Source organism: Pan troglodytes, chromosome 11 (genome assembly GCF_028858775.2).
Source record: "Pan troglodytes isolate AG18354 chromosome 11, NHGRI_mPanTro3-v2.0_pri, whole genome shotgun sequence".
NCBI lineage: Eukaryota > Metazoa > Chordata > Mammalia > Primates > Hominidae > Pan > Pan troglodytes.
This window is the reverse complement of record NC_072409.2, coordinates 102,835,442-102,979,620: the sequence shown is the minus strand read 5'-3', so window position 1 is coordinate 102,979,620 and position 144,179 is coordinate 102,835,442. Positions and strand designations below refer to the sequence as shown.

General features: G+C 38.1%; 1 long non-coding RNA gene and 2 pseudogenes across 2 annotated transcripts; all 3 read right to left on the bottom strand.

Moving 5' to 3' along the window:
• Positions 1 to 62,596: 62,596 nt before the first annotated feature.
• Positions 62,597 to 84,611, bottom strand: LOC100615743 (peroxiredoxin-1-like; annotated as a pseudogene). Its single transcript, XR_010148501.1, has 3 exons — positions 84,493 to 84,611; positions 80,837 to 80,972; positions 62,597 to 63,548 (listed from the first exon to the last, which is right to left on the bottom strand). The product of XR_010148501.1 is annotated as a peroxiredoxin-1-like (transcript).
• Positions 84,612 to 95,056: 10,445 nt separating this feature from the next.
• On the bottom strand, positions 95,057 to 125,092 carry LOC134807612 (uncharacterized). Its single transcript, XR_010148502.1, has 3 exons — positions 124,449 to 125,092; positions 119,702 to 119,870; positions 95,057 to 95,670 (listed from the first exon to the last, which is right to left on the bottom strand). It is a non-coding gene; the product is annotated as an uncharacterized LOC134807612 (long non-coding RNA).
• Positions 111,794 to 119,466, bottom strand: LOC740710 (lupus La protein-like; annotated as a pseudogene).
• Positions 125,093 to 144,179: the final 19,087 nt, after the last annotated feature.

The window sequence follows — 144,179 nt, the reverse complement described above, 5'->3', positions numbered from 1 at the left end:
GTAGAGGAAGAGCTTTAGGTTATCCCTTGGTATGTTTGGATAAGTTATGTGAGAAAGACAGAAAAGTTTTTTATGCTAAGGTGACAGAACCCAAACTGGTAGAATTCCAAACATCGGCCAGTAAATGGGGAAGAATTTTCCCACAGTCATGACTCATTTTCTGCAGGTGCAAATATTTAAGTTATACTATAGATAGTGTTTTCAGAATTGAAAAGCAGCCGAGGTGGGCAGATCACCTGAGGTCAGGAGTTTGAGACCAGCCTGGCCAACATGGCAAAACCCCATCTCTACTAAAAGTACAAAAATTAGCCAGGCAAGGTGGCAGGCACCTGTAATCCCAGCTAATCGGGAGGCTGAAGCAGGAGAATAACTTGAAACTGGGAAGCAGAGGTTGCAGTGAGCTGAGATTGTGCCACTGCACCCCAGCCTGGGTGACGAGCGCGAGACTCCACCTCAAAAAAAAAAAAAAAAAAAAAAGAAAGAAAGAAAGAAAGAAAGAAAGAAAAGAAAAGGCAAATCTCCCAAGTTTCCAATGAGCAGACCTCACTAGACTTAATGGCTTAAGAATGCAAACTTGGCCAGGCACAGTGGCTCACGCCTGTAATCCCAGCACTTTGGGAGGCCAAGGTAACTGGATCACGAGTTCAGGATTTCAAGACCAGCCTGGCCAAGACGGTGGAACCCGTCTCTACTAAAAAATACAAAAATTAGCTGGGCGTGGTGGTGGGCACCTGTAATCCCAGCTACTCAGGAGGCTGAGGCAGAGAATTGCTTGAACCTGGGAGGCGGAAGTTGCAGTGAGCTGAGATCTCACCACTGCGCTCCAGCCTGGGCGACAGAGTGAGACTCCATCTCAAAAAAAAGAATACAAACTTGTTAATTAGCTAGTTACTTAGATGCAAAACTAACCAAAAGTTGGAAAACAAACATATCTCTGAGAACATAAGTACAAACTCACGTTAGGCAGACCTGGGCAAAAATCCTACTTCTGCCACTAACTAGATTTTTGACAATGAGCAAATTTACTTTGACACTGTAACAGTAACTTAGGCCTTATTTTTCTCTTCTATAAAATAGAAAGAAACCCACTGGTTTCTTAAAATGTGACAGAAGTCTACATGAGACATCTAACAAGACATTTGTAACCAACGTGATTTTTCTGGCCAGGTAAGCAAAGCAAGCATCTCTTTCACCCCTATGGTTCCAGGTGGACCCTAAAACTTGGTTGATAAAAACAACTGTCCAATTTAGAAGACCATTCTCTGAAGATTACAGTACATCTTAATAAGGTTGCTATGAAATACAAATAAGAACACAAAGTACATTGCATTGTGCCTACACACAGTGGGCTGTTAATGTTAACCTTTCATCTTTATAATGTTAATAACTACAATAATGATAGTAAGACATAATGGAAAAATCTGAGAAATAGTCAAAATATGATGAGGCTAGTGGTCAGATTGGACTCATGGGATCAGGGCATTGGTCAGATCACCATAGCCTGGAGTTTGTCTTCAGCATGTTGGTTCAGAAGACACAGTTGATCACTACTAGGGAATGATTCACAACGACCGAACTCACAAACAGATGTAATCATTTAGGAGAAAAGTCGTTCTCACACGCAAAGATCCCGATATTTTCAATTCAACTCACCAGAAGAAAGCAGATTAACTTAAGTTTTAGAGAGTTGAATTAGAACCAGGGGAGGAAGTTGGCTTATGTTAAAGACAAAAGTACATTTTGTAAAGCTGAGGAATCTGTTTCCACTGCTGGGATTGATTTAGCACATGAATGATAAGGGTAAGATATTATATAGGGGTGCCAAAACTTTCTATCTTCCAGGCACTTCTGGTGTCATACTGCATTTAGGTCTTACTATTTTTTTCTCCCCCATTTTTGTCTCCAAGTTCATCAATTTCCTTCCACTGCCAATTTATTCATTCTCTTTTTCTTTTATCCTTCCTTTCTTTTATGTTTTTCCTTCTTTAAGGAAAAGTCTCTTTACTTTTGTAGACTGGATAAAATACCTTTCAATAGTTTTTAGCATGTATACTTTAATAAAGTCATTCTCAGCCAGCCGCGGCAGCTCACACCTGTAATCCCAGCACTTTGGGAGGCTAAGGTGGATAGATCACTTGAGGTCAGGAATTCGAGACCAGCCTGGGTGACATGGCAAAACCCCATCTCTACTAAAAATGAAAAAAAGAAAAAAAAACTAGCCGGGACTATAGTCTCAGCTACTCGGGAGGTTAAGGCAGGAGAACTGCTTGAACCTGGAAGGCAGAGGTTGCTGTGAGTTGAAATTGTGCCACTGCACTCCAGCTTGGGTGACAGAGTGAGACTCCATCTCAAAAATAAAAAGAAAAAGAAAAAATAAAGTCATTCTCCTTTAATGCTGTTCAATGGCCTTTCTTGACCGCTCAATTCACATATTGACACTGTGAGTTATATTTGTAGCTGACTGATTTTATTCAATGCACATTGATTTTGGCTGAAGCTAAGATTAACTTCATATTCTGGAGGCAGTGTGCTTCACTTGCACCATACATACTATAAATATGCTGATGAAACCTATAATGCATCTGAAGTGCACTATTACAACAGAAATGAGTAGCAGGCATGTAATAATTTTCTGTGGGAGAGGTTTCAGAGTTGAACCTGAGATGCTAGAAACTTTTGTCCCTATGCCTGTAAATTTTCCCATCATCCCAGACTTCTGTGTTCCAGCCCACCTTTCATAGCGGCTCCCAGGTCTGAGAGTGATGGAAATTCTGCCTCTCAGAATCGGAAGCAGTTGTATTAATAAAAAAGAACAGGACCAGTCGGTGGCCTTCCAACCAGAATTTGCCCTACCTTCTAGCCTTTTCAATATCCTTTACTAAGACTCCCAATCAGAATTTTTCTCTTTTCTTGCCTGTTGTGGTCTTGTCTAGAGATTTCTGTGTAGAATGTTTTGGTTGTTTCCAACGTATTTTTATTTAAGTAAAAATAAGCAGCTCTCTGCCTATGGTTGTTGTGGGGACGGGAAGTTAAAATTATATAATACATGGAAACAATTTACTAGGATGCCTAAAAAATATGAAGTGTTCAATAATCTATGCCTCTTCCTTACACTAAACAATAAGCACCATGAAAGTGATATCACATTCCCTGAACTTAATACAGGGCCTACAAGGTGGTCAGTCCTCAAAAAAAAAAAAAAAAAGTTGAGGAGAATGAAATGAATGAATGATGAGAGGAAAGGAGGAATTTTAAAAACCCTTTTACATAGCTTCCTTTTCCTTTTTAAAACTTGGAGTCCAAGAGCTTTTCATCCTTTTCCACCAAAGAACCCCCAAAAGAACACAGTAAACATTGCCTGGAAGAACAGAGACCTAGCTCAATGTGGCTGGCCCTAGCGCAGAAGATTTTGAATAATTGTTTAAAAATCACATTTGGGGGCATGTATCTCTGCTTTTCTAAATGATAATTTCTGTGAATAAAATCTCACATCCTCATGTTATTTTTGCACACTAAAGTTTGTGTGCCAGTGCTTGAAAGAAAACAAAATTGCACATGGATGCTAATGGTGGTTTTGTTTTTTAGGATTAAACAAAGTGCCATCTACTATTAAAGAAAACAAGAATTGGACTTTCTTAAGCATTTAATCACAGGGGCTAGAGCTACAATATACTAGACACTAGTCATTTGTGGCTATTTAAATTTAAGTAATTAAAATAAAATGTAAATATCCAGTTTTGCAGTCACACTAACCACATTTCAAGTGGTCAATAGCCATATACGACTACAAGCTACAGTACTGGGAAGCACAGCTCCACGCTGCCTAACAAGTTCTTCCTGCCCACTGCACAAATAAAAACCACGGCATTGCAGTAAAGGAAGAGTTTAATTGATGCAAGGTCAGCAACACCAGGGGGAGATGAAGTATGAAGTTATTACTCAAATCAATCTCCCTAAAAACTTGGGGATGAGGGTTTTTAAGGATAATTTGGTGGGTAGAGGGTTAGAAAGTGGGGAGTACTGATTGGTTGGGTTGAAGATGGGATCATAGGGAGTTGAAGCTGTCCTCTTGTGCTGAGTTGGTTCCTGAGGTGGGGACCACAAGACCAGATGAGCCAGTTTATCAATCTGGGTGGCATCAGCTGGTGCATGGAAATGCAGGGATCTGCACAATATCTCAAGTACTGATCTCACGTTTTACAACAGTGGCTCCCAAGCCATTTTTTCTAATCTTGTGGCTAATTTTGCTAGGCCTGCAAAGGCAGTCTAGTCCCCAGGCAAGAAGGGGGTTTGTTTGGGGAAGAGGCTGTTATCATCTTTGTTTCAAAGTTAAACTATAAACTAAGTTTCTACCAAAGTTAGTTTGGCCTATGCCTAGGAATGAACTATGCCATAGTTTTGCCTATGCCTAGGAATAAACAAGGATAATTTGGAGGCTAGACATAAGACGGAGATAGTTAGGTCAGTTAAAATGTTTGTAAAGGCTGTTTCAATCACAGAAAGTTCCACAGGAGAGCGCTGCTCAGGAGAAATGAGTTTATCAGGGCTGGGATACAACAACTGAAGACAGTGGCACAAAAGCTAAGAAGATGCTAAAGACCTATAAGGACTTCTCCACCCCAAATTAGCACACAGGGTCAGAGGAAAGGAGAGGAATTGGAAGAGAACTAATATATGCCAGGAACAGTGCCCTGGCAAGGCAGCTGCACCCAGAAACAACTCTACTCCAAGGAAGGGGAAGCACTAGACTTTGGCATATAGATAATCTTCTCTGCCACAAACATCCACGATCTTTAGAAAAAGATTGCTGAATTTACAAAGGTACTGAATTGGAAAGTCAAAAGAAGGGCTGCGTTTCTTGTTGTGTTGAAAATGGTGTGTGGAAAGCAGTCGTGGTGCTGGAAATAAGAATTTGAAAAGCAAAAGAGACCGTGGACTCAATTTCCCCTGCCATGGAGTTGGATACACACAGCAATCTTACCTATACAAGTATATAGACTGTTAAAACCTATCAGAATTAGTATCGCATTTGTACATTGGACCTCAATAAAAAATTAACAAAAAATGTACGTATGCTTTATTTAATCCTCAAAAGCTTCCTATGTGAAAGCCACAGGTTCTCAGGTTTCACGGACTTACTCAAGGTCACACAGCACTTACAGTAACTTAGATTTTTTTAAATGGTAATTAATTTTGTATTGTATTCATTTTTACTTCTATAGGACATGAGCACAGATACCTCCAGGTAATTGCTGTCAAAGAAAGATAAGCAAACTATAAATCATGTGTATAAAGTACTGGCATCTAGACCTTAACCCAGGAAAGATGGTTCTGGGTCAGCACAACTGTGGTTTATTTTTAAGAACAACGACTATGAAGTATTTGGATCCAGCTGGGTACAGTGGCTCACGCCTCTAATCTCAACACCTTGGGAGGCTGAGGCGGGTGGATCACTTGAGGTCAGGAGTTTGAGACCAGCCTGGCCAACATAGTGAAGCCCTGTTTCTACTAAAAATACAAAAATTAGCCAGGCATGGTGGTAGGCACCTGTAATCCCAGCTACTCAGGAGGCTAAGGCAGGAGAATCACTTGAACCTGGGAGGCAGAGGTTGCAGTGAGCCGAGATCGTGTCACTGCACTTCAACTTGGGTGACAGACTGAGATGCTATATCAAAAAAAAAAAAAAAAAAAAAGTATTTGAATCCAGGTCTTTTGAAGTCTCAGGCATTGACCATCTTGGTCTGTGAAGTCCTCACTATGATAAATATGCCAATTATGCAGCCTTCAAGTAGATCCTCAGTTACATGTACCTGAGGCAGGGAAAGGACTAAAGCCAAAAGCTCAATTACAGGCACCACTATGGAGAGTCACGGCCCCTTATTTGAGGCTGAAACAAAATATCAGAGACCCACCCAAGGATAATCCAGACTTCCGAAATTAGCAGGCGATCAACTGAAAAGTCCAGACATTGTTCTCTATCATCTGTCAACAAGAACCACTTTCCTTTCTGTTCTTTCATGTCTCTGATTTTGAAGAATTCGTTTAAGATTACAGGAGGCAGTGAGTTTTAATTAAAAATAAATTGAATAGATTAGCAGACTGGAAAATGAAGTCAATTATTCCTGATATTTTCTCATAATTCTATAAATTTATATTGCACTATGGATAAGCCCAATTTTTATTACCTTGTATTTTAAATTTAATATATATTTATAAATATATTTCATGGACCCATCCTACAATTACAGCCATTCAAATGATTTTGTTAAGAAATCCATATTAAAAATGTTTCATATATGTAACATATATGTAAACCTTAATAGCACGTAGCTATTAACGAAAGTCAATAATATTGTAGAAGGTTTAATGTCTAATTAAGGAAAGATGAACTATTTTTCTAGGATGAAAGACAATAAAATATTCAGATTATTTTGGAGCAATAGTAGGAGAGGGGGCTGATTGTGAAAGGAGGTTTCTCTTATAAAAGAAAGAAAATATCAGGCCAATTCTCCCAAAAGGGATCTATTCTGTGAAATGAAGAGTACGGCTGCATTAGGAGATAAGATCCAGGGGTCCATGTAATTTTTTAACAGATAATTACATATTTAAATATGGTATTTAAATAGTGATGTTCTAGCAGTTTAAAATAGCAGAATATTTGAGAACAGAGAAGGTTGAAACTGTTATCAAAATGAATTAGACCTATGGAATTTATTATTGGTTATAATTTTTTTCTATCCTGTATATATTTTATTGTCCCTGTGTAAATTAATCAAAATTGCCAGTTATTGATTGAATGCTTATCTTATGTAAGTAATTCCACTACATAAGCACTCATAATGTTGTTAGGGTTGGGAAGTGGGGGAAAATAAACGCATTAAAACATGAGTGACAAGAAGAAGTTCAAAGCAATAGATGAAATTTCATGAGGCAGCTCCTGTGTCAGTGCCTGAGGAATCCTTCCCATGTTCTTACGTAGCAGTGCAGAGGAGAAAGTGAACACTTCAACGTGAGAGATTACAGAACAATTTGTTAATCATTTTTGGTTTCACTTGTTTTAAATATTTACTATTTTGGAAGTATAATTTATATACCCAAAGATGCACAGATATTAAGTTTTCAGTTCTATGAGTTTTGACAATTGTGTACATCCATGGAAACATAACCAAAATGAAATATCAAATATTTCCATCTCCCCAGAAAGGTAGCTCTTTCTAGCTAATCCCTTCTTCCCTATAATGTCTTCAGGGGCAATTATTATCTGATTCCTAGCATCATAAATTAATGTTCTCCATTCTTGGACTTTATATAATGGAATTATAGACTATGACCTCTATTCTGGCTTCTTTACAGCAGCAAGAATTTTCTGAGATTCATCCATATTGTTTCACATATTAGTACTTTGTTTCTTTCTAATGCTGAGTATTAATGCTGCTATTCATTTCTTGATTATCTGTCCAAAGAAAGTTCATATATTTAAAATTAATGTATTAATTTTGTATTGCTACATTAAAAAAATCACTGCAAACTGAGCAACTGATAACTGTATCTATTTATCAGCTTACAGTTCCTTAGGTCAGTCTTAGGCTCAGGTGGACTTGGCTGAGTCTTCTGCTCAGAGTCTCAGATGACATGACTTAAATAAATCAAAGAGTCAGGCTGCCGAGCTGTTCTTTGGAGGCTCGTGGAAGAATCCGCTCAGTAGGGTGGTTGGAAGAATTTGGTTTCCATGGTCATGGGCCTGAGGTCTCCATTTCCTGGCTGGCAATCAGCTGGGGGAGCTCCTCTTAGGTTCTAGGCACCGCACCAACTGCACCACTCATCACTTGACCCTCTTCATCTTCAAGCCAACAAAAGAGCATCAAGTTCTTTTTGTGCTTAGAATCTGATTCCCTTTCACCTTCCTCCTCTATCATTAGCTGGAGAAAGTTTTCTGATTTTAAGGTTTCATGTGATTGAGATAGGCCCATGTGGATAATTTCCCCTTCTTAAGGCCAACACAAGTGATTTCTGTTTAGGTGACAGCTTTCTTATTGTAAGGATCAGTTGGTGATCTTTCTGGACAATTGTTTTCTTAAGTCTTTTGCAATGTTTTGGGCTCTTTCTGTGTGTGTGTGTGTGTGTGTGTGTGTGTGTGTGTGTGTGTGTGTGTGTCTGTGTACTCAACAACTTAACCAAGTGCTTTATTTCCTTATGCCCTGGGTTTTTATACTTTTGCTAGAGTTTGGCTTTTAGTTTGCTTTTGGTTGCCTCAATCAGTAACGTTTTAATCTTGCCAAGAAGAGCTTCTGTCCAGGGGCCCACCCCATCCTAATCTACAGAGCCCTGCTTTGTTGTTGTTTGTTTCTTTGGCCTTGATCCCCTCCAGGACTGATGCATCCTCAGGGCCAACGAGATGTGCCCCCTACCACAGAGCTCAGGATTACCCTTCCAAAGCATACTCTTGATACCTACAATCCCCAAAACCCTTGCCTACATGGCTCCAAGCCCAATTCCAGATTCTCTCCCCAGGACTAGCCATTCAAGGGCCAACCATGCTCCCAATACCTAAAAGATGTTTCCTAGAAGTCTAGACAGAGTTTGAATATCGTTGCTGGGGTATTCACACATGTGGAAATAAAGCCCTTCTCTATCAGTGTCAGAGTGAGAGTAACAGTGTAAGAGGGAGGGCTGGGAGGTGGAAGCCAGCATGTAGTAATTCTAAATCCAATCCATGATTTCCAGAACTCCGTGAAATATGGATAAAACATACGTTGAGGTTGTTAGCTTCACCTATACTTTCTAAACATTTAAACCAATGGTATATTGCCCTTCATTTGCACTTTTCCTTCAGACCTGACAAATGTTACGGAGCAGGCCTAAACCCCCTAGACCTGGGAGTATAACCTATGTCCAGGCTCCAGGACTATAGGTAGTAATTGGCCTGATTTTTTAAGTTCCTTTTTTTTTCAGAGTCCCAGACGGGAACCAATTCCTTGTCACTTTCTTGCTCTAATAATAAGAGATTTTTCTATTTTCCTTTCAGTAAGGGGCATCATTCCAGTGCCCACCTTTATGCGGGAGACTTAATTATACCTCTCTACTTCCTCTGCGCCCAAGATATGAATTCTGCCTCCAGGTGAAATTAAATTATTTTTCTAGTTTTTAGAGGCTATATCCATGACCATTATCCCTGGAACCACCATAGCATCATATTACAAGCTTATAACTAGAGCCCTAGGTTCCTACTTACATCTGGCACCTGGGAAATTATCTTTTTTATTCAATGTCATCTATGTGTCCATAGCAGGAAAAGGGACTCCATTATCTTATTTCACTGTGCAAAAGGCATGAATCCTCCATCTTTACAATAATATGAATAAATCTATTAAGTACAACATACATACTATAGGCCAAAAGATAAAGATGTCGTACAAAAAATGGAAAATAACTGAAATTTTAAAATTCAAGGATGGGCCAGACACATTGGCTCATGCCTGTAATCCCAGAAATTTGGGATGCCAAGGTGAGTGGATCACTGAGGTCAGGAGTTCAAGACCAGCCTGGCCAAAATAGTGAAACCCCGTCTTTACTAAAAAATACAAAAATTAGCCAGGCTTGGTGGTATATGCCTGGATTCCCAGCTACTTACAATGCTGAGGCACAAGAATCGCTTGAACCCAGGAGGCAGAGACTGCTGTGAGCTGAGATCGCACCACTGCACTCCAGCCTGGGTGACAGAGCAAGACTCTGTCTCAAAAAAAAAAAAAAAAAAAAAAAAAAAAAACACATAAAATAAAATTACAAGATGGAAAATCTGTTTACTAGTGAATTTTCTCTAGAAAGAGAGAAAAGCCTTGGTCTCTCTAATGCAAGGAAATGGCATATTTCTCCCAGGTTGAATAAAAAGCAGGAATAACACTCAAGGATTCCTCCCTTGTATGGACAGAGGTCTTGGAATAACACACAAACAGCTATTTGACATCTGGACATGACTACCTCAAAGACACTTCATTCTCCATTTGTTTGCAACCTACTCACGGCCTTTTCTCCCAAATCTGTTTGTATTTCAAGGTTCCCTATTCCCATTCCCACTATTTATTCCGTTACACAAATCAAATCTAGTGTTCTCCATAATTCCTCTGCCTTCCCTTCCCTCATATCAAATTCATTGCCAAGTACTCTCTAATTTACCAAACAAATTCCTCTGCAAATACATCTGTTTTTCTCCATCTCCACTCCCACTCTCCTAGTCCACATTACTATACTATGTTGTCTGAGTTACTAAAATGGCATAATCCTAAATGGCTTCCCCATGTCTACTCATGTTTCCCTCCAAAATTTTTTCCACCCTGTGGATAGAGGGAAGTTCTAAAATTCATAACTGATCATCTTATACACACATGCACATGTGTGTGCACATCTATACACACTGCTTAAAACATTTCACAGTAGCCTTCTACTGTTCTGAGGATTAAAAAGCAACATCCTTAACACAGCTGCCAAGGCCTTGCAAACTCTGTTTCTGTCTGCCTCTCAGGTTTTCAGGTCCTTGGTCATATGGACGTACTTATATTTCTGCAAACGTGCCAGGTTTCCACCTTCCATAGAACTTTTACACATGCTACTGCCTGTCCTGGGAAGGTTTTCTCCCCACTCTATTTCTAACTAATTCTTAGTCCTCCTTCACATAACAGTCCATTAGTCACTTTAAAAAATCATTTTTAAGTTAAATTTATTTTTGACAGAAACATCAGAAGACTAGCAGATACGGAAAACCAGCATCGCTCACCACAAACTATGAAAGTAAATACCTAACCCTTACAGTAAGTTCTGTCCATCTGAGGGTCACCTGAATTGATCCTGTGTACCTCCATGGTACCATGTGGGGAACAGTACTGATTGGGAGTCAGGAGGCTCAGCTTCTGAAGATTTGTGTGTCCTTAGGAATGTCATTGAGAAACCCCTGGCTTCACTCAACTGTACAATGAGCTGGCTGACCTCTCTCTAAAGAGCCCTGCTGGCCCTCTGATCTGATGAAAGCTCTCTTTGTTCTGCTGACTATTCACATTGTTCCTGGAAGAATTTGGCTACAGATGAAGAGAGAGGGACACTGTGCCCAGACTCTAGGGATAGTGGTGAGGATTATTTTCTGGTGATTCCAGGAGCAGATGAGATTAGGGGTTCCTGCCATGAGTGTTTTAAAAGAATTCTGAATTATTAAGTGGGTCCTTTTCCCCATCATAATGTTTTGAAAATGCCTCCCTCACTGCCTCCTTCATCAGTCACTTCTTAAGGAACACTTCCTCTGGACGCTTCATAACTATATCATATACACCCCTATTAAATGACCTTTTTACAGCTGAAATTTTGCATTTCATTATATGATTTTTTTTTAATAAATATTTTCCTCTCCCAATAGTTTCTAAGCTTCTGAGACCGAGGAAGTACTTGTTTTTGCTAATTAATATATTTTAGAGTGCCCGGCACATTTGTAATTTGTTGAATAAATATGAATAAATGAACAATAATACATGAGCAAGTGAATAAATGAGTGCATGAATGAATGGTCTTCTCAAGTCATATGGTTTTGAGGAGTTAAATAGCTTTAACTTCTCCCTGAAAAAAGAAATGAGGCAGTCCTTGGTTTTGCTGAGAGACGTAAAGGCTATATTCCCAGCACATAAGTCACAACAGAGAACCCAGGCTTCTAGAGAACAGGGAAGCAAGATGGTAACATCCACATCCACACTGATGAGGATGACTGGCAGAAATGCCCATGCACGAGCAATAGCAGTGTGCTGTCTGTACCAGGGAGAAAAGGTGCCTAATATTTGAATAGGATTTTTAGAGATTCATGTTCGTCAGGGATCAGGTGTATTTTTCTCAGTTGATGAGTCCCCAGAGTTCTGGAATTCCCGGGATTGCACTAGCAGAGACTTAGCCAAAGACTGCATTTGCTTCCTTACTACACTGACTGCTTATACAAAGGTATATACTATATCAGTTTCATTTATTGAGTTGCACTTCAGAGCAGTAATTTCCAAATTAGGGTCAAGAAAGAGAGTGAAAGTGAATAAAACAGATAGGAGAGGTGAGACAGATGAGACTCCAGGACCTTTGCTTCAAAGTAGTCACAGTCTCATCTGTTTTATATTTTGAACTTTTATAGTTTGGTGTGTATCACTTCCAACAAAATGTATGCTCCATGAGAGCATAAATTGTTGTCTGTTTTGTTCAGTGCTATTTTACCAACACATTAAACAGTATCTGGTGCATTAAAAACATTAAATACAGTTTTTATTGAACTAATAATTAGGGCTTTATTTAAGAAAAGATTTCGCTATTTCTTAAGTGTTCTTAATAAAAGTACTTTTCAGAAAATGTGGATTACCACTTCTTGAAGCATTTGTCTTCATCATTTTCATCCACCAATTTTTACAGTAAAAATCTGTTGCTGAACTCTTGTTCAGCAATCTCTACTGAATTCTTGTTCAGTACAGCAAAATACATAAACAAAATTCATCTATCCTCTCTGTGTTTAGAATACCAATGTCCTTTGCTTTTAGTTCCATCTGTTTAAATTGCTAAAGAAAATCATCTCCTCCTGTAAGGTCTAAGATATTGTCTTCTTAAATGTGAATTTTGACATTTCCTACTAACTTTTAGAGTTGAATAACGTTGGTGATTTGCTTTCTGATATTTGTTTGACTGCCTACATAAAATAATTTCATCTGAATACAACAATATGCTTCTTGTGCTAATGTGAGTAAGGCGGGCATTTTAAGAAGGCTTCTATTTAATAAAATACATATGGAACACCAATTTCACTTAATCTCCAATTTTATTGCCTTCCCCGAATGCTGCTAGATCTTCCAAATATTGCTATCAAAGCCAAAAAAAATTTCCAAAGTTGGCTCACTAAATCTTTTGGATACTTCTGTGTCAGAGGAAGAAAAGGTGGTTGCAAGTCTGCTCAATTTTTATTACACTGCTACAGGTAATGGCAATATTTAATGGATACAAAGTATATTCTCCTTTCCACTGAATAACAGAATTAGAACTTGAGTGATTAGTGAGTTTCTAATTTCTAAATAATCATGTTCCAGTTTTATTTTCTCTTAACATAAAATTTCCAAGCATATAAAAATATTAAATAGCATTGAATATGATACTATTTGCTGAAGCTTAAGTTGATGATCCTAGACTATCCTTCTAAAAACCAAGATGTGTAATTGCCTTGGTCAAATACTTAATAAATTCAATCAAATCAATAAATGGGTACACAAAATTCACAATTCACAATGAGCCAATAACTTAAATTACTGAAATATGTCTGCATAAGTAATTAAAAACAAAAAAGAAAGGATTGTGATGAGACAGTGGCAGCAGTAGGAGAATTTCGTGTTGTTATTTCTCTCTTTGGATGCTCCTGTATAAAAACAGAGTAAATGTGATTGAAAAAAACAGAGTAGAGCTCCTGACCTCAGGTGATCTGCCTGCCTTGGCCTTCCAAAGTGCTGGGATTACAGGCGTGAGCTACTGCATCCAGCCTATATTGTTGATTAATACTTGATAACCAAGTTGAAAACATCTACAACAAAGCTAGGTGGAAAGGAATCACCAGGAATCCCAAAACACAAACAAAAGGAGACAAATCACCACTAGATATCAGACATAGTATCAATGACTTTGCAAAATGAAGCAGAAGACAAGGAGCTTGTAATAGTTCTGAGAGTCAGAGAACTATCAAAATGTCATCAGCTAGAGCAGTAGCAGGTAGGAGAGGATACTGAGGCTCCAATGGGCAGGCTAGAGCAAGGAGGCCTTGAGAAGTTCTGATGGATAGTCTGAGTCTGGACCTGATAACTTCCTAACACTAATAAACTGATATATCTGCCCAAGATAACACCCCTTTCAGTGAGAAACTACGAAGAATAAAGTTCAAACTAAGCATTATTGGAATTACCATGGCAAAAAATTAAAAGTAAAATCCAAATGAAAGGGGCAAAGTAGTAGAGAAGGAAGATTTCAGAAAATACAAGGCCATGTATGAATTTATCACAGTGGATAGGAATCCTAGAACTGTTCTGTTGATTATGTAATTTGAACTGTAGCTAGTCCAAATGGCGATGTGCGGTACTTATATATGTTTTTGAAAACTTAGTATGAAAAAAAATATAATATTGAATTAATCATTTCATGTTGATTCATATAGAATATTATATTGTTTTTATACTGATAATATATATATATTCCCTTTAATAATTTATATGGACTTTATATTAGATAATCAATAATTCTAATAATTCATCATATATAGTTTTCTATGATGTTAAAATGATAATATTATAGATATATTAGGTTAAAACATTTTAAAATTAATTTTTACCTATTTATTTTTCCTTTTTTCAATGTAGACACTCAAAAATTTTGTTATATACATATTTTATTCTAAAGCAATGCCCCATCAGGGACTTATTTTACTAAAAAGTGAGCAGCAGGAAAGGATGATAATTGAATCCAATATAATATTGTGAGAGACAGAGAGAGAATGATGAGTACATAACTCCTCTGCAGACAATAAATGTGCGCCCATAAAACACAAATGCTCACAAATTAGTTTAGAGCTGCTAAGATGCTTTTTCAAAACTAGTTGGAAAAAAGCTAATTTAAAAAAATCTATGAAAACATAAATCACAATATAAAATTCTCAGAAATGAAGTAATTTGAGAACAGAATTTGAAAAGAAGTGAAAAGAACAAAGGAAAGGCTTAGAAATATAAGAAATCAAATCATTATGGAAAAGAAGATTAAATTAGCAGTAAGAGAAATATAAGCAAACAAAGAAAAAAATGACAGATGGGATGACAGCCCATAGAATACAAACAATATAAGAGATATCAATCAACGCAATGTATGGACAGCATTTAGGTAACAATACAAACATCACTTAAAAAACCATGTGGAATGTAAACAATGACAAAATATTTAACATTAAGGGGGGCTGATCACTATTGGGGTGATGATTAAAAGGAGAGTTCTTGTCATTTAGAGATACATATGGAAATATTCATAGGTGAAATGGCATGATATCAAAAAATTGCTTGGGAGAGTGAGTGGGAGTTTAGAGGAAACCAGTCTGGCCATGAGCTGATCATTGTTGAAGTGAGTGATGGGTGTATGGGTGTTTACTATACTCTTCTTATTCAAACGATGTCTGAAATTTTCCATAATAAAAGGTTAAAAAAATCTACTTCCATTATGGATTTTAAAACACTAAAAGAAAATAAAGGTGGCTCTATACGTTGCAAAATAAAGTCAAAATAAGGGCTCCTTTTCTGTAACATTAGGTACTAAAATGAGAAGTGCAGGAGGCTTCACCATAGTTGGTCAGTTTTTCCACTGATGGAACATTCCAAATCTTTATAAACCATCTGCAGAGCAAGGATTTGGATTTTCATTCCACTGTAATAATAAGACTTTTTTTGAGAAAGAATTTCAAAAAGAACAGCTTTTATTTTGATTCTATGCATACACTGGAAACTAATTAATAAGACACTTAAAGCAATCCTCATCCCAATTACAAAATGTAGACACATGAAATAAAGTAAACAATGTCCAATTATTCTGATCATATATTACATATATATAACATAACCAAAATTATTACTTTGACAGCATCTTGGTTATATGGTTATGATATAATTTTTCCAACTACTTACTTTTTAGTAACCAGATAACCAAAGAAGAAATATTAGTAATGAAAAATTATCTTTTAATATTCAGCAATAAATATAGGAGGAAAGAGAGATGAATTAATCCAGAAAACAGTATTTTAAAAGGGAGTATTTTATGAAAGACACAAATAGTGAATTTCAAAGTTCTTGCCTTTTCTAGTTTGCTCCCATTCTTTGTAAATTTTCTTTTTTTCTACAAGTCTATTTTATATAATTATTTTATATAATTCCTAACATTGATGCTCTTGGTGTTATAAACTTTGGGTAAAATAGCATAGGTTGCTCCAATCTCTCTTTTCATTGCATCCCACCTCCATTCTAAAGACAGACTTCTGGCCACCAAATAATTCAAACTAGAAAAACAAGATTGGTAGAGGAAAGAAAGTAATATTTCAGAGTACACTTGGTCAGATCATATGCCTTGTCCACCCCTCATGGATGTTATAATGTTATGTATAGTTAGTCTTATTTGAGCAATCCTGTGGGGTATGTAAATATGTATCTAAATTTTACTGGCAAGGAAATTACAGAATAATGTTCTCTTGGTACTTCAATTTAACTGAACAGACCTTTATCAAGCATTTACTATTTGTGAGGCCAAGCAGATGGTGCTGAGGATTCAGAGAACAGAATATTGTACCTGCCCTCAATTTGCTCACCATTTGCTGGAAAAGATAAACCAAAGAGGAAATGATAAAATATTAAATGATAAAATATTGATGATAAAATATTACATGAGAAGTCCTGAATGAACAAAGTGCTATGGAGAAGCATAGCTGATTGCTGGTTTTGCAAGGATCAGGAAGACTCCTGCGGTGAGACGAGACATCCACATGGGCTAAGGAGAATGGTCATGGGGTCTCACAGCGGAAGGGGGAAATAACAGATCTAAGCAAAAAGAACACAATACTCCTCCCCAGTAAGGAAAATAATGAGTGAAAATAAACTACAACAGTCAAGGGCAAAAGTCCAAGAAGAAAAGTAGAAAGGAGTGACTGGATACAGAACACAAGAATACAGCTGAGGGGAAATAAAGATAAAGAAAGTTCAAAAAGATGGAGTCTCTTATGCTCATCTTACACGCATTTTGCATGGTCTGAGTTTTTAATCGAAGGGAAAATAAAAAACTCATTTGCACCGGTCCCTGGCTTCCTTAAGTGTGTTTAATCACCAAGTAATAAGCTTTTTTCATAACAAGTAATATCTCTCCATTCTTCCAAACATTATGGGAATTGTTAGAGTGTTACATGCTTAGGGACAAGACCAAAGTGCTCCTTCTTTAGTGCTTCTGCCACAGTGAACAATGCTTTCCTATGTGAAGCTTTGTACCTGCAATCCAGATGCCTTTCCTGTTACTACTGTAAGGTTTAACGGCATCTATATGCATTTTTATATTACAGGCTCTGAATAAGTTGAATGAGACAGACTGTGCCTCCTATCGGCTGACAGTTGTTTTTACCAACCTCTTAGACTTCAGGGCATTCTATAAAATGTTGGAGGAATGATGCAGTAGTGGAAAGAATTATTTCAATATTAGAACAAGTGCAGTTTTTGCTGCCAACTCAACTCCCTTAATTAAAATGGAAAGCAACAACAGTTGGCTGAGAAGCCAGGTGAGAACACTTTAGAGAAGACTGAGCCCCATTCGAGCCTCATGTGGATCTGGCAAAGAGAACAGTTCTGCTAGGATCCACATGTGCAGCTCTGGCTCTCAGAAAGCCACATATGCTCTCTAGAAGAGTCAATGGAAAAAGAGCAGAGTGACTGACAGCATTTGCATTCCTATTCTGTCTTGAAAACACACTGGGTTTCACAGGCCTGCTTCTATAGTTTGGCGTTTGGAGTCTTGGATGTTGTAATTTTTAAGCACTGTCACTGAGGACCAATCACAGAACTCATCAAGTGAAATATGCATTTCTGCATAATGAGATAGTAATGAAGGAGAATCTGCATGTTTAATATTCTGGAGCTTTAAGGTACAATGATGTTGTCAGCTTGTTTTCAACTTGGTTATCAAATATTAATCAACAGTATAGGCTGGGTGCAGTAGCTCATGCCTATAATCCCAGTACTTTGGGAAACTGAGGCAGATAGATCACCTGAGGTCGGAAGTTTGAGACCAGCCTGGCCAACATGGTGAAACCCTGTCTATACTAAAAATACAAAAATTGGCTGGGCTTGGTGGCACATGTCTGTAATGCCAGCTACTCAGGAGGCTGAGGCAGGAGAATCGCTTGAACCCAGGAGGCAGAGGTTGCAGTGAGCTGAGATTGCACCACTACACTCCAGCCTGGGCGACAGAGTGAGACTCCATCTCAAAAAAGCAAAAACAATAGGTTGATATTAGTTTGATTTCCCTTCTCTTCTCAGACAAGAAGGTAGTGGTCAAAACTGCAGCCCCTGACCAAGCACAGTGTCCCCAAGGCATGGTCCAGGCAATGGAGATGGCACTACCGTCCACAAGTGTCAGCATATAGTGCCAAGGTGTGTGTTCTCAGACTTGTCACTCTCCCAAGTGTGTGTTGATCAGAGTCAGGAAGACAACCTGCATTCCAGTTAAGGGTGGGTGGTGGTAGTGGTTAGTGGGTGTGGGGATAGCAAGCCAAACAAAACAAAGTCAAGACAGCTAAGGAACATTTGAAGCTGACAGTGGTGAGCAGAATCTGGAGACAATTTGGGGATGAAGAACAAATGTCTGAGTGTATGCAGTTTCTATGGTTATGCTCTGGATGCACTGAGAGATTATACCTCCAAACAGTAAAAAATTTAGTTAACCATAATTTAAGCAAACATTCTCACATGACAAGAATTCTGGAAGTAGGCAGAATTCTGGCTTTGGTTTAGCTGCTCAGACATGGCAGAGCTCCAGGTCAATGTCTCTCATGGCCCTCTTGACATTCTTCTCATGGTTGCAGATTATTGCAGAAGCAAGTCACATCATCACATAGCCATGTTCAAAGCCAAAGAACAAGATGATCCAGGGCAAAAAACTTATTATCAAGACAATCCCTCTAAAATCAGGAAGGGATAGAAAGCTTCCCAGAAAAGTACAACTCATCTACCAGATCAGGATGTAGGGTGGCCAACTTGACCTTATTTGCCTGGAACTTTACCAGTTTTAGCATTGGAAGTCCAAGGTGTGGTCAAAACAGAATCATTGGTCACTGTATTAGGGTCACATGGCTATCTGTGGTCCAGAGGCTTAGATCCCTTTTCCTGAAATTAAGGGCTTTCTACTCACTATCTTAATTGGTTTATCTTAACCACAGAGGAAAACATGTTTCTTTGATAGCCTAGGTTCTTTCAACCTTGACTGCACTTTCGAATAATCTGGGGGAGCTTTTGTAAAAATGCTAAGGCATGGGCCCCAATCACCATGATTTTACCTTAATTAATATGAAATATTTCTTGAGTATCAGTACTTTTTAAAAGATACTCAAGTGATTCTAATGTATATCCAGGGATGAGAAACTACTAGAAAAGTCAAACAATAAGACCAACCATTGAACCAATGATTGAACCACTTGATAAAACATTCCTGGAGCAGACAATATAATTTGACATGATTGGCAAGATAATAAATCCTTAAATGAATGTAGTACTTCATTTTTGAACATTTTTTCATATTCATTATCTTTATTGACATTCAAGGTTGGTGTTATTTCCATCTATAAATTAGAAAATGAAGCTTACTTTGTTTTTCCCTCCTTACCCACCCCACTCCTCCATTTGCTCATTGGATTTCTCTATTATCATCACTACTTCTCCTGGCTGAGGGTGAATGAAAAGTTGCCCATGAACATGAGAATATAGGGTGTTAGAGATGAAGATGTAAGTTATAATGATATGAACAAAGCCACAGATCACTCTCCTTTTCCTAATCTTCTGGGCAGTAGAAATATGCCAATGCTTATAAATGGAGATAAAGGAAATTACATGAGTCTGGATCTCACATAGAGAGCTTGATTATATGTGGCAAAAGTGTGCCCACGGGGTCTTTAAAATAAGAGTAATTGACAGTGATTTATCCAGAAATCCAGAAGACGATGAAGCCAGAGAGATAATCCATATAGTAGTTTACCAAAAGGCTATAGCTGGAAAGGTTCCAAGGATCAGATCTGAGAAATATGACTAGACTACAAATGGGATATCAACTACAATTTGGGATATAAAATGTGTGGTGGATCAGGGCAAGTGGTTAACATGTGCCAGTCACTATGCTAAACACCTTAAACACATTATTTCACTTAATTCTGAAAATGGTAGTAGAAATGTTCCATGTAACTAGGAAAATAGAGGTTTAGAGAAGTAAAGAGAGCTAGTCAATGTCACATGACCAGTTCGTGGTGGAGCTAGGAGTCACATGCAGGCAGTTGACCCCATGATTCATAATTTTAACTACTATGGCATCCACTGATGTTCTCAGTATTCAGAACATCAGAAACACTAGGGTATTGATGATATAGTACTATGAGGGGTTAATTGTGTGACCATTCAGTCAGCCTGAAGAAGCCAGGTATTACCAAGTGGTCAGCACTAGTTTTTGCATTTGTTAAAGTGAATGAGAGACAACTGAAAACTAGTCTATGTCTTCATGAGATGTTGGAAAGTAAACATTATGTGTAATAGCCAACTAAAGTCACTTTTAAGTAATAAATTCCTATCACTTCCTGATGGTCTTAGACACTATTATTCAGCGTAACATCAGTAGAGATGTCCTGTTCTTCCATCCACAGAGAGGAGGATTTCTGCTGTACCACTGAGCTGTAATACTGGTAAGGGTAAAGGAAGATGGAGGCATCATTGGAAGGATCAAAGGGCAACTACCTTGATTTAGAGGAGAAAATGAAGCTGAGAGAAATGACTGTTCGATGTGCTAAAATCAGGCTCTCTTTTAGGCTCTAGAGAAAAACATTTAAAGGGAGCTCAAAGATTTTACATAGACTAGTTTGGTTTTCCAAGATACACATGCCAAGATTTGGAACAGAAAATCCAACAGGATTGTCTTAAATTTTGCCTTTGGTTTGGGGAAAGATGTGTCACTAGACATATTCTAAGTTACTGTCACAATGAGAAGATGTAAGGGTGATTGCTTTAAGGGTGCCTTTTCAGCTAAGGGTGTGGTATACATACTTTTGACCAAACAAACTCTGATTTCTTATTCTGACTCTATTAGCTTGCTTACGACTATTGGGCCAGCCACTTAACGATTTTGTTCTTCAGCTTTCTCATTGTAAAATAAATTTATCAGATATGACCCTTAATTATTTCACACTCTATAAACTATATGTGATATGTCTTCCTACTCAATAAGCATCTTGACAGTATATAAAGCTTTAAGTGCTAGACAACTAACCATTGGACAAAAACAAATAATTGCTGTGCAGTATTTAGAAACTGATCTAAGTGAAAGACGACATAATTGCAAATCCAACACAACTCTTCTCAACACACAGACACATACACATACTCTCCTAATGAATATTTAAAGATCTCCAAATAATAGATCAGAAAATGTATTACTTCTCCACATTTTTTCACTTACTACTCTAAAAAAAATAAGTGGAAAGTGAAACTTCATAATAAATTGGGGTTTAAAATTTAGACCAACATCATTAGGGTAAAATGTGAGCACAGCATATATTCAGAATCTAATCCAGTAGTGATTCTCAGATGTGTTCAAATAAAAACTTCAGCTAAATTAAATTTAAAGGAGTTTGAGCAATGAAGGATTCGCAATTCGGGCAGCCCCCAGAATCACAGCAGATTCAGAGAGATTCCAGGGATGTCTCCTATTCAGAAAAAATTTACAGACAAGAAAAGGGAAGTGATGTACAGAAATTGGTAGTGAGGTACAGAAACAGCTGGATTGGTTACAGTTTGGCATTTGCCATGTTTGAACACAGTTTGAACATTCAGCAGTGTATGACTGGTAGAAGTATGGCTGCTGGGATTGGTCAAGACTCGGCTACCGTTACAGGTGCATACTCCTAAGTTAGGTTTTCAATCTTGTCTACCTCTTAAGTTAGGTGACAGTCCATCCACAAGTACCCAAATACAGAAGTATGGAGTCCTTCTCAGGCCATTTTTAGTTCACTTTAACAAATGGGTGGCTTGCAAACCAAAAATAAAATTCTAAGCGCCCCCACCAACCATCTGAGTGGACTTTCTCCTCAGCCAGGATTCTTTTAAAATTTAACCTGAGAGACTGGTGTAGGCCATGATGGGAAGCAGGGGTTGGACATACCTCACTGTACCTCTCCAACATCAACGCAGACCTTTAAGTCTGATAAGAAGCATTTACAATCTATTCTCCCTGAAGCCTGCTACCTGGAGGCTTCATCTGCATGACTAAACTTTAGTCTCCACAACCTCTTATCGCAACCCAGACATTTTTCTTTCTATTGATGCCAGGCCTTTAGATAAACTCAGTCAATTGTCAACCCAAATATTTGAAATCTACCTATATCGAAAAGCCCCCGCTTCAAGTTCTCTTGCCTTTTTGGACCAAACCAATGTTATTTCTTAAATGTATTTGATTGAAGCCTCATGACTCCCTAAAATGTAGAAAACCAGGCTGCACCCTGACCACGTTGGGCATATGTTCTCAGGATCTCCTGAGGGCTGTGTCATGAGCCATGGTCACTCATATTTGGCTCAGAATAAATCTCATCAAATATTTTACAGAACTTGACTCTTTTTACCAACAGGTCACATGAATATGAACTGATTGATTTCTGAAAAAGATTTCTGTCTTTATGTTTGCAGCTTCAGTGTGAAGTATAGTCTTGGCAATCTTCCTGATGGTTCTGGGTCTTGTTATGGGCATCTACTTAGCCCATTGAAGGGAGCCAAAGTAGCCCAGGTCCTGAATGAGTCCTCATTCTCACCCATACGCGTGTCACCAGGGTATAGTACCAAGTGGTGCAGCTGCTGCATAGGACTGAGCCTGGGCTAAAGGAGAGGACTCTTCTCCTTGAGGCCTTTCACCTACTGCAATGTCCGATAGTATAGGCACTAGTCACACAGAGCTCTTTAAATTTCAATTCTAGTTATTTAAATAAATTTAAAGATAAATTTAAAATTCAGCTAGTCAGTCACACCACATTTTGTATGACTAGTGGCTATCTTATTGGACAACACAGATATAGAACATTTCTATCATTGCACAAAGTTCTATTGGCAGTAATTTCCATTAGTCCTAGATGCCAGGGTGGAAATTATCCTGTTATTTTTCTGGGTTTGAATGGATAGATCTGGGTTTTATTAAGGAGGCCAAGTGGCATTTCAGGAACTGTGGCAGGTGCCTCCTCACCAGATCCTACCCCAAAACTCAGGTCTCTGCATTCTGTTGGAGGCCCAGGAAGGAACTAATTACCATGCAAATGTTGTTGTTTGGCCAGTGTGAGAGTTTCTAATGGCAATGACAGGACAAGCTAGTTTTCCTCTGAAGATATTCCTGCTCTACCAATTCACTGTTTGCTAGATAACAGACATTTGTGGCAGAATAATTTACCAAGCAGTTTTTGCTCTGCCTACCTCTTACCAGAGGAAACAAAAAGAAAGATGAAAAAATAACTTTGTCCTTACCTTTCCAGAAGTTCCCAGCTTCTGGTATTTCTCTCAGGGGTTAACAGCTTTTGTGCAACCTGGCCCAGCACAGAGGCTGCTAGATACCTGTTGTCCAACATCATCAGGGCTCATTAATCAAAGGGAATTTAGCTGTGTATTCCTTAGGGGGAGGATAGAGGGACTGGGTTGAAAGAGGGGGGTTGCCCAAATGTAGCAATGACTCCTGAAATTTAAGAAAAGGGATGTGGTGATGGGTTCCATAAGGGGCTGGGAACTTTGTGGAAGTCCCAATAAGGCAGTAGGACTTATGACAGAGGGTGCTGCTGTGCTTTCAGAGGTGGGGAGTGGCTAAACATCCAGCATCATAGTCTTGGGACTGGCAGCAAAAGATGCCATGGCCCACATTGGCAGAGGCTGTGTCATCAGCTGCCTTTGAATGGACCATCTTCTCGTATATATAGTATGTATCCTACTGGCAAATTTGGAGGTTCAAAGACTGTAGGCTGTTTCCTAAGGTTTTTTTGTGTGTGTTGTTGTTGTTTTTGTTTGTTCGTTTGTTTTTCCCTATGAGAATGTACATCACACTAACAAGGGAAAACAGTCCTCAGCAGTAAATGATATTAGGTATCTTCCCTTAAAAATGGGGGGATGAGACACAGATTTAATTTAATTTATAAAAATTAAACATCATCAGCAGGGCACGGTGGCTCATACCTGTAATCCCAGCACTATGGGAGGCTGAGGTGAGCAGATCACCTGAGGTGTTCAAGAGTTTGAGACCAGCCTGACCAACGTGGCAAAACCGCATCTCTACTAAAAATACAAAAATAACCAGGAGTGGTGGCACATGCCTATAATCCTAGCTACTTGGGAGGCTGAGGCAGGAGAATCATTTGAACCTCGGAGGCAGGGGTTGTGGTGAGCTGAGATTGCGCCATTGCACTCCAGCCTGGGCAACAAAAGTGAAACTCTGTCTCAAAAAAAAAAAAAATTAAATATCGTCTTATTTGCATCTCTGATTTGTGAATCAAATTTATTTTTACACAGATTATTCCATGTAATATCTGCAAATGTTTTAACTATTTATTGTAGGTAAGTAGTTATCATCTTTTTTAGAAGGGAAACTGAGGCACAGTGAAATACACACCCCCCACACACACTGAGTACACTAACTCAGAGGTAGGTATGACAGAAGACCTGTTTGTATTTCAAGGAATTATTTGAGTGCAAGTAACAAAAAAAAAAAAAATCTAACTGGTTTAAATCAAAAGGAAATAATTGACTGATGTAACTGAAAGTTCTGGAAATAGGGCTGGCTTCTGGTAGTGGGACTCAAATTATATTATCACAATTCAGTTCCTCTCTACTTCTAGACTCTCTGTCTTCTGTTCTGACTTTATTCTCAGATTTTGTGCAGGGGCAGGATGGCTGCCAGCAAGTTCAGAGCTATCATTTCCCAGGTTTGACTGCAGCTGAAAATGTGGCTCCCCTCTCACGACCCTCCCACTGGTCTCATTGTGCCTTGTTGGCTCCGGTTGGGTCCCAGAACCAATCACTCTGGCTAGGGCAATAGAATACTCCTTTTGGCCATGGCTGAGTCACCGAGACACCGTTGGGGTTTGGGTGTGGGAGAGGACACTGTTGGGGTTCGGGTGTGGGAGAGGACACCTGCACCTGCACAGGGACTGAGGCTGAAAAGGAAAATAGAAGCACTCTTCCAGAAGGGTAAAGAAATGCCGATAGTCCAAATCAAAGTGAAAACAAAAAAGATGCTCAGTTCAGCCTTCTCTCATAGCCTACTTCTTGCCTTCTAGCCTAGAGCCACCTGATTGTCCCTTGAAGCTCTGAAATTTAAATTGAAGGATAAATATAAGTTGTGTGAAGGAAGGCCCTTTACAGTAAACTGAATAATGCCCCCCACCCCGACCCCAAATATCCAGGCCCTAATCCCTGGAGTCTGTGATTATTTCCTTATATGGTAAAAAAAAAAAAAAAAAAAAAAAAAAAAAAAAAAAAAAAAAAAAAAAAAGCACTTTGCTGCTATGATTCATGTAAGGATCTTGGGATGAGAGATTATCCTGAGTTGTTACCCTAAATGCAATCTCATGTCCTTGTAAAAGGGACTTGAATCCATAAGACTTTCAGGTGAGGGAGGCCCAATTCTAAATCCTCCCTAAGTCTGCCATTTTCTCCTCAGTCACCTTCTAACAGAAATTGATTCTTTCCCTGAATTGTCAAGCTCCTTAGAGGAAACCTTCAACAGATCAAGAAAATAAGATGGTTGTAAAAAATGTAGTCTCTGCCCTGGATCATCCTCACTCTGCCCGCTCACCTACGGGAGAGGAAGAACAGAAACCCCTGGAATGGGCCCTCTCTGAAAGTGTCTGTGTTTGGATACTCTGTCTCTCAGACTGGGGAGAGGGAACAGACTTTTCAGGTCCCATCACGGTTGACAAAACACAGCACAGCGGGACAATGTGCTGTGGGAGCAATAAAGGCAGTTCAGAGCTGCCTACGAGTCAAGCAGGAAATGAGTCCAGGAATGACAGTGAGAGTTATGCCCCCAGGAGACACTGGCAGTAGAGTGGCAATGTTCCCAGAGGATAAGGATGTGAGAGATGAAATTAAGAATTCACTCAAGGGTCAAAGGGTCAAGGGAGATAGTCAAGACTGAGTAGTTCCCAGCTCTGCAATCATGATCAAGAGACATCCTGAGAACTAGGGAATCAGGAAACTCCCAAAATCGAAATGGAAATCTGAAATGGTCTAGTGGCTCAAGAGTTCAAAGAATGCTCCCTTTCACCAAGAGCATTGGTTACAAGATCCAGATAAACTCTCGCTTACAGGACATCTTGCTGGGGAGTCCAAGCTGCCATTGGATTCACTGCACAGCCAGCCACTGGGTTGTACTTTTGAAGAGCCCTTTGCTTCGAATAGCTTTGCTCCCAGTGTCTTTGAGTCCCATTTTCAGACTGCTCACGGGGGACTTGACAGTTTCTCAGGTGTCATATGCCCACAGGGTGAACTGCAGAAACATTAATATACATCCTGGATTCCTCCATTTCAGGCCCCAGGGGAGAACAAAGACAATAATTTAGACCAAAGTGAAGAAAAGACACTAAGAGACCCAAATCAGACGAACATCAAGGAACAGATGCAGGATTGAGGCCCTCCTGCCCCAGACACCTGACACAGAAGGAACAGGCTTCTTTGAAAAGAAATTCTGAGAAGGAATGAGGCAGGTAGTTCAGTGATTTTGTTGCAGAAATAAAATCAAAGTGCAGGAAGGTTTTCTGTACAAAGCAAGCTCAGATGAAAGCAGAGCTCTCTTGATGCAGGAGCACGTGGCAATCCTGGGGCTGCTCCATCAAGGATTAGATGTGGACTTCATGCGCAGGAGAAAAGTCAGTTCAAGGAGGACTTGCAGGCCCAGGCAGAGCCTGTAACTGGACATTCCTGTAATGAGAGGACCCTCTCCCACCTGAGCAAAGCCAGGACATAGGTTTGCCCCATTGCTCTAGAGAGAGACAGTCTCTATCTTCCAAGACTATTTGCTATATAGACATCATTGGAAAGACAATCAGAACAAAGGCAGTCCCTGTCTCTGCATGTAAGACAGGCAGAAACATGAGACACCCGTTGAAAGCTGTCCCCCAACAATAGTAACAAGGAGGAATAAATCTTTCTTTATCTTATTTTTCTTTTAACTGATTTCTATCCATGATACTTCACTTTTGTTATCTAAACAGTAGAATTAGAAGTAATTCTCAGGGTTTGGGACTGATTTAATTATACAGATTTATTAATGGACCTCAAATTTTCTCTTTCAATGAATATTCTTTTGATTATTATTGATATTGAACACTTTTAATTGATTTAAGAATTATATTTCACCTTGCTCCTGTCCTTGATCATTTATCTGTTACACTCTGGGGCTAAAATTGTGCTACTTGGTCTTAGAGCTACAATTTTCACCCTCAAAGTGAGGTTCTAGTGCTGTTCAAAGCTGCTCAGCCTGGGTCTGAGTAATCTCGCAGAAGGGCTCTGCTCTGCCTAGTAATTCCCAATTCTTTCACTTATCTGAAATTCAAAGGCTCACCTTTCTTTGTCTAATTTAGAGCAAGAATAAACTGGTTATAAAAAGTCACATAAATCCAAATGCCAATAAAGATGGAATAACTACACATTTTTTACACAGATAGCTAAGGATCAAAGGAAGGAAAATTTTTCTGTGATTTAAAAACTTATATAGACTGACCAAGAATATGCAGTGAAATTTCTAAAAAGATAGGTAAGCTTACTGAGCAGACCTTTCCTTCACAATAATAGAGCTAAGTTTATATTTTACAAATAAATGTATTATTTGGAAAATATTCATGGTGGTTATGAATTTATGTTATATAGTTCTGGTGTTGGAGTATGATTTAGATAAGAAAATTTTCCTTTATTTACATGGTTTAAAAACACAAACAACATAATAAAAAAAGACTTCCTCCAATCCTGTCTCTATCCACTCTATAAATATTTGTATTAGTTTCTTGTGCATCTTTCCCAAGCAAATCAAACATACATTCTGATTCATCTTCCTTCCATAAAAATCATATACATTGTTCTGCCCTTGCTTTTTTCACTTAAAATTATATTTTGAGATTGTTCCATATCAGAATATAGTACTTTCTCATTATTTATTACACTTTATATAATTATTTAACCTAAACCCTTTTAATGGTCATTTGTGTCATTTCCCATTTTATTATGTTTTGAATAGCATTGTAACAAATAATCTGTTAAATTTGTCCTTTCATGTATGTGCTACATAAATTCTCAGATGGGATGGCTGGGTCAAAGGATACATAGTTTGCAATTTGAATAAATTTACCAGATTGCAGTATATAGAACTTGTAACACTTTGCACAACCCCAGCAGTGTCTGAGAAATCTGCTCAATTGGCCTAAATTTCAAAGTGTTTTCAACAAGGCTAGTGGAAAGTTCTCTAATATCGTTATTCACCATGTTGACCAAATGTTTTAAAGAGAGAGCCATCTACATTTATATAGAACTGTGACATTGATTTAAAGTGCCAGAATGTATTACTGAGAAATTTATAGCCCTGAAAAGATAAAGTTGTGCATTTCTGGAAAGTTGAAGAAAATAGAGAATATTTATACACTATAGGAAATCATCATAGATCTACTAAATTATTAACAAAGATTTTATCATCATAGCTCTAGATAATAATCTTCTATGTGTCAGTAACCGAAATTACAGGTCATTTTCTTAAATTGGCATCAATCGTTGAGAAGAAAACGTTCAACATATTTATATACCTAACTAGAAACTGTTAAAAAAAATACCAGTCATAAACCCAAAAGAAGATAGGTTCCTATTTAAAGTAGGTTCCTATTTATTTAGAATAGCGTAGTAGTTAAGACAACAGGGTTTAAATTTAAACCATCCTGAATTTGAATCCCAGTGCTGTTACCTAATATGGTCAATTTGTTTACAACTATGCCTTTCCTCTCCCATCCTTGCCATGCTCTGGTGTGGGCAGAGAATATTTCCCTGATGGATTGACTTTGAGCTTGGCCTGTGACTCGCTATGACTCCGGAATGTAAGTGGAAGTGACAATCGCCAGTTTCCCTTATGTAATTCTCCTCTTCCTTTGAGCTGCTTCCTTTCTCCAGGAGAGCAACATTCCTCAAACAGTGAATGCTTCTTCAGTCTTTTTCCCAGAAGGAAAAGACACAGAGAAGACTTGCATCCAACTAGCAACCTAGAGCCAAGTCCAGCTGAACCCAGAGAAGCACAACTTACCAGAGAAGCCCAGCCAAGCAAAAGTTTATCCTCAGATTTGTGAGCAAGAAATAAGCAATGTGGCAACCTCTGAAATTTTCAGATTGTTTTTCCTGCATCTACTAACTGTGTATCTTTAGAAAAGATCCTCAAACTCTTTACGCTACAATTTTCTTATCTATAAGATGAAAATCATAATGGGAACACATAACCTATAGAGTTGTTAGGATTAAAAGCAATAATGCAGGTAAAGTGGAATCTTGCATGTTGTAAATGACTAAAAAACGATCAACAGTAACAATCCCTGGTTAGATCATAAGCTCAATGAGAACATAGGCTTTGTCCTGTTCACTCTGCACAGTTCCTGGCACAAGTTGGTGCTTAGTTAACATTTGAATGAGTAAGTGAACATATTAGTGAAGTGCACTTGCTCTGTTTCAAAGAAACACTTTGTTTTCAAATGTGTGGACATACTTTCAGTCATGGATTAATTTGAATGAAACCTTGTAAAAATGGGAAATAGGGTCACTAGCAAACAGTGCACGCTCTGAGAACAGCACTGATAAAACTACTCGTGAACTGCATGGCATGTTGGAAAGAGCACACATTTTGTAGTTTTTTTTTTTTTTTTTTTGAGACAGGGTTTCTCTCTGTTGCCCAGGCTGGAGTGCAGTGGTGCGATCTCAGCTCACTGCAGCCTCCACCTCCTGGGCTCAAGGGATTTTCCCATCTCTGCCTCCAGAGCAGCTGAGACTACAGACATGCGTCACCATGCCAGGCTAATTTTTGTATTTTTTTTGTAGAGACAGGGTTGCGCCATGTTGCGCAGGCTGGTAAATTTTGTAGTCTTAAACCTTGTGTTGAACCAGAGCTTGCCACTTATGACTCATGTCACTTAGATTAATTACTGGGAATTATAGTTGCCATATTTTAAAATAAGGATGATAGTTGCCCTATAGGGTTATTAAAAGAGTCAAAAAATAGTGTATACAAGTTTCTGGGTTCCATTAACGGTGTAAAACATCTTAGGTTTCCCCTTTCTTGAAATATACTTGTGACAGAGAAAGTAATGGGAATACTTTGGAAGACAGCAATATAGATGTTATATTATTCCTTAAATCTCAATTCTCAAAGACTTAGGCTACATACATTATTTTAGCATCTCCCTAATCCACTTAAGTGAAATGAAGTTCTTATTTAAAATTCACTTTAATGCTGACTCTTAAACTTTATTTAGAGGTTTTTTACATAATGTACTTAAACTAAAAATGCACTTTTAATTACAGGGAGGTTTTAAGGAAAATAGTAATTGCAAGGAAAAGATTTAATTTAGATCCTGAATGTTCAAAACTCTCCAGAGAACAAAATTGGCTAAATATTTTTATACTATATATATATATGTTTTAACAATTTCTATGAGCTCTTCTGTGAAAAAAGTAATTGCTTCTTCTGAATTTGCCTCGTTGGGATGCCGTTGGCCTACATTGAGCAGCCCTATCGGAAACAGACCTGTGAGACTCATAGCTGTGCTTGTTGAAAGGAAATTACTGAGACATCGTTCAAGTATATTGTAGGGTGTCCTCCTGACAGTGAACCCTTGGGAGAAATTCCTTTCTGGTCTTGGCAAGAACATGTGTGCTCTTGCATAGTCAGTTTGCTTTTAAACTACAAAAACTGGAAATTGAGTAACTGACCAGGTTTTCCTCATTACATCAACTGCTAGAAACCTAAAGTTCAGTTTGTAGCCTACCTAAAAAAAGCAGTTATATCATCAACACTCAATGGTAAATGCAAAGGACTCTGGTATTTAGTTTTATAATAGCATTAGGCCTTGGTCATATACCTCTCTCCTTAAACTTTTCTTTTTGCCTTCTTTTAGACTATATAGAGGGAACTTTTTTCTCATGTTTGTTTGTTTATCTGTTTACAAAATTTAGATTATACTATCTAAACCTGTTGGCCTGAAATTTTTTCCCACTGAAATTTATTTTAGATACATATTTTCAAGTCAATACCTAAAGATCTAACATACTATTTTTAGAAATTTCTAAACAGATATTCTATTATCATTATAATGCATTATAATTTTTTTAGTCATTTCTCCACTGATTGGCATTCACTAGAGTCCCAGTTTGACCACATTATTATACAATACATATTCTGTTCATAGATAGTGACATCCTCATATAACTTTATTCCAGAGACCTTATTCTCCAAAATCTTACTTACTGCTATTTTATGTCATTTGATTATTTTATATCTTTTTTAGTTACTTAATATATTTTTTCAGAACAAGTTAAAACATAATTCAACTAATTACTTATATTAAAGCTTACTATGTATGCCATTAAACCTTTCAGTCTTATCCTTTCTGACTTCTTCAAAGTTTAGAGTAATCAACCCTCCACAGACTTGATATTCAAATGCATTTTCTCATTTTAACATGATTGATTTTTAAATGTTTATCTTCACTTCTATGTTATTCTGGGACAGAAATTAAATTTAAATTATATTTATCAGTTTTTCCCAAAGTACTTAATAAACCATGCCTTCTTGTCTACTGCCATTGCCAATACTTTAGTTAGACAACATTTACTTCAGAGAGCCAGACCCTGTAAATAGCTGTCTTAACCAAATCCATTCAATCCATCCTCTGTGTATTATATTTGGCTTTCATTCGAATTCATTCCTTTATTAATATCTATATTTAGAACTTACATTGACTATTCCATATATATTCAGTTTCTATTTTGTGAAGACATTGGCTAGGTACAAGAGATATATTAGGGAACATATAGATATGGTCCCCACCCATATAGATCTTAAAGTTGTTTGGGAAAGACAGACATTAATTAAGTGCATATACAAGTATAAAATTATAACTAAAATATAAATAAAATTTACCTGTGATCTCTCTTTCCCACATAACCTCTTAGAAATATATGTTTTTCAATTATTTGAAAATTTAGTAATTATAGATTTGGTTGAGGAAAGGGCTATTTGAAATGAAAAAAACACATTGAGAAATGTAAAGAAGACAGGATTCAAGTGTTAAAAATACAAGACACTACAGCTATATGGGGAGCACTACACTATTATGTTGAATAATAGTGATATAAGTAGCAACAGCATTCCCAGCTCTGTCTACGTGCCAGGCGATGTTTTTAGTGCCGTACATGTATTGATACATTTATTCCTCTCAACAATCACTCTTCAGAAAAAAGGGCTGTGTGAATCCACAGTACTGAATAAAGCTTGAGGGCAACTGAAATGATAAATAAAAAATGTCCTATGGAATTATGAAGCAAACAATGAGGATGCAATCTTAACACAAAACACTTCAGCTGTGTATTGGAGCAGAAGTTAGGTGAGAGACTCCATAATGGTTTCTTCTAGGTCTTGGCATTTGTTTGATAGTAAAGATCTCAAGAGAAGGTACTACTAAATAGATTACATTGCAAGTCGTGCTCATAATAGAAATCGATTATGAAACTAAATGACATATTTGGCCCTTATTGCTAAAAAACCTTGATTTTACTAATAAAAGTAATACTCTTGGTAGTAAAATAATAGTTAAGGCCAGGCGCCGTGGCTCACACCTGTAACTCCAGCACTTTGGGAGGCCAAGGCAGGTGGATCACCTGAGGTCAGGAGTTCGAGACCAGCCTGGCCAACGTGGCGAAAACCCATCTCTACTAGAAATACAAAAATTAGCTGGGCATGGTGGTGCACGCCTGTAATTCCAGCTACTCAGGAGGCTGGGGCAGGAGAACCACTTGAGCCTAGGAGGCGGAGGTTGCAGTGAGCCGAGATTGCATCAGGGCACTCCAGCCTGAATGACAGAGTGAGACTCTGTCTCAAAAAATAAAATAACATAAAATAAAGTGATAGTAGAATGAAATTAGTAGGATATAAATATAATAGAGAAGAGGATAGATAAGTTAAAATGGTAATGTCATTAATAAAAACATATGTGATACTACAATAATTATATTTGATTGATAAATGCAGGTACTAGCTACATACCTTATAAAAATAAGAATTTATCCGGGAGGCTGAGGCAGGAGAATGGCGTGAACCCGGGAGGCGGAGCTTGCAGTGAGCCGAGATCGCGCCACTGCACTCCAGCCTGGGCGACAGAGCGAGACTCCGTCTCAAAAAAAATAATAAAAAATAAATAAATAAATAAATAAATAAATAAGAATTTACCTTTAATTTGTCATAGTATGAAAGACAGAGATCTGTATAGTTATCACATAAACAGAATAGTTCTATTCAAATAATAAACTGCAAAGATTCTATAATCTTTTCGGACAAGATTTTATCTGAGAAATAGTGATAATTCTGCTCCCAGGATTCTTGAGAAATCCTGTGTCTCACAGTAAATTTTTGTTTGTCAAACTGAATTTGACTTTAGTTATCAAATACAACAAACCACTACAGTACATTTGTTGTTCTGTCTGACTTCCAGGGCCTTTGAGTCACATAATTGACAAGTACAAGGAAATAACAACTCTAAATTTATTTTATTGTCACTGAATAAACTATATTATGTTGATAAATAAGTGAATGAAAGATTCTGATTATTTTCTTGTTTCCATACTCCATATTAAGAATTTAAGTGATCACTGCAATAAACCTTGAATAAGTCATAATTGACAAAAAATGTGAGTTATTTTTCAAAAAAATTATCTAAATTATAATTTCATGAAGGAATTCTAAAAGTAATTTATTTCAGTTCCCTGTGTAGTGAAAAATGAGGTTGTAAACTCAAAACTGAGTGAGATTTATGAATAGCTCAATTGTGCTTGAAGATAAAACTAGATCACTAATTTTCTAGGAGTTCTAAGTTGACAGAATTACAGCACTCTTTTCATATTGCCTAAGTTTGATGTTGTCCTTTATTTATTTTCCTTTTTCTTGATGTGATTATTTATTGTCCAGGTGTTTGAAGCTATTACTAACTTGAGATTTACAGTTCCAACAGATGGTTGAAAAGAAAAAGATGGATTCAACACTCCTATAATTGCTGTCTTACAGTTCTTTTTAAAACTATCTAACTGAAGCTACTCTATCAATGCCTATCTTTGGTACATATCATCTATCTGAAAGTATCTATAACCACAGTGAATCCATTATTTGCAACTTCTGGCACTTAAGACCATTTTGAAGGTCAATCTGATGTCTCTTTCAAGCCCGATTTCTCACTGCTCCCATGTTTGTGTGCCGCCCTGCAGTTAAGTGAAAAACTCACTATTCTCTGGCCTCATTTCACACTTGCCTCCTTACATGACTTTTGTTCATTCAGCCAATGTTCATTTATTGAGTACCAAGAATTATGCTAGCCGCTTTAGCTGCAGTATGAAGCAAGATATTAACAATTATAGTCATTTATCTTAGTGAATCTTTCAAATGAGAAAGCAGGGAATATAACATAATGTGATTTTTCCCCTCTTCCAAAATGCTTTCCATTGCTCCATTTTAACAGCAAAGATATTAAGCATTTTTCAAAATTAACTTATATTGAAACTTATCACATAAAGTTTTGCTATCTAATTTCTTCTGTTACTGCCTATTATTGGAATCACTAAATTATTGTCTGAGGACATTCGGTACCAATTTTGTATCCTCAGTGGTGCCCCAGTGTGCAGTTTTGCACTTTGTAATAGTTTAAATATTTGTATGACATTTTAAAATATGATGTAATAGGCCGGGTGCAGTGGCTCACACCTGTAATTCCAGCACTTTGGGAGGCTGAGGTGGGTGGATCATCTGAGGTCAGGAGTTTGAGACCAGTCTGATCAACATGGTGAAACCCTGTCTCTACTAAAAATACAAAAATTAGCTGGGCATGGTGGAGGGCGTCTGTAATCCCAGCTACTCGGGAGGCTGAGGCAGGAGAATCACTTGAACCTAGGAGGTGGAGGTTGCAGTGAGCTGAGATTGTACCATTGCACTCCAGCCTGCGTGACAGAGCGAAACTCCATCTCAAAAAAGAAAAGGAAAGAAAATGTTGTAATAGGCACATAGATCAGTAATTTTTCCCTTAGAAATGTTGGTATCCTTGCATTTTAATGCAATTGTGATTCTATTTTAGGGAAAAGCATAACATCTTAAAAATTTTAAGTCAAGGTTTAAAGTAGCATTATAGGCAAATTTAATAATTTACCTCTCTATAAAATTTGTACCAACCCAGAGTATTTATTTCAATTGTACTGTTCTTCCAATTGCAAAAGTATTTACTGTAGTCTTTATGTTTTAGTACTGCCTTTTCTCCACTTATAGTATTTGTGCTACTGCTGACTTCTAAGATAATCCGTAGCACAGACTGCAATGTATCTTATATCTTGAAATATTTTGTCTTTCCTAGAGTCTAATACAAGTCACTGTTTAAGAACACTTGTTGAGCTTCAATCCTGCTTTAGTCTACCTTCATGAAGAAGGTGAACATTTCGGATTATGTCCTGATTAGGCACTTTAATTTTAACAAATAGATATCATCTCTGTTCTTCTCACAAATGAGTGTTAAACAACATCTGCTTGTAGATGGTGCTACAGAATTTCTTTACTTCAGTTTTCTGATGAAGAGAATAACCTTGAATTATCATTAACTCAAGAATGAAAAATGTTATTCATGGAAATTTTTCTGAAAAATGGAATAATCTAGTCTAAACTTTTATCCTTAAATAAGCCAGAGAAATCTAGAATTTTCTTTCTTTAAGCTAGGCTTTATCATTGACCTCATTTAATAGTATAAAAACAGTCTTATGAAAATTGCCTCTTAACATACTTTATGGATACCATTGAAGGTTGATGCTATTCTACGGTTTCTCTTTTATGACAGTTGGCAGCAATATCCCATCTGTCCCTAAATCTGTGTTACTCCTAAACAGCAACTTTTCTCTTATCTTACAATGGCAATAAAGTCCAATGATCAAGGGTGGGTGCCTTGATCCAAATCCTGTGACCACCACTTATGTGTGACTGACTTTGTTTTCTCTTTTAGAAATCAGTGAAAAAGTAGTTTCTACCTCCTAGGATTATGAAAGGAGTAAACTATATCAAGCCTACAAAGCATCTACAAAAATCCCTGGCACAAAGTGGGCGTTCCTTGTTAGCTGTGATTCTTTGGAAAATGATAAATTTTGAAACTTTTCTTCCTGGCTTCTAAAAAGAGTAAAGTCAAACGTGTTGCCTTTATGACACTTTGGAAATGGACACAAAATCTTCTACTTATTTTTCTACTTTTATTCTCCCTTAATCTACAGTTATTTAATATTATTCTCTGTCATATCACATACTGTTGGGTATAATTGTATGCTCCAGTATTTTAGGTTGAATTCAGAAGAATAAAAAGTGTGTATGCATAATATATTTTCATTTTAATCTTTTGCTACTTCAAGAAAAAATCTTTGGAATTAAATAGCTATCGAAAGAGGGAAGAAGAGAGTTCCTGGAAATGTCCTTGTTCTTGATTCATGTGATCAATTTGTGATAATTTAGTGACCTATAATTTTTGTATATTTTTCTATATTCTTATTATTATTGACTCATATTTCACATTTAAACTTTTTTAAAACAATGAAAGTATTGCACCTTCTATACCTATTTGCACTGATTCTTCATCTTCTTTACCTATTTGCGCTGATTCTTTTTCAAACCTAATAAAAGAAAGTACATTTTCTCTATGTTTGGGTCAGCCGCCTCATTTTTCTTAGGCAAGGCTTAAAGACCAATTCTATAATTTCAGTTACAAATAACAAAAAACCAACCCGAAAAGACTTAAACAAAAAAAGGTAATTTTTCTGTTCACATAACTTCAAAATCCAAAGGTGGTTTATATTTTCAAGATGGTTTTCGTCAGGGCTTCTGCTGTTGTCGTCAACCATTTTTCCCAGGCCTCTTCTGTGATCCAAACTCATCTGCCCACTACCTCCATGACCCCAAAGTGGCTCCCAGCACCTATCAGGGCTGCATACTGCCTTAAATGCATCCCCAATACAGAAGAGCAGCACTCTTGAGTTTCTCTCTAATAGGAATTACTTAGGTAATGTAACCCCTAAACTATTCACAGTGTCAAAGGAGAGATAGTTTTACCCTGGTTTAATCAAACCAACTAATTCTATCTCAGAAGCTGAGCACAGCAGCAACCCCACCCAAAGAACATGAAGATTTTGCAGTGGAGAGCAGTGAAATAGTCTTGGGGTAGGAGATTAATTTATAATTACTGCTTTTTCTACATCTTGAACTTGTGACCGTGAAACCATTTATACTAATAGACAGGGCCATTAGTAGCTATTAGCACTAAGGGCAAATTTGTTGATTATTTCATTGATTCTTTCATTCCTTTATACAATAGAATTCTGCTGAAGTCTCTATGTAGACAGCCATTAGTACCTAAGTCTTTGGGACACAAAAAGTCTAACTGGCTTTAATAGAGTGGTATGATGATAAGGGTGTGAAAAAAATTACTGGAAAACAAATCAGTTTGCTTAGTGATATAATAAAAACATCAAAACTCCCCCTGTGAGAAGCATCAAAGCAATTTTACCCTCCTTGATAATTTTGCCCTTCCATTTGCTTTGCATCATGTGGCTTCAGTTGCAACTCAAGCATAGCTATCATGATTTTGCTCAGAACAAATTCTTAACTTATTTTATGTACTTTCTTTGGATCCAAAGAAATAGATTCTGAAGTATGTTACAATCAACCACTCTCTAATAGCATTTCCTGATTATAAAGCAATGGCTATGACTAAAAAGCGGGCTTCTTTTCAAAAAATGATGGTTTGTATTTTCATACATTGACTTCTGGAAAAATAAAATATAAATCAATTAAAATACTCATTTACCTCAAGGCAAGATAGTAATTTATGTCCTACCCTACTCACAATTACCAAAGGTAATGATATGAAGAAAACAATGTTTGATTACTCAGCACTAGTAACAGGTCTGCATGTACTTTTCTATACAAATTTTTTTGCAAAAACTTCAGGATTAAAGATCCATATTCTTTAATAGATACTTTCCTTAATTTTTAAAAAAATAAAACAAAATAAGGCTGGGCATGGTGGCTTATGCCTGTAATCCCAGCACTTTGTCAGGCTGAGGTAGGAGGATTACTTGAGTCCAGGACTTCAAGATCAGCTTGGGCAACATAGTGGGATGCCTGTCACTACAAACATTTAAAACAACAATAAAAAAAGAAAAACAAAGTAAAATTGAATTGTTATTCATTGGTACTCAAAAAGAGGGAAATTACATTTTTATGTGTTCGTATTAAATTGATCATTTCTTTAAAAGTTATTTTCTTTCCTTCTAAATTAATAAATTATTTGTCCCCAAGGATATATTATCTCTATATGCTGTTAGGGCACACAATAGCATATTATAAGAGATGTTTCAGTTTCTCTAATTAAGCACTAAGGAACACAGTTGACTTTGACAAATACTGTCATGCTTTTCACTAATTGTACATTTCACTTGCTCAAATCACTATTCCATATATAAATTTACTGCCAATTCACTATTCACAATAGCAAAGACTTGGAACCAACCCAAATGTCCATCAATGATAGACTGGATTAAGAAAATGTGGCACATATACACCATGGAATACTATGCAGCCATAAAAAGGATGAGTTCATGTCCTGTGTAGCAACATGGATGAAGCTGGAAACCATCATTCTGAGCAAACTATCGCAAGGACAGAAAAGCAAACACCGCATGTTCTCACTCATAGGTGGGAATTGAACAATGAGAACACTTGGACACAGGGCGGGGAACATCACACACTGGGGCCTGTCATGGGGTGAAGGGATGGGGGAGGGACAGCATTAGGAGAAATACCTAATGTAAATGACGAGTTAATGGGTGCAACAAACCAGCACAGCACATATATACATATGTAACAACCTGCACGTTGTGCACATGTACCCTAGAACTTAAAGTATAATAAAAAATAAATAAATAAGTTTACTGCCCATTAAACACATGATATAAATATCTCTACTTACAACTTTACTTACAATTTCAATTTCCATTCTATTCTTGGAATAAATATATTCACTATGGGATTCTTTTTTCTTTACATCACTTATCAAATGACATATACAATAAGAGTTTACATTCATTTCTCTTGTTGTAATAGCTAATTTATCATGTAATAGCAGCATATTATAAAATATTCTATTAATTACCTGCTATTTTACATAATTTCATAAATCAGAAAGAACTCACTTGGATGATAATAATGTTAATCTTTTAAAAATATTTATTTGATTGCATGCTTTTTAAGTGTAAGTGGATCATTATGGCAGGGGTGGAGGAAGTGGTGGCTAAGGGGAAATTTATTTGATAACAGACAATTGTGTACAATGTTTGCAGCACTGATTTTGGCCAAAGAACAAAGTATGTTATTCGTCTATGCTAATGGTAATTAGTGTGATATAACTGAACTTCCAGTGCACTTCTGTTAATTGAGATTTCCTTCTCATTTTTTAGAATTAAAAATTATCAACATGAGATTTTAAAATATGCAATATCATAAAGATAGACCCTTAAATATGTCAAAAAATTTAAACAGTGTAGTGATTCTTTTCTCAGTGGGTTTAATTCTAATTAATTAGGGTAAGTTATTTTTTCATTCTACTTCTATTAATTTCCTTTTGGCTCATAATTTTTTCTCTAGCTCATGAAATTGTTTGACTTTGTAAAAGATTAATCTTATATTAGAAGTAATTATTTTTATAGGAGTGAACAATATGGTAGCTCTAAGGGTCTTTTTTAAGGAACTTAAGCCTTTAGGCATAAGCATGTCAGTTTATGAAATGTATTCATATATTCATAATATAAAATCAAAGATAAAATTTTGTGTCATTTTTCTGATTCTCGATTTTTAAAAGAATCATCCTTTGATTGTACCTAATCTTTTTCTGACTTGTAGCTAATTTAAATTTATTTTCCAAAAAACTTTGGCCTTGCTGCAGGCACTCTGTTCAATTTCAGCAGGTTTTTATTTATACAGAGATCCTTGAGATAGTCACTAGTTTTTACAAGTGGATGTCAGGTTTATCCTCAGTTTTATTTATTTTTAACACGTGTAGTTCTAGGGTACCTGGCAATGGAAAAGCTAACCATTAAAATCACTTCTACTCAATAATTTCCAAATTACAGGTGAAAGAAACAAAATGCATGGAGGATTGTCAGTAGGCTATTCTTGGTGTAACGCTTATAAAATTTCCTCTTGAATGGAGCTCCACCTGGGAGGTTTGTGCCCAGTTTGGTCTTAGTGATGATTCTCAACTCAAATAATTACTTTTATTCTATTGAGCATTGAAGTAATTGGTCATTACCTACTAGGGCAGTACCTAGAAGGTATTGAGCACCTACTACGTACTATTCTAATGCTAGGAATACAGCAGTAAGCAGAAAACATCCCTGTTATCAACCAGTTTTCATTCTTATGAGTATACACTTGCATTAGTCTGGGTTCTCCAGAGAGTTAGAACCAATAGGAGCTATACATACATACACACACACACGCATATGTATGTAAGACACATACACTTACATAATTCCATAATACATATACTTATGTAAGACATATATGAACCCTGACATATATCTGTAAACATATATACATATATACATCTGTGTTCATGTGTGTGTGTGTATATGTGTGTGTGTGTGTATGTGTATATATATATATATAGTGTGTATATATAAACACAGTTAAGGAGGCTGGAAAGTTCCAAGATCTGCAGGGTGAGTTGGCAAGCTGGAGACCCAGAAGAACCTATGGTTTAATTCCAGTCTGAGTTTAAAGGCCTGAGAACCAGGGAAAATAATGGTATCATTCCAGACTAAGGACCAGCAGGACTCAGGAAGAGCTTATGTTTCAGTTCAAGTACAAAAGCAGAAAAACAAACAAACAAAAAAGAACGCTGATGTTCCAAGTCAAAGGCTATCAAGGAAGAAAGATCCTCTCTTAATCAGCAGAGTCGGCCTTTTTGTTTTATTCAAGCCTTCAATTTATTGAATGAGGCTCACCCATGCTGTGGAGGGCAATCTGCTTTACTCAATTTACCAATATAAATGTTAGTGTCTTCCAAAAGTACCCTCACAGAAACACCCAGTGAAGTTGGCACATAAAATTAACCATCCTAACACTTATGCTTCAAAATCTGTAACTTCTTCTCAGAAGTCTCCCTTGAGTTCCATGCTCACATATCTATCTGCCTACAAAACATATCAACTTGAATGTTGATAGTTATCTAAAACTTATTAATGTAAAAGGAGAACACTTTATTCCAAATGCTTAACTTCCAGAAAAAAAGCCCCTGCCTTTCTCAATGTTTCCCCTACTCTGTCAATGACACCATTACTTGGCCAGTAACTCAGGCTAAAAGCTGTGGAATCATTCCTGATGTATATCTTTCCTAAAGTCCTTATTAAATATAACTTACTATCATAGCATTGCCTATCTTTCTCCAGTGTTGCTTCTTCCAGTGCATCCTTCATTGACAACAGAAAAAAAACTTACTAAAATAAGCAAATCTGATCATGTCAACTCTACCCTCCTCATCAGCTAAATATTCTTTAATAGCTCCCTATAACATATAAACTCTATTCTTCTTAGTGTAACATAAAGAACCTTTCATGAAGCCTGTCTCTCCCATCTCGTCTCTCTTCATAATGCACTCAAACTATGTGAATCAGCCATTCAGCTATCCTAGGCTCTTTGTATTTCTCTGAATGGCACAGCCCTTAGACATCTATGCCTTTACATATGACTTTATCTCTCCTTAGTTTGCCTGTCTCCATCCTTCTCTACTTCAAGCATTTTTGTCTTTCAGAACCCATCCAAATATCACTTCTTCCCAGAATCCTTCCTTGACCTCCTGAGTCTGTGCTGCATGCATAGCACTAAGTGGGTACTCCTATTAGTGCTTTTATACTGTGTGATAACTATATGTTTACTTGTCCATCTCCACCCTTTACTGCAAGTTTCTTTTGAGGAGAAATTTGTATTTGTGATTTGTATGTGAAGTCTGTCTGAACTGCACATACAAATCACCATGCATAGAGCCTGATACAAGCAAAAAAGGAAGAGAGAGAAGAAAAAGAGATTGTATAAGGTTCACAGGTTGTTAAGCATCTGGAATTGTAATTCTATGTTACAAATGGGAAAGGCATGATTTCCTAGGGTGCTCAACAGAAAAGATCTAAAAGAATGAATCATGATGTAAAGAGTGAAAAACATTCTCTTCCTCCAGGCTGTAAGATTCTCTGCAAAGGATCACATCAGACCAACGGATGCGATTCTCCTGTTCAATGAAAGGAGCATTACCACTTCATGAGTGGTGCTAGTAATTTCCCTGTTCTAATGGGGCAAGGCCTTACAGCAAGGTCGACATTCCAGAAGGGAGAACTTAAATGATACAACCATGAATACCCAGGAACCTGCTTTATGCCCCAGTTGTTCCCCTACCATCCATCAATCTAAAGGGGCCCATGATATCGTTGGGAAACAACAATCAATATCCTAAGATTTTCCTTATTCCCCATAATATAATAAAACTCTTTCTTAAAACAAGTAAACAAATCTTCATCAATTGATGAACATTATGTATAATTTCCCAAAATTCTTAAAAATATTTTTGTTTTGAGACAAGGTCTTGTTGTCATCCAGGCTGTAGTACAGTGACACAATCACAGCTTACTGTAGCTTTGACCTCCGGGGCTCAAGCAATCCTCCCACCTCAGCTTCCAGAGTACCTGGGACTACAGGTATGTGCCACCACACCCAGCGAAATTTTAAATTTTTTAGTTTTTTGGTAGAGATGGAGTCTCCCTATGTTACCTAGGCTGGTCTCAAATTCCTGGGCTCAAGCGATCCTCCTGCCTCAGCCCCCCAACTTGCTGTGATTATAGGCATGAGCCACCATGCCTGGCCTAAAAATAATTTTCCAGAAAAAAAAAAACTCCTTCTGTCAGGCCTCTGAGCCCAAGCCAAGCCATCACATCCCCTGTGACCTGCACGGATATGCCCAGATGGCCTGAAGTAACTAAAGAATCACAAAAGAAATGAATATACCTTGCCCCACCTTAACTGATGACATTCTACCACAAACGAAGTGTAAATGGCCGGTCCTTGCCTTAACTGATGACATTACCTTGTGAAAGTCCTTTTCCTGGCTCATCCTGGCTCAAAAAGCACCCCCACTGAGCACCTGGCGACCCCCACTCCTACCCGCCAGAGAACAAACCCCCTTCGACTGTAATTTTCCTTTACCTATCCAAATCCTATAAGACGGCCCCACCCTTATCTCCCTCCGCTGACTCTCTTTTCGGACTCAGCCCGCCTGCACCCAGGTGAAATAAACAGCCATGTTGCTCACACAAAGCCTGTTTGGTGGTCTCTTCACACGGACGCACATGAAATTTGGTGCCGTGACTCGGATCGGGGGACCTCCCTTGGGAGATCAATCCCCTGTCCTCCTGCTCTTTGCTCCGTGAGAAACATCCACCTACGACCTCAGGTCCTCAGACCGACCAGCCCATGAAACATCTCAGCAATTTCAAATCCGGTAAGCGGCCTCTTTACTCTCTTCTCCAACCTCCCTCACTATCCCTCAACCTCTTCTTTCAATCTCGGCACCACACTTCAATCTCTCCCTTCTCTTAATTTCAATTCCTTTCATTTTCTGGTAGAGACAAAAGAGACATGTTTTATCCGTGAACCCAAAACTCCGGCGCCGGTCACGGACTGGGAAGGCAGCCTTCCCTTGGTGTTTAATCATTGCAGGGACGCCTCTGTGATTATACACTCATGTTTCAAGGGTGTCAGACCACGCAGGGACGCCTGCCTTGGTCCTTCACCCTTAGCAGCAAGTCCCGCTTTCCTGGGGCAGGGGCAAGTACCCTTCAACCCCTTCTTCTTCACCCTTAGAGGCAAGTCCTGCTTTCCTAGGGGGCAAGAAGCCCCCAGTCGCTTATTTCCACACCCCAACCTCTTATCTCTGTGCCCCAATCCCTTATTTCCGCACCCTGACCTCTTATCTCTGTGCCCCAATCCCTTATTTCCATGCCCCAACCCCTTTTCTGCTTTTCTGGAGGGCAAGAACCCCCCACCCCTTCTCCGTGTCTCTACTCTTTTTTCTGGGCTTGCCTCCTTCACTATGCGTAAGCTTCCACCTTCCATTCCTCCTTCTTCTCCCTTAGCCTGTGTTCTCAAAAACTTAAAACCTCTTCAACTCACACCTGACCTAAAACCTAAATGCCTTATTTTCTTCTGCAATGCCGCTTGACCCCAATACAAACTCGACAGTAGTTCCAAATAGCCAGAAAATGGCACTTTGAATTTTTCCATCCTGCAAAATCTAAATAATTATTTTCGTAAAATAGGCAAACGGTCTGAGGTGCTTGACGTCCAGGCATTCTTTTACACATCAGTCCCTTCCTAGTCTCTGTGCCCAGTGCAACTCGTCCCAGATCCTCCTTCTTTCCCTCCCGCCTGTCCCCTCAGTCCCAACCCCAAGCATCGCTGAGTCTTCCCAGTCTTTCTTTTCTACACACCCATCTGACCTTTCCCCTCCTCCCCAGGCTGCTCGTCGCCAGGCCGAGCTAAGTCCCAATACTTCCTCAGCCTCCACTCCTCCACCCTATAATCCTTCTATCACCTCCCCTCCTCACACCTGGTCCGGCTTACAGTTTAGTTCCACGACTAGCTCTTCCCCACCTGCCCAGCAATTTACTCTTAAAAAGGTGGCTAGCGCCAAAGGCATAATCAAGGTTAATGCTCCTTTTTCTTTATCCCAAATCAGATAGCGTTTAGGCTCTTTTTCATCAAATATAAAAACCCAGCCCAGTTCATGGCTCGTTCGGCAGCAACCCTGAGACACTTTACAGCCCTAGACCCTAAAAGGTCAAAAGGCCATCTTATTCTCAATATACATTTTATTACCCAATCTGCTCCCGACATTAAATAAAACTCCAAAAATTAAATACCGGCCCTCAAACCCCACAACAGGATTTAATTAACCTCGCCTTCAAGGTGTACAATAATAGAAAAAAGTTGCAATTCCTTGCCTCCACTGTGAGACAAACCCCAGCCACATCTCCAGCACACAAGAACTTCCAAATGCCTGAACCGCAGTGGCCAGGCGTTGCTCCAGAACCTCCTCCCGCAGGAGCTTGCTGCAAGTGCCAGAAATCTGGCCACTGGGCCAAGGAATGCTCGCAGCCTGGGATTCCTCCTAAGCCGTGTCCCATCTGTGTGGGACCCCACTGAAAATCGGACTGTCCAACTCACCTGGTAGCCACTCCCAGAGCCCCTGGAACTCTGGCCCAAGGCTCTCTGACTGACTCCTTCCCAGATCTTCTCGGCTTAGCGGCTGAAGACTGACGCTGCCCGATCGCCTCGGAAGCCCCCTAGACCATCACGGACGCCGAGCTTTAGGTAACTCTCACAGTGGAAGTTAAGCCCGTCCCCTTCTTAATCAATACGGAGGCTACTCACTCCACATTACCCTCTTTTCAAGGGCCTGTTTCCTTTGCCGCCATAACTGTTGTGGGTATTGACAGCCAGGCTTCTAAACCTCTTAAAACTCCCCAACTCTGGGGCCAATTTAGACAATACTCTTTTAAGCACTCCTTTTAATTATCCCCACCTGCCCAGTTCCCTTATTAGGCTGAGACACTTTAACTAAATTATCTGCTTCCCTGACTATTCCTGGACTACAGCTGTATCTCATTGCCGCCCTTCTTCCCAATCCAAAGCCTCCTTTGCGTCCTCCTCTTCTATCCCCCAACCTTAACCCACAAGTATAAGATACCTCTACTCCCTCCTTGGCGACTGATCATGCACCCCTTACCATCTCATTAACCCTTACCCCACTCAACACCAATATCCCATCCCGCAGCATGCTTTAAAAAGATTAAAGGCTGTTATCACTCGCCTGCTACAGCGTGGCCTTTTAAAGCCTATAAACTCTCCTTACAATTCCCCCATTTTACCTGTCCTAAAACCAGACAAGCCTTACAAGTTAGTTCAGGATCTGCGCCTTATCAACCAAATTGTTTTGCCTATACACCCCATGGTGCCAAACCCATATACTCTCCTATCCTCAATACCTGCCTCTACAACCCATTATTCTGTTCTAGATCTCAAACATGCTTTCTTTACTATTCCTTTGCACCCTTCATCCCAGCCTCTCTTTGCTTTCACTTAGACTGACCCTGACACCCATTAGGCTCAGCAAATTACCTGGGCTGTACTGCCACAAGGCTTCACAGACAGCCCCCATTACTTCAGTCAAGCCCAAATTTCATCCTCATCTGTTACATATCTCGGCATAATTCTCATAAAAACACACGTGCTTTCCCTGCCGATCCTGTCCAATTAATCTCCCAAACCTCAATCCCTTACAAAACAACAACTCCTTTCCTTCCTAGGCATGGTTAGTGCTGTCAGAATTCTTACACAAGAGCCAAGACCGCACCCTGTAGCCTTTCTGTCCAAACAACTTGACCTTACTGTTTTAGCCTAGCCCTCATGTCTGTGTGCAGCAGCTGCCACTGCTGTAATACTTTTAGAGGCCCTAAAAATCGCAAACTATGCTCAACTCACTCTCTACATTTCTCATAACTTCCAAAATCTATTTTCTTCCTCATACCTGATGCATATACTTTCTGCTTCCCGGCTACTTCAGCTATACCCACTCTTTGTTGAGGCTCCCACAATTACCATTGTTCCTGGCCCAGACTTCAATCCAGCCTCCCACATTATTCCTGATACCACACCTGACCCCCATGACTGTATCTCTCTGATCCACCTGACATTCACCCCATTTCCCCAGATTTCCTTCTTTCCTGTTCCTCACCCTGATCACGCTTGATTTATTGATGGCGGTTCCACCAGGCCTAATCGCCTCACACCAGCAAAGGCAGGTTATGCTATAGTACAAGCCACTAGCCCGCCTCTTAGAACCTCTCATTTCCTTTCCATCGTGGAAATCTATCCTCAAGCAAATAACTTCTCAGTGTTCCATCTGCTATTCTACTACTCCTCAGGGATTATTCAGGCCCCCTCCCTTCTCTACACATCAAGCTCCAGGATTTGCCCCACCCAGGACTGGCAAATTAGCTTTACTCAACATGCCCTGAGTCAGATAACTAAAATACCTCTTAGTCTAGGTAGATACTTTCACTGGATAGGTAGAGGCCTTTCCTACAGGGTCTGAGAAGGCCACCGCAGTCATTTCTTCCATTCTGTCACACATAATTCCTCAGTTTAGCCTTCCCACCTCAATACAGTCTGATAACAGACGAGCCTCTATTAGTCAAATCAGCCAAGCAGTTTTTCAGGCTCTTAGTATTCAGTGAAACCTTTATATCCCTTATGGTCCTCCATCTTCAAGAAAAGTAGAATGGACTAAAGGTCTTTTAAAAACACACCTCACCAAGCTCAGCCACCAACTTAAAAAGGACTGGACAATACTTTTACCACTTTCCCTTCTCAGAATTCAGGCCTGTCCTCAGAATGCTACAGGGTACAGCCCATTTAAGGTCCTGTATAGACGCTCCTTTTTATTAGGCCCCAGTCTCATTCCAGACACCACACCAACTTAGACTGTGCCTCAAAAAAAAAAAAAAACTTGTCATCCCTACTATTTTCTGTCTAGTCATACTCCTATTCACCGTTCTCAATTACTCATACATGCCCTGCTCTTGTTTACACTGCCAGTTTACACTGTTTTTCCAAGCCATCACAGCTGATATCTCCTGGTGCTATCCCCAAACTGCCACTCTTAACTCTTGAAGTAAATAAATAATCTTTGCTGGCAGGACTATGCCAAATCTCCTTAAGCACTCTCTAATCAGACATCCTGAGTCGTCCCAATTCTTAGACCTTTTATACCTGTTTTTCTCCTTCTGTTATTCCATTTAGTTTTTCAATTCATACAAAACCGTATCCAGGCCATCACCAATCATTCTATACGACAAATGTTTCTTCTAACATCCCCACAATATCACCCCTTACCACAAGACCTCCCTTCAGCTTAATCTCTCCCACTCTAGGTTCCCACGCCGCCCCTAATCCCGCTTGAAGCAGCCCTGAGAAACATCACCCATTCTCTCTCCATACCACCCCCCAAAAATTTTCGCCGCCCCAACACTTCAACACTATTTTGTTTTATTTTTCTTATTAAGAAGGCAGGAATGTCAGGCCTCTGAGCCCAAGCCAAGCCATCACATCCCCTGTGACCTGCACGGATATGCCCAGATGGCCTGAAGTAACTAAAGAATCACAAAAGAAGTGAATATACCTTGCCCCACCTTAACTGATGACATTCCACCACAAAAGAAGTGTAAATGGCCGGTCCTTGCCTTAACTGATGACATTACCTTGTGAAAGTCCTTTTCCTGGCTCATCCTGGCTCAAAAAGCACCGCCACTGAGCACCTTGAGACCCCCACTCCTGCCCACTGAGCACCTTGCGACCCCCACTCCTACCCGCCAGAGAACAAACCCCCTTCGACTGTAATTTTCCTTTACCTACCCAAATCCTATAAAACGGCCCCACCCTTATCTCCCTCCGCTGACTCTCTTTTCGGACTCAGCCCGCCTGCACCCAGGTGAAATAAACAGCCATGTTGCTCACACAAAGCCTGTTTGGTGGTCTCTTCACACGGACGCGCATGAAACCTTCTACTTATAAATGCCTTGATAGTGCCCAGAAGTCCCTTTTGTGTCCTGCTTCTTCAGTCATTTCTGATTAAATCTACTTTTTTGTAAGTACCAGCCTTGAAGATATAATTTGAAAAAAATTATTAAATTATTTCATTATACTGTATTAGATATCTATTGCTATAAAAATTACTCCAAACATACAGCTTAAAACAACAGACATTTATTATCTTATGGTTTCTCTGTGTTAAAAAAATCGGACATGGCTTAGCTGGATGGTTCTGGCTCAGCGTCTCTCATGATTTTGCAAGGCAACATGTCAGCTTGGACCGCCGTTATCTGAAGGCTCAACTGGGGCTAGAAAGTCCACTGCTAATCTAGCTCACTTACGTGTGTTTGGCAGGAGGCCTCAGCTACTTGCTAGCTGTTTGCATTAGGCCTCAGTTTCTTGCCACATGGACCTCTCCATAGGGCTGCTTGAGTGTCCTTATGTCACTCGTTTAGAGTCAGTAATGCAAGAGAGAGAGCAGGGAGGAAGTACAATGCCTTATATGACTAATACAGAAAGTGACATACACTTATTTCTGTTATATTCTACTCATTTAAAGCAAATTCATACATCCAGGTGACAGGCAAGAGGAGCTGAATTAAGCTCCATCTTTTTTTGTTTGTTTGGTTTATTATTATTATCATTTTTATTTCAACAATAGATTTTTGGGTAACAAGTGGTGTTTGGTTACATGGATAAGTTATTTAGTGGTGTTTCATGAGATTTTGCTGCACCCATCACCTGAGCAGTGTACACAATACCGCTATGTGTAGTCTTTTATCACTTATCCCCATCCACCATTCCCCTAGAGTCCCCAAAGTCCATTATATCATTCTTGCTGACATTTCCAGGAACATCTCTTATCACTGTTTCCCTAGATCTTTCCACTGATCCATCTGTTCTCCATGCAGTTATCTAGACATGATATACTCTATCTGCACAGCTGCAGTGGAGGCAGCAGGGGAGAGAAGTGGACTGCGTGAGGGTCCTTGGTTATAGTTTTGTTTAGTTCGCTGGTTTTGTGTTGGTTAGCCTCCAGCCAGGAGGTGGCACTTTCAAGAGTGCATCAGCGGCCCGGCGCAGTGGCTCATGCCTGTAATCCCAGCACTTTGGGAGGCCGAGGTGGGTGGATCACAAGGTCAGGAGATGGAGACAATCCTGGCTAACATGGTGAAACCCCATCTCTACTAAAAATACAAAAAATTAGCCAGGCATGGTGGCAGGCACCTGTAGTCTCAGCTACTCAGGAGGCTGAGGCAGGAGAATGGCATGAACCCTGGAGGCAGGGCTTGCAGTGAGCCAAGATTGTGCCACTGCACTGCAGCCTGGGCGACAGAGCTAGACTCCATCTCAAAAATAAATAAATGAATAAATGAATAAATAAATAAATAAATAAATAAATAAATAAAAGAGTGCATCAGCTGCAGTAGAATAGGGAGGATGCAAGCATGCTCTAGGGTCAGGTGGTGGGTGGGGTCCCAAGAGATTATATTCTTTGTCTTCGGCTACCAGAGCGGGTAGAGAAAGACCATCAGGTGAGGGATGGTTAGGCGTGTCTGAACTCACTCTTCTGGGGCAAAGCTTGCTGGGGCCTCTGTAGGGATGGGGGTGTAGGTATCAGGTCAATGGAGTTATGTTCCCAAAGGGATTATGGCTGTCTCTGCTGTGTCCCACAGGTTTCCAGGGAAGTGGGAGAAAGCTGGCAATGACAAGCCTCACCCAGCTCCCACGCAGCCTAAAAGACCAGTCTCACTCCCACTGTGCTCCCCCAACAGCACCGAATTTATTTCCAGGCAGCTGGTGGGCAGGGCTGAGAACTTGCCCCAGGCTACAAGCCTCCCTGCTGAGAAAGCAAGCTGGGCTTTCCGGTTTCACCCCTCCCCACCTGCCATGGCTTCTGTGCTGGTATCTGCACTCCTCATTTGCCCCCTCCGCGGATTCTGTCCAGGAAACTTCATGCTGGGTCAAAATTGTTACAAACATCAGCTGGAAATTTCCTTCTCCCTGTGGTCTTTCCCCAGTTCCACTGGCAGCCCGCCCCCATCCCCACTCAAGGACCCCTATGAGACAAAGTCAGGAATGGCTTCCATGGGGACTGAAAGTGCCCACAGGACTCTTCCTGATGCTTCTTCTACCGCTATATTTTGCTCGCCTCTCTAAATTTATCTTAGCTCCAGCTAAGGTCAAATCCTTTTCCAGAGATCTGGACCTTCAGGTTCCCCAGTGAGGATGTGTGTTCAAAGGTGAAATTTCACCCCCTCACACTTTTCGCACTCAGTTTTTTCGCTGTCTCATGGAGCCTGCAGTGGCAAGCCACTTCCTTTAAAGGTCTGTGGATTCTCTCGGCTTTCCTGGTATGTTCCTGCAGTAGTTCTTGGAGCAAAAGTTCACAATGTGAGTCTCTATACACTGCTCACCTGTGCTCACTCAGCTCCTCCTCTAAGCTCCGTCTTTTGAAAGGAGAAATATCAAGAATTTTTAGGCATATTTTAACACTACTACATATGGGTATTATAAAAACAATTTTTTTTTTTTACTTAACACAAATGCACAGTATTTCAGCTTTATTAAGTCTGTTTTCAGAATGAAATTCTCAGATGATAACATGCATTTTGAGGAACACTTAAACTCCAAAATTACTTTTTGGAATAAATTTATTTTTATATCTATATCTGTCTCTGTTTGCATTGAATGATAGGGGAAGAAAATACACAACTATTTCCTCTCTATCCTCAGACTAAAAGAAAAGAATACCAGATCTATTCAATTCTTTATGTCCCTCTTTTACTTCCTGCATTTTAACATATCTGGATTAGCCAGCCTGGCCAATATGATGAAACCCCATCTCTACTAAAAATACAAATAAATTAGCTGGGCCTGGTGTTGCAAAAGAATTAGCTGGGCCTGGTGTTGCATGTCTGTAATTTCAGCTACTTGGGAAGCTGAGGTAGGAGAATGACTTGAACCCAGGAGGCGGAGGTTGCAGTGAGCCGAGATCGCACCACTGCACACCAGCCTGGGCGACAGAGTGAGACTCCATCTAAATAAATAAATAAATACAATAAAATAAAATGTCTGGATCAGGAGACAAAGTATAGTGGACCACACAACAAATAAAAAGGAAGCTGAATGAGACTTTCCATTGTGGTGCATGTTTGGGGAGAGGAAGGAGTATGTTCATAGTGGAGAATTTTTGTGGTTTTTTTTTTTTTGAGACAGTGTCTCACTGTCACCTAGGCTGGGGTGCAATGGTGCAATCTCAGCTCACTGCAACCTCCACTTCCTGGGTTCAAGCAGTTCTCCTGCCTCAGCCTCCCAAGTAGCTGGGACTATAGGCACGTGCCACCATGCCCAGCTAATTTTTTGTATTTTTAGTACAGTAGGGGTTTCACCTAGTTAGCCAGGATGGTCTCCATCTCCTGACCTTGTAATCCACCCACTTTGGCCTCCCAAAGTGCTGGGATTACAGGCGTGAGCCATCGCACCTGGCCCATGGTGAAGACATTTGACTGTCATTTCCTCCTTCATCCTTCTCACTTTTCCTTATCCTCTTATCCTTCCTTTTCCCTCTCTCCTCTCTTTTGTTGGGAACTGAGATTTCAGTTGACATACCCAGCAAGGGGTATAGGCCTAGCATTTCCAAGCCTGAGACTTTAGCTGCCTTCAGTTTCCTAATTTATTTTGGTAATACAAATTAAGCAATATGCTTGTCAAAAAACTGATTTTATTGACTGCCCATTTATCTTGCCCCTGGGACATTATTCTCTCTTAAGCATTTCCAAATTCTCTGTAAGTCAGGACCCCTAGTTCAAATTCCAACCTTTGCCACTTATTACAGTCATTATACACATTTTGCTCTCCATCTGCACTCTATTGTCTCAGGTTCTCTCATCCCCAGTGGTATCATGGAGCTTAGGTCTATAATAGCATATTTTCCAGGCCCTCTACAGAACATACCTTGTTGGTGGGTTTTCCAGCTTTATGTATTATATCTACTTCAAAATGTCCGGTCCTCTAAGCCTCTTGATTCCCTCCTCCTCAATATGGCACAGAGTTTCTTGCATTTCTACTTTATTTAGTGGAAGATTTCACTTGTTCCAAGAACTCAGAATATTCCAAGTTCACCCTAACAGCATGTTAGTTGTATCTCCCAAAATTCTAATCATGGCATTAAATATCATATCGCAGAAAAGTACTTCCATATTAACAAACTCTCTCTAACATGCATTTATGTTTCCTTTTGTTGCAGTCCCCTTTTCCCCTGGAGTTCAATGTAATAATATATAATTATATACATATAATTTTATATAGTATAAAATACATAGAGAGGCAATTGTGGTGAAATTAACAACTAGCAAGTCTAGGATGATACATGGGTGTTCTTTGTAATATTCTCTTAACTTTTCCATTGGTTTGAGATCTCTCAACAGAGAGTAGGGCAAAAATGGAAATAACACAATAAGATTTTTTTCCGAATTGTTTAATTAATTTTATTTGGATTATAGTAACTTTACATAAGCTATTATTAATGCTACTTGAACATCTGGTGAAGACATTACACAGTGTTGGGTTTCTGTATGACTGGGCAAAACTTACTTTAAGCCTTGAGATAGTTTTACTTTGTAGTATTATTTCTAGCATGAGTATTAACCTTTTCCTTTAGTAGTAATGAAATAAATAAAAATATGAGAAGAATGGGGAAGGAGAGAAAAAAGAAAAATAGAGAGGAAAGAAAGAAAAGTGTCTTTCTATATTTTCATTGATTAGTTCCTTCTTTAGCTAAATTCAAGCCACTTTTCAAGTGTCATCTCCAACACCATCTACTACAGAAGGCCATAAATAAAGCCCCATATCTCCTTGTCTTTCCTTCTTCTTTTCTGCTCTTGGGATCCTCATCATCTCATGATGTAGTTCATATGACATTGGGCAGGAAGTGAAGTGGTTAAAAACTGTCTCAAGCTACTGTGACTGGGGAAACTTCAGAGGATATAACCAGACATTTCTGGCCAGGTGCTGGTGGTGTTAGTCTATACTTCCTCTTCCAGTAATCCCACAACATTTTTTACGTCCATTCATATTCCTGGATGTTTTTGTTTTGGAACTGAGGAATGACAAAAAGGAAAAGCCTAGAAAAAAAGGAGGGGAAGAATGGGCAAGCCTCTGACATCTATTTTGTTTTCATCCCTCTGGTCACAGTTTGACATCTATTATTAAGTGCTGAAACTCATAAGTTTTGCACTCTTCAATGAAGAATATTTGGGCATTTGGGGGAAAAGGAGGGCACAGAAAAGGAAGTGGCACCGAACAGGAAAAAGAATGTTCTTTCTGCCTCTGAGTAGAACCCAGCACCCTTCTGGCATCATGAAGAAAGTCAGGGAGCACCCAGGGGTGGCACTGTGATCAGAACATGGACATTTCCAAGATGATTAAAGTTTTTCCAAATAATTTCATAGGTAAAGGACAAGGACAGATGGAAATCAGAGCAAAAGATAAAAAGGAGGAAAGACATGAGGACGTGGCTCCATCTAACAAAATGGTCTGTAGGCACATGTAAGGGCTCCTTGTGGCCTCCTCTGCGAAGGTCCTGCCTTCATTTTGGAGAGGGCTAGCTACAGAACAAACCTTGATGTTATGAGTAAGACCCATGATCTTGTATAATGGCTGGGTTTTATTTTTAGCTCATGCTCCAACAGATATTTGCTCTTCCTACCAAAATAAACTTCCAATGCCCTTCTATCAACAGATAGTGCAGGGAACAAACCCTGCTGGGAAATGTCTCCATCTAAGAGCTGAAACACACTCAAAGAACTCTAATAGGGTCAGTAGGCCAGTGAGCTGCAGCCCCCACATACATTATTATTAACAAATTTAACAAGCATTCATTACTCAGCAGAGCATATGAAAAGGAAGAAAACCCCCCACAGAAATTGCTGAAAAAGACTCCTTAATTAAAGACTGTACTTACAGCAGTTGCAAAGTCAAAAAAGAAAGGAATTCCTAAGTTTACAAAGATGGGTCTCAAAGCAAGATGGTAACATACAGTGCACACATCCCAGGAGAGACAGAGAAACATGGAACATGTTAGAACTTAACCACAGCCAGAAAATGAACTGTTCCTTGAAAAGCAGTACAATATATGACCTAGGAGTTAAGAAAAGAGCCTCTAAAGAGAGGCCTGGGTTTGAATTCTAACTCTGCCACCTTTCATCTATGTGACTTCAGGAAAGTTATTTAAACTTTTTGTACCACAGTTTCCCCATTTTAAAAGTGGATTTAATGGTATCCCCCTCATGTCGTGTTGTGAAAATCAAATGAATTAATCTTTCTGAACAGTGTCTGGAACATAGTAAGCACCAATAAATGACAGCTATTATAAGATATTAATTATTGTTGGAGACAAGTAATCCAGAGGCTAAGTCATCTCAAACATCACTTCCTTCTGGGGGGGAAAACTTAAATAACAGCAAACCTCCCAGTGTCTTTCCTTTCCTCTTTTTGTTTATTAAATCTGACAACATATGCAAAACTGTATCTTATTTTTGTCATGATCACTGTCAAATGAAGTTAAGACTTATGTTAAGTGAGCCAATACACTTGAGTAGCACCACTTACAGGAATTTACCTTGATGGGGCTTATTCTTGTCTGGGTGTTTGCCTGTTGAAATAGCACCTAGGCCCACCTCCATCATGACACCACGTGGATGGATGGTCTCTTCAACTAAACAGTGAGCTCACTGATTCCAGGGCAAGGGCCTTAATCAGGAGCTGAATCTGTGGTGCCTAAACCAACACAGTGCCTGGCATTTGATAAAGTCTGTTGGTTTTACCTCCTGTTGTATGCCTGTTTTTGTTATAAGCAGCAAATATAATACTGTTATAAACTTCAAGCAGCTGGAAAAAGCCAGTGAAAGTGATTATCTTGGGATCCCAAAGATCAGTTTTTCAACCTTCCCTTTTGTAATAGCCTGCCTTCAAAGCAGCTAAGTTCACTGGTTTTGTTTCTATGGTCTTGCATTTCAATGTGGATTAATTTTACCTGATTATGAATATATAATGTCAATAAGAAAGTGATTAATTTTACCTGATAATAAGTAGGTTATGCAGTGAAGTTAAGCATCAAACTACCAAATGTATCACAAGGGAGGTGTCCTCTGGGATTACCTGCCAATGACACGTCAGCTCTGCTCAGTCCAGATGATCTGAGATCAGGATATTAAAAGCCAAGAGTTGACAAATATTATAAAGGTTTAATAGTAAGGTGGAATTAGAATGACTAAAACTGAAGGAGCAAAAACCTCTAAAATGTGACCTCTTCTTCATTTCTTCCTAGTACCAGACATTTTATCTTCCGGTAGAATAGTCTTCTATCTCTGAATGGCCAGTCAATTACATAATTTGTTGTTGTTGTTCTTAAAATGTATCTGAAAGCTAATGATTTGTTCAGGATCACTCTGCAATCCAGTGATGAACACAAAATCAAATTCATTACTATTAAATATTTAATAACATGAAAGATTCTGAAACTTTACATTAAAAAAATTTAAATTCAGGAGTACATGTGCAGTTTGTTATATAGAGAAACTCGTGTCAGGGGGCATTGTTGTACAGATTATTTCATCACCCAGATATTAAGCCCAGTACCCAATTTTTCTGATCTCTCCCTGCTCCCACCCTCCACCCTCAAGTAGACCCCAGTGTTTGTTGTTCCCCTCTATGTGTCCGTGTGTTCTTCTAATTTAGCTCCCACTTATAAGCGAGAACATGCAGTATTTGGATTTCTGTTCCTGTGTTAGTTCACTAAGGATAATGGCCTCCAGCTCCATTCATATTCCTGCAAAGGACATAATCTCATTCATTTTTATGGCTGCACAGTATTCAATATTGTGTATGTACCACATTTTCTTTATCCAATCTGCCACTGATGGGCGTTTGATTCCTAAACAGGATTAACCTAAATTAGGTTAATTAGGTTGATTCCTAAATGCCCATCAATGGCAGATTGGATAAAGTGCTGCAATTTGAATAGTGCTGCAATGACTATACACTTGCATGTGCCTTTATGGTAGAACAATTTATATTCCTTTGAGTATACAGCCAGTAATGGGATTACTGGGTGGAATGGTAGTTCTGTTTTTAGCTCTTCTACATATGAGATCTCAACTTTTAAAAGTCTTTATTTGAGATGTATTTTACCTTGATGATCAGAATTTGAATTACAACAGATTTCTAAAATGCCTCTCATTATAGTAAGAAGGTATATTTTTTTCCATAATGTATACTGTGCACATGTACTTCAAGATTTCTCCTTTAGATTTGTTAGTACTTGGTTTGTTTTCAGATCTTTGTCATAAGCCAATATAAAATGACCTAGATATTTCCCCAAATTTAAAAGTATTTACATAGAAGAAATTACAACAAAATGTGAAGTGATTTATTGAATTTGATTCTCCATTTTACATCTGGTAGGAATTGATGTAGACTTGGGAAGTTACCACACGCCCCAAGCAGCTATTTTGGCTGAACAGGAAATTAAACTATATACCTAACTGTCTGCAGTGTGTGGCACTTGTAAACTACCAGAGAGAATGGAAATACTATGACAAAATTTCCTATGATTCCTTTCTTCAGGGATGCCTGGACGTCTGTTTAGATCCCTTCAAGCTTGTAAGGTGCCTGAGGCAAAAGTCAAATGTATTCAGATGCAAGGCAGTTAGTCTCTGTCTCTTCTGCCCTTCCCAATTTTCTGCCATATTTGACTATTTTAGTACATAAATTAAGCAGATTTATGTACTAAAATAATCAAATATGGCAGAAAATTGGAAAATTATTTTCTGTACATAAATTATTCCAATCTTCAGGAAACTAGCACAGTGAAATTTTGAATATTTGCTAAGTGGAATTCAGTAAGTGCTGATTGAATTTAATAAAAATTCTGGCCAAGCACGGTAGCTCACGCCTGTAATCCCAGAACTTTGGGAGGCCAAGGCGGGTGGATCACGAGGTCAGGAGATCAAGACCATCCTGGCCAACATGGTGAAACCTCATCTCTACTAAAAATACAAAAATTAGCCGGGTGTGGTGGCATGCGCATGTAGTCCCAGATACTCGGGAGGCTGAGGCAGGAGAATCACTTGAACCCGGAAGGCGGAGGTTGCAGTGAGCCGAGATCGTGCCACTGCACTCCAGCCTGGTGACAGAGTGAGACTTTATCTCAAAAAAATAAATAAATAAAAACAAAAAATAAAAATTTAAATACCATACTATTCTAGTTATCTCTACCTGTATAAGTCAGCAAAAACTTAGTGGTGTATAACAATAATCATTTTTTATCATTACCTCTAACAGTTGTAATGAGGACTGGGCTCAGCTATACAGTTTTTCATCAGGGTCTCTCATGCAGTTGCTGTTGTACAGTGTTGAAGATGAAGTCATCTTGGAGACTTTCTCACTCACAAGTCTGGTGATTGCTGCTGTCTGCTGGCTGTGACTTCAGCTAGGGCTATATGCCTGGACACCTCCTACACATGATCCCACGACGTGGCCTGGACTTCCTCACAGCATGAAGGATGGATTCCAAGAGCAAAAGTCTCAAGACACACAGTCAGGCAGATGCCATATTGCCTTGTTATGCTAAGCCTCAGGAGTCAGAGTCACAAAAACCAACATATTTTCAAAGTGAGAATAAACAACCCCATCTCCTGATGGAAGCATGGCAAAGCATTTGCAAACATATTTTAAAGCCACCACATAAATATGACATTTAAACTTTTCTATAGATAGGATCTTAATTTAACAACAAAAGGAAGGGAAACAAAGAACTACCAAGACATCTAAGAAAATAGGAAATTTGGGATCTTTAGAAAACTAAAAAGGCTTACACAATGTGTGTGTGTGTGTGTGTGCGTATGTGTATGAACTGTCAACTGAATTAACCATAAATTTGGGCTGATTATTGCTTATTACTACACAGTTTCATGAAAGCACATATTTTAGACAGATTTTCCTTCTTGTCCAGCAAGTAAGGATTAAGTGATTTTTATATGGTAGCAATAAAATAAATTGGAAGATAAAAAATTGAAAAAATTAGATACTGTCTTAATAAGTCAGACTGATTTAAAAGCAGCATTTAATATTTGTTGCAAACAGAACTAACAAAATGATACAGGAAGGCTTTCCATTAACAAATGAATAAATATGTTCAACTAAGCATGGACGTATTATTATCAAGGTAAAATTAAAATAAAAAACCGTAAACCATGACAAAAATGCTGTTCTATATTGAAAAAGCCAGAATTAATAGTGTAGATACAGCAGTATTGAACTTTTAAGCATGGAGAAATTAATAGAAATACAAGCAAAATGGCAGAATTTAAACTCTATTGGCCCATGATAAATCATGTGGTTAAAATACATAAAATATCAGAAAATGTAATAATGGAGTGATCCCAAATTATTTGACTCACAGAGAATATCCCTTATTTTAAAATAGCCATGGATCATCTGATTTTAGAAAATACCATAAAAATAGATTAACAGTATATATCCTACTAAAAATTTGGTCATGCCATATTCTCATATCACAAATACAAATGGTTAGTAATGTATATAATAAATGAACAAACAAATGAGAAAAATTTTTCTAAAATCACTGAACACTATCCTAAGTAATCTCTAGGAGATAATGCAGAAGGATTATTTAGAAAATAATCAAAAGAAATATTACATAGCAAACCTATGTACTGTTGACTATAATCAGAAACAAATTTATATACTTAGATGCTTTCATTAGAAAAATGATGAAAGAAATTACTTAATTCTCCAGTTTAGACCAAAAGACTTTATAGATTTAGGAAAAGAACAAAGGTTGACCTGAGAAAATATTTAAAAGATAATAATAAAAGATACAAAAATTTATTTAATGTAAAATAGGAAAATAATTTACAGGTTTAATGAGAAAAAAATAATTATACTAACATAAATGGAAAAATCTATTCTTAAGATTTAATTTGCATTCCTAATAATGATACTACTAAAATATGGAATAGAAAGACATTTTCTCAACATCAAAAAATGTATGTTCAGAGGAAAATAACTAACATTATAAATATGATTTAGTACTAGTGTTATTCCTAATAAAATAAGAAATAAGATGTGTTCCCTATATCTTTTGTAGGCAATATTGCTTTGACAATCTGATTAACAAGGCATGAAACAAAATTGAAAATCATGCATTTTTATAATTGTTCTATATTTTTAATTTATTAATTTTTGATTGACAAATCACAATTTTGTGTGTTTATGGGGTACGATGTGATTTTTTGGTCTATAAAAAAGCATGAATTATTGAAAGGAAGAAATATAATTATATGTAAACATTTCCATGTGATTATGTAGCTAGAAAACCAAACAAATTAACAAAAATCTATTCGAACTTAAAAAATAATTTAGCAAGATAGCACAGCAGACCTTTCCAAATTTTAAAAATCTTCGATATATGACTACTTTTCATTTTCTCCTTTAAGGATGGTCTCAAGGTATGGGGAGACTACAATAAGTTGCTGCTTGGCGACCCACACAAAAATTAGGAAACTGTAGTAGTTTCCTAGAGATGCTGTAACAGATTACCACAAACTTGATAACTTAAAACTCCAGGCATTTGTTGTCTCACAATTTTGAAGGCTAGAAGTTGGAAATCAAGGTATCAGCAGCTCCATGCTTTCTCCGAAGTCTCTAGGGAAGAATCCTTCCTTGCCTCTTCTACCTTCTGGTAGTTTCCAGCCATTCTTGGGCCTCCTTGGCTAACTGCTGAATCACTCCAATTGCTGCTTTTGTCTTCACATGGCTTTCTTCTCTGTGTGTGTGTATCTTGGTGTCTCTCTTTATAAGGACACAAGTCACTGGATTTAGGACTGACCCCAGTCTAGTATGACTTCAACTTAATTACATCTGCAAAGACCCTATTTCCAAATATGGTCACATACACGGGTTGTGGGTGGATATGAATTTTGGTGGAACACTATTCAACTTGATACAAAAAATATCCCCACCTTGCTTCAATTCCATCTGTTTACACATATATCAAATCTCTTGCTTTTTGCATTTTGCCCCCAGTTTCCATCTAATCTCAACTCTCGATATGGCCAACTGTGTTTGTACTATTTACAATGGCATGGGCTGTGACTCCATGTCTGAATGGAAGTCCCATATTTACCAGGCTGGAAAAATGCAACTTTAAGAAAGAGAAGACCACTCTCATTCTTTTACCAGTGGATTGTTCTTGTTTTGTTTTGTTTTGTTTTTCTCGTTTGACAGAGTCTTGCTCTGTCATCCAGGCTATAGTGTCACAATCTCAGCTCACCGCAACCTCTGCCTCCCAGGTTCAAGCGATTCTCCTGCCTCAGCATCCCAAGTACCTGGGATTACAGGTGTGTGCCACCATGCCCAGTTAATTTTTGTATTTTTATTTTTTTTAATTTTTGAATTTTAGTAGGGGTTTCACCATGTTGGCCAGGCTGGTCTCGAACTCAGGTGAACCGCCCACCTCGGCCTCCCAAAGTGCTGGGATTACAGGTGTGAGCCACAGCACCTGGCCTACCAATGGGTCTTAATCCTTACTTAGGATCAGAATTACCTAGTGAAATTCTTAAGAACACAATTGCCTGGGCTCCCATCCTGTCCTCTCAGATTGATTCAATCAGACATAGGTGGAGCCCAAGCATTTGATTCCAATGTGTGGCCGAGTTGAAAGCTACTGCCTCCTACCTTTAACTGTATCCCCAATACACAGTGAACAGAATGATCATTTAGAAAATGTGGTCAATATGGATTCACAACAGCAACAAAGTGCACAGATAATCAGCTAAGATTATAGGGCAGCATTGAACAAATCATTGATCTGTGACACACTATAGGGGTTGTGGATGTTAAGAAAAGGTAAGAACAAATGACAGCTTCAGTCCTAAGGAAGGAGTTTTCAATTAAGATGGAGTACAAGGGAGTAGAAAAGGAACAATACGGTCATGTTAATATGGCTGACTAATCAAACCTTTTATTTTCAGAATTTAAAAAAATAAAAAATGTTTGTTGCTAACTACATAGATAAATAGAAGAGTGCTTACCCTCTGGCAATTCAACCTAGTGAGGAAGCAGTTATGTAAAATAAAACAAAAGTTAAAATGCAATATATTATATGAAAGGAACATGTAAGAATACACTACAATTTAAAATGTGCTCATCCTTTGACCCAGAAATCCCATCTAGGGAACTCTAGTCTAATAATATAGAGTTTTATGTTAGGATATTTGTAAAAGAATGTTTATGTACACATCATTATAGTAGGAAAAGAAAAGGAAAATAATAGAAAAAAAGAGATAAAACATACATGTCCACTAATAGAAGCAGGCTGAATTATAAAACATTTGTTTACAGAAAGACTGAGGTATATACATGATACTTTGGTTTTAGAAAAGCAAGTTCCAACATAAAGCATACTGCATAACCATATTTTTGTAAAAAGAAAATAAAAAAATCTCTACGTGTTTTTAAAGTTATGTATTTATTTGTTGGAATAAAGACAGAAGAGTTTAAAACAAGTTACAAGCATTGCGTATACTGGAGAAATCTGATTGGAGGGAGTAAGAGTACAGTCCATTTACCATTTTTCGAGTATACTTATTTTGTTTTGCTTTTGACAAAGGCATGTATTACATTTGTAATTTAAATATCTGATAAAATAAATTAAAATAAGAAAATACATTATGATATTCTTTTATTTTTTTCTCAGTTCAAGTTTAATACAAACTACAAAAGATCAATGGGTTGATGCCCTCTACTGACACATCATACAAATCAGTGGCCTCCTCACAATACGACTCAGGCCATCCCTTCCAAAAGAAGAAAGGCTGGTCTCTCCACCCCCTGTAGGAAAGGCCTGCCTTGTAACACACCACAATTCGGCTGAATCTGAAGTCTTGTATTTTACTCATGGAAAAAAAAAAACACACAAAAGAGATTTTGTTCTCAGGGGTTCTCACTGCAGCCTGGCACTAAAACAGCCCAGCACTCACTTCTGCTTGGAGAAATATTCTTTGCTCTTTTGGACATCAGGCTTGATAGTATCACTGCCAGGTTTCCAGCCAGCTGGGCACACTTCCCTGTGTTTGTCAGTGAACTGGAAGGCCTGAACTAGTCTCAAAGTCTCATCCACAGAGCAGTCAACAGGGAGGTCATTTACAGTGATCTGCCGAAGAATACCCATATCATCAACGATAAAGAGGCCCCTGAATGAGATGCCTTCTTCAGCCTTTAAGATCCCATAATCCTGAGCAATGGTGCACTTCGGGTCTGAGGCCAAAGGAATGTTCCTGGGTCCCAGTCCTCCTTGTTTCTTAGGGGTGTGGATCCATGCCAGCTGACAGAAGTGAGAATCCACAGAAGCACCAATCACTTGGCAGTTGAATTTCTTAAATTCTTCGTATCACTGAAAGCAATGATCTCTGTGGGGCACACAAAAGTGAAGTCAAGCGGGTAAAAGAAGAATACAACATATTTCCTTTGCAGTCAGACAGGCTGATATCTTTAAACTGACTGTCTGGCATAACGGCTGTGGCTTTGAAGTTGGGGGCAGGGGGCCCAATTTTAGCGTTTCCTGAAGACACCTTCCTATCAGCTTCCTGACGCAAGCCTCTGAGAACAAACCACCAACACCAGGCAGGAAGAGGACGCTGTGATAGTTATTCTTAATGAAACATGAAAGCAATAATATTTTATGCTATATGACTTCCTATTTCAAATTAATTGGAACTGCTCTGTAGACACCAACAGAAACAAAAACTATTTTATATCAGTGTCAGCTCATAGAGACAGTAGATAATAGAAATATAAAACACAATTTTTAAGGGAATTGCATATAAAAGGAGATGAGAACCAGGTCTGAAAACATTTTGTTTATTTTAGCAACTGGTGATTTTCATCCAAGATTGAAATCATATGGGTCTCATTGTTCTTTCTTCCAAAAGATAACGTTGCACCTGTCTTTTTATCATGACTAAACCACTAAATTTATCATTGGTGTGACCAAAATGCATTGATGAGTCAAACATGGGTGAGGTATTCAAAAGCCATAAGAGACTTGCACAAACATTCTAATAACCTTCCTTTTCCAGAAGCCTCAACCACCTCTTCAGCCCTGAGTGCCAGCAGTGGGCCAAAGAGTCCCTCTTGCCAGCATTAGCCTGAAGCAATGGAGTAGCGAGAACTCCAATTATTGTTCCATGATACAGGTTATTTATTCTTTTTGAGAGTTTGTCCCCCCAGAGAGTGCTTAATTGCATACCAATTAGTATCTAACTGGCATTCTTCAAGGTGTGGCTATTTTATTAAAACATTTCAGTAACATAAATTACAATTGTCTATTCTTGCCTCTACAGAATGGTGTTATATTTCATATCATTTTATAAGCTGATGTATTTACAGTGTTAAATTTGTAACAGCAAATTTTATTAATGTGGGGAAATACAGTTTAATTAATATACATTATTTCGTATACATTAGCATGACAATCATACCCCCTCGATGGAAATACATGAACACACCCAGTTTTCAGACCCTCACAGGTTGATTTCTGTTGTTAGATGTTGCTGCTCTGTGTTCTCTATTGGACAGGTTCTTAAAAATCAGAAGTGAAAAGTCCCATAATTAAAGCTAGGTTATATCACAATGTATTATTAAAAGACAGTGATCATTTTTTCTTTATAGTAATAATTTCTCAGTTTTTATTAGTCAAATTATATTGCCTTCTGAAAACTTCCAGAGAGTAAGCACAATAGAATATTTCTAGGAAAATGGGGAACTTTCATAAATACGGGCTTGGCTTCCAAGTTGAAGCCAAAGCCAATTTTATGAATTTAATTTTTGTTCTACAAGGTCATGAACTTACAGGAAAAGCAAGGGCTAAATTTAAAGCAACATTGATCTTATATATGAATCTGGGCGAAAACTAGGCAAGGCAAGGCAGTTTATGCTGAATTAAGCTGTGTTTGCAAAATGTGATAAAAAGCACTGCCTATTTTGGAACCCATTTCAATGGGTGTGCACTCTTGAGGGCTAAGTCAAATAAAAAAGTCTGCCCAAATTTATCTTGGGGTGAGGCTGTCAGATTTCACACAGTTTTCATTGCCAATAGCAAGCATTTCTCAGTCAGAGTGGACCATAAAGTTGCCATTTTTCAGAACTGAAGTTTACTCTTGAAGAAATTTAACATTAGAACAAAAAGCCAAATACCTATGTCTAAAACCAGCCCAAAGAATTAGCTGTTTCATATATACGATATATATATTACACACACATACATATGTACATGTATATGTTTGTTTGTGTACGATAGAGATATATATTCTGTGTGTGTATATATATATGTGTGTATAAATATATAAAGAGTGAGAGAGCCAGAAAGAGATAGACAAGAGGGAGATACACACACACACACACACACACACACATCACTGGTTAATTATATTTGAAGACAATAAAAGGAAAAAAGTTCATAGTATTTTTTCTAGTAATACTGAGGACCAAGCCAGGCCTTTTCAGGTACATTATCTTATGAATCATACAACAATTATATGAAATAGCTATATCCTTTTATATAGCTTTTTTTTTTTTAAATCGAAGACAGAGAATTTCAGGGACTTTCACAAGAAACACAGCAAAGCTGGGTTGTAAAATAAGGTACCACAACTCCAGATCTTTTCTTCTAGCTTTTAACTTTTTATAAGTCAGTGATTCTGCTCCTTAACTAAGAGGAATGGAATTATGAAAATACCAGCCTAGGCCAAGTATGCATGTTTTTGATCCACTTTAAATGAGTTAGCATTTGAATAGAACACAGGACAAAGCTTAAGGAACAAATAAACAGACAAGACGATAGTGTATATTAAAAATTCAATCAAGATACTACATAAAAATTTAAAAGCAAATACCTAGGGGGAAGAACTGTGCAGAAAAGAAAAACTGAGGTATGGAAGAGACGGGCTAGACTGCTCTGTGGAAAATGTGATGATTTTGTTAAGTTAAATTTATGGCTAGTGCAGATTAAAAGAAAGAGAAATAAAAACAAACAGAAGAACAGCTTAATGTTACATTCGAATAGAATTCAAGTTATCCTGTAACAATTTTAATTTAAATATAATATGCCAACCTCCACCTTTAAAGCAAAATAAAAGCATACTTAATGTCCCATTTTTCCACATAATGAAATTGTGTTCCATTATGTCACCAAATGGTTATTATGAGCCATATACATTTTACTGAAAAATAATCTGCACCTGAAAAAGGTAAAGTAGAATTTAAGGGGCTTAATAACATTTGCAGATATGTTGATTATTGGTTCACTTAAAGTAAACCTTTGAAACCCAATATTATTTCAAAGTATAGGAAAAATGTAATAGATGCCTATTTAAAAATTCCCACATAGCTATAACCCCTAATATTTTACCAATCCAAAAGCATAAAATCTTTTAAAATTACTTGGATTTGTAAAACTATCAACTTAGAGAAGGCATGTGAATGAACCCTTAGAGAAGAATGAGTTTTAAGATGAGAGAAATTAGGGCAACATTTTCCCCACCTCCCTTATAAATGAATCTAGTATGTTACTCATACTACATTTTAATGGGAACATATTCAATAAAAAACATATAATACTAATTTTTAAAAATATTATAAACTATATAAAACTTGCAATGTAAAATATTAACTTTCTGCTTGGGTTAATTACATTTTTATAAATAAAATATAAGCTATTCATAAAAATGAGAAAAATAAGGGAAAAATGAACATAACTTATGAATAAACTTATTAGTAGGAGGATGACAAGGGCTAAAACTATTTACTCCCATGCTACTTAATATGATATTAAAGTATATACATTTCTTGGGAAAATGCATGTGGAAACGTTTCATTTAAGGTAGAAGGGACTGTGGATATTTGTCCAGGGAGTGTAAAGATTCAGCTGGTGTAGGATAAGGAGGAAAATATCTGCAGAGCTGTACTGAAACATTTGAGAAGCTATGCATGCAAGAAGAATTAGGTATTTTTCCCCTGAGCTCTAAGGCAGTGGTAATCAAACTTTAAAGTACATTTAAGTGTGATGGTTAATTTTATGTGCTAACTTGCCTGCACTGAGGGATGCCCAGATAGCTGGTAAAGCATTACTTATGAATGTGTCCACTGAGGGCCACTTTCTGACTCATAGCTAGTGCCTTCTTTCTGTGTCCTCACATAGCAAAATAGGAGAGAGGTCTCTTTCTGGCCTTTTTCATAAAGGTACTAAGCCCATTCATGAGATCTCTGCCCCTATGGCCTAATCACCTCCTAGTGGCCCTACCTTATAATACCATCATCTTGGGGGTGAGTATTACAGCATATACATTTTGAGGGGATGTAAACATACAAACCACAGCAATAGGAATCTTCACACAAGTTGTTTACAATTTTTATTTCTGGATTCCATGCCTGGACAATCTGATTCCAAAAGTAAGAGTTGACATTTTCAAAAGCAGCACCAAAGCTTGCAATGAATATGGTTAATAAATTAGACTCTAGAAAAACCAGTGGGTTGAGGGTGTGACATTACATCCATGTATGAAAAGCAAGGAAATAATTAATTGATAGTCTATTTATAGTCCGTCAGTTAGTCTGACAGTCTATTCATTTCTGTTGGGGAGCAGATGCTGTACAGCCTACACGCCCCCTCCCTTATTGATGATCACTTGAAGATATTCATCAACAAAAACTGAATGCTCAATTTTTTTTTTTTTTTTTTTTTAGACAGAGTCTCGCTCTGTCGCCCAGGCTGGAGTGCAGTGGCGTGATCTCGCTCACTGCAAGCTCCGCCTCCCGGGTTCATGACATTCTCCTGCCTCAGCCTCCTGAGTAGCTGGGACTACACGCGCCCGCCACCACGCCCGGCTAGTTTTTTGTATTTTTAGTAGAGACGGGGTTTCACAGTGTTAGCCGGGATGGTCTCGATCTCCTGACCTCGTGATCCACCCGCCTCGGCCTCCCAAAGTGCTAGGATTACACGTGTGAGCCACCGCGCCCGCTGAATGCTCGATTTTTAAAATATATTCAACAATCAGACATTGCTCATCAAGTTCAAGTCTATTCCCCTGCCTCTCACCTGGATTATTGCAACAGCCTCCTTACTGGTGTTCCTGATTTTACCAGTGCTTCCCTGCAGTCTATGTTCAACAAAGCAAGGCAGAGATCATTCTAAAACATACGTCAGATCAAAACTGTACTCAGCTCAAACCCCCAAATTTTACTATGGTGTAGAAGGCCCCATACGTTCTACCTTTTGTGACTACCCTGACCTCATCTCCCTCTTCTCTCTACCTTCCAAGCAGACAGGCACACAGCTTCCTCACCTGACCACTTTAGTCTTTTTCTCAGGTGTTACTTTCTCAATGAGGCTTTTCCTGACCACTCTAGTCATAATTGCAATATCCTTTTCTCTGTTTTATTTTTCCCAAGTTATTTATCACATTCTACACAATGTACACTATGTATTTTGTTAATTGTTTTCTTGTGTATCACCCCACACAGAACTGCATGTTTTATGAGGGCAGAGATTTCTACCTGTTGTTTACTACAGTATCTTCATCTAGGAGATCAATAAATGTTTGCTGAATAAAAGAATAAAGAAAAACTTAATGTTGAACATGTAACTATAATACATTTTTCTGCATATCAAAAGTCCTCAAAAGCACAGCTGGAACAACTATGTTTCGTAATGGATTATTGCATTTCAGTTAAGTTCCCATGTTCTTTTAAAGGAATTTAGGAACATAGATGGATGAGACTTTATGACTTTAAAGTCCTTTCCAGGGTTAAAATCTACTCCATCTATAAGCAATTCTCCCAAACAAATTGTGGCAGAGATGACTAATTACCCACCCTCCAATCTATACTGTTCATATACACTACATGCTATTTCCCCCTTCCTCTATAGTAGTAGATTCTTTAGCTGAACACATGACCTCCTAGCCAAACACCACAACGCCCAGTTCCTAGACTGCTTTCCATTTTGATGTGAGGCATGTGAGTAGGGTCTTGAAAACAGGATGTGAGTGTGTGTGTGGCAGAGCGGGGGTCGGGGTAGGCTGTAAATTATACATAAGTAGTCCTTAAAATAAATGAACATACCAATGCAGTCCTCTTTCCCATTTTACACTGGTGTGATAAGTCATCTTATCCTCAACCATTGGCTAAAGATAACTCCTTAGGATAACACAGCCACAAGATGATAGGACCCTGCCAATTCCATCAAGCTACCACATCTGCTGCTCTGGACTGTTATAGGAGAGAGAAATAAAATAAATAAAACTCTCTTGTTTAAGCCAACGTTTTATTCTAGTAACCTAGCCTGTGTTGTAAATAATATATAGCATTTTCTTTTTTTTTTTTTTCTTTTTGAGACAGAGTCTGGCTCTGTCACCCAGGCTGGAGTCCAATGGCGCCATCTGGGCTCAGTGCAACTTCCACCTCCCGGGTTCAAGTGATTCTCCTGCCTCAGCCTCCCAAGTAGCTGGGATTACAGGCACCTGCCACCACGCCCAGCTAATTTTGTATTTTTAGTAGAGATGGGGTTTCGCCAAGTTGGCCAGGCTGGTCTGGAACTCCTGATCTCAGATGATCCATCTGCCTTGGCCTCCCAAAGTGTTGGGATTACAAGCGTGAGCCACCGCACTTGGCCAGCATTTTCATAGAGAAAATAATCCTTGAATCTCTAAAAAAAAAATTAAAATTCCAATATAAAGGTGGTAAAATTATGGCAGTAGTTCATTGATTTATTTAGAGGTGAAGGGCGGAAATCAAAATCATGTAGAAGTAGGAACTTTAAAAATATAACTTTATTGACTATTTAATAAATATCAGTCACTTTGCTGGGATTCTATATGTATATGTTATTTAGTCTTTACAATAACCTCCAAAGGTAGGTATTATTATAAATGCTTTACAGGTAAAACAGATAATGCTCAAGATGTTTAGAATTTTTTAAGGCAGCACTATAAGTAAGTGCTAGAACAAAGAGCCCAAGTCTATGAGCATTTCTCATTTCTCAGTGTCTTTCCCACTCTCTGATCTTTAGATTTAGATGGATGCTTTGCTCCAGAGGTCTTTGAGAATTTTAAATAGAAGTAGTTGATTTACCACTTGACAAATACATCCCCAGTCTTCCTTCCTTGGAACGAAGTTCTGTGGAAGCAATGTGGTTCAAAACTCTGAGTAATGGGTGTAATAACTATTAAGTTGAGGGCTAATCCCCAATTTGGACTTGGATTTCCAGAGTAAGATATTTAACCTGTCTGGACCTTAACCTGTTTGTCTAGTTCCTGCTGTAAGATAACTCAAATAACTGAGTCTGCTTAAATGAGCTACAAAAGCATTGGCATTAAGTGGAATTTAGTAACCCCAGACAGAATCCCCATTCATTTGAGCAGTCTGGAGTCAAAAGCAAAATTTAAATCCAAAAAACACATACACAGTCCGGATTCAATAATTCCACAGATGTGGTTACAAAGTAGATTCAAATGTTTATGACTTTTTTTCCTGGCTAGGAAGAAGGGAATTCATTCAAGAAGTTTAACAAAAACAGCAAAGAAACTAAAGGTACAGTCTTGAGGCATTTACATATATGTATGCACATATATGCATACATATATACATATACATATATACATATGCATGTATAATCTGGTGAATTCCCTGCACCCACATAGACTGCTGTCACCCAGCCTGCAATGAACTCTGGTGGATCATCACTGCACTGTGTGTTCAGCAGCCTTCAGACCTGAGACAACTCGACTATTTGGGACATTTATCTCTCGAATCTGGAAGCCTTCCACATTGGCAAGAGCTCAACCTCAGTCTGCTGAGAATACTAACAAAGTGTAAAAGACCTGACTTTTTAGATAGCTGTACCTGCCAACACCTTGATTTGACATCTAACACAGAGTGGAGCCTGTGGCCTTAACGTTTGGCTGGAGAAAGAATGAATACTTTTCTAGTTAAACTCTCCAATTCATCATTATGGCCCTCATGTCAAGGCAAGATTTTTCTTCCCAGCCTATTATTAAGAAAAGTGTTGCACCTGGTTTCCCTGGTTTCTCCTCCTGTCTCTCCACTTTCCTCTCCCTCCACCCTCCATAAACATGGACAAAGGTTTTTGGTCTCCTCTAGTTCATACTAGACAAGGAAATGTTTGGGGACAAGCTGAGGGGACAGCTGCGCAAGAATAATGGACACCTGTGATTTTCTTCCCTTTGCTGTAAATAATTAGAAAATTTGCATCATCTTCTAAAACTACTTTTAGTATTTATCCAGAGTTTGGAGAATGTAACTTACTATTTCATTTCTATTCAGTGCTGTGTTTCTATTCATTCCATATTGCTACAACTTTGAGGTGTTCTTTGATTCATATGTTACATATCTATCAGACAAACCTATAGTAAATCATTTTCTGCCTCATTCATGATGTGAGCTATTATATGTGTTTACAGCAACTAAAATTTGTTAATAAGGGAAATTGCAGAGATTCTCTGACGATTAATAAAGTATGTAAGAAAGGTTTCCAGAGCTCATTTTCTCTTTAGGGATTTTGCTTTTCTTGCTTATTATATGCATGTGTGTAGGAAATGAGAAACCATTCCATGTGTACTGTTGGAAATATTACTGTTAAAGGTGAAAAAGCTTGTAGTATATGTAGCCAATGGATCAAACATTTAATGAACATTTTTCTTGATCTTTCAGCTTAGATTTTTTTTTAAGTTTCTTGATAAATATAGTAAATGTGACTGGATAGAATCCTTTCTTTAAAAAAAAGGTACGCTTGTGGGAAATGTCCAGATAAGATCTAAAGAATTCAAGTATTTACCATAGAGATGCATTGCAGTATATTAGAAAGAATATCCCATGTGAGATTAAAAAAAAATACTATATACAAAGTGCCTTGTAGATGTCATGCTTTGCCTGACATGTATTATTACAAACTCTCTTATTTTTAAAAGGAGGCACAATCTATTTAGACATCTGCACCATATAGCTATATCTGAGTTAAAAATCACCTCAAAACACAGTTACTTAAAACACCAATTGTGTACTATTTTTCGTGAGTCTATGGGCCACCTGTGCAGTTCTCCTAACCTAGTCATAGCTCAGCTAATCTCAGCTGGGCTTGTTCATGCAACTGCATTCAACTGATAGGTTAGCCAGAGGCATGCTGATCTAGGATGGCCTGAGATGCATGACCTGACTCTGCTGCACATGATCTCACATCCTCCAGCAGCTTAGCCAAAGCTTGTTCTCATGGCAAAAGCAAGGGTCCAAGAGAGTGGGTGCAAACTTGAAAGGTCTTTGGGGCCTCAATTCAGAACGGGCATGCCATCACTTCCATCATATGCTTTGGCCTAAGGGCCTAAGGAAGTCATAAGTCCAGCCTAGATTTAAGAGGTAGAGAAACAGACTTCATCTTTGAATGGGAAGAGCTGCAAAGTTAGACTACAAATAGCTTGGATACAGGGAGAACTGATACCCTTGCTTTTGCCATGAGAACAAACATTGGCTAAGTTGCTGGAGGATGAGAGAGCACGTGGAGCAGAGTCAGGTCATGCATCTCAGGCCATCCTAAATCAGCATGCCTCCAGCTAACCTATCAGTTGGATGCAAATACATTTGTTGGGTTCTTGGGTTGTAGTTGTTACCTGCCTCATAGCTACTGCTTACTTGAATGTGTCTGACAAACCCAAAATGCACAGGTTAGAGATGACACTTTTGAACTTCAACAGGAAGTATGCTCAAGTATGTCAGAGTATGGCATTGTCTTTTACATGGAAATATGTGTGTTATCTTTTATATTATCTTTTACTTTCTGTTAATCCTGTCTTTAAAGTTGATGCCCACAAGTCCCCAATATCTAGACCCACAAAACAGCATAAGAACAAAGAGAAGTGGATCTCCTACAGCTAACTTTATCATACAGGGGAGGCTGAGTCAAGAAACTGTAATTCTTCAGGACTGTTTGGACCAAACTAATCTCCTTCAGCTTAAAAGTACTGTGGTAATGCCATTGCATATGGCTGTGTACACAGTAACCTTGCACTTAAGTGTTTAAGGATGTCTGCCGGGTCAAATGGTATTTCTAGTTCTAGATCCCTGAGGAATCGCCACACTGACTTCCACAAGGGTTGAACTAGTTTACAGTCCCACCAACAGTGTAAAAGTGTTCCTATTTCTCCACATCCTCTCCAGCACCTGTTGTTTCCTGACTTTTTAATGATTGCCATTCTAACTGGTGTGAGATGGTATCTCATTGTGGTTTTGATTTGCAATTCTCTGATGGCCAGTGATATATACCCAAAGGACTATAAATCATGCTGCTATAAAGACACATGCACACGTATGTTTATTGCAGCACTATTCACAATAGCAAGGACTTGGAACCAACCCAAATGTCCAACAATGATAGACTGGATTAAGAAAATGTGGCACATATACACCATGGAATACTATGCAGCCATAAAAAATGATGAGCTCATGTCCTTTGTAGGGACATGGATGAAATTGGAAATCATCATTCTCAGTAAACTATTGCAAGAACAAAAAACCAAACACCGCATATCCTCACTCATAGGTGGGAATAGAACAATGAGAACACATGAACACAGGAAGGGGAACATTACACTCTGGGGACTGTTGTGGGGTCGGGGGAGGGGGGAGGGATAGCTTTAGGAGATTTACCTAATGCTAAATGATGAGTTAATGGGTGCAGCACACCAGCATGGCACATGTATGCATATGTAACTAACCTGCACATTGTGCACGTGTACCCTAAAACTTAAAGTATAATAATAATAAAATTTAAAAAAAAAGGATGTCTGCCCCTTCAATGTTTACCATGACAATGAGGAAGAACAGAAAATCCATGTTGAGCCTAATGTCTTCTCTGCAGGAGTAAATCTCAAGCATACTTCCTGTTTCTAGATGTCTGTAGATTTCCATAGAAAAATAAATTGACTTGCTGAGCCAGCCAAGGATACATGTTCTCAGGAACCTCACACAACAATCTTCTTCTGATCTCTTTTCCCAAAGTGTCAGCTTTGGGACACTTCGAGAGTTCTGAGCTTTTCAGCAACGTCGATAACACCATTGTAGGACCTAACATTATAGGACCATAATATTGGCCCACCATAACACTGTAAGACCTTGAAACAAAAGACTTATCTCTTTATTCATTTTTTTAAAAAAAGAAGTGTTGAATGAATGCATTATGAGGTGAAATCTACATATAAGGCCATGTTATTAATGAAATAATTCTTATCAAATTATTTGGCAGGTATTTTGTTAGATTCCAAAAGAGTGAAACTTCTGCCTGGAGTTCAGTGAAGCATATCAAGATATGACCCATAAGAAATCAGTAAACCTCTGTAAATTAGATAAGAATTGTTTATTTTGTCCCATTTACTGGCAAGATGATGATTTATGGCTCTAGTTTTCACAATGTCAATAGCATTCATGGAAGAAGAAGAGGTTTATTTTAGGACTGCAGGCAGCATTATTTTATTCCAATGTATACTGATGTAGAAAGTCCTAAATCACAATGGTAAGTAAAGCTTTGTTTCTTCACAAAAGTTAGGAACAATAAGATCTGCTAAACTCTTACGGTGCTTCATCATGCATAAAGTATAAAAAGTTTCATCCCAGCAAAATTTTACTTGGCAAAGAAACTACACCAATTGAAGACCTTTAAATAGTCCCAAAGAGATGCACAAAAATAGGAATTCTTCCTTAATGGATTAGTGTGCACACAGCAGATGAATACCAGGAGCTGGCTTCACTCAGAGACAAGAACAATTTCTTTCCGTTGTTGTCGATTCTTTTATGACCTCCTTCTAAGTCATAAAAGCAATGTCAATAATCTGAAATTGATGATGCTGGTGGACCAAGGCACTGCTTTACATTTTTTTCTTGCTCCTAGTTACAGATCATGCCATGACTTCACCAAGTTCTTTCAGTTTTTGGCTTCCTTAGCTAAAGGATTCTCTGAGTAGCATTTGAGACAAAGTTTTAATAGTTCAACAAATTGGAGATTTTTTTCCAACTACATGCATTTCTAATTGAAAATTCTTCTCATAGAAAAATATATGAATCTTTCAAGATATTTTAAATGTGGGAAAATATGAAATACATAAGTAGGCTCATTGTCTTCCTTTTCTCCTTGTCAAGAACCATATAATATGTGAGTAGTGCCTTACAGCAATGCTTTCAGTGATAGAATATGTGAATTTTCTATTTCTCATTTTAACACTTTCGAATTAACTTAGACCAAATACATAAAGACAGATATCCACAAGCCTGATGTCGGGATATGTTTTATTTAACGCCTATAAAGAGAAATCTATTACAGAAATTATAACACCAAAATGATGGTTATAACTATTTAAATTATACAGTAGGATCTCCTGGCTCACTACAATTTGTTTAGGGCGAAACATTGCTTCCAAAACATTTGATATAAAAGTAATTTATTTAAAAATAATTTTCACTGAAACAAGAAAAATACCAGAAGAAAAAATATATATAATTGAACGTGGCTCATGGACCCCTAACTAAGAATCTCTGGTCTAGACTGGGCCATTCTTCCATTATGTGATATTTTCAAATATTTTGAAGCAAAGAGGGTTGAAATTCACATTTTAACCAGTTTTCCCCTCTGTATTCAGGGGCATGGAACACATCTCAATAAACTATGGGGAAAACAATAACCCTTTTATTTCAACCTGGCTTACATTCATATATAGGAAAGTCTTCTGTGCTTTTAACTAAAGCACGCTTTAACTAGATCTTTCCAGAACACTTCTGTATACTAATAATTAATAATCATGATAAAGACTATGTGGTTTAGAAAATTTATAAAAGGTTAATGAATTATCCAAAAAAAGCTGAATTATGCATAAGGTATTTTTAGCTTTGAAACCCTTGTGATTTCAAATACTTCTGGTGCTCTGTACCAGCTAATGTCTTACCCAGCCAGTACAGCTTAACCCTTTATCCTCTAATGATTACTTTTGTGAGAAAGTAGCTGGTAAGTACTAAGTATTAACTTATTATTTGATATCCTGTAGCTGAGTGCTCTGCAAAAATGTTGACCATGACAACCAATAAGACATACCTTTTATATGTCTATCTAAAACACACATGTGCATAAGTATTGAATTTAACTATGCTTGCCATAAATCATTCTCATCATTACTAAGTTAAATGCACTGTAATTTTTTTATTAAATGTTAATCTATTACATGTGGTAATGCTGGTCTTGACCTATTAAATTTATTTCATCAACGTATAATACACTACAACTTACAGGTTGGATCACACCAGCCTAAACCCCCTCAAAATGGCTATTTTTTTCTCTGCAAAATTAATGAATTTACTTAGTCAAATGTGTTTCTAGAGTTTATCTTTTGAAAATGAGGGCTACTTATTCTATTTTCTTGAAAATTTACAATTCTCAATTTACAGGAACATTCTACTATCCAGAGCACATTATTCTTTAGATAATCAACCATTATATAATAATAATTATTATTGCTATGTGATTTGTAGATTTATTTCTAATCTTCACTATAAGCCTGAAATGTATACGTTGTATGATTCCCATTTTGTATTTGAGAAAACGGAGGCTCAAAAAGTTGAAGTATCTTATATGATCCCATTGACAGGGTGTGACTTCAGGTTCCTGGACTCCAATGCCTCCTATGTTCATTGTCCTCACTGCCGCATGGCTAACATTTTCCGGCATAAACAAGGCAGCCACCATTTTCATGGGTATTCACAAAATAGATCTGCAGACCATAGGTTAAAAAATTAAGATGACTTCTTGTGTATTTCTCTTCATTTGTTTGAGACAATTTTATTGAAAATTGTTAGGTGCATTGATGATAATACATAGATGAAGAACATAAGGATCTTCTCACCAAGAATCTTAAAATCTGCTAAGTAATTTCCATGAAGAAAGGACGAGAAAATTGACCGGGGAACACAGAGAAGGACTGACGTGTGCATCAATTAGAATTTTGCAAAAACTTTTTTGACCATGACACATAGAGGGAGGAGTGATATTTGGTCTCAACCATAAAGGATTTCAAAGGATAAAAAAGAGAGGTATGGTTATTTCAGGCTTACCGAAGGAGCTTGATATAAAGTATGGGAAGCAAGAAGCACATTGGGTATCTAGAGCCCTGAGCAGGCCGCCCAGTGTAGCAAGCAAACAAGATAGAGGGAGGATTCAGGAACCAACCACATTCTTGAAGGGACCAAATATCCTACCATTAAAAACTCAGACTGTATTCTCTGTTCTTGTTTTTTATTTTTTAAAAATGTTTTTTCTTACTTTAAAAATTTCACTTGAAAAAGTAGGTTTGACTCAACTTCTATCAGTCTTCAGTTAGTCAGAAAAAAAAATCAAATACAGCTGAATTCAAATGTTAAATTTTAAATCGTTTGACCAAATGGCCATAAAGTCTGGAAACAAAGGTGAATACATATAATGGTATACACACTCACACATAGGTTATTGATATTACATTACAGCACATAATGTGTTGAATGATATTGTATTAAAATGTTTTCCAGACTTTATGGCCATTCAGCTCTATTGCATAAATAGTTTCTATCACTTGATAGCAACATATAGTAGCCTAAACAATACACTGTATTCACAGTGGGAAGAATACTCTAGTCTGAAAATTTAAGTACCATCATCCAAATAGTCTTTTAATTTACTATATGCTGACAAAACTTAAGCCTCAAAAAAAAAAAACTTGTCATACCTCAGAGTATCAAACTTGCTGATAAGAATTAGAAAAACAGGTAAAATGCAGCTATTTTTATCAAAGTATTTTATTTAGTCTATTTTTTCACCAGAACCAGTCTATCATCTAGTGACACAGACACAAATTAGAACCAAAGGTAAATATTTTACAAAACCCCATTCTTAAGCTGTTTATGTTTTTGCTGTAAATATCATGCTTTCCTATAGGTATGTTCAGAGTTAAACACAAGCTCTGGTCTGCCAGCTGTAACTTTATTCCATTTTCATATCAGAGTATAAGTAAATAGTGACAATGCTATCCATGGGTATAACTACCAATGCACTTCAGTTTATAAATAATTCACTAACCAGGTAAAAGCTTTAAGAAATTAGGCATTATTTTTCCAATGAAATTAAACGTCATATCCCTACCACCTAACGCAATGCACATAGCAGACAGTCAATAAATATCTGTTGAATAAAAGACTAAATTAAGTCATATAAGCTCCAGCTGTGATAACTCTATCATAATATTCTTTAGAAGTGCAAACAACTATAGGCCTTTCAAATATACTTAAATGGATACAGAAACAGATTAAGATAAAGAGGTTAATTATGTGTGGTTTCATATTTCTTCATTTTAGAAAACCAATGAATAACAGAATTGTAAGGGATGCTACACCGTAAGAATGCTTACTATTGTGAAAATTTACAGGATTTGTAAAGTAAGATTCTCTGTTCTTTTCACCTGTGTTAATTCTACTGTCTTTATCTTTGCTGCCCTCCTCTGGAATTCTTATATCACCTGGTCCTCTTTTCCAAAGAATATGTACTTTATACTTCACTTTAGAATAGAACTATAAAAGATAATTCAAACTTTTTCACTTCTATTTTGCAGTGCTCTTTTTATCGAATTTTATAGCACAGGCTTGGAGGCAGAGAAGTGACAGTGCAATGACTGCAGGTTATTTCTAGGTATTATCCCAGGACATATTTGTTCTATTTTGCATAACATTTAATGACACTTTCTGAACAACCTATGAAATGGTTTGGTCTTTCAAAATATCTTCTGTAAGACTACTATTTGACTAAGACTGTGAGGCACACTCATGATCAGAGGTATTACACTATTTTTTGTTCCAGAACTGACTTTGTCTAGTCTTGTGTACATACCATGAGTATATTTTACAATAGAAGACCTTTCTAATAAAAAGAAGTCAATGCTAATTTGTTAATTCACAAAATTTTTTTTTGAGACAGAATCTCGCTCTGCCACCCAGGTTGGAGCACAGTGACACAATCATAGCTCACAGTAGCCTCAACTCCTGGGCTCCATGCCACCATAACAGGCTAATTATTATTTTTTTTATTTTTGATAAAGTAAGGGTCTCACTATGATGCCCATGCTGTAACTCATAATTTTTAAACATTCTTATGTACAAAGGCAATTTGTATCAGTGTACAATAAAAAGCACATATAAAATATAATATTTAAACATTAAAAGAAATGTAAAAAGAAATCATGTGAAAGGAAGAGAAATAGAGAGTGGTCTAGCACCAAAAGTATACCAGAAAATGTGTCCTGTTGGTATTTTCACTTTATCTCATTTGTTTTTCCCAGCAGGCCTGCTCAGTCAGCAGGAGTCACCATTGCATACTGGCTAGAATTAAAACCAATAATAATAGTAATAATAAAAGCCAGAAGCAGTTGCATTTGAATAAACTCCAAAACTTACTTAGCTTTGCTGGGCCTTAATTTTTCACCTACAAGGTAGAGGGAGATAATGTTCAATATGTACCTCATTCAGTGGGTCTGAAGACTAAAATAAGTTTTTTTCTTTTTTAACAATACAATGATTCAACAAAATTTTACTGAGAGCTGTGTTTCAGGATGTTCCAAGCCTTGGGGATTCAGCAGTGACCAAAGTGATCAATGTCCCTACCCTCATGAAGCCAATATTCTAGTGAAGGAAAATAATAAAACAAAAAATCAGTAAATATTATGTCAGATGTGATAAGTGCTATGACAAAAATAAAGCAGAATAGGGACAATGAAGAATGACTGGCAGCTATTGTATATGGAGTGACCAAGGAAGGCATCTTAGGAGAGGTGATATCTGAGCAGAGCACTGAAGGAAGTCACGGAATGAGCCCCATGATTATACAAAGGAGCACTTCTCAGGCAAAGAGAACAAGTGCAAAGCCTTTGTAGTAGGAATGCACTCAGTAAGTACAAGGAATGGCAGATAAGCTAGTATGGTTAGAACAGAGCGAGTGAGGAGAAAAATGATAGGAAATGAGATCAGAGAGGCTGTGAGACATTCAAGCATGTGCAGCCTTGTGGGCTAGGTTAAGAACTTTGCATTCAACTCTCAGTGAAATGCATTGAGAAAAGGAGTAACATAATCTCATTTATGTTTTTATTCTGGATTACACAGCTGCTATACAGGCAATAGACAAAAGGGAAGAGAGCAAAAGCAGAAACTAAGACAAAGTTCCATGTGATGGCAGGGACCAGTGTAGCTGTTATAGAAATGATGAGAACTGGTTGTTGTATTAGTCAGGGTTCTCTAGAGAGACAGAACTAATAGGATATATATGTAAGTCAATAGTTTATCAAGTATTAACTTATATGATCACAAGCTCCCACAATAGGCTGTCTGCAAGCTGAGGATCAAGGAGAGCCAGTCCGGTCCCAAAACTGAAGAACTCAGAGTTTGATGTTTGAGGACAGGAAGCATCCAGCACAGGAGAAAGATGCAGTCTGGGATGCTAGGCCAGTCTCACCTCTTCACGTTTTTCTGCCTGCTTTATACTTGCTGGCAGCTGATTAGATTGTGGCCACCAGATTAAGGGTGGATCTGCCTTCCCCAACCCACTGACTCAAATATTAATCTCTTTTGGCAACATCCTCACAGACACACTCAGGATCAATACTTTGTATCCTTCAATCCAATAAAGTTGTCACTCAGTATTAACCTTCATAAGTCCACCCTTTGTTAACTTGAACCCATACTCATCTCCTGAGATCATACTTAATCTTCAAATAAAGAAAATAATAGGGTCATAGTTATGCCTAACATAATACAACTATCCTTCGTACAGCCAGAAACGCACAAATCCCCAACCCAAATACTATACCATAAAGTTAACAATACTTAAATGCTGATATGAAGTCAGTAAATCTTCAGTCCAATCAAGTTGGCACTCGGTATTAACCATCACAGTTGTATTTTGCATCTCTTTGAGTGGTAGTGCCATCAGATTTGCTGATCTACTGGAAGTGAAGATGAAAGAAAATTAAGTTTTTTATATCGATTTTTGGTCTAAGTAACCAGAGAATAAAGACGGCATTTACCAATGTGAGAAACAATATATGAGTAGGAAGTTTGGAGTGGGAAAAAAAAAACAAGAGTTTGTTTTGGACATATTAAGTTTGATACTATAGTAGAAAGCCTAGTAAGCAGTTGTATGTCCAAGTGTGGATGTTGAGTGAACAATCTTGGCTGCAGATATAAATTTGGAGGTAAGAGGTAAAAATATGATATTTAAAGCCATGAGACTGGATAAGATTGTTTAGGGCTCAGTGAAAACCCAAGACCATTCCATGAACTAAGCCCCGGAGTATTTCAATATTTAAAAGTTAAGGAAAAGAAGAGGAACCAGAAAAGGAAACTGAGAAAGAATAGTGAATGAAAATCAAGAGAGGTGCAACTCGGGTGACAAATGAACAATTTTTTTCAAATAGGATGGGGGCTAGCAATTCAAACCAAATGGTTGTAACAGGTTGATTACATGAGAATTAAAACTGACCTTTGAATTTGACAATGTAGAGATCATGGCCATGTTTACAAGAATAGGTTTTCATTCTTCCTTTTAAAGGATGGAAGGAGAGGAATAGAGGGAGTGAGTATGGAAACTTTTTCATTGAGATTTTCTCTGAAAGGAAGCAGAAAAAGGGGATAGTAGGTGGAAGAGCAATAGGATGAAAAGTACAAAAAAAATTTGCAAAAATGACCATAATTATTCTCTTCCCTGTATTCATTTCCCCTTTGCATTGTGACTTTGCAGATCTTCTCATCAAGAGATGGAATCTGAAATGACCGTGCAGCTTGTTTGACCGTCAGAAGGCAGTGAAAGTGATATTGTTCTGAGCTTCATCATGCCTTGCAAACTCTCCACTTTCTCTTGAAATACCTTCCAATCACCATGTTAACAAGCCCAAGCTAGTCTGCTGGATGATGAGAGACATGTGTCTCCATCACCTCAACTCTCCTTTTCACCCCCTCACTCTGTCACTCAAGTACGGACAACCAACCCCCCGAAGCAGAGCCACCTAACCAAATAAAAATTAACCAAGATACATGAGGGAGCCCAGGCAAGAACAAAACAGCCCCACTGAGCCCAACCTAAACTACCAACCAAGAGAATCATGAACTGACAACATAGCTGCTATTTTAAAGACAATGATTTTGGGGGTGCAGCAAAACGAAACTGATATAGAAAGGAGTTTTTTGTCATTGTTTTGTCATTATGGTTATTTGTTTTAATATGGGAGATAATGTAGCATGTTTGCTGGTGGGAATAATTCAGCAAGAGGAAAAAATAATGATGATCAGAGAGGAGACCATTTTAAAAGCAATATTTTGAGTAGGATAGGAAATGTGAGTTTCAGTCCACTGGTAGGAATTTTGGCCTCATATGGAAGCATAGATAAATAGCATGTGCAAAGAGGAGATGACAGAGTGCCATGTACACTATATGTAAGTGCTCAATAAACACAAACCAATATGTTTAAATGACATGGCTATCCTTGGAAACATTAATTACAGACCTAAATTTTAAAGTAAGTTTTTCTGGTCTCAAAGCCCTTTCTAAAATAACTGCCAGGGATCTTTTTTTTTTGCTTTATGTAGAATTCTTTTCTTAATTATCTGCATATATCCAAATCCCATCCATTATTTGAAAATAAGTATCACCTTTCCATGAAATCTTCCTTCATATTCCCATCTTAAAGCAATCTGTCATTCCTAATACAACTAAGGCCCATAATAGTTGTATCTCAGTGTTTTCGAATACACTTACAAATTTCTTACTTGTCTTATAATTATATGGATTAATAGAAACTCCTCATTAATGAGTTATATGCTAACTATAATTGCTTATAGAATTATGAGTTATCAGAGTCTATATCTGATTTATCTTTTAACCACCTCAAGACCTATCTAAACATAATATGGAATGTATAAATATGAATGAATGAAAATGTTAATGTAATTAAGCATTACATTTAATGTCCTGACACAGACAGTCAAATGGGGGTAAATTTAAAGGCTGACATAGTTTAACACATTATTTTAGGTGTATATTTATTATCCACTTTTAAATTTTTAATATTTATTGTTTATTTAAGGAGGGAGCCTCGCTCTGGCACCCAGGCTTGAGTGCAATGGTGGAATCTCAGCTGCAACCTCCGCCTCCCGGGTTCAAGCAATTCTCATACCTCAGCTTCCCAAGTGGCTAGGACTACAGGCATGCACCACCATGCCCACCTAATTTTTGTATTTTTTTTGTAGAGATGGGGTTTTACCATGTTGGCCAGGCTGGTCTTGAACTTTTGACATCACGTGATCCACCCGCCTTGGCCTCCCAAAGTGCTGGGATTTACAGGCATGTGCCACCATGTCCAGCCTATTGTCCACTGTTAGATATATGAAAAGCCTACTCATTCGTTTATGTACATGTATGGATAGACTAGATATTATAGAATAGTTTCTCAGTAATTTCCTGCAAATAACAATTGCATCTTAATTTCTGAACTGGAGAATATTTAGCAACTATTTTTGTAAGCTTTTGTCCTTTTTAAGAACAGATTGTTGATCCCTTCTCTGATCTCTAACAGTTCATTTAAATTATCTAAATATTGCTGCAGCTGGATGTAGGAAGCTATCTTTATGAACTCCAGCCAATTGCAACATACAAAGAAACACTCAAAAATGCCTAAAATAAACATGCAAAATAGAATATGATGCTTCCTACATAGAAAATTCCTTTTCTCGCTTTTGCAATAAAAATATATTCCAAAGCATTAAATCATTATAGAAATAAATGCCAAATAGTTCTTCTAAAGACCACTAATATTTGCTTAATCGTATAAGTTTCCCTAAAAAGAAAAGATATCATGCAACAAAAATGCCCCAATTCAGCTACACAACCAACTGATCTTTAGGAAAAAGTAAAATCCTGTTTCTCTGTTATCTATTAGATTGATTAGTAAGGATACTACTTGAGGGACAATAGAACTGGCATCTGTAAGCTGTAGAGAGCACCATTGTGCATACCTCCATTGCATAAATTCATCTTCCAAAATAGTTTTAAAATGTAAATGAAACAAGAACAATTGTGAGTTCTCCCAAATAGCTGTGACTATATATCCCTGAAAACTTGAAAAGCCAACTCTCATAGAAGATTATTTGCTGGTTAGTTTTCTGTCTAAAAGTGGGTACCATCCTTTAAAGACACGAAGCATACTCTGTGATAAGAAAGAGGAGAAAAATCTAAGCATGATAAAGCCAAAACTAGAAAATCTGAGTAACAGAGTGTTAAGTCAAAGAAGCATTAGCTGCACAATGAGATGAGAGCCCCTCATATAAAGACTAGAGAGCAGAAGGGCCTGAGACAAAAGAATGAAGTGCCCAGAGATGTGAACTTTCCTGTAACTCATAAAATTATAATGAATTCTTAAAGACCAACTGGGGGCTAAATCGACATTTCAGAGTCTCTGGAGCCGCACATACAAGTGGAGTCCATATCCACTCATGAAGTCTTTTCCAAGGGCATCCACCAGGCACTGATGAGAAAGACTGCTGGCAAAGCATAAGACCTGTGTGCCTCCCTCAATGGCACAAGCACGCATGACCTGCCAAAGAGTAAAAGTGGAGCAGGAGTATCTACAGAAGCCTATCCATTCTCCAAAAACTCTGTAAATACCAAGAAATGATCAGCTGCCACTAGCAGCAGGCACAGAACCTCCCACGTCCTGATTCCCTTTCAAATACAAAGCAAAAGCCATCTGCCACTGAAGTGGTAAGAACCATGCCCATATCTCAGAGCTGACCTTGGTGTGCCATGAAACAAAAGCCAGCTTCCTCTGGGGCAGAGCAGGGCCCTTCCATCCCTCATCCGAGGCAAAGATAAGCTGCAGCTGAGGAAGTGGCAAAAATCCCACTTGTGCATAGAATTCTGCCCTTTTCAAGGCAATGTTCAGCTACTACCCAGGAAGGACAAGAAACTTACTCACACCCGAGATCTCCCACCTATACAAGATAGTTTTGTTGACACTAGGAGGAGAAGCAGGAAATTTGCTTACACTCTCCAAGTGCACTGGGGAACAGGCAGGAAGGTTGAGAAAACCCCACTTCCTGGGCTCATATATATATAAGACCTGCCCAAGTCCGAGGGTGGAGTAGGGGAATGAGAAACCACTCCCGTTACCACCAGAGACCTTGCATCAAATAACAAGGAACATAGTTGTGCATTAGGAGAAGGGCAAGAGCATGGACAAAGAACCCTTCTGTAATGCAGGTGAGCAAGGCTTTCTGAAGACTGGGGGTGAAGCAAAAACATTGAGAAACACACTCTGGAACCCCGAGCCCCACGCTGGGCCAAGATAATAGCAGCCCAACACTAGAGGATATCCACTGACAAAAAGAATGTACTTTGAATTTTATGTCACCATGTATAAAAACTAACTCAAAATGGACCATACACCTAGGTGGAAGAGCTGAAGCTCTAAAACTTCTAGAAGAAAACGCAAGTAACTTCTAAATTCAATAAGAAGACAAACAAGATATAAGAATAGCAAATAAGCACCTAAAAGATGCTCATTATCTTTAATCATTAGGAAAGTGCAAGTTTTTAAACCACTGTGAGATGCTATCAATGCTATGTACCCATTAGGATTACTAATGTAAAAAGACTGGTCATACCAAATTTTAGATAGAATGCCGGAAAATTTGAAATTTTCATTTATTGTTGGGGGAATGCAAAATGCCACTTTGAAAATATGAATGCACAGCCACTTTGAAAAACAGTTTGACTTTTTTTATAAAGGTAAGCATGCATTTACTATATGGGCTAATAATTCCACTCCTAGTCATAAACCGAAGAGAACTGAAAACATGTTTCTGTACAAGGACCTGTACGTGAATGGTTTCAGCAGTTTGGGCCATAAATGCCCCAAACTGTAAAAAATCCAAATGTCCTTCAAATGGTGAGTGGATAAACAGATCGTGATTAATGCATAAGTGGAACACTATTCATCAAGAGAAAGGAACAAACTACTGACATATGCAACAAAATGGATGATTCTTGAAGCATTGAACTAAGTAAAAAAAAGCCAAGCAAAAGACATATATTGTATGAGTCCACGATTTGACATTCTAGAAACATCATAACTGTGGGAATACAAAACAGATCAGTGGTTTCTAGCAGGTACGATGGAGGAAGAGGATTGCCTGAAAGGTGTGTGAAGAAAGCTTCTGGAGTGATGAAAATTCCATATCTTGATTGCAGTGGCCATTACACAACTGTAGACATTTTTCAAAACTGGTAAAGGAACTTTTTTGGTATGTAAAATATATCACAATAAAAAGAGAGAGAAAATTAAAATCTTCAACATTTAACCCTGTTCAAAACCAGAGTTAAGAACCACTGCATCCTCGTTAGTATAGAGATAAGTTAAAAAAAAAAAACTGCAATAGTCAAGCAGAAGTATAGCATTTGTACATGAGTAGAGGTTGTTGACTATCCAGCAGCACCTGGAATTTCTTGGTCACAACTTGACTTCATTGGAGACAGAAAAGGTGCATCCTGATTCCAAAAGGTCTATTTAAGTCAAGGAAACAGGTGTGACTTACCTTACACTACTTTTCTCCAAAAGAATTAATAAAGGAAATTGTCACTACAGGATGTACAATTGCTGAGAAAAACTCAGCAATAAAGGTTAGCAAAAAAATACGGGAGGTTGGTTGATGAGGTCCTTAGAGAGAAATAATAAACAAAGTTCAGAAATGAACTTCCTTAGCTTTGTTCTTTTAGATTATCCTGTTCAAAATAAATCCTACCCAAGCCAATGGGGAAGGGGAGTTCTGTGCTTCCTTGAAGATTTTAGCAAAACTTGTTTATGTTTTCAATTATTGTAAAATCTCTGAAAATGGAACAACTAGTTGGCCCTGAAGAGTAGCCCTTTGCTTTTATTTTCCATTATGAGAAAAAGTATGAAGTAGGTATATAAGCTCTTACCCTGTGTTGGTCACCGCACACAGTAGGGTTTGAGGTACAAAGTGTGGAGAAAGTGTTCTGAATGTTTGCATCACAGTTCTCTAGTGAGCAAGACGTTCCACCTTCTTACCTACAAATACACCGACACATAAGCTGTCTGAGTTCCTGCTGGAGTTGGTTTAAGCAGAACACATTTATCCAGCGATATGATGTGGTTGGATGTGACTGCCAACAATGCTTAGTGGCATAATTTATTATGCATGTCCTTTATTGGGAACTCCTTTTCAGTGGTATTCAATGGACTATAAATATCACTTGCTGTGAAATGCAGATTGTTCTTACAGATGCTTTACCACATCCCAGAGTTAATTTCCAGTTCTCCTTTAGCACACTTCCCAACGTTTTATATCTTTGTTGTATTCTTTTCTTTTGAAATACCATCTCCTTCTCTTGTTGACTTTAAATAAAAAATAACACTCCGAAATCATTAAAGAGGCTCCTTCTAGCTCTAAGTTTCATGAGCATATTAAAATAAAATCTATTGAAATGAATCTCTTCACTGAGCCAGTATCCAAACCAGAAAAAAAATTTAGGAACAATTTTTTCTGAACTAAATAAAAATGCATTTTCAAAAAAAGTGTCCCAAATTCTGAATAAAAAATTAAACTTTTTAATATCATATTAAAAAAATGATTACTGAAGGAGATTTATACATGTCTGATGTTTTATTCAGGCCACTCAAGCTATTTTTGTGATTGTCAAAACCATAAAATGTCTGTTTAATCACAAAATGTCTGTTTGTACTTTCTTTTTCCTCTTTGGGAGGCCCCAATTGTAACATAAAATGAGTTGCAAAAAAGAAAGGAAAACTTACTGTATCAGAATCTGTCTAGAAGTCATTACTAATAAACATAGACATTTTTTATCAATGTCATCAGATGTTCTAAAATAACTTGCAGGTCTCTGATCACCTCCTTTTTAATAAATAAAATATTAAACAGGACATTTAACTCATCCACATTTGGGAAATGTACTTCATGCTGTGTTCCATTCTCTGAAATCAGATATCCTGGGGTTATTGACAAACTATTCTAACTTTTTTGATTTTTATCAGAGCTTGGTTTATAATGTACAACATTAAAAAAAGATTAACTGCTTGACATAGGAATGTAGTTTAAGAACATTAAGATACATCCATAAAATGGAATATTACAAAGGCATTATAAGGTATTCTATAAATCTATAGTAAAATATATCGATATATGTTCATGACATATTACAAAGTGAAACAATCAGGTATAAAATAATGTATATGATAAATTAAATTTGAAAACAATAAATATGTTGTGTATACATGGAGGCATGGAAATTTAGAGGAAGAAGATTTAAAAGAACAAACACTAAGTAACTGCAGTCATCATTTGGTAGCATGATGGGTGATAGTTTCTGCTTTTACTTATTTATATTTTCTAATTTTTATGATGAACATGAAATACTTGCGTAATCAAAACAAATATCTAAAACACATTATAAACTTTCAAGTCAGATACTTGGACAAAAGAAAATACAGTAATTGGAGAGCAAAATCTAAAATAAATGCAGAAAACCATATATTCAATCTATAAGTGTTATGCATATGCCAATATCAAGATAATGTTTTTCTACATAACTAATGATAAAGCCAAGCATGAGGCATAACAAACACTTAGGTTGGAATAGCTAAGGTACTTTAATGATAAGTCAAGAAGGGGCACATAAGAGTACCCCTTCTTGAGTTTTGTAAGTAGTTGCACAGAAATAGTCACAGAATACTACCCATGAGTTACCTATTCTCTCTTAGTGACTCAGGAAGCTATCTACTGATTTAAAGTAAGGCACACTCCTACAATGAAATACATACTTATAAAGAAACACGTAATAGAAGCACTAGTGAAGTGCTTCACTATAAGCCAGGCACTATTCTAAATGTTTCACATGCAAAACCCATTTAATCCTCTCAACACTATGATGTCATATTACTATTATCCCCATTTTTCAGATGAGGAAACTGATGCAAATAGGGGTTAAGTAATTTATTAAAATACTTAGGGCTCACCAGTGGCAGAGAAGAATCCAGATCCAGGTAGCCAGGATCTATATTTTTAGCCACTATGTTATACTACTTCTCAAAACAAAATTAATAGAATATTAACAGAAAATAAAATTCCGATGTATATACTACATATATATGTATATACATATATAGATACATATATACACATGTATATATGTATATATACATGTGTATATATACATATATACACATGTATATATACATGTATATATACATATATACACATGTATATATACATGTATATATACATATATACACACGTATATATACATATATACACACGTATATATACATATATACACATGTATATATACATATATACATATATACACACGTATATATACACATATACATATATACACACGTATATACACATATATACATATATATACACATGTATATATATGTATATATATGTGTATATACACTTGTATATATATGTATATACATATATATATATATTTTTTTTTTTTTTGAGACAGGTCTCACTCTTTCACCCTGACTGGAGTGCAGTGGCCCAATCTGGGCTCACTGCAACCTCCACTTCCCAGGCTCAAGCGATTCTCCGGTCTCAGCCTCCCCAGTAGCTGGGACTACAGGGATGCCCCATTACCACCTGGCTAATTTTTGTGTTTCTAGTACAGATAGGGTTTCACCATGTTGGCCAGGCTGATCTTGAACTCCTGACCTCAAGTGATCCACCCACCTCGGCCTCACAAAGTGCTAGGATTGCAGGCATGAGCCACTGTGCCTGGCCTATTTTTATATATTTTTATATTAGAAACTAGGCCAGCTGTGGTGGCTCACGCCTGTAATCCTAGCACTTTGGGAGGCCGAGGCAAGTGGAGCACCTAAGGCGGGAGTTTGAGACCAACCTGGCCAAAATAGTGAAACCCCATCTCCACTAAAAATCCAAAAAGTAGCCAGGCGTGGTGGGGGGGCGCCTGTAATCCCAGCTACTTGGGAGGCTGAGGCATGAGAATCGCTTGAACCTGGGAGGTGGAGATTGTGGTGAGCTGAGATCCCACCACTGCACTCCAGCCTGGGTGACAGAGTGAGACTCTATCTCAAAAAAAAAAAAGCTATTTTGGTATTTTGGTGGACTTTTTATAATCACAGACTTTTATCAGGCAATCCCATGTGCAAGTTCCTGAAGCTGATGTACTAGTTTTCAGATGTTTGCTTTCTGCCCATAGTGGGGGGCTTGCAGGCTCCAAGTGTAGATAATCTCCAAGGTTTCCATTGTTGCCTACAAAGTCCCTGGGTAATTTCTACTTTCTCTACCCTCTGAGACACTCTCAGCATGCTCTGACTCAATGGAATATTCTTGATACATAGAATAACTAGGGGAGAGAAGAAAATAGTCCCTTCCACATCTCTCCAAAAGAGGCCACTATGAATTTTCTCACCTCATTGACCCTTCCATATTTTCTGGCCTATTTTAAATTGAATCCAGATGAGGAAAAATAAGGTCTCACCATGACCCAACAGGTAAAGGAAAGGCATGAACTTGGCTGACACTTTCCCTTGGTGACAGTCTAATTAATCCTACCACATTTCTTTCTCTTTTTTTATTACTTGTTTATTATTTTTGATACAGAATCTCACTCTGTTGCCCAGGCTGGAGTGCGTGGTGCGATCTCAGCTCACTGCAACCTCCACCTCCCCAGGTTCAAGCAATTCTCGTGCCTCAGCCTCCCAAGTAGCTGGGATTACAGGCGTGCACCACCAGGCCTGGCTAATCTTTGTATTTTTAGTACAGATGGGATTTCACCATGTTAGCCAAGCTGGTCTCAAACTCCTGGCCTCAAGTGATCTGCCCACCTCGGCCTCCCAAAGTGCTGGGATTACAGACTGAGCCACCGTGTCCTACCCTAATCCTACCACATTTCTACTGGGTTTCATATGTTACAGCTCAAGACCAAGTCTGACTAATGATTAAAATTGTTAGCATGCTAAAGTTTGGTGCTTGTGAAACCCAGACAGCAATACTCAATTAAAAACAGGGCTACTTAAAAGGTTAAACAAAAGCACAGTTGATAAATGTATACGTTCATTTCTCATTAATTATCTTAACCATTATTTAATGTTTGGGCAAAAAAATACAATTCAACAATATGATGAAATTCAAAGTAACGTTTTGACCATCTAATTCATAATTTATAATATCCCAGCACCAAATTTTTATAGCATTGTTCAGCTAATGGGTTCAGAGAAATATTCTGTGATTGTTCTGGGGAAATTAGAGACAATAGTTGAGCTGAAAAACACCTGAGTGGGCTAGGCGTGGTGGCTCATGCCTGTAATCCCAACACTTTGAGAGGCTGAGGTGAATGGATCACTTGAGGTCAAGAGTTTGAGACCAGCCTGGGCAACATAGTGAAATCCCGTCTCTACTAAAAATACAAAAAAAATTAGCCGGGCATGATGGCAGACGTCCATAACCCCAGTTACTCTGTAGTCTGAGACAGGAGAATCATTTGAACCCGGGATGTTGAGACTGCGGTGAGCCATGATCATGCCACTGCACTCCAGCCTGGGCAACAGAGTGAAACCCTGTCGCAAAATCAATCAATCAATCAAACAAACACACAAAAAACACCTGAGTGTCTTTTCCTCTTATCAATCTTAAACTTTCTGGGGATGTGTGAGGTGATTCCGTAACTACTATAAACACAGAAGGAAACACTGGGGAAATGTAGCAGCTCAATCACCTTCTCCCTGCTTTCATTTAATGCTGAACTTGCTATAATCAATAATTGATTCTGATTATGCTCCTGTCACTAATTTCAACTGAACTATATATGGGGGAAAAAGCGTCTCATAATGACCACTTCTCCGTAGGTAAAATGCCATATCTCTGAGATAAGAGAGAAAGCATAAGAGCTTTTGTCAGTTCCCCTGGCTCCCTCTGTGTCTTCAATTCCAGTCCCTTTCTCAAGGTCAATATTCAGGGAAGCACTTAGGTTTGGAAGTATCACAGGAAATCTGTATGCAAATGCCTAAGTGATTTGAGTATTTTCCCTCTTCTGCATAAAAGCATTTGAAGTCCTTGAATTATTTGTTAGCCTTTCTCCTAGATGATTGAGCAAATTTGTTGATACAACAGAATACATTTGAAAATCTTGTGGAATAAACACACAACGGGTCAGCTTTTTAAAAAAGAAATGTGCCTTTTAAAGAACATCTGAAATTTTCTCAATGACAAATATTCTTTGATCTTTGGGGTAGAAGAAATAGTCATTAAAAAGTGAAAGTAGGTTAATCCACATGGCTATCGTTCTCACTCTACCGAATCACTCTTGTTCAGTCTGGGTAATGATTACAATTATATGATAACCCAAAATTTCCACCTCCAAGCTGTTCATTTGTCCTAAGGCTGTTGCAGAACAACAGAATTGCCTCAGGTGACTATGCTCCTGTGCATGAAATTATTTTCAACAGCCTGAAGCATAACAGAATGTTTTATGTGACAAGTTTAAGAAATGTTACTTATCAGACTGCACAAGAGTCACATTTTACCTCTGTTGTCAATCTGATCTGTCTGGTTGGATTTTTTTTTAAAAGCTTTCATCATACTTGCTCTGCATCTCAGATACAGTGTCAAACTAACATATAAATGAAGTTGCTCTCTAAAGCCTGGGCACCCTAACTTAGACGTCCTCCATCTCCTTGTACCTGATATTTTCTAGCTCCCCTTGGATTATTATAAATGTTTGAAGAAATACAGAGACAAATCTTTTCAAAGAACAGGAACTGAATGTTTACAATGACAGGTAACTAATTAAAAATGACTTTTGTATTTTTTAGTTATCTGAAACTAAAAAATACTTTTATATCATACAAAACAGAGATACTTTTGTATTATACAAAACTAAAAAATACTAGTTTGACGTTTGATGACATTCAGAAATTAGGAGCACAATTTGGAAGAATCATTTAAGTATTCTCTAAGCACCAGAATTACATAACACTTGTCTTCAGAAAATATAAAGTATTTCTCAGCATAAGCCTGTCTAGACCAGAATAACCATGGAGCTAACAGAGGTCAGCCCAGAGATTAGCAGAGGCCCATGGGTGCATGTGCTGTTCCCTTTGTTATATTGTGCAGGCAGGTGATTCACCCTGGGCCTTTCAACAAGTTGCAGTGGAGAAGGTGTCAGGCAAGCATAATTTGAAAGAACTCAGATGAATCTCTTTTGCTTCCAGTTATGATTGGTGTCAACCGAACGCTTTTAAAATCTTATCAATTAATCATCCATTCATTCAAACATGCACCAAGAAAATATCTATGAAGGGAAAAATCTGGTAACCTGGCAGGTTTGTTAGTCACAATTTTCCATTAGTGAGTCAGCATGTTGTCAGCTCAGGATAGTTAATACACTTCCAGGCGTCATCTAGAGGAAAGAAAGGCAGGGAAGAGGAAACAAGAAAAAGAAAAGGAAGCAAAAAATACAAAAATATAATGGAGATGAACTAGAATGGAAATTGGCAGCACTGAGTGTATGGCTACCTAGTAAATTTGTGATTCCAAATCTGGAAATTTATAAAACAGATTTACGTGATTTCCTGGATGATTTTCAAATTCAAATCCTGATATGACTTGGTCTCCCTTTTCCCTGTTTCTTCCTCTCTCTTCAGTGCTTTTCATTATTAAGTACATTGTATAAAGTCCATAGAGATGGTAGAAGTTGTGTGCAACAAATGGTATAGCAGGCTTCAGGTAGAAAGACATGAGGTCATTCTGAGCTTGTGGAAGAATGTGGGCAAAAGAATAAAAACAAGACTATAATAGCAGATTATAATGCTTTGGTGAGCACTGTGCAAAGAGACCACATTGTAACAAATGGTTCAGGTGGAAAATGGTGGAATATTAGGTTACGTAGATATGAGACAGCTTTCAGAGCATCTGACCCCTGGATGGGAATTGAATCCTTGTGCACTGTTATTAGTCTCCATTGCTGTTGTAATAAATGAACACAAAGTTACCAGCCTAAAACAACGTCCATTTGCTGTGAAGTGGCAGCAGCAGGATAAGGTATCACGTCGCATTGCTTCACACCTTCATTAACTTCATATTCTGTTTTCTACATGCCCTCCAGCCTGGGCTCACACCTTCTAAATAAAATATTACCCCTGTAACCCTTCCCTCAGTCTCTACTTTCTAGAGGATGTTAACTAAGATTATCCCTTTGTTAACTGTGCACCTCATAGACATGTACTCCAGCATGTTCATAGGACATTTGACCCATTGGCCAAAATTACCTGGAAGGACTTTAAGAGAATACCTCTCTCTTAGAAATATAAAATTGGGCTGGTAAACACTAATTTCTTACTCTGCTTGCAGCCAAAATCGAGGTGATGTAGATCACTATGTATACTGAAAAGCAGAGAAAGCTGACCTGCTCAGACAGAAAAGAATGAACCAGTCCAGGCGCGGTGGCTCATGCCGGGTGGATCACGAGGTTAGGAGATCGAGACCATCCTGGCTAACATGGTGAAACCCCGTCTCTACTAAAAATACAAAAAATTAGCCGGGCGTGGTGGCAGGCGTCTGTAGTCCCAGCTACTCGGGAGGCTGTAGCAGGAGAATGGCGTGAACCCGGGAGGCAGAGCTTGCAATGAGCCGAGATCGCGGCACTGCACTCCAGCCTGGGCGACAGAGCGAGACTCCATCTCAAAAATTAAAATAAAATAAAATAAATAAATAAACAAACCAGATTTACAGATAAGCAGAGATCTGAAACCATAGGACCTCAGAGAGATAAGCTGATCCTCAGGAAAATGGAATTAATGCTTGCCTTCATTTCTGATGAGTTTTCAGTTTTTTGATTTCCTTCCCTTTTAATCAGATACACTTATATCTTCTTAAGTTCCCTCCCCTGGGATTGAGCTAGTCTGAAATGTGGTTCAGCTGCTTGCAATCAAAGGGAGTATTCAATTATTGTTGCTACGTAACAAACCATCCCAAGATCTGATGACAAAAATCATCCACTTTATGATGCTCACAGATTCTGTGGGTCCAGAATTTGGACAGGGCGTGAGAGGAATTACTTACCTCTGCTTCACAATGCCTGGGGCCTCGGCTAGGAAGACTTGAAAGCTAGATGTGATTCACTGGCTGGAAGCTGGAATCATCTGGAGGGTCGTCACTCATATGTCTGGTGAAAGATGCTGGCTGTTGGCTAGGGCCAAGCAGGGCTGTAAGCTGGAACATCTCAAAGTAGTCATTCTATATGGTCTTTCCACAGGGGCTCATTGGACTTCCTCACAACATGGCCTCAGCATTCCAAGAGAGGAAGGAAGTGTGTGGCATTTTTATGATCCAATCTCATAAGTGACATAACAGCACTTCTGCCATACTCCAATGGCTGCAGCAGTCACAAAGCTCCACTCAGTCTCCAGGAGAGGGGATGTAGACTCCACCACTCTATGGGAGGAACGTCAAGATCACATCGAGATCTTGTTGCAGCCAACATTGGAAAATACAATCTGATGCAGGACTTGACCCTCAGATAATAGGTGGGTTGGAGCCAGATTCTGAAGGTTTCCAGGCAAAGTGGGAGGTTTGGAGTCCATCCTGGAGTCAGTGGGAACCAGAGATATTGGAGCAGAGAAGTGAAATGGAAACAGAGGACTAAAAAAAGGTAACTAAATAGAAAAGACAAGAATTACAGTCTCCTGAGATTGTCCCATTTAATATGGCCAGGATTTTATTGTCTGATGCCTTATCTTTTGTGTTTTGAAGACAAGCCAGACTGACACTATCATAAAAATTATAAAATTTATTCCCAACGATTTTGTGTTACTGCACCAATTTTGTTCCACAATAGAACTAAAAGCTAATGGAGGCCTACATGTGGCAATATGAGTATGCAAAGTAAATCAGCATGTACCAGTTTATGGAAGTGATCTTGTTTTATTCTATTAGAAAAAAAATGATTTTCATTGTTTATCATAGCACTGACTACACACAAAGCGCTATTCTCTCGCCCCCATTTGAGGTCTACATTGGAGGTTTTCTACACACAGGAAGTGTTGGCTTCAGTGGAAAACTTTTGAACAACACGTGACATTCTCACACATCTACAGAATGTGGATGTGATTCAGGTTTAGCATGGAAGTTTAGTAGCCTGTAAGGAAAGGCTGTGGAGTAAATTATTAGTAAAGTATTCATCAAAGAAAATAGTCTAAAATCTTTCAAGAGCAACAGTATGTATTTTTTTCTTTTTGCCAAGAACCTATTTTTTATGCTACAGAAATACACACTTTTATCCATCACAAGTTTAGGTCAAACATTGTATCTAAAGACATTTAAAGAAATCCAAAAGAGTAATACTAAATTAAAGATACTATGTAGAATTTTTTGTACCCAAAAAATTTCCTAGTACATTTATTTCATCTATTTCAACAGCTGTATATGCAGCCTTCGATTTACTAGAAATCTCTCTGCTTATTTATGTCTCCCAATTGCATTTTTCATTGCTTGTTTAATAAGAAGATATACGGATAAAACTTCAGCCATTTTTCCAAAGTATCCCTCATTAAAAATCACAGGAAATGATTCTGGAATAAAATAAAGGTTACATGTACCTTAGACTTTACAAATCAGTACTTACATAGAAAGAGACATATTGTTTTATGAAAAGATATTGGTTTAATGATCTATATGGAAGTAATATTTCATTCTTAAAATAACTCTAGTTTTCATAAGGGATCCAGTTTTGTACTCATAATGTGTTTTACGCTGGGGAAATCTGCCATTTCCATAGAACTGATATACACTGTCTTCACTTTTGAAGCCAAGGTAGGGAACATTCTCTCTCAGAGTAGGCACATAGAAGAATCTTGCACCTTATTTGTTTCACATGTTTAAATATTGTCTTTATCTTCCAAGTGTTTCAAATTTCTTAAAGTCTGAGACAGTATCTCTTCCTTGTTAAGGTGTTAAATAAGAACTTACTGAACTGTTGGATTCTGTACAAGAAGTAATGGCTAAACTTACTGCAATCTTGCTATTAGTGTTTTGACACGTATCCACCATCTGATGAGTAAAAGTTTGGATGATTTGGACAAAAATTCCAAATATATATTAGGTTAATATATGTACAATCTGTGATCACGATGTTTACAATAAAGATATTTTATTCCTTCATTCATTGCAAAAAGCTGACAGATACTTTCTAGGTGATGGAATAGTACCTATGTGGAACTTACACACCAGAGGGCAAGAAAGGAGATGAATAAGTAATCCAAGAGGATGGTTTGTTGTGTCTTAAAAATGAGGTCTAAAGCAGCAATAAAACACCACAGTCAGCTTTCTGCTGTTGCTGCCTTTCCAGCCCTAGCCACAGAACTGAAGCTCTCCTCAATCTCAGACCATGAGATAATCTAATTTTTCAATTTGTAATGAGGCTTAGTATCTGAAGCTGTGGGAATAAATTATTCAGGCACTAGCTCAGGGGGCAGAAGCAACAGAGACCTCTACTTTAAGGCATACCCAAAGGGCTCCTAAATGAAACCCACCAAAGAATTAGTCACTGGGACATGCAGCAAACTAGAATCAGGGAAGCCACATCAACCAGCCTGTCAGAAATGTGAGACAGATGTTTGTCTCAGAACAGATGGAAATAAAGACTGGCTGATCCTTCTGCCCTCAGATGAGTCTCTTTTCCTCCAGTATTTATGTGTGCCTTCACACAAAGTGGCAGCTAGAGGATATAAATACACAAATAATAAGTTGCTTTCTTTTTCTTTTTTCTCTCTTTTCTTTTTTCTTTTTTATTCATTTATTTTTCTTTTTGACAGGGTCTTGCTCATTTTCCCAGACTGAAGTGCAGTGGTGCAATCATAGTTCATTGCAACCTCAAACTCCTGGGCTCAAGTGATCTTTCAGCCTCAGCCTCCCGAGTAGGTAGGACTACATGCACGCCACCATACCCAGCTAAATTAATTTTTTAGGTTTTTTTTTTTTTTTTTTTTTTTTTCTAAAGACAGGGTCTCACTTTGTTATCCAGACTAGTCTCCAACTGCTGGTTTCAAGTGATCCTCCCACCTTGGCCTCGCAAAGTGCTGGGATTACATGCAGGAGCCACCATGCCCAGCCCAGGTTGCTTTCTGTTCCAATGAGTTCAAAAAGTGCACAGGCTCTGGTCTAATCACTAATCATTTAGTTTCTGAGATTGAAATGTTAGCTCACAGTATTCAAACCAGTATGCTTTTGCTGTGATACTCAGTTGCCACAAATAGCAATAATATTTGGCCCTGATTGAGGTACACACAGGACACAACTTGGTTTCTCTTCCATCATAGCCTCCAGAGCTTGGTGAGCACCCCCTTCCTTACCCCTTACTAACATCCCCTCAACCTCTGGCCTCATTCAGGTATTGAAATATCCAGTTCCATTCAATTTCAGTCACAACAGGGTCTGCTTGTACACTCATTTTCCATCAGCTCTCATCAGGCCTGAGGACAGGGAAATGAGCGAAAGGGAACCAGGTTGTATATATATGAATGCTGTGGTAATGGAGCATCTGTGTGGGCAATTCCATGTCCCTGGCTTGGATAATGGACTCATTGCTGATCTCTTCAAGTCCTGCCTCAGCTTTTGTACATTTCCAGTCACAGCTAGGGACCTGGCCCACACACCCACGGCATCTCTGCCATACTAAATGTGGCCCTACATCTTGATCCACTGTGGGTCCCTCTCTCTCTAAACATGTCTATTTCAGCCAGTTACCACTTCTCCAGCTAAAATCAGACATTCATATCCAGGCATCATGGTCCCAAATGCCTGGAGACACACAGCAGACCGTTCTGCAAGAGTTCTCTCACCAATCTCTGTCCTGGTGGCTGAACTATGAGTGTAGGACTGTGAGCATGTAACGCTCACTCCTCCCACCCTTCTGATACTGCCTACTTTTTAGACACTTCCAAACTCTACATTTGATTCTCTTAGATCTTCCTAAATTTTGGCCTGCATGAGGATAGGGACCAGATAGACAACCTCTTCCCCTCACCACCCTTACAAGGGAAATAGAAAAGTCAAAGCTCTCTTTACTCCTAACCATTCTTTTCAAGGCATCCTCCTCTTGAATTTCAAGACATGGCTAATAGTCACTGGACCAGTTCTTCTCTTGTTAATGAATCGTATGCATGTATCTCCCAGCTGGCTGTCTCTAGAATATGAATGTATTACCATCGGTCATCCCAAATTTGAGGCTTACCTGAAACCCCAAGAGAGCAGGAAAATCCCATTTCAAATCCTGTCATATATTAAATTTATTTAAATGATGATCTAAATTGAGACACCAATCATCAATTCTAAAAGTGAAACTAATATAGGAATCCAGGAGATATACTTGGTTGTTTTTCTCTTCCTTTTTTTTTTTTTTTTCAGATGGAGTCTTGCCCTGTTGCCCATGCTGTAGTGCAGTGGTGTGATCTTGGCTCACTGCAAACTCTGCCTCCGGGGTTCAAGCGATTCTTCTGCTTCAGCCTCTGAAGCAGCTGGGGTTACAGGCGCCCGCCACCACACCCAGCTAATTTTTGTATTTTTAGTAGAGGCGGGGTTTCACCATGTTGGCCAGGCTGGTCTCGAACTCCTGAACTCAGGTGATCCACACACCTCAGCCTCCCAAAGTGCTGGGATTACAGGTGTAAAGCCACCAACCAGACCATTTTTTTTATATAAAAAAGAATTTGTCTGAATGAAAATCTACTTGTGCTCTACCTCTCTTCTTGGCAATGCGTTCTCATTTTATTTTGGCATTGCTTATTTAACACAAGATTTTTATCTTTAGAAGAGAGACAGTAGGAGACAGAGAAAGCAGAGGCCAGTGGGAGAAATGTAGGAAAAGAAAAAGGAGAGGATATTTGTGAATGAGAGATTCAGAATTTTTAGATGATAATTTTCACCCATTATTCTAAATTCTATAGGCAATTTTGCCCCCCCATCCAAAGAAAATAAAATAAGAGCTGATAAACAATGTTTTTTACTTTTTGTGACATGACGTACATCTTTCAATGGAAGTGCTTATAATAGTATTTGGGGAACAACATACATGAATTTATTCTAACATCAGAAATTATCTCAGAAGCTGTATCATTTTACTCTGAGTATGCGAGGCTGTTCCCAGCTGATTCTCAAATGGCTTTGAAAGGCAGAGCCTCCCTGACTGCTGACTGGTTGGATTAAGGCCCTCAGGCATCTATTTGCAAGTGCTGATAAGCCTGGGGACAAGGGAACCTTCAAAGGTTTGTGCTAGGTGCCTGGAGATTCTCAAAATATATAGAACTGAAGCATTAAAAAACATGAATGTGCTACCCCAGCCCTACTGGCTAGGTCAGATATCCAAGAGAGAGAACTGAATTTCATAGAGGATTTTCCTAGCCTAGTTTGTAATTTTCTTAATCCTGCTAACCTTGAATCATATAACTCTATGTTTGATTTATTAATGTTCTTCTAACACACTTATATTCTACATTTGTGTTGGAAAGGCTATAAATATTGTTCCTTTATCTTGATCCAGTTATCATGCTTTTTATAGATAACTAGGTCATATTCTATGTGCTTGATTACAGGATATGGGCAATGATTTGTTAAACCTTTTACTCTGTTAACACACCAGTGCTGTACACCATCCTTTTGCACTTGTTTTATGAATGGGGTCTTATATAATGAAAACTGAACACGTTAAACATGTATGAGCTGTAGCATTCTTTTTCCATCAACAAAGAGTGACATTGATTATAGGACTTGGGAATCTACAACTAATTCCATGTCTAAGAACAAAAATCTCTATTTATATTGGGACAATGCTCAAGTAACCTAAATGTCCTCATACCTCACCAAACAGGAGGTAAATGAGTGGAAATGAGATAATATTTAAAACCACTACCTAAATCTTACCACTCCCCAGCCTTCACTTGCCAACCTTACAGCCTTGGCTACCACTATCACTCCCAAGCCCATCTATCTCCTCTCTACTTTTCTCTTGTCATTCTTTATTCTTTTATTCAATGCAGACTTTTTCCTTGATATAGCAAAAATTGAGAACCCTCATGTTTACATGTTATAGTCTCAACCACACAAAGATTTGAACAACTGTATCTTTCTGCGTTTTTGAACAAAAGCACGAAATCCAAAGGCACAGACTCATTAATCCATGTAGGGTAGCAACCAATCCCTGGGCCAATTAAGTGCAGTCAGGGAGGTAGCTACATTGAACATAGGCTGCTTCTGTGATAACTTGTAGATTACGAGGAATGGGTACAGTTCCAATAAAAGCAAGAGCTCTCTCTTAACAGGAAAATAGAGTCTTAAGTATTCATTCTTTCACTCATTTACCTATTATGTGCCCAATATTTTCTAGATCCTGGGGAAACAACAATGAACAAATAAGAGGGATATAGTCTGCGTTTAACAAAGCTCACAGTGTTATGGCAGAGAAGGGTAGTTAAATAAGAAATAAAAATTCAGTAAAATAATAAGCTATCATGAATACAGTAAGTGATATGGCTCCTGAGAAAATAATTTCTGATGTCAATACATTTACTGTATTCATTTACTGAATTACTTATTAAGAGAGGACTCATTGAATAGTTAAACTATTAATGTCATCAATAGGTTCTAGGAACCTCACTTCATCAATAGTTTCTTAGAAACTGGGACTTCAAGTGAAATGATGTACAGCAGGTCCACAAATAATGTCCTTTTGTTCAACTCTTTTGTTATAACACTGATGAGGAATAAAAATGGCTTTGTTATACATCATTTTGCTTGAAGTCATAGTTTCCAAGAACCTATATATGATGTTAAATGAGGACTTACTGTACTTTGAAAAAAATCATGCACCATCCTAAACACTTTGTATGCACTTTTAATAGTTTTATAGAACTTACTCATCACTTTACAATTGAAGAAACCTGATGCTTAGCCTGGCAGTATAATTTACTCAAAGTCACACAGCTAGGAAAGCAAAGATTTGAGATTTTGAGAGAGGTCTGCCTGTCTTAGTCTGTTCAGTCTTGCTATAAAAGCATACCTGAGATTGGGTAATTTATAAAGAAAGAGGTTTATTTGGCTCATGATTACAGTGGCTGGAAAGTCCAACATTGGGCAGCTGTATCCAGTGAGGGTCTCATACTGCTTCCATTCATGTTAGAAAGCAAAAGAGAAGCACGTATGTGAAAAGAAATCATATGACGACAGAGGAAGCAAGAGAGGGAAACCAAGGAAGCCAGACTCTTAACAACCCACTCTCATGGAAACTAACTCATTCCTCAAGAGTGAGAACTCACTCACTCTCTCAGGAAGGCATTAGTCTATTCATAAGGCATCTGTTCCCATGAACTAAACACCTCCCACTAGGCCTCACCTCCCAACATTGCCACATTGGGGATCAAATTTCAACATGAGTATTGTTGAAGATAAATCCCATCCAAACCATAGCACTGCCTAACACCAAAATCTGCACAGTTCTACACTAAGTTATACTCTAAATGCTAATCTGATAGGAGAAGCCCATAGGAACATGTAACAGAGTCCCACAATCAAGGAAAGATTCTCAGAGAAACTAAAGTAAGAAACTAAACTTACAGATAAATAGAATGTACCTAATTGAAGAGGAGGTAGTGTATTCTAGATAAAAAGAACAGCATAAGCAGAGATGTGGATAACATAGTCATGGTTAAGGAAATAAAAGGCCTGCACTAGTGCTGGAACATATGGAGGGAAAATGCTAGCAAGAGAAAAGTTAGAGGAGAATGCATCCATGTTGGTGTATATATCAATAGTTCCTTTCTTTTTATAGGTGAATAGTATTTCATCATATGGCTGTGCCACCATTTGTTTATCTGTTCGTCATTGATAGGCATCTAGATTGCTTCCAGTTTATAAATAAATCCATCATGATTTATTTGTATGAACATATGCTTTAATTTCTCTTGGACAAATACTTACAAAGGGAAAGGTGCTTATATAGGAGTGTGTGCTTAATTTTATAAGAAATTGTCAAGTTGTTTTCCAAAGTAGGTGTACCATTTTATATTCCTACCAGAAGTGTATAAGGATTACAGCTCCTCCATATATCCCTGTCAACACTTGGAATAGTCAGTCTTTCTAATTTTAGACCTCCTAATAAGTGATGATATCACATGGAGAGGTGATATCTCCATGTGTTTTCAATTTGTGTTTTCAGCTTTTCATGTAGTTATTTGTCATCCACATATCTTCTTTGGTGAAGTGTCTTTTCAAGTTATTTGCCCATTTTTATTGGGTTGTTTTCTGTTGAGTTTTGAGAGTTCTTTATGTATTCTGGATTAAAATTTTTTATCAGATATATAACTTGCAAATATTTTCACTTAGTCTTTGAGTTTTCATTGTGTTTACATCATGTTTTGAAGAGCAGAAGTTCTTAATTTTGATAAAATCTAATTTATTGATGTTTTACTTTGTGCATTATGCTTCTGGTATCATATCTAAAAATTATTTGCCCAGTACCAGGATCATGGAAATTTTCTTATGGATTTCATTTTAAAATTTTATGCTTTTTAGTTTTGCATTTGTCTTTGATTCATTTTGGATTAGTTTTGGAATCATATGGAAATGCAAAGGACCGGTAATGACCAAAAAAACTTTGTAAAGAAAGAACAAAGTTGCTGTACTACCTGATTTGAAGACTTATTATGAAGCTACGGTAATCAACAGAGTGTGTTATTGGTCTAAAATTTGACAAATAGATGAACAGAACAGAGTAAGAAGTCTAGATGCAGACTCACTCATATATGGTCAATTTATTTTTGACAAAGGTACACAGACAATTCAGTGGAAAAGGCTAACCTTTTCAATAAATCATGCTGGAACAATTAGATATACATATGCATAAATAAATATTGATCCATACTTCATACCATCCAAAGTTGGTTATAATTATAACTTAGCTAAGAAAAATGTGACAGATGAAGTCTTGATTGATAGGACAGATAAATTACTATTGCTAACTTATGTCAACAATAAAATTAAACTTATATAAGAGTAAAAATATCAGAAGGGGAAAAAAATTCACTAAAATAAAAATATTGTATATAAGATACATAGATAAAATAATAACACCAAAAAAGGAGGTACAAAGAGAAAAAGCTTTAAATTAGATCAAAGAGTTTTCTAAAAGGAAATGTCATCACTTTAGAAAAGAATGTCTTCTTATTCCACTTGCTTTCAAGTTTCCTTTTAGTCATGGAATTCTTTATTCAAGGGAAGTCTTAAGCAGAACCAAAAACAAATAACTGTGGTTGAAGCCAGGATGAGGGGCCAACAACCACATTAGCTTACCACTCTCCACCCCATCTTACTATACATACACAGAAACATCTACCATGAGGTTCATAGAATACTTTTGAAAGACCCTAAGTTGCACTCACTGGGTTCTTTGTGTTAATGTGGGAGAATTTGTTTAGGGTAGATAGAATTGTGAATCATCAGTATGCATATTTTTAGCTTAACTAGATGTATTAGTTTCCTAGGTCTACCATAATAAAATATCTCAAACTTGGGGACCTAATGGAAAAGAAATGTATTGTCCCATTTTGGGGGAGGATAGAGGTCCAAAATCAACGTGTTGGCAGAGTCATTCCTCCTGCAAACACTCTAGTGGGGAGGAAGGATGCTGTCTTGCCTCTTCCCACTTCTGGTAACTACAGACATTGCTTGCTTGAGGAAGCATAACTCCAATCTCCACCTCCTTCTTCACATAGCATTCTCCCTGGCTCTTTGTATCTGTACACAGCCATCTTCTTATGTGGACATCAGTCCTATTGGATTAGGGGCCCACCCTAAACTGGTATGGCATCATATTAACTAATTGTATCTGCAATGACTGTATTTCCAAATAAGGTCACATTATGAGGTACTGGAGATAAGGATTTCAACATGCCTTTTCTGGGGTGAACATAGTTCAGCCCATAACACTAAATAATTCCAACTTTTTCTTTCACTTTGTTGTGCCAATATTCACTCCTAATAACAATGTATTAGAGTTTGGTTGTTTTGGGGTGCTAAGCCTTATTAGATTTTATCATTATGTCTAACTTCATGGCTACAAAATGATACTTATCTGTTGCATTCTTCTAATTACTAGTGAAATTAAACATTGTTTTATATGTATAATGAGAATTCTAGTTTCTTCATTTGTAGATTACTTATTCATGTTTTTTGTCAATTTTTCTATTGGCTTATTTGTAATTTTTCATGGATTTGGAGAAAGTGTTTATAGCTTCCAGATACTAATGGTGGCTACTTAAATGTCTGCTACATTTTACATATTTAACAATTAAAACTTAATTTTTAATACAACTCACTCTTTTAACCTAAAAAGGTAGAAATGACAAGTTGGGGATGGAGGGGAAATACAGAGCATTTGTCAACTATGGAGGGAGTGTTGAAATTGTATTGTTTTACAAAATCCAAGATGTTCCATCATACATGCATGTACAAACACACACAGGCACACCCACACACGTACACACAGATGTACAAACATTCATAAACTGCTGATTATTCTTACTCAAAGGTGAAATTGCTGTTTCCAGGCAAGTAGCAAAGCTTCACGTGATGCCAGGCCCCTTACCAGAGAACTCAGAGGGATTTTCCACGACTTAGAATAAGATCAAGACAAGCTTCAATAACTAGTTTCAAACGATTCCCTCTATTCATCATATAAAACATTATTGCAGAACTAACGAAATAATCTGAGTGTCAACGTGCTGGGAAATAACATAAGATTGAAGGAAAGAAGGAATAAAGTAAGGAACTACATGGAGGAAGCCACCAACAGGAAATCTAAAATTTTATGATGGATAAAAACCAGCGTACCTTTAGAGTTTATTCTATTTGTAAACATCCAGGATTATGACTGGAAGAGGGAATGCAAATATCTAAGAATAAAAAGTGGTTGTTTTCACTTTAAACTCAGGAGGATTTTATAGATAATCTCTTTTTAGAGTATAATTTTTTCATTCATAAAAGTAGTGTGTATATACGTTCAAACCTAAAACAGAAAAAATATGCAGTCACACTAAACTCAAAAGAATTTCTTTCTGGTTTGTTTTACATATAATTTTTGTGTCTATTTCTTTTGGTTAACTGGTATGTTCCTTAGAATAACCTAGGTTATACTGCAGTAACAATTTAACTGTGATATCTAAGGGTCTTAATACAATGAAGTTACATTTATTGTTAACTCTGAGTGTCCAATACATTGTATTTTGCCCTACTCCACACAATCTCCAACTGAGGGAAGCTTCACTATGGAAAATGTAGTTTCAGAACACCTTTTAGTGGAAGAGTGAGAATACTGGAAAATCTCACAGAGATGTTTCTGTCCACATTTCATGCACAAAAACTAGTCAAAGGCCACACACAACTGCAAGGGTGCTAGGAGGGGTAATTTCCCCTAAGCCCCAGAAGAAAAGAGAACTGGATATTGGTAAGCATCATAGTGTCTACCAGAGCTAATGTGCTTTGTTTTCTTTTTGTTTTGGAGCAGAGGTGTTTTTTCTTGGTAATAGTTTCTGAGGAATTTTGACTTATATCTTTTTATCTTACCCAACCCAAATTTGTCTCAGAATTGCTGGGAATTTCCGTGTGCAATGCTATGTTGGCACTATTTAAGCTAAGCATATTACTTGTTAAATCCTTTCTGAAAAGGATCAGCTTAATATACTAGGGATTGAGCTGACAGATATGACCAGAAAGCAGCCCTGGAAGGTGGCAGGAAGGCAGCACTCCGTGCTCATAACTCTTCGTGAATTCGCCATTACAGAATTTTCAGTCCCAGCATTTCAACAAAACAGGAGTCCCTCAGCCTGAAGATTAGAAAGTAATGCTCCTTAACTTATTATTAATCTGAATTTGATTCCTCCTCCACAAATGTGGTCATTCACATTTGATTTTATTTTTCAGTAAATATATAGCCCTTTCTCCTTTCCTGTAAAGAAAACTTAAATAGCCATAAAAAATATTGAAATAATCCAAAAGTTAGATAGGGTAGGAAAAGTCAGTTTCAGGTTTAATAATGTCAAATATGCATTTTCACAACTTTAGGGGGAAAGGAAACTAAAATTTAAATCAAATTGAAAAAAATGTGATTTTTTTAACTGTTCTATACATTTTGAGAATTTTTTAATGCGAAGGTTTGATAGACAGCCATACTTTTATCACTGGACATAGTGATCATTACTCATAGACCTGCCTAGCATCTTACAAAGGATATTTCCTTTCAATTTTGATCTCTGTTTTTTATACATACACTGTACACTAGTTTCATTTGAGTAGGAGAGAAGTTATAATGTACTGATCATGCACTTATGGGTTTTGTCACTGAAATTTTAAAATATTCTTAGTTCAAACAAACTGTATTTGGCTTCAGGGCCCAGTATTAATGCCATCTCTATCATAATGTCTTAGAATTCACTAGAAGTAATTGCATGTTTGTTCTTTTGTCATAGCCCTTTGTCAACTAACCCCTCTAATAAAGAATTACTTTTTTAGGTTAATTGAGTGCTGTTTTTCTAACCTCATTGATTCTAAACTCCTTGAGAACAGAACATATCTTTTATTTAATGCTGCCAAAAACTCTACATTAACTTCCCATAGCTTTATAGTAACAGATTACCACAAAGTTAGTGGCTTAAACCAACAGAAATTTAATCTCTCCAAGTTCTAATTTATTCTCTTCAAGTCCAGAAGTCTGAAATCATTGAGCCAAAATCAGTGTCATCAGAGTCACACCTTCTCTGGAGTCTCTAGGAGAGAATCTGTCCCTGTGGCTTCTGGTGGCTGTCAGCTTCCTTGACTTGAAGGCACATCACTCCAGTCTCTGCCTCTATGGTCACATTGCTTCCTCCTTTTCTGAGTGTGTCTAATTTCCCTCTGCCTCTCTTTTATGAGGACACATGTGATGGCATTTAGGGTTTACCTGGATAATCTCTTCATCTCAAAATCTTCATCAAATCTACAAAGAGCTTTTTTCCAAATAAGATTGTATGTACAGGTTCCAGGAATTAGAACATGGACAGATCTTTGGGATCTATTATGAGCCTACCACATATCCCAACTCTTGCCCAGCTTGGAGCACAGTCCTAAAGTACCCAGTAAACCTTTGTTGATTTGAAAAATAATATCTTGAGGGCAGTAATTTTCTGTCTCTCCAGTTGTGACATCTCTTATCTCTACTTTTCCTGGGTTATTTCTTCTTCCGTGGACTGACTTCCTTGCTCACCATCAAAACCAATCTAAAATGGCATCCTTAATCTTGGAGAATTAAGAATTTTCCACTTCAATTCTCCACAGATTATTGATTCATTCTTTCCATGGCTTTATTCTGGAATTTGTGAGTGAGACAATCTAACTGGCCCACTCTATGTCCAGTGTGGATTGCTCACATAAGGCAGCTTCTGTCAAAAGAAAGAGCCCAAGATTTTGCTGATTCTCTATTAAGAAAGAATATATGGCAGAGGAGATACAACTGGTACCTCTACTATGGGGGAGGCATAGGAGAAATACTTTCTTAATCTTTGGTATGTAATATTAACTTTAGTCTTCATGTTTGCTAATCAGAGTTTTAGGACCTGGATTAAAGGAAATTTACTGAGTCACACTATCTCTTTGCTTTCTATGCTTTACCTCCAGAAATCTTCCTTTGATGGGCAACAAGTTTAAAACTTGTATACTCTTATGAGCTCAGAGCAAGACACCCGATTGTTTCTTACCCTACTTTAATCTCTAACTCTATATATGACATCTTTTGGCAAAATACTATACATTCCTTCTAGTTCTAATTTTCTAAACTTCAGCAGAGAAAAGTTGTGTCTTTTTTTAGAATTTTCAGATACGTTCTATCAGACTTTTTTACATTTTTGGTAAAAGGTAAGATGTAAGAATTTCATATGTAACATCAAAACAAACTGTATTTTGTAAGACTTGTCAAATAACATTCTCTGAGAGATTTGCATAGTATGTAGATAATTGTAATTGCAAACTAAATTATTTCACCAATATTATATCCTAAAGAAGATTTTATACATTTGTAAACTAAACTGTAACATTTGTCATTTTTTATTGTACTAAGAACATTTAACATGAAATCTGCCCTTTTAACTCACTTTTAAGCATACAATACAGTATTGTTAACTGTAGACACAATGATGTAGAGAGACTCTCTAGAACTTACTCATCTTGCATAATGGAAACTCTAACTCCATTGAATGGCAACTCCCCTTTTCCCACACTCACTAGTCCCTGGCATATACTATTCTACTCTCTCCTTCTATAAGTTTGTTCGTTTTAGATATCTCATATAAGTGGAATCACGCAGCATTTGTCCTTCTGTGACTTAGCATAGTGTTCTCCAGGTTTATCCATGTTGTTGCATATTGCAAGATTTCCTTCCTTTTTGAGACTGAAAAATATTCCACTGTGTGCTCATGTCACATTTTCTTTATCCATTCATCTGTCAATAAATGCTTAGGTTATTTCATATCTTGGCTATTGCTGATAATGCTGCAATGAACATGGGAGTTCAAATATCTCTTCAATGTTCTGATCTCATTTTTTTTGGTTAAATACCCAGAAGTGAAATTTCTGGATCATATGGTAGTTCTATTTTTAAATTTTTGAGGAACCTCCATATTGTTATCCATAGCAGCTGCACTACTTTACACTCCTACCAACAATGCACAATGGTTCCAACTTCTCCACATTTTTACCAGCATTTATCTTTATATATACATACTTATAAATACATAAAATGGGCATAGAAACAGATGTGAGGTAACTTCTCACTGCGGTTTGATTTGCATTTTCCTGATCATTAGTGATGTTGAGTGCTTTTTCATATACCTGGCCATTTGTATGTCTCCTTTGGAAAAATGTCTATTCAAGTAATTTGCTCATTTTTAAATTGAGTTATTAGGGTTTTTGCTATTAAGTAGTAGGAATTCCTTATATAGCTTGGATATTAATCTTTCATTATATCTATGGTTTGCAAATCTATGCTCCCTTTCCATAGGTTGCCTTATCAACTGCTGATTGTTTCCTTTGCTGTGAAGTTTTAGCTTGATGTGGTCCCACTTGCTTATTTTTGCCTTTGTTGTCAGTGCTTTTAGTGTCATATCCAATAATCATTGCCACAACCAATGTCATAAAGCTTTTCAGGAATGCTGTTATCTTAATGTATCATTCTCCACTAACTTGAACAACTTCAAACTAATGTAAAGTATACTTTTAGTAAGCAATTAAGAAGTAATATAAATTTCTAAATGAATGTATTTTATTGTCTCTCTTAAGCAAATCGTGAAATCTAAAAATTGAAACAGAAACAAAGGAAAAAAACAGAGAAGTTCTATCTTGTTGCTGCCAACAGGCTGGAAATCCCCTTTAAGAAAATATTTTAAACTTAAGGAAGCAGCTGGAAGCATTTAGATATTCCAAGACATTTCAACATTCCTTGTAGACTGTCATTTAAAAGGGATTTTTAATCATGTGTTTTAAAAAGAAATAAAGAGTGGGTTTATCAGCAAAGTGACTATTTGAAAAATTGCTTTTTTATTTGTAATCAAAGCAGAGATTTTAGGTGTTTGGCTTTAGAGAAAACATTTTCTCCTAAACCTTGAAGAAAATATCTCTGATTTATGTCTGCTGCTTCGCTCATCCCTGTACTCATTTTCAAAGCGGTATATGGCAGGGTGACGGAAGGGCGTTAATCTGACAGATATGGAACCAGTAATTAAGTAAAAAATGTTTATGCCATTTCCTCTTAACATTTTATGTATGTTTTTGCCTGCTATTTTACAGTTTGGACTTTTTAAAATATTGTTTTCCCAAGAGACTCATAAGCTTCTTTCTTAAAATGCTTCCATCCTTTTTGTTTAATTCCTCTCAAATTTTCCCAGGACATTCTTTTGCTCCCACAAAGTACAAAAGTTAATTTTAGAGTAGTTAGTTAGCTTTCAATGGATGACAGCTGTCCTGCTCACTCAGCACCCCCACGTTCATTGCAGCATTAATAACAGTAGCCAAGATATGAAAACAGCCTGCATGTCCATCAATAGATGGATGCATATAAAATATAGTACACACACACACACACACACACACACACAATGGAATATTATTCAGCCATAAAAAAAACAAGAAAATGATGCCATTTTCAACAATATGGATTATACTAAGTGAAATAAGCCAGACACAGAAAGAAAACTATTGCATGATGTCACTTACATGTGGAATTTTTAAAAGTCAAACTCACTGTAGCAGAGAGTAGAAGGGTAGTTACCAGAGGCTGGCAGGGGGGCAGTGGAAATGAGATGTTAGTCAAAAGGTACAAACTTGCAATTACAGGATTGATAGGTTTTGGGGATCCAACAGATAGCATGGGGACAACAGTTAATAATATTGCATTGTATATTTGAAATTTTCTAAGAGAATAGACTTTTTTCTTTTTATATAGTATATATTTTATTAGGTTTGTACAAATATATTCTCATATTACAAATGCAATTTAGTGGATGCATCTTCCTTTGATATTTGAATCATCTGAAATAACACAAACAGAACTATACATTCAAAAGAATTCTCATTTGGATAACAAAAAAAGACAAGGTAAACAACAAAAAGCTTTTCGTTTTTCACAGGTGGACACTGAAGTAGATCTAATTTGGTTTTCATTTTAAAAGGCCCCCAAACCAAAAGCAGCTTAAAAACTAATTAAAATGGATTTAAAATTTGTTTACTAAGCTATTGGTCTCTAGCATCATTTTCTGTTTTCTGTTGTTTTGATGCAGATTCTTCTTTGTCTGTTTCTTCTCTTGCTCTTTTTCACTGGTCCAGTTGCACCATTTTCATCATGTTCATCATCACTAACAAATTTCATTTTCTTACCCTGAAGCTGTACTTTTCCTTTAACAAACTCAGGCGAGGCAGCTTTATTAACCTTTCCTTTTAAATCTGCGACCTTTTGACTTCCATTTGTTTAGGGGTTCGTGTTGGTCTTTCATGATTTTTTCAATGCTTCTTTTTCCACCTGTCCTTCTAGTACTTCTCAAGTCACTTCTTTGTTAATTGTAGATTACCATTATTTGCATCTTTGGCTTTACCCAATGCTTCCTCGACTTTTTCTTTAAATCGAATTATTCCCTCTTTTGCACCTCTGACAACGTCTATCCATTTTAGTTCACCGTGACTTGAGAAAAGGATGTGTGAACCTTCTCTACAGATCTGATCATCTAAGTCACCCAAAAATTTCAGCAAGCATCCACTCTTTTTTCTCTAGAGATTTCATTTCAGCATCATGTAGCTTTTATTTTTCTTCTTGCTCTTCTTTAGCTCTTAATTTATCCTCCATAATATTTTGTCTGCTTTCTTCACTTTTTTCAGCAAAGTAATATTCTTTGAAAAGTTTTAGTAGGCTGTGTCTTTGTACTTCTGGCCAGGGGTCTCTACAAACTTTTTGGCAGATTTAATGTTGTCAAACACAGCAAACACTGATCCTTTAACTGCTTTATGCAATGTTCTTCTCATCGGTATATTTTGTACTTGACCTCTATCTTCTAATCATTCTTTTATGTCATCAACAGTTGCATCAGTTGGGAAGCCTTTGATACAAATAGATGTTTTTTACACCATTTTTATACCCATCGGTCACTTCAAGGAGGGGTTTACTTGGAGACATTCTGGTTTTAGTTTTATCTTCACTGATTTCCATGACTTCTGCCTTGGATGTCCTCAGTGCTTCCACAATTACATTAAAGTCTGTTGTGAGATGGTTTAACCTGTTGAATTTTATCAATATCTCCAAAGGTACCCACTGTTCATTTAGTTTGACCTGTTCCTTTAAAAATTTGTCCCACAGCAAATTGAAGTCTCCAAATTAATACTCAATTTGATGACAGATTTTAGCCTTCAGACCAGCATTTTCAGCCACTGTGGCATTCTTTAAGATCCCAGTTCTGCAGAGTCAAGCCACAAGCTCACCAACAACAACAGTAACATCTTGACTTCCCCCAGTAGCTCTTAAGTGTTCTTACCACACACACAAAAAATGGTAACTATGTGAGGTAACAGTATGTCAGTTAACTTGATTGTAGTCATCATTTTGCAATGCATACATATGTCAAATAATCATGTTATACACCTTCAATGCATACAATTTTTGTTGATGAATTGTACCTCAATGAAACTGGAAAAAATATTTTAATAAAGTAAAATAAAATTTGCATTTCTGATTTTATGAACCTGTCTTTTACCCTAGGAAGGCCAGGTCAAGGTTGGGGAAGGGAGGAAAGAATGATCTCTTTTTCTTAGTCATCCATACAATTTCTTTCTGTTGAAAATGTCTTCCTAATGCTTACTTTTGTTTTACTTATAATCTCTTAAAATGGAAAGATTTTAATGTAATCAAATATTTAGTATTTTCCTTTATAATATCTGCATAAAAGGCAAAAGAAGGGAGGAAATATGAAAATGAATGAGATTCAAGTTTAATAGAATTTGGCAAAAATAGCACCTTTTTCTTTTTAAATGATATTTGCTCTAGCATATGTGTATATTTGCTTATGTTTGTAGCTGATACCAGTTCTTGAGGTAAAGAAATTATTTCAGGTCTTGCCTATGATGGGTATCTTTGTAAGATCACTCTAAGTCCAGTGGAAGTTTTCTCAATTATGCAGGTGTAATATCTCCACAGTCATCTCATTTCAGGAGAATAAGGCTTAAACACACATGACTCATGCCACTCAAATGCCAGTAAGACCGCTAACCAAATATTCATTTAAAATTGGAAGCAAGTTCATAAAGCAATCAGTTAGTCAGCTGAAAAAAGTGTCCCCTCCATAAAGGACAGAGTCATGAATGAGTGTAAGAAGTTACTTAGATAATATAGAACTAGAGAAAAAGGAGTTGGGAATGGCACTATCCTAATACCTATCTTTGAATGTATTGACTGAGACACAGTCTTTATTTAATAGGGCCTAAATGGACTATTATGATTTAATTGCTATGACTGTGAGTAAACTAACAATTGTCCTTTTCTTATCATCACATTTATGACTTGTAGCATTGTTTTTATCAGTATATATTTGGAATATTTGATGAGCATCTTTTGGCCTTTTTTGAAGACATCCAAGTCAAATGTAGGATTCCAATTCTTCTTGAGTTAAATAAACTGACTTGTTAGTCTTGTTACTTGGGGGGTTTCCCACACATTGAGTGTCATGTTAAGCAAAATTTACTCCTAAAAGACAATTTAATGGGGTTGATGAGTAGGATACACAGGTGTGCAAAAATTGCAAAACTAATTGAAGATAATGAATGCTCCACTGCTCTGCCCTGGAGCCACAGAACAGCAGGTAACATGTCTTAGCTTTTTCTTTATTCTGTTTTTCAACATCTTCTTTGCCGATTGAGAAATCTGTTTATTTTTGGTACATTTAGAGTTTGGCAGTTTAAAATTTTCTGTTATTTATTTCCAAACCATCTGAAAATTTGTCAGTTTTTGTTTAACCTGTTAAAAATATTGAGTTGCATTTGTAGCTTTATACAAAGTAGTCGCTGGTTTCCAATATAGTTAAGGTTTGTAGATAAACACCAGTCCTAAGTAGAAATATTTCTATACCTCCAGCCAATAGGTAAACATGTGCATTATCAGATCTGATCATACTGGGTGATCAATGGAGATTAAATGTTTCCAATTTCATTACATGCATCTGATTAATTATCTGAGTACCAATTAGGCAAGCATTATTCTTTGCAATTCTAGAAAGAGACAAAATATGTGTTCCAAAGGTGGCTGGGTTGTTGTTGTTGTTTTGAGATGGAGTGTCGTTGTGTCACCCAGGCTGGAGTGCAGTGGTGCGATCGGGGCTCACTGCAACCTCTGCCTCCCAGGTTCAAGCGATTCTCCTGCCTCAGCCTCCTGAGTAGCTGGGCACACACCACCGCCCCCAGCTAATTTTTGTATTTCTAGTAGAGATGGGGTTTCACCATGTTGGTCATGCTGGTTTCGAACTTCTGACCTCAGGTGATCTGCCTGCCTCAGCCTCCCAAAGTGCTGGGATTACAGGCGTGAGCCATCGCACCCTGCCAAAATGGCTTTTTGAAAAGCTCTTTGAAAAGATGACATCCACATGTGAAAAGGTAAACATTAGGAAAGTTAAACAGCCTATAAAAAACAGTGAAATAGGTGTTTCCAGGAATTATACATTAATATAATACATAGAATAAATGCTGGGTTCAAATTAGTTTAGGGAAAAGGTCAATAAGCAAACTTGGTCAGAGATTGTTCCATTTCTGGTCAGACTTGAAGGATGGATAGAATTTGGGAAGAACAGAAGATAAGGGTGAAACTGTGGTTGGTTGGAGATACTAAATTGTGTGAACAGAAATGTTCTATTATTAGGTTGGTGCAAAAGTAATTGCAGTTTTTGCCATTATAGAAGAGTGACTCTATCAGTCTAAGTAAACATGGAGGTCAAGTTAGAATGCTCTACCTAATATCTAATGGCATGTTTGAACACTTCTTTTGTGTTCGTGGGAACTGTTTTAATAACGTTATAACAAAGCATATTCTATTGTTCAGAGTTTTGCTTTATGGACTTAACTGAGATTTCTCAGAAGCACGCTGTATGCTTGTTTTCCATTTTTACTAGCACTGGTACATAACCTGATACATAAAAGTCATTTACCAAATCTTAGATGAATGAAATGAGGCAAAAATAAATTCTGATAGATTTTTCTTTAATTCCTGGAGGTTACATTTTCAGTGAGAAAGGCAAGGGATACCTGAATATTCTCTGGTTTAAAGTGATATTCTATTGGCTTTCCTCTAAAAAGGAGATGAATTGAAAAACACACTTGAAAATACTGTGTTACTGCTGAAAGAAATCATAGATGACATAAACAAATGCAAAAGCATTCCTCACTAATGAATCGGAAGAATCAATATTGCTAAAATATCCATCTGTCCAAAGCAATCTAGAGACTCAATGCTATTCCTATCAAATTGCCAACATCATTTTTCACAGAGTTAGAGAATTATTCCAAAATTCTCACTGTTGGTGAGAATGTACAATTATTTCAGTCCCTGTGGAAAGCAGTTTGGAGATTTCTCAAAAAAAAAAATTGAACTACCATTTGACCCAGCAATTCTATTACTACATATAAACCCAAAGGAAAATAAATTGTTCTACCAAAAAGACACCTGCACTCATATGTTCATTGGAGCACTATTCACAATAGCAAAGACATGAAATCAACCTAGACACCCATCAATGGTGGATTGGATAAAGAAAATGTGGTACATATACCCTCATGGAATACTACACAGCCATAAAAAAGGATGAAATCATATCCTTTGCAGCAACATGGATGCAGCTAGAGGCCGTTGTCCTAGGTAAATTAACATAGAAACAGAAAATCAAATATAGTATGTTCTCACTTACAATGGGAGCTAATTCCTGAGTACACAGAAAGATGGGAATGATAGACACTGCGGACTGCTAGAGTGGGGAGGGAGAAGGGCAAGGACTGAAAATCTCCCTATTGGTTACTATGTTCACTATCTGGGTGACAGGATCAGTAAAAGCTCAAAGATCACCATCTGGCAATATACTATACCTTGTAACAAATCTGCACATATACCCATGAATCTAAAATTAAAATTATTTTTAAAAGAGATTCAGGCCAGGTATGGTGGCTCACACCTGTAATCCCAGCACTTGAGGAGGCTGAGGCAGGAGGATCACTTGAGCTCAGGAGTTCAAGACCAGCCTGGGCAACAAAGTGCGACCCCTAGAGAGAGACAGAGACAGAGAGAGAGAGAGAGAGAGAGAGAGGGAAATTCAAATCACAAAAACTAAAAAATAATCCTATGTTAAAGTTAAATAGGATTATTTTTATGTATTAATGTATTCACTCAATAAATATTTATTGGATACTTAGTACACACTGGATACTACTGTTCTGGGGAAGATGATATAGTGATTAACAAAGTTAATAAAACTTCTGTCCTCATGGAGCTTACATTCTGGTAGAGGGAAACAAACTAATTTGTTAAAAAAGTAAAAATTATTATATGAACTGTAGTTTGTAGAAATTGACCAAATTGTTCGCTTCTTTCTGTATCCCCACCTTGGCTGTGTCATGTCACCATGCCTGAATTCTGATTCTGCATTTGGCCATGCCACCTGCTTTAGCCAATGGGGCACCTTGCTAGTTTGCTGATGGTTGAGAGGCACATGCCACAGAGGCAAGACTCCCACCTCACTGGGCCCCGCCTAGATTAGCCAGCAGCCAGGGGAGCCACAGACCTGGAAACGAGCCTAGCCCACATCAGTGGAGCTGCCTAGAGACCCACAGTTGGCCACAGACACAGGACAGATCAGACAAGCACTGCACACTTGGAGCTAAATAAACGTTTACTGTTGCACACCATGGGATTTGAGGTTCTGTGTGAATGCAGCATTTTTGCAGCAATGGTGATAATTGTGTTTGAGAAAAATAAAACTGCAAATGTCAACAGGGAGAGCGGGGAGGGGGTCGTTTGCAAGTTTATGTAAGGTAATCAGGGAACGTCTCCCTGAGAAGATGACACTTGAGAAAAGACTTCAGGAGGTGGGAGAGGGACCTGTCTCTATCCAGGACGGAAGGGGGAGTGCTTCAAGCTGAGAAAAGAACATGTCCGAAGAGAGAGCCTCCTATGTCTGAGGATCCCAAGAAAGTCAGTGTGACCGGAGCAATGGCGAAGAGATGAAGGAGATGAGGTCAGTAAAACCAAGGGAACAGAACAGACCCAAATTCTGTGGCTCTCCAGGAATTCTCAAAGCTGTGTTATGCTTACACGCCTTGTGAATTCTAGAATGGGCATTTGGAGTTCTGCAATTCCTCACATGTACTTGATAATCCAACCCTTTTTTATACAGAGCATCTCAAAGCAAGAGAGCCTGCAGAACCCTCGTGTGGGAGGGCTAATTTATTGACATGCAGATAAACGTGTTGCCTTAATCTTAAGGTCCCAGGCTAGGCCCAGATAGAAATGTCTGAGACAGGTTGAAGCTAGCACCCTGAGTATGTTCCAGAGGCTCCAGGCTCTCAGGTGGAGCCAAGTCAGCTTCAAATCACACCCCTCCAGCTACGTGACTTGACATGCAGCACATATACTGGATTTTATCATTAGAAAAGTTTCACATGTGGCATATTACGTCAGCACATGAATGTTCCAAATGAAATAAAATTCTACCAGGGGAAAAAATTAGATAGTGTGTTAAAATACACGGAAGTTATAAATCACTAAAACATCCAGGCTTTCCATTAACAAAGAAAAGAAAAAAAAAAGCCAGGGTAGATTCTCCAGATGGTCTCAATCCACATCATTTGGGTGGAAACCAAATGCTTCAACCTGTCTCGGCAAAGAACATCTCGTTTCGAAATAAAAGTAAGAAATGGAATGCCTATGGTGATTTTGAAGATGGATTAATGTTTAAGTGACTTACATTAAAATGCACATGGCTATCGATTTCCTACAGGAAGTATCATCTCAACCCAAAGCCCTTACGCTGGAGAGGTTCTGCTGTCTGTGTTGAATTTAAGACAAATGTATACATGACACAAGCATTTTCATTCATAGTCTATTATTTTATTCTAAACTCCCCTCTTTTCCTAACTCCTTCATTATACCTTTTCACCCCCACTCCTTGCAATTATAGCTACTTCTTTTAAAGCAATAAAGGATTTTAAAGGGGAGAATGTATAGCATCTCCACCAAGTACAATCCACAATGTGTATTTTATTTGAGTTGTTAAAGTTCTTGGCCATCAGAGATACTACTGAGTATATTATGGCTTCCGTATTTTCCATCTGTCTTATTTACATATTGATATAAAATGGCATGTGTAGAAACACCTTGAAATAATGTAAATTAAGCATTTTGCAAAGGAACATGTCCCTTAAACAGCATAGTACATACATTTTTTAAAGTTTCCATGTAAGTACGAAATATCTTTCTGCAAACTGAGAAGAGGCAAATTTTCCTTTGCTCCCTTGAAAGGTCTGTATTTCCTCTGTTCATGACTGATCAGACTCTTCTAATTCCTTTTCAAAACTGTAGGCCCAAAGGAGACTTTTCCCCCAATTTCTGATCCACATAGCTTACAGGGGAGACTTAGAAAATATCTGTAATATCCAGGAAATGGTGTGTATGAGACAGCCGGAAGCAAGTCTCTGAGATTCTCCTGCTATGCAACCTACTATCTACCTCCTTTCAGAAATGTCTGGGTTATTCCTCCTATTGGAATGGAGACTCCACATGTAAGCATCACGCTGCATCCTTAGAGGTAGTAGAGGGGGAATATCTATTGTTTACCTACCTTAAGAGAAGCCCTCTCTACTAGATCCTCAAAAATATCAAAGTATGGCACCATTCCTGGCCACAAGACAGATACATTATAGTTGGGTAAATAAGGTAGCATTTCTATTTTTAAAAAAATATTAATTATTCAAAATAAATTGAGTTCAGATACTAATACTATATTAATAGAAGTGCAATAGAATAAGAACTTACTCTGGGATGAGTCAGGCCATCCGGGTAAACTTCAGAGGGGTAGAGACTTTGATTTCACAGCTTTGATAACACAGCTTTGAGAATTCCTTGTAACATAAGCCCTGGACTCAGGCAGGTTGAGAGACGTGGAGGTGGCTGCAAGCAAGGCTTTTGGTGGGTACATCTATTCCTTAAAACAGATAAATAAATAAATAAAAATAAAATATATTTAGTGAATCGGATACTATCATCGGTGGAGAGATAGTAAAAAAAAAAAAAGCAAGATAGAATGTCAGGTCCTTTAGATTTAATATTATAGAGTAAAAAAGCAACAAACATGTAATGGGAAAAAAAATCATCACATCAAATTGTGATAAGCATTATAGGAAAATAAAACAGGATGACGGCACAGGGAGGAATAGCCACTTCAACCAAGATGGTGAGGGAAGACCTTTTTAATGAGCTGGCATCAGAAAGCTCATCAGAAATTGACCTGGGACAATGGCTGGGCAGAGAATGTGCAGGGCAGGATTTCCTCAAGTCTAGGTTGTAGAACTCTGGCATCCTGGGACATGTCTAAAAGTGATCAAGAAAAAAAGAACCTTTTCCATAAATTTCCCATGTGGAGATTCATAATACACATTAGCAAATTAGAGATGCTTGAAAGTCCACAGTAAGGACAACCTATTCAACTCAATGCTTCTCTGACGTGCCTGAACATGATGGTTGTTTTTTGGGGTTAGTTGTATATGTCTGTGTTGGGAGTCACTGGGGAGGAGAGGCCAGTTGTACTCTAATAACATCTCTACTACTGGTTTGCAAAATGCTGTTCATGGCAAACTAAGAAGTTTGAAGACTCCAATAGAATAAAACCTGAATGGAGCTTCCTGTAGTTGTGCAACATGTTGGCCTGTTTAGAGTTTGATCTATAATAAATAAGAAGCCATTTTAATTTTCGTACAGGAAACATACAGGGTAAAAGTGTCTGTTTTGATAGTGTTACCCTGACAGTGATAATGCTGAGTAAAGTTAATGAAGGAAAGAAAACACAGAGTAGTTGGGAAAGTATTGCTCTAGCCTAGGCAAGAATGCTTGAACCTCAACAACAGCAAAGGAAATGAACAGCCAAGGGAAGATATGAAAGATTACTAAAGAAGAATTTGCCAAACAAGAGAAATTGCCAGATATCTGGAACATGGGAAAGATACTAAATATTGAGTTGGAAGCAGTGGGTTGGTATTAAGGTGATAAATCAGAAATAACAACAAAAAAGTAAATAACATTATAACAAGCAAACTGAGGACAGGCAAGGACAGCAGATGAAATGGCAATAAGGATTGAAACAAAATTTTGGTTATGATATGAATAGCCTAGAGTGAAAACTTTAGGAGTTTATTACTCATTTTATAAGGAAGCTACTAAAGCTTTCTTAGTAGGGCATGGGAAGATTAGCAGTATATTTTTGTAAGCTTTGTTGGGTACCAGTGTAGTTTAGAATTAACTGGAGAAGGGAGACAGTGGAGCAGTGTCTAAGAGACAACAGTGGGAAAAGGAAAGAGGAGAGAGAGACTCAAGCTGTTTCACTGCTAGAATATGGCAATAGGCAGGGCCAAGTTTATAGCAAGCACTCACAGGTAAAGAAAAGTCAAGCATGGGCCGGGCGCGGAGGCTCACGCCTGTAATCCCAGCACTTTGGAGGGCCGAGGCGGGTGGATCACGAGGTCAGGAGATCGTGACCATCCTGGCTAACACGGTGAAAGCCCATCTCTACTTAAAAAAAAAAAAAAAAAATTAGCCGGGCGTGGTGGTGGGCGCCTATAGTCCCAGCTACTTGGGAGGCTGCACTCCAGCCTGGGCGACAGAGACTTCGTCTCAAAAACAAAAACAAAAACAAAAACAAAAATCAAGCATGATAATATTGTTATCAAAATATCAGAATGGAAAGAGGGGGAAGGCAGTCAAAGTTAAGGGTGGAGGCAGCAGGTGAATGAGAACAGATTCTCAGTTCCATCTGGAACAAGTTAAGTTTGAGTAGCTGGTGGGTTAATCAGGAAGACACATTCTGCAGACAGCCAAAGCTGAAGGGAGATGAAGACTGTAGAGACAATTAGGTTATCACTGAGGTTAAAAGTACCAAACAAGACTGTCCTGCCTCCACGACTTACTCTCTGTGTGACTCTGTGAAAGTTACTTATCTTTTCTGTGACTCAGTTTTCTCTCTCTCTTTTTTTTTTTTTTGAGTTGGAGTCTCACACTGTTGCCCAGGCTGGAGCGAAGTGGCGCAATCTCGGCTCACTGCAACCTCTGCCTCCCAGGTTCAAGCCAGTCTCCTTGCCTCAGCCTCCCAAGTAGCTGGGATTACAGGTTCCCACCACCACGCTCCGCTAATTTTTGTATTTTTATTAGAGTCGGGGTTTCACTATGTTGGCCAGGCTGGTCTTGAACTCCTCACCTCAGGCAATCCTCCCACCTCAGCCTCCCAAAGTGCTGGGATTACAGGCATGAGCCACCGTGCCTGGCAGAAAATAACATTTTAATTTTGTCATCATGTTTACATAAGTTCTAATTTTTTTAGGTCATGTAAATATAGAGCAATTTAGGCAGAGAATAATTTCAATTATTGACCACAAGAATTGTTTGTTTGTTTTAAAGAAAGATTTTTTTCTTTTCTCTCAAAATGGTACTGTGACCATAAAGACATTTTCCTATAAATTCATAAAGAAAATAAAGATAGTTTGGTGCTTAACACTCAGGACACCTGGAGGTAAAATAAATAGTTGCCAAGGACTGTATTTACAATTATATTTTATATGAAGTAACACATGGTCTTATTAGCTTCAGTTTAATATAATTCTCCCTGCAAATGTCAGTTGAAGTGAAAAGAATCTTCCGAAGAAGCTGAACCGGAAGCCGATATGCTTACAAGCATGGGCGTTGGGTTGTGGTTTGATTTGGTAGGGAAAGTAATGGAAAACTCTGGGCTTCCTAGGTCCCTCTTCCTTGACGTATAGGCCGCAGTGATTTGGCAAAAGCAGAATTGAAGGAGAACTTTCTGAATTTTTTCAGCGGTAGTATATGACCCCATTATAAACACCAACTGTGTGGGCTGAGCACGTGTGAGCAATGGAAGTGAACAACCTAACACAAGATGAGACAAGGATGATTTAGTGAAGAGTCGCAACGCCTTGAGAACATAGCCATAAAGCAGGTTTATTTTCCCAATCATTGTTAACAAATATGCTCTGCTCATTAAGATCACATTTTTTTTTCAAGCTTGTTAGCTCATCTGATCATATAAATTTTCACTTGTTTTATGTCATTAGAGGAGTTCCTTTTTCCCGCTCTGGCGCCTCATTGTTGGAGCAGGGCCATGTCCACGTGGGACTTCAGCGAGGGAGGCTGCCGCTCTCCCTGAACGCTGCGATCGCTGAGGCCTAGAGGCTGGGTATGAACACAAGAGTTCTTCCAGCTTCCTACTACTTGCTGTTTTGAGTCTAAAATTATCAGAGCTTGTTCATATTTATTCATTTATTTTTGAGATAGAGTCTCACTCTGTCGCCCAGGCTGGAGTGCAATGGCACAGTCTCGGCTCACTGCAACCTCTGCCTGCCGGGTTCAAGCAATTCTCCTGCCTCAGCCTCCTGAGCAGCTGGGATCACAGGCGCGTGCCACCATGCCCAGCTAATTTTTTGTATTTTTAGTCCAGACAGGGTTTCATGAGGCTGGTCAGGCTGGTCTCAAACTCCTGACCTCGTGATCTGCCCACCTCGGCCTCCCAAAGTGCTGGGATTACAGTCATGAGCCACTGCGCCTGGCCCTAATATTTATTATATGCATGACCCTGAAGTGGCCAGGAAAAGCTGAGATTGGGAGGTAAACCAGACAAATGAAACTATAACAGGGCCAGGATTAGAAATCTCCTCCCAAATTCACACTTCATGGCTCAACTACTAACTAAAACCCTGGTGCCCCTCTGAGCAATAGGAAGTTAAGTAAATTTTCCAAAGCCATTAAGAAAGCTATGCTTGTTTAAACTCTCAGTGTAACCTGAAATAGTTTGAAACAACTGTTTAGAAAAAGTGGGGAATAAACGCTATAGATGGAAAGTAGGAAATAATAACATAGATAAACAGGCAATAAACAAGAAAATGGTTTTTGTATCAAAGACAGACATAAAACATTTTTTTCTTGATGGTTCACTTTCCACACATGGAAGTTAAGCTTAACAAAAGAAGAAATGTTTTCTGTCTTTCCCATCTTTATCTGTATCCCTCGGCACCAACAGTAATACCTACCACACAACTGGCTCTCAATAAATAATTTGAATCAATGAATCAATTGATAATTTTGGCCAGATTTTTAAATAGATTATGGACAAAATCGATACGAGTAATAGTGATACAGCGGTAGTACCTGGCACATAATTGGCTCTCAATAAATAATTTGAATCAATCAACCAATTAATAATTTTAGCCAGATTTTAAAGAGGTTATGGACAAGTGATACAAGTAATAGGATCAACACAGGTTTTCAATACAATAATTAGATTATAGCACTGAACGTCTTTGTCAAATATTAAATGCTCTCATTTAGCTTCCAGATGTTCTTTTCATTCCTGCATTAGAATATTTATCAGACTGCTGTAGCCATTTGTTCACATGTCTGTCTGCCCCACTAGACCACCACGCCTGCCTTTCTCCTGCTTGTATGTGTCTGGCACATAGCGTTCAATAAATATTTGATGAGTGAAGGAACAAATACTAGGTACCTGGAGAGCAAACATTCCAGATGCGTTACTAATTGAGATGTCAGAAATCCTTCAACTTTTCGATGAAAAAACAACCGTAGGGTAATATGCTTCTCAAGGTTTCTCAGGCCCGATGAACGATTTTGGTTTATTTTTCCATTCCTCAAATGCAGTGGCGGGGAAAAACGCGTTTCTTCCGCTGAAGTTAGAGAGATGAGCACATGATGGCGCTCGCGCTGCACGGTAAACCCAGAAGCAGCTGAGCAGTGTGGATCCCTGGGCTCCTCCACGTCCCTCCCTCTCCTCTTCTGCCCCCATTCTTCTGCGGTTTCCCCTCCGGTCCTCCCTCCTACCCATCCATTCAAGCTCGATACATATTAACAGTTGCCAAGAAGCTGTCAGAACGGAACTGGGGTACTGTCCACCTGAAGCTGGTATTTTCTTTGTTCTGTGACAGGCCAAATTCCGTGTACTCCTTTTTTTTTTTTAGAAGAACATTTTGAATGCTGTTTAAATTGTGTATCTGTAGTTCAGGATAGTTATTTTTACTTTGCCCTTCATTGGCCCCTGCAAGTACCTATCCTTCCTAAGCAAAATAACCAAGAGAGCAAATGGTGTCCTAAGTCATTAGAATCCCCTCAGCTAGGGAAACTGAAACCTAAGCCTTTGCCAACATATACAGAAGAAGTAGACAGTTACAGACGATTGCTACGTTCAGTGCAGATTGGAAAAGTTGGAGAACAAAAATAAGTTACATGATAATCACTTACCCGTTAAGAATTAAAAGTGAGTTTAGAAAGTAGATAACTAATGCAGTTTTAAAAAATGGAAAGAATAGCCTGGCATGGTGGCTTGTGCCTGTAGTCCCAGCTGCTACAGAGTCTGAGCAGGGAGGATCACTTGAGCCCAGGAGGTCGAGGCTGCCGTGAGACATGATCACGCTACTGCACTTTAGCCTGGGTGGATGACAGAGAGACCCTATCTCAAAAAAAAAAAAAGAAAGAAAGAAAGAAAGAAAGGGAATGTGGATAGAAGTTTTTAATTCAGTCTTTAAAGTGGGGTTTTCTTTTCTTTTTGATTGAGGCAAGCATTATATATGAGGGCATGCTCCAAGTTTTATGTTTTGTTATAATTTACATTTAATAAAGTGTATTCATTTAAGGAAATAATCCAGTGAGTTTTGACAAATGTGTATACACTAATGTAAAACACTGCCACAATGAAGACGCATGACTTTTCCAATGCGTGAGAATGTTTCCTCATGATCTCTCAGGCCAGTCCCTGCCCTCACTGGTTTCTATTACCTGAGAACACTTCTACCTGACTTTGACCTTCATGTAAATGGACTCACACAGTATACATGCGTTTTTTGTGTCTGGCTTCTTTTGCCCAATATATTTTTGATGTTCATCCACACTGTAGAGTGCATTTGTACTTTATTCTTTTATTGCTGAATAGTGTTCAACTATATGAACATAATTTTTTATTCATTCTCTTCATAAATCCTTAAAATGTTTCCAGTTTTGACTACTATCACTAAAGCTTCCATAAACATTCTTATATATGTATTTGTGTGGATATATGCTTTCATTTATTTAGGTGAATACCTAAGAGTGGAATTGCTGGGTCATAGGGAAGTTGTAGGTGTTTAATATTACAAGACACTGCCAACATTTTTCAAAGTGGTGGTGTTCCTTTCCTAGGAATTCCATAACAAAATACCAAAAACTGGGTGGATCAGAACAAGAGAAATTTATTCTCTGAGTTCAGGAGTCCAGGAGTCCAGTATCAAGGTGTTCTCAGAGCCACACTCCCTCTGACAGCTCTAGGAAAGAATCCTTCCTTGCCCCTTCCAACTTCTGGTGGTTGCTGGCAACCCTTGGCATTCCTTAGTTTGTGGCAGCATAATTTCAATCTCTGCCTCAAGCTCATCTGTCTTCACTTGGCCTCTTCCCTGTATGTCTCCTCTGTGTCTCTGTGTATCAATTTCCATCCTCTAATAAGGACACCAGTCATTTGATTTAGGACCCATTCTAAACCAGCATGACCTCATTATAACTTGATTACACCTGTAAATATCCCATTTTCAAATAAGGTCGCATTCTGAGGTTCCAGTTAGACATGAAGTTGGGGGACACTATTCAACCCCATACAGTGGTTGAACAGTTTTACAATTTCCACCACATGTATGAGAACGCCAGTTTCTTCACATCCTCAGCAGTGCTGGATATTGTCATTGTCAATTCTAAAATTTTAGCCATCGTTGTGTGTGTGTAGTGGTACCTCATTTGGGCTTCAAATTTCAATTCCCAGATAACAATTGATGTTGAGCTTCTTTTCATGAACTTGGCCATTTAGGGATCTTCCTTTAGAAAAGTACCTGTCTTTTGCTCATTTAAAAATTACGTTATTTTTCTTCTTTTAAATTGATTTTTAGGAGTTTTTTATGTCATTTTTAGGAGAGATAAATCGTTTGTCGGATACATGTATTGCAAATACTTTGTCTCCCAATCTGTGACTTCACTTTTCATTTCCTCTTTTTTTTTTTTTTTTTTCTGAGATGGAGTCTCACTGTGTTGCCCAGGCTGGAGTGCAGTGGCACAATCTCGGCTCACTACAACCTCCACCTCCCAGGTTCAAGCCATTCTCCTGCCTCAACCTGCCAAGTAGCTGGGATTACAGGTGTCGATCACTGCAACCTGGCTAATATTTTGTATTTTTAGTAGAGATGGGGTTTTACCATGTTGGCCAGGCAGGTCTCAAACTCCTGACCTTAAGTGATCCACCCCCTGGGTCTCTCAAAGTGCTGGGATTACAGGTGTAAGCCACCATGCCCGGACCACTTTTCATTTTCTACAGTCTTGCAATCAATGGAAGTTTAATTCAGGTAAAGTCAAATTTTTAACTCTTTCCTTTATATTTATTGCTTTTTGTGTCCCCTCTGAGCAATCCACCCAAACTTAAAGCTGCAAAAATGTTGCATTTTCCTCCAGAAGCTCTATAGTTTTATGGTACCACAATGATTCTAAGAGACCTGCAGCCCTAACCACATAGCTAAAACTATAATCTATCCTAAACTGATTTTTGCATATGCTGTAAGAATTAAAGTTCATTTTTTCCCCACATTTGTGTAGTTGTTGTGGCTCAATTTGTTGAAAAGAAACATCTTTCTCCATTAAACAGCATTAACTGAAAAATTGTTGACTGTTTATGTTGTGTTGAAAATTAATTAATGGCATATATTTTCTTCCAACCATCTCCTTGCCTGCTCACGCCATATTGTTTAGGTTACTATCATTTTATAGTCTTAAAGTCAGATAGTGTGAGTCCTCCAACATTGTTCTTTTGACGGGTAGTATCGTCTCTTATAGATACTTTTCATTTGCATGTAAATTTCAGAATTAACTTTTCCATTTCCACCAAAAAAGAAAAAATACCTTTTTGGATTTCACTGGGATTAAATTGAATTTATAGTAAGTAGGCTTTTTAATAGTTAATTTGTAAAACCCATTTCTTGCTCAGAAAGCCTCATCTTCTAATCTTATTTAATTTTCCCAAAAGTGTCTTGTTTTTGAAAAATATGTATAAATGTCTCAAGCCAGATCAGAACCTATTTTGAAAATCTTGGAAATCATCCAATCCATTTTAAGCAACTCTGCCTTGAAAAAAGAAACTTCTTCCCGATAATTTAAGTCTGTGAAAAGATTTTTCTGACATTAAAAAATGTACATACTTGGAGGGAGGAGCCAAGATGGCCGAATAGGAACAGCTCCGGTCTACAGCTCCCAGCGTGAGCGACGCAGAAGACGGTGATTTCTGCATTTCCATCTGAGGTACCGGGTTCATCTCACTAGGAAGTGCCAGACAGTGGGCGCAGGTCAGTGGGTGCGCGCACCGTGCTCGAGCCCAAGCAGGGCGAGGCATTGCCTCACTCGGGAAGCGCAAGGGGTCAGGGAGTTCCCTTTCCGAGTCAAAGAAAGGGGTGACGGACGCACCTGGAAAATCCGGTCACTCCCACCCGAACACTGCGCTTTTCTGACCGGCTTAAAAAACGGCGCACCACGAGATTATATCCGGCACCTGGCTTGGAGGGTCCTACGCCCACGGAGTCTCGCTGATTGCTAGCGCAGCAGTCTGAGATCAAACTGCAAGGTGGCAGCGAGGCTGGGGGAGGGGCGCCCGCCATTGCCCACGCTTGATTAGGTAAACAAAGCAGCTGGGAAGCTCGAACTGGGTGGAGCCCACCACAGCTCAAGGAGGCCTGCCTGCCTCTGTAGGCTCCACCTCTGGGGGCAGGGCACAGACAAACAAAAAGACAGCAAAACCTCTGCAGACTTAAATGTCCCTGTCTGACAGCTTTGAAGAGAGCAGTGGTTCTCCCAGCACGCAGCTGGAGATCTGAGAACGGGCAGACTGACTCCTCAAGTGGGTCCCTCACCCCTGACCCCCTTGCAGCCTAACTGGGAGGCACCCCCCAGCAGGGGCACACTGACACCTCACACGGCTGGGTACTCCAACAGACCTGCAGCTGAGGGTCCTGTCTGTTGGAAGGAAAACTAACAAACAGAAAGGACACCCACAACGAAAACCCATCTGTACATCATCATCATCAAAGACCAAAAGTAGATAAAACCACAAAGATGGGGAAAAAACAGAACAGAAAAACTGGAAACTCTAAAAAGCAGAGTACCTCTCCTCCTCCAAAGGAACACAGTTCCTCACCAGCAACAGAACAAAGCTGGACGGAGAATGACTTTGACGAGCTGAGAGAAGAAGGCTTCAGACGATCAAATGACTCTGAGCTACGGGAGGATATTCAAACCAAAGGCAAAGAAGTTGAAAACTTTGAAAAAAATTTAGAAGAATGTATAACTAGAATAACCAATACAGAGAAGTGCTTAAAGGAGCTGATGGAGCTGAAAACCAAGGCTCGAGAACTACGTGAAGAATGCAGAAGCCTCAGGAGCCGATGCGATCAACTGGAAGAAAGGGTATCAGCAATGGAAGATGAAATGAATGAAATGAAGCGAGATGGGAAGTTTAGAGAAAAAAGAATAAAAAGAAATGAGCAAAGCCTCCAAGAAATATGGGACTATGTGAAAAGACCAAATCTACGTCTGATTGGTGTACCTGAAAGTGATGCGGAGAATGGAGCCAAGTTGGAAAACACTCTGCAGGATATTATCCAGGAGAACTTCCCCAATCTAGCAAGGCAGGCCAACGTTCAGATTCAGGAAATACAGAGAACACCACAAAGATACTCCTCGAGAAGAGCAACTCCAAGACACATAATTGTCAGATTCACCAAAGTTGAAATGAAGGAAAAAATGTTAAGAGCAGCCAGAGAGAAAGGTCGGGTTACCCTCAAAGGGAAGACCATCAGACTAACAGCAGATCTCTTGGCAGAAACCCTACAAGCCAGAAGAGAGTGGGGGCCAATATTCAACATTCTTTAAGAAAAGAATTTTCAACCCAGAATTTCATATCCAGCCAAACTAAGCTTCATAAGTGAAGGAGAAATAAAATCCTTTACAGACAAGCAAATGCTGAGAGATTTTGTCACCACCAGGCCTGCCCTAAAAGAGCTCCTGAAGGAAGCGCTAAACATGGAAAGGAACAACCGGTACCAGCCGCTGCAAAATCATGCCAAAATGTAAAGACCATGGAGACTAGGAAGAAACTGCATCAACTAATGAGCAAAATAACCAGCTAACATCATAATGACAGGATCAAATTCACACATAACAATATTAACTTTAAATGTAAATGGACTAAATGTTCCAATTAAAAGACATAGACTGGCAAATTGGATAAAGAGTCAAGACCTATCAGTGTGCTGTATTCAGGAAACCCATCTCACGTGCACAGACACACATAGGCTCAAAATAAAAGGATGGAGGAAGATCTACCAAGCAAATGGAAAACAAAAAAAGGCAGGGGTTGCAATCCTAGTCTCTGATAAAACAGACTTTAAACCAACAAAGATCAAAAGAGACAAAGAAGGCCATTACATAATGGTAAAGGGATCAATTCAACAAGAAGAGCTAACTATCCTAAATATATATGCACCCAATACAGGAGCACCCAGATTCATAAAGCAAGTCCTGAGTGACCTACAAAGAGACTTAGACTCCCACACATTAATAATGGGAGACTTTAACACCCCACTGTCAACATTAGACAGATCAACGAGACAGAAAGTCAACAAGGATACCCAGGAATTGAACTCAGCTCTGCACCAAGCGGACCTAATAGACATCTACAGAACTCTCCACCCCAAATCAACAGAATATACATTTTTTTCAGCACCACACACCTATTCCAAAATTGACCACAGAGTTGGAAGTAAAGCTCTCCTCAGCAAATGTAAAAGAACAGAGATTATAACAAACTATCTCTCAGACCACAGTGCAATCAAACTAGAACTCAGGATTAAGAATCTCACTCAAAACCGCTCAACTTCATGGAAACTGAACAACCTGCTCCTGAATGACTACTGGGTACATAACGAAATGAAGGCAGAAATAAAGATGTTCTTTGAAACCAACGAGAACAAAGACACAACATACCAGAATCTCTGGGACACATTCAAAGCAGTGTGTAGAGGGAAATTTATAGCACTAAATGCCCACAAGAGAAAGCAGGGAAGATCCAAAACTGACACCCTAACATCACAATTAGAAGAACTAGAAAAGCAAGAGCAAACACATTCAAAAGCTAGCAGAAGGCAGGAAATAACTAAAATCAGAGCAGAACTGAAGGAAACAGAGACACAAAAAACCCTTCAAAAAATCAATGAATCCAGGAGCTGTTTTTTAAAAAAGGTCAACAAAATTGATAGACTGGTAGCAAGACTAATAAAGAAAAAAAGAGAGAAGAATCAAATAGACACAATAAAAAATGATAAAGGGGATATCACCAATGATCCCACAGAAATACAAACTACCATCAGAAAATACTATAAACACCTCTATGCAAATAAACTAGAAAATCTGGAAGAAATGGGTAAATTCCTCGACACATACACCCTCCCAAGACTAAACCAGGAAGAAGTTGAATCTCTGAACAGACCAATAACAGGCTCTGAAATTGAGGCAATAATTAATAGCTTACCAACCAAAAAGAGTCCAGGACCAGATGGATTCACAGCCGAATTCTACCAGAGGTAAAAGGAGGAACTGGTACCATTCCTTCTGAAACTATTCCAATCAATAGAAAAAGAGGGAATCCTCCCTAACTCATCTTATGAGGCCAGCATCATTCTGTTACCAAAGCCTGGCAGAGACACAACCAAAAAAGAGAATTTTAGACCAATATCCTTGATGAACATTGATGCAAAAATCCTCAATAAAATACTGGCACAACGAATCCAGCAGCACATCAAAAAGCTTATCCACCATGATCAAGTGGGCTTCATCCCTGGGATGCAAGGCTGGTTCAATATATGCAAATTGATAAATGTAATCCAGCATATAAAGAGAGCCAAAGACAAAAACCACATGATTATCTCAATAGATGCAGAAAAAGTCTTCGACAACATTCAACAACCCTTCATGCTAAAAACTCTCAATAAATTAGGTATCAATGGGACGTATTTCAAAATAATAAGAGCTATCTATGACAAACCCACAGCCAATATCATACTGAATGGGCAAAAACTGGAAGCATTCCCTTTGAAAACTGGCACAAGACAGGGATGCCGTCTCTCACCACTCCTATTCAACATAGTGTTGGAAGTTCTGGCCAGGGCAATTAGGCAGGAGAAGGAAATAAAGGGTATTCAATTAGGAAAAGAGGAAATCAAATTGTCCCTGTTTGCAGATGACATGATTGTATATCTAGAAAACCCCATTGTCTCAGCCCAAAATCTCCTTAAGCTGATAAGCAACTTCAGCAAAGTCTCAGGATACAAAATCAATGTACAAAAATCACAAGCATTCTTATGCACCAACAACAGACAGAGAGCCAAATAATGAGTGAACTCCCATTCACAATGGCTTCAAAGAGAATAAAATACCTAGGAATCCAACTCACAAGGGATGTGAAGGACCTCTTCAAGGAGAACTACAAACCACTGCTCAAGAAAATAAAAGAGGATACAAACAAACAGAAGAACATTCCAGGCTCATGGGTAGGAAGAATCAATATCGTGAAAATGGCCATACTGCCCAAGGTAATTTACAGATTCAATGCCATCCCCATCAAGCTACCAATGCCTTTCTTCACAGAATTGGAAAGAACTACTTTAAAGTTCATATGGAACCAAAAAAGAGCCCGCATCACCAAGTCAATCCTAAGCCAAAAGAACAAAGCTGGAGGCATCACACTACCTGACTTCAAACTATACTACAAGGCTACAGTAACCAAAACGGCATGGTACTGGTACCAAAACAGAGATATAGATCAATGGAACAGAACAGAGCCCTCAGAAATAATGCCACATATTTACAACTATCTGATCTTTGACAAACCTGAGAAAAACAAGCAATGGGGAAAGGATTCCCTATTTAATAAATGGTGCTGGGAAAACTGGCTAGCCATATGGAGAAAGCTGAAACTGGATCCCTTCCTTACACCTTATACAAAAATTAATTCAAGATGGATTAAAGACTTAAACGTTAGACCTAAAACCATAAAAACCCTAGAAGAAAACCTAGGCATTACCATTCAGGACATAGGCATGGGCAAGGGCTTCATGTCTAAAACACCAAAAGCAATGGCAACAAAAGCCAAAATTGACAAATGGGATCTAATTAAACTAAAGAGCTTCTGCACAGCAAAAGAAACTACCATCAGAGTGAACAGGCAACCTACAAAATGGGAGAAAATTTTCGCAACCTACTCATCTGACAAAGGGCTAATATCCAGAATCTACAATGAACTCAAACAAATTTACAAGAAAAAAACAACCCCATCAAAAAGTGGGCGAAGGACATGAACAGACACTTCTCAAAAGAAGACATTTATGCAGCCAAAAAACACATGAAAAAATGCTCATCATCACTGGCCATCAGAGAAATGCAAATCAAAACCACAATGAGATACCATCTCACACCAGTTAGAATGGCAATCATTCAAAAGTCAGGAAACAACAGGTGCTGGAGAGGATGTGGAGAAATAGGAACACTTTTACACTGTTGGTGGGACTGTAAACTAGTTCAACCATTGTGGAAGTCAGTGTGGCGATTCCTCAGGGATCTAGAACTAGAAATACCATTTGACCCAACCATCCCATTACTGGGTATATACCCAAAGGACTATAAATCATGCTGCTATAAAGACACATGCACACATATGTTTATTGCGGCATTATTCACAATAGCAAAGACTTGGAACCAACCCAAATGTCCAACAATGATAGACTGGATTAAGAAAATATGGCACATATACACCATGGAATACTATGCAGCCATAAAAAATGATGAGTTCATGTCCTTTGTAGGGACGTGGATGAAATTGGAAATCATCATTCTCAGTAAACTATCGCAAGAACAAAAAACCAAACACCGCATATTCTCACTCATAGGTGGGAATTGAACAATGAGATCACATGGACACAGGAAGGGGAATATCACACTCTGGCGACTGTTGTGGGGTGGGGGGAGGGGGAGGGATAGCACTGGGAGATATACCTAATGCTAGATGATGAGTTAGTGGGTGCAGCACACCAGCATGGCACATGTATACGTATGTAAGTAACCTGCACAATGTGTACATGTACCCTAAAACTTAAAGTATAATAAAAAATAAAAAAATAAAAAAATAAAAATTAAAAAATTAAAAATTAAAAAAAAATGTACATACTTATGCTAAGCAACCCATAACTTCAAAAATGTTTCGGGAGCTTTTCTTAAAAATACTAATTTCCATTTCATTTAACTGTTAGCTACTAAATACTTCTCCATAGACTAGGTTTGATGGAACAATACTATCTAGTTATTTTAATTATGTTTAAATTATTAAAAATTAAAAACAAATTCATTTTTCTTTACTTCTCTCTCTTACTCCTCTATCCACTTTAATGATATATTCACAATATATGTGTACAGAATGTTTGAAAAACAAACCACACACCTGCCACATTTTACTTTTCAAATGTTTTCAATCTTAGGTGTATTCTCAGTCTTGTTTGTGTTTCTTTCCACATGAGATATTTCACTATGAAATACATGAAGAATTTAGAAACTTGAAAACTATGACCAAAGTTAAAATGTGAAAACAAATTCTTAATTATTGTTGTATCCCTACATTTCTTTCAGATATCTTGCTCCATGGCAGTGAAGTATGTTGAAGGGATTCAACCGCCCTGCCTCCCCAATATTCCATCCACTGTACCCCAACTTCTCCCCAGTTGTAAGTGACTGAAATACCTGAGTGGCAGCACACTGTCTTTCATCTTTTCAAGTCCAAAGGGCTGAGAGCTTTAAAATTAAGGAACTATTGGCTATGGTATCACAATGGTTCTACGAGACCTGCAGCCCTAACCACATAGTTTGAAAATTAGTCTATATGTTGCAGGTGCCATCTGCTGGGATTGTCAAGGAACAATCTTCTGCTCCAAAGTCATGATGACTACCTCAAAGTTTAGGAGATTGGGTGGGGTGGGCCATGGGGAATAAGCAGGCACCCATCTTCTGGAAACACCGGCAGCTGCTGAGGTGCTGATAGTGCAGGCTCTCATGGTCATCTTTGCTCTTGTCTCATTCTGCAGCCTTTGAGCTTTCGCCCAGGATGGAAAGCTCAGAGCCAGGAGGCCACTCTCCCATTCAGATTCCCTCTGATGTTTGGCTGCCACAAAATCCCTCCAACTAGAGGAAATTGGTTTTGGACTACTCATTTCCTTTGCGTGATATTGCCCCTATTTTAGGTATAGAATACAATTTCATGTTTTAACCATTGGAAAAAAAACTGAAAATTATCATTTTCTCTCTCAATAAATTCTGACTTTCTATTGCCTGGATAAGATGTCAAAACTTCTTTATTGAAGAACAAAGACTAAAGATTAATTTTCTACTTTTAAATTAATAAAATTCTTAAATCTCCACTCCTTTCACCTTAACACCCTACACCACCCAGATCAGGCAGGGAGTTGCCCTTGGGCACCAAGGAAGTCACATACATGGAAAATCAAAGAGGAGCAGCACACGCGTCTTTGTAAGTATCGCCTCATTTGTCATGACTTTTCTTCACTATCTCTGCCAGAACCAGCTACACAATTTGCAGCACCAACTGCAAAATGAAAATGTGGGCCTCTTTTTAAAAAATCATTAAGAATTTCAAGACAGTGACAAGAAAGCATTAAACCAAACACCAGAGCCCTCTAAAGGTGGGGCCCTGTGTCACTGCACAGCTCACACACCCCTGCAGCTGGCCCTGGCCACTGCCTTAGTTCATGTCCTTGTCACCATGGTTATTATTCAGCTGCCTCCTAACTCATGTCCCTCTTTAGATTTTCTTTCTTCAGAATCATCCTATGCTTACTTTCCGTACACAAGGTATCTACAGCAGAACTCTAGTTCTCTCATCTCCCTGATTAAACCCACTAATAAGTCTCCCATGGGGTCGTGTCCAAGTTGTAAATGTGTACTTCAAGGTGCTCTTTGGTCTCACCTCTACTTGACCCGTCATCTCCATCTCTTTCCCCTTCCTTGTTCACACTCTGTGCTCCACCCAAGTGTGAAAATGCAATACTATTTAGGTATCACAGATTCAATTCTCACACAACTAGAGAAAAAAGGGAAGATAATGCTGGGCCGTGCTACACAGGAAGCTTTAATTTCAGGTTGTTCGTAGCCTATCCTTTCAGAAAACACGCAGCTACCAGGTATGCTCATTTGTCAGCACAAGAAAGCTACAGAACCAGAAAACATGATCGTGTTTTAAACGTGCTTGAGATTCGTAGCCAGTCTCGATGTCACTATTTCCAATCCCGCTGTAGCAAAAATTCCCAAATGTTCTAAAATTTAGAGATTTCATCATTCATGTATCCTTTATTTGTTTCCTGATCCTTTGAGCAGATTTTTATTGTACACTTTCTGTACGTCAGGTGCTTTGACAGGTGCTGAGCCAGAAAGACCAACAACAAACAAAAAATAAAAATGAAAAGAGATAACGTCTGTTTTCAAGCAGGTCATAGCATAAATAGGTTAAAGAAGCAGTTATCATATCATATACTATGGCTGTCATGTTGAGCACTGACTATGAGTCAAGTTCAGCACGGAGAGCTTCATATACGTTTTTGCTAATCCTCACAAAACTTAGGCATTCACATTCCTATTTAACAAATGGGAAAGAGTGTAATAACTTGCCATAGGAAGAAGGTTATAAGCTAAGATTTACATCAAAGTTTCGTTCCAAAGCTCCGTTCTTTCCACTTTGTTACACTGTGCTTTATATATACTGAGAATGGTGCTCTAAAGCAGGTGCACACACAGATGTGACTACCAAGTTTGCCCCAGGTTACCTAATAGGCTGGACAGAAGAGGATAAGAAGTGATTGGCCTGGTGGACAAAAGTGAAGGGCAAAGGAATGGCTGCCAAAGAAATACACGTTGCCAGACCCCAAAGAGCAGTGTATTCTAGGAACTGCGAGGTCTAGAAGGAAAGGATCATATGTGGGGAATAGTGACAAGGGAAGCCAAAAACTTAGACAATGGGCTTTGCGGGCCAACTGAAGGGACTGAGCTTTGTTCAGTACCTGATGAGGGGCCACTGAGGGGACTTAAATGGGAAATAATACATTAGGCCTGAATTTTTGAAAGATCTTCCTGGTACCAATCTGAGGAAAAGATCAAAGGAGAAAGACCCCAGAGGTAGGAAGTTCATCCAGCAGACCATTGTATAGTATTGGTAAAAACAAAGATGGCCTGAACAAGTTAGTGGGAAGATGGATAAAAAGAGGCAGCCTATTTTAGGAGATGTAGAGCAAGAAGTGACATTTGGTGATTAATTAAATCAGAATTTTGTGGTAAGTGTGAAAAAGGAATCTAAGTAGACCCTTGAGGATTTCTAACAAATATTTGAGTGGTTGTTTCTTTAACCCAATTATTCACAGTTCCAAGTGAGTAGATCTTTGAAATTGTATCTTCTGTTATAAACCTCTATTTAAGAAACCACAATTACCTTCTTCTTCTTCTTTTTCTTTTTTGATAGAGACAGGGTATCAATCTGCTGCCCAGCCTGAAATGCAGTGGTGTGATCATAGTTCACTGCAGCCTCGAACTATTGAGCTCAAGCTATCCTCCTTCCTCAACCTTCCAAGTAGCTGGGACTACAGGCACCCACCACCATGCCCAGCTAATTTTTCAAATTTTTTGTAGAGATAGGGTCTTGTTATGTTGCCCAGGCTGATCTCAAACTCCTGGCCTCCAGCGATCCTCCCACCTAGGCCTCCCAAAGTGCTGAGATTACAGGCCTGACCCACTGCACCCGGTCCCATTACCTTCTTCTACGTTTCTTCTGGACTGAAGCAAATCTTCATTCCCCCTTTTCTCGAATCACATTGTTTTGTTGTTTTTGTTTCTTTTTTAATGGAAGAGCCCACTTAAGCTCAATAATTACTTATGGATATGGTTCCTTTCTTCTCAATTATTCTCTAAGAAACCAGGTGCTATTTCAGGATAAAATATTCCACAGCATGTGTTCGTCTGTCTCCAGGATTCCCCCGTCTCCCAGCCAGGTCTGGGTTTTATTGATCACTAACAAAGTAACTTACATGTGCAGTGTAAATAAACATGATATTTTACTTTTGTAAAAACAAGGAACCAACAACTTTCAAGAACTGGGTTGGCTAAGGCTCAAGCCAGTTTCTATTAAATAAGGATTCATCTGGTCACTTGAATTTCTTACTCACCCTCTGGAGACATTATGTGTGATTGGATTCAGACAGTTTGCACAATGCAGCAGATTAGCTAATTGCTCCTCTGCCTACTATAAGCACAACTGGCTACATTGGTTGAAAAACCAACCCAGGGCATAGGCTATGAAATTGGTATTGGAGCTTTGGCAGCAGACTAACTGATCAAGATACTGAATGCAAAGCTAAAACACAAAGCACAGCTTGTTTGGTTTGGTTTGGCTTTTTTAACAGTAATTTCTACTGGCGGAGACAGATGTTTCTTAAAGTGGCAAGAGATTTGCAAAGCAGAATGTTCTACCACTTACTGTAATTGCTTTATTAATATTGCATGTGTTTATGGCTTCTATCTTCTGGCTTGTGGCACCTCTTACTTTAAATGACTTTGGGTTTCCTGATGACTGGCAGTTAATCTTGACTTCAGAGATCCTTTGAGTCACGCATCCAGCTTTGCTCCTGTATAGTGAATTATTTCATATGAAGCCGAATTCTTGTTTGTGTTTATTACACTTAGAAGCCCTCAGGCGGCACTGAAACATCATCAGACAGTGGTCCTATGTATGTGTTTATGTATATATACATATATACACAGACATACACACACATACATATTATACACACATACACACATATACACACACATATTATACACACACATATACACACACATACACACACATACACACACACACACATATATATACACACATATATATACACACACGTATATATGAAAGGGAACCTCTGGGTAGCTGAGAAGTCCACACTCAATTACACACCCTACAACAGAATGGACTTATTTTATCCCTAGCCAAGTCTCAGGCTTAATGTCAGCTACAGTATCATTAGAAGGACGTAAAAGATTCTAACCCAGCATCTTGAAAAGACTGGGTCAGTTTGGGGGAGTAAAGTTTGCAATAGACATATCCTAAAATAACCTCTCTTTTAGTGCTTCATTTATTTTGCTTTGAAAGTACAGACCATATTGTAATTATCTTCCAATGTGTTACTAAAAAGAAGAAAGAAGGAACTAATAAGGAAATAAACCAACAAATGAAAATTAAATTTGGAGTTGAGATTTTTCTGAGCAGATTTGTTAGTTTGTTCAGCAGCTATCGAATTTCTTTTCTTCCCTCATCTGGCCTATCAAAGTGGCTTTTAGCTTTTCCAACATATTCGCTCAATAAGCTCTTCTGCAGTGTGCCTGCTTACTGAATTTTCCTGGATAAGGAGAAGGAAAGGGCTTCGTCTGAGGAATTTTAGTCGGAGATTTGTGGTTGCCATCATTACTGTAATTTGTTTCAGGTCTGCCCCTAATGACAGCTTGTGGGTTAAGTCTCGGCACCATCCAGCCACAGGCCGTAGGGATATGTGAAAAAGGCAGGAAAGCCTCCCCAAAGATCCTAATTACCAAGTCATTTATAAAAACTGCTGGGACTTCCTTGTGAAACCAACTAGCAGCAGAGGGCTGAGCCGTGCATTATGTAGTCAACGTTCTGCACCATGCTGTGACAGTAAAATTCCCTTGTGCAAACACTCACAACTGGAGGCCTTCATACTCCACTGGTGAAAAAGAAGCATCTTTGTTTAATTCATGTCACTAGGAGAAAGCCTACTCGATATTTAATTTTAATCTAACATGTCAGATTTTTTCCATGCCAACAAATAGCCTGCCAGTTATGCATAATTCATTGTAGTGGACAAGGCCTACATCAGTTTTAGAGAAAATGCTGTTGAGAGATATGGTGTAGCAGTCAGCATAGTCATCTTCCCGGGAACACTGGATTAAGGTATTTTCAAGGCAATCAATGTAGATGGTTTATGTATAGACAGAAATTAGTTGGTGAAAAAAGGAAAAACACTGAAATAGAGTAAAAACATGTAGATTTTGGAATACACCCTTCACGAGGAGCCTAAATAAGTATAGCTTAAAGCAAATCACAGACAATCTTTCATATTTCAGATTCTTCATCAGTGCCACTGGCCTTTCTTTCATAATGTGTGTGAAATGGCTTCTAGAACAAGCAAAGAAAAAGAATCAGAACTGTGCATATACTTCCAAGATACTGCATTATTGCTGCATTTCATTTGCAAATATTAAGAAATTCGAGCCAACATTGGCTTTTTAACTCTCATGATTTAAAAATGTCAAATAATACAGAATTACTAGAACCTACATTCCACCATGACAAATCTGTTATCACCTGTTTTTGTCATCAGTAAGCAACATCTCCCTGCTCCACAAAATCTAATTTCTCTGCTTAATGCTATTTTAATGCTAATTTGCTAATAAAATTTTTTTAAAACAAGTGGAGAAAAGTATCTATAGAAGTTACATTTCATGTATGTAAGCTAATAACATCTTGCAGGTAAACAGAGATTACTTATAAAGGCCAGGTTAACATATAATATTATTAAAATACTACCATTTCCTCAAGCTGTTCAACTGTACAATCCATCTGACACATTAACATACTGCATAGTTAAAAGGCTGCACTTGCTACATTTCCCCAGATTTTTGCTTCATTTATAATATTATGTACAAAAAAAGTCATGTTCAAGATACTGCTTATCCTCAACACCCCTGAAGTGTTTTGACAGCTATATGACTGCTTTTTAAGTAACAGAGCCATGTATACATGCATTTGTTCCTCCTTAATAATTTTTTTTATCATTTACCAATATTTTCTTTCACTTTTCCTTATGGTTAGCTCTTATGTTGTACATTTTTTCTTTGTGGTAACCAACCTTCCAATGGATGCCACTGACCAGAAGCTACCTTTCTTACCTCTGGCTATTTTACATGTGACACCTTCCTGACCCACAGTAAAATTTCTTTCATTAAAAAAGAAGAAAAGGAAAGGAAGAAAAAGTAACTCACAGATATTTTTGCTCCAATTTCTCATTTTCTTCAATTCCATGATGTGCAATTCTCAAGAATCTAATGTTCCTTGGGCTGATCACTATTCTCCTTCAGTAAAACCACAGGATGTAGCTGTTGGGCACAGAAGCTAAATGTCATGAATTCAGTGCCCTGCTCCTCGGCAGGAGACTCTGGCTGCGTGCTTTTTATGTGATTTTTTTTCACCTCCACTGCCTTATTGTGCTAATGAAAGTTGGACAGTAATAACTAGTATATTTTCACACTGCAGTTAATGATTGTAATAGTATAAGGTAAGACGGTAAATACTTATTAACACAAAAAAGTACAGTATAACCAACCCTACAATGAATAGAAAAAATTATTTCAGCAGTTGATGAAAACATGGATACATTTGACAGAATTGCTTAGGGGAAGAAAATCGCTTGCAGGCCTCCTGGAGGCAAATTAACTGGGTGTGTACCTATTTAATCCTTTCAAGACTGTAAGTCTAATTGTTGAAAACTGCCACCCTTCTTGTCTCCTACCCAAGTCTGAATAGGCACCCGCTGGTTCTACCTTACCTTTTGGTAGCTAATCTGAGTTTCTCTTCCCAAGATGCACCACAGTGTCTGCATGATAAAGGAGGCTAATAATACCTTCCTAGGAAATTCTAGATTCTGTTTCCTGGGGTTAATAGTTGATCAAATAATGGACAATCAGAGAAGTATAGCCATTTGGATGAAGAGGGAAGGAGGGAGCAGCTATGGATAAAACAGGAAAAAAAAGATACGTTCAGCAGATATTCCATAGATTATCTAAATTCATTTTTTATTCTAAATTAACACTTTCATGTAACGTCTTTTGATGCCACATTGTCCTATTAGCTTGCTGGCTAGACTTATTAAATAAATCTGTCTGTCTATCTATCTATCTATCTTTCTATCTATCTATCTATATTTTAATGAGATTTCCATGATCATCTTGTTCCTTGCTGATCTAGCCATTGACAGCTTTCCCTGGAATATATGGAATATATTATCACAAGGAGAAGGCACTCATCATATTTAGGGAACGAATCCATCAAACCTCAGAAGAGTAAAATAATCTTAGTTAAATGCATTAGAAGTAATTTAATAAGATTAGTAAATTAGCAGTCTAGAGCTCGAATCTGAAACTATTTTATGAGAAATGTCGTGAAAGTGAAGAAATTCTCATGAGACAATTGACTTATGAAGGAGATTAATTTTATAGTTCTTGCAATTTCAGATGAATCACTTAACCACTCTAGCCCTCAGCTAAATCATAGCATCAATAAAAGAAGCGAACAGGGTTGGCCAAGGTGGCTAAAACTCTAAAATTATTAGATTTAGGTTACATTTAAACTTGTGATTATTATTGAAGAAGGAACAGAATGACTTAAGAAAATGAGAGCATAGATATATCATTTTAGAGTCTGTGATAATATAGACTTTAGCAAAGTAGAAACATGCAGTTCAGAGTAGAAATATGCAGGATTCTATGGCCAGAGAATCTAAAAATTTCACAGGAAAGGATGCGAGAAGCTAATATTTCCAAGCAATCACAGAAAGGAAGAAAAAGGAAAGTATTTAAGGAAGTATGTCACTTGGAAGCAGACATGAAAACAATATTTGGAGAGCAGGGGGCTTATTGGGGATACGAGGGGTGATGCTGCCTGTGTAAGACAACAGGAGAAGGAAGCAGATTTGAACAAGAAAGACCATCAGATCACAATGCAGTTTATGACCCTTGTGAAAAGAAACCAAAAGGTGCAGGATCGGGCAGGGGGACTCAGACAAAGTTTCTGCCAGCCCAACCGGAGCTGCAAACAGAAGACTGCTGATGGGAGCTGTCTTCCAAAAATTGCCAGGCCCTAGAATTGGCTGGGAATATGGGTTCAGTCACTGGCTGGGGACTTCCCAGAAAGTGGCCTTGGGACTTCCCAGGGTGGGACAATGTACAATGGGAAGAAATTTATGAAGAACACACAACCGCGGTGAATCTACACTGATTGAACTGCTCCATCTTTTTGCCCAATGTATGTTCTGGGTGTTTTCAGGATCCTTCTTGTGTGGATTCTCCCTCAGTCCTGTTGATAAGTCACAAGTGAGTGAGTCGCCAAGCCACATTTTGTCTCCTCTTGGAGGCAGCCCCCAACCCACTCACTAGATAGCTTTGTAGGTCCTTTAGTAGGTTGTATTTTGAGCCCCTCCTGAAGCTATGCAGGAGGTCCTTGCCCAAGTCCTTCCCTTGGTGGGACTTTGCTGGGTTACTCAAATGAAACATCAGTAGGATGGCAGAACATCAAATGAATCAGTGGCATCCATGGTTAGGTCAATGTAGATGAGAGGTTAAGATCCCAAGAGAATGTGAAGTCAGATAAGGACATAGAGTCCAAGGAAATATGGAGTGGATGTGGGAAACAGGTTGCAGAATCTATGTTCTGGGGATAGAAGGGAAAAGGCCAGTGGTGGGCGTGGAAGATGGACCAATGTAGAATCCAGTGTCAAATGGGGCTCTGAGGGAAGAAAGGCACTCAGTGGCAGTGGTGAACAAAAAGAAAGTCAGAGTATGGCTTGGTCAGAGATAGGGTGGAGACCAGAAGTAAGAAGGTCAGAGTGAAGGATGCCTCAGTGAAACCCACATGTGACAGGGAGAGAGCAGCATCAGTCTCCAGCTCCCCACACAACAGAATGTCCTCCTCCATGGTTGCTCCGTCCCATCTTTCAGAGCAAGGATTTTACTGTAACTGCTCTGGAAAGCAACCCTAGAGAGGAGCTTGTACAAATTCCTCCAGGAGATAAATACAAAGATTATGCAGAAACAGAACAGGTTCAGGCAAGCCTGCCAGGGGTCACACCCTCTGTATCATGATATCCTTCTCTCCCTTGCCCCAAGGCTTGCTCTCATGTCTCCTTCCCTGTGGATTCTCTCTCACACATCAATGCCAGGCTGTACTGGGTCCCTAGAATTACACAGGGCAAGCTTGGAACAGAAATATAGGAAATAATGTAAA